The sequence below is a fragment of the Myodes glareolus genome, chromosome X (assembly GCF_982192425.1).
Source record: "Myodes glareolus chromosome X, mMyoGla1.1, whole genome shotgun sequence".
Lineage (NCBI taxonomy): Eukaryota > Metazoa > Chordata > Mammalia > Rodentia > Cricetidae > Myodes > Myodes glareolus.
In genome coordinates, this window is record NC_142053.1 from 19,975,359 (window position 1) to 20,119,537 (window position 144,179).

Genomic DNA, 144,179 nt, shown 5'->3' on the forward strand with positions numbered 1-144,179 from the left:
TGTTCGATTCCATAGGTCGACTTCTCTGTTCTTATGAAAATACCAAGCTGTTTTCAATACTGTCGCTCTGTAATAGAGTTTGAAGTCAGGGATGGTAATGCCTCCAGAAGTTCCTTTATTGTATAAGATTGTTTTGGCTATCCTGGGTTTTTTGTTTTGCCATATAAACTTAATTATTGTTCTCTCAAGTTCTGTGAAGAAATTTGATGGGATTTTGATGGAGATTGCATTGAATCTATAGATTGCTTATGGTAGAATTGCCATTTTTACTATGTTGATTCTCCTAATCCAAGAGCAGGGGAGGTCTTTCCATTTTCTGGTGTCCTCCTCAATTTCTTTCTTCAAAGACTTAAACTTCTGGTCAAATAGGTCTTTCACTTCCTTGGTTAGAGTAACCCCAAGATATTTTATGCTATTTGTGGCTATAATGAAAGGTGATGTTTCTCTAATTTCCCTCTCTGCTAATTTATCCTTTGTGTATAGGAGGGCAACCGATTTTTTGGAGTAGATCTTGTATCCTGCCACATTACTAAAGGTGTTTATCAGCTGTAGGAGTTCTTTGGTAGAGTTTTTGGGGTCACTTATGTACACTATCATATTGTCTGCAAATAACGAAAGTTTAACTTCTTCCTTTCCAATTCGAATCCCCTTAATCCTCTTATGTTGTCTTATTGCTATTGCTAGAACTTCAAGCACTATATTGAAGAGGTATGGGGAGAGTGGACAGCCTTGTCGTGTTCCCGATTTTAGTGGAAAGGCTTTGAATTTCCCTCCATTCAATTTGATGTTAGCTGTCGGCTTGCTGTATATTGCTTTTATTATATTTAGGTGTGCTCTTTGTATCCCCAGTCTCTCCAAGACCTTTATCATAAATGGGTGTTGAATTTTGTCAAATACTTTTTCAGTATTCAATGAAATGATCGTATTTTTTTTCTTTCAGTTTATTTATATGATGGATTACATTGATAGATTTGCATATGTTGAACCAGCCCTGCATCTCTGGGATGAAGCCGACTTGATCATAATGGATAATTTTTCTAATGTGTTCTTGGATTCGGTTTGCCAGTATTTTATTGAGAATTTTTGCATCGATGTTCATGAGTGAGATTGGCCTGTACTTCTCTTTCTTGGTTGTGTCTTTGTGTGGTTTTGGTATCAGAGTAACTGTAACTTCATAAAAGGAGTTAGGCAATGACTCTTCTGTTTCTATATTGTGGAATACATTAAGGAGTATAGGTATTAGCTCTTCCTGGAAGTTCTGGTAGAATTCTGCATTGAAACCATCTGGTCCTGGGCTTTTTTTGGTAGGGAGATTTTTGATAACAGTTTCTAATTCTTCACGACTAATAGGTCTATTTAGATTGTTCACCTGTTCTTGGTTCAACTTTGATATATGGTACTTATCTAAATAATGTCCATTTCTTTTACATTTTCCAACTTTGTGGCATATAAACTTTCATAGTAAGATCTAAATCACTCCTGGGACTGGAGGTTACCTTTTGTGGGTGGTAAAATAAGTCTTGTTGCATCATTTTCTTCCCCATTTTTGTTAGTAACTCTATATTCTTCCATATTATTATTTGATAACTCCATTGATATTTCTATCATATATGTACATATTGGCACTGGGATTTGTCTCTACTGCATGGACTGACTTTTTGGGATCCTATTTTCTTTGTATGCTGATGTAGGAGGGTCTTCTTTATATGTGTTGCTTTCATTGGTTAAATAAAGAAACTTCCTTGGTCTTTTGATAGTACAGCATCTTAAAAAGGTGGAGTAGACTGAACAGAATACTGGGAGAAAGAATGCAGAGTTAGACAGATGCCATGGCTCTTCTCTTTGAGACAGATGGTGTTTAGACTCATGCCAGTAAGCCACAGTCAAGTGGCGATACACATTAATGGAGATGGATTAAATGAATATGTAAGAGTTAGCCAATAAGAGATTGGAACTAATGGACCAGGCAGTGTTTAAATAAATACAGTTTCAGTGTAATTATTTTGGGTAAAGCTAGCTGGGAGCCGGGCGGCAGGAAGCAGCCCACCGCTCCTTTTACAACAATATGCATACCTTTCTAAGCCTGCATGTAGGGGGGAGGACCTTGGACTTTCCACAGGCAGGGTGCCTTGCCCTGTCTTAGGACTGGAGGGGGTGGATGTGAGGGGGAGTGGGAGGGAAGTGGTAGGAGAAGAGGAAGTGGAAATTTTGACTGGTATTATTTACAAAGCAAGAAAAAAATCCTTGCTATTGACATGGAATTTTTAATGAAACTCTGAGGCCTCAAGCATATTTCATATTAGCAACTAATCAATTTCATCATTACTTGTGCTAAAAGGCCTGTCACACCCATATAATATCTGATAAGTAATATATAATATATGTGATAATATATATATATATATATATATATGTGTGTGTGTGGGGGGGGGTTTCTTTGATGCCCATCATCTTCTCTGAAATAAATTGGTGCTGTCAGGAGCAGACATGTCTCATTCTCATAAAAATGAAAGAGCCTATGTTGTTAAAACATCTTAAATGTCATATTCTGTTGATCTCTGAAGTGTTTGGAGATGACCTGTTTATCTGTGTTTGACCTTGAAAAGATACCTAATGTCCTAATGTGACTGCAACTTCAATTATAATAGATGACTAATTGCTAACCCTGTGATTTCTTTTCTTTTTTGCTTTTACTTTCTTTTCTTTTCTTTTTCCTTTTTGAAACAGGGTTTCCCTGTGGCTTTGGAGCCTGTCCTGAAACTAGCTCTTGTAGACCAGGGTGACCTCAAACTCACAGAGATCTGACTCCCTCTGGCATTAAAGGTGTGTGCCTCTACTTCCTGCAACTTTGCATTTTCTTATTATCTGAAACAGGTGGTAATAATAATTTTCACAAACTAGAAATTTGCATGACATTGGTTTTATTTTTTTGCTTTATAAATAATACCATTCAAACTTTCCACCTCATTCCAATTCCCACCCACTCCCCCTCCAGTCTTAAGAGAGGGCAGGGTACTCTGCCCTGTGGGAAATCCAAGGTCCTGCACCCTCCATCCAGGCCTAGGAAGATGTGCATCATAGCAGATTAGGATCCAAAAAGCCAGTACATGCAGTAGAATCAAAACCCAGTGCCATTATCATTGGCTTCTCAGTCAGTCCCCACTGTCATCAACAATCAGAGAGTCTGGTTTGATCACATGCTCATTCAGTCCCAGTCCAGCTGGCCTTTTGTGAGCTCCCATTAGGTCAGTCACACTGTCTCAGTGGGTGGACGAACCCTCTTGGTGATGACTTTCTTGCTCATTTTCTCCTTCTTTTTGCTCTTCAACTGGAACTGGGGAGCTCAGTTCAGTTCTCCAATGTGGGTCTCTTTCTTTATCTCCATCCATTGCATGACAAAGGTTCTATGGTGATATTCAAGATATTCATCAGTGTGGCTATGGGACAAGGCTAGTTCAAGCACCATCTCTTCTACTGCCCAAGGACCTAGCTGGGGACATCCTCTTGGACACCTGGGAACTACTCTAGGGCCAAGCCTCTTGCCAACCCTAAAATGGCTCCCTTAATTAAGATATCTTCTTCCCTGCTCTCATTACCAACCTTCTTCCATCTCAACCATCCCACTCCCCGAAGTTCTCCCCAATCCTCCCCTTCTCCCTTCTTTCTCCCCTTGTCCCCTACCCCATCCTCCAACCCCAATCCCAAGCTCCCAACTTTTGCTCAGAGAGCTTGTCTGCTTACAATTTCCAGGAGGATCTATATATGTTTTTCTTTGGGTTCACCTTACTATTTTGCTTCTCTAGGATCACAAACTATAGACTCAATGACCTTTATTTATGGCTAGAATACACTAATGAGTGTGTACATACCATATTCATCTTTTGGGGTCTGGATTATCTCACTCAGTATAGTGTTTTATATTTCTATCCATTTGTATGCAAAATTCAAGATGTCATTGGTTTTTACTGCTGAGTAGTACTCTAATGTATATATGTGCTGCACTTTTTTTTATCTATTCTTCCATTGAGTGGCACCTAGGTTGTTTCCAGGTTCTGGCTATTACAAATAGTGTAGCTATGGACAGAGTTGAACAAATGCTTTTGTAGTATGATTAGGCATCTTTTGGGTATATTCCCAAGAGTGATATTGCTGGATCCTGACGTAGGTTGACCCCAATTTCCTGAGAAATCACCACACTGATTTCCAAAGTGGTTGCACAAGTTTTCATTCCCACCAGGAATGGATGAGTGTTCCCCTTACTCCACATCCTTTCCAGCATAGGTTATCATTGGTGTTTTTGATTTTAGCCCTTCTGGCAAGTATAAGATGGTATCTCAAAGTTGTTTTGATTTGCATTTTCCTCATTGCTAAGGAGGTTGAGCATGACCTTAAGTGTCTTTTGGCCATTTGAACTTCTTCTGTTGAGAATTCTCTGTTCATTTCAGTACCCCATTTTTTAATTGGGTTATTTAGAATTTTAATGTCTAGCTTTTTGTATTCATTATATATTTTGCAGATCAGGCCTTTGTCTGATGCAGGATTGGTGAAGACCTTTTCCCATTCAGTAGGTTGTCTTTTTGTCTTAATGACAGTGTCCTTTGCTTTACAAAATCTTCTCAGCTTTAGGAGGTCCCATTTATTCATTATTGCTATTGGGGTTATACCTAGGAAGTATTTTTCTGTGCCCATGTGTTGCAGACTACTTCCCACTTTCTCTTCTACCAGGTTCAGTGAGGACAGATTTATATTGTGGTTTTTAATCCATCTGGACTTGAGTTTTGTGCATGGTGATAGATATGGATCTATTTTCATTCTTCTACAGGTTGACATCCAGTTATGTGATCTTTCTATTTTCTCCTATCCTCTTCAGTTTCTTTCTTCTATGACTTAAAGTTCTTTCAAATAGGTCTTTCACTTCCTTGGTTAGTGTTACCCCAAGATACTTTATGCTCTTTGTGGCTATAATGAAATTGATGTTTCTCTGATTTCCCACCTTGCTTCTTTATTCTTTGTGTACAGGAGGGCTACTGATTTTTTTAAGTTGATCCTCATTCTCTGACTCAGAGGATAATGCTATCTGGTTTTGTGCCTAAAAGCATGCAGACTTTGGCGCTACCCTTGGTCCTGAGCCAGATTCCAAACTTCCCACTGATACCCCTGACTATTCCTTTCAGTCCCTATGTGATTCCTCCACCAATCCTATGGACAGGCAAGTCTCTTCCTCTTGTATTCTTCAAGTATTTCTTTAGCTGCGGCAACCTCCTTTCTTATTCACACTTTATCAGTAAACAGGGCATTGAAAACCAGGCACCAAAGTAAAAGGGTAGATATAGATAAGCTATTGGCACCCTCCTTTTGCAGTTGTTTCTGTAAGTCGCTTTTTACCTGTTTCCATTCAGAAATATTCAAGCCTCCACTTGTCAAAAACCATGGGCTTGCTGCAGCTATAGTCTTAAGAAAATCCTCTACAGTTCTCTGTTTGACTGCAATTCCTTGTTGCTCTAACATTTTAGATATCTGATATATCAGGTCTCACACAGTAAATATAGCCCTCAGCAGGGGAGGCTGAGCCAGCAAAAGCAGGAAGCTCATAACCATAATTCACATGGCTTAGGGGTAAACATCCTTAAAAACATAGCTATCAGCTTGCTGTATATTGCTTTTATTATATTTAGGAATGATCCTTGTATCCCTAATTTCTCCAAGACCTTTATCATAAAGGGGTGAGGAAAACAGCCTCAGCTGTAGTACAGATCAGAAAATTAAGGTACTTCAGAAAAGGCTGAAGCGCTGTAAGATGGATTCCTTATGTGTGCCGTCAGCCCCACCCGCTTATAATGAGGATTGGGGAAGGAGGGAGGCCCATTGGGGACTGAGAGATGAGTGAGAGACTGAAGAGGGCTCAGGAAGAAGAGGAGGTATCTGTTTTCAACCACGGCACACAATTGTTCCAGTAATAGAAGTACCTGATCCGAACAATTCAGGACAGATGCTGAGGCAACATGTGCCCTTGAGCTTTAAGGAGATGAAGCAATTTAAAGAGGCTGTTGTGGCATATAGTGCTCAGGCACCCTTACTCTTGCCATCGTAGAATCTTTTGCAGCATTGAATCTTACATGTAGTGATTGGCAGCGGTATTATCTAGAGGAGATTACTTATTATGGAAGGGAGAATATCAAGAAAATTGCTTACAAATGGCTAAGTTAAATGCTCAAGAGGGAAAGGCACAGCACAACCTAGACATGCTAAATGGAGCAGGAGCTTATGCTGACTTAGCCAATCAAACTGTGCTCAATCCTGCCATATAACTCCAAATGGCTGCTGCGGCTACCAAAGCTTGGAAAGCCCTGCCAAACAAGGCCACAGGGGATCAGCTGTCAAAAGTTTTACAAGGGCTTCAGATCCATTTCAGGACTATGTGGATAGGCTATTGCAGTTGGCAGGGAAATTTTTTGGTGATGTGAGCACAGCTATGCCCATAGTTAAGCAGCTGACATTTGAGAATGCAAATAAATACTGTAAGGAAGCCTTGCGGCCAGCCACACAAGGCAAAAAGCTTAAATGAATACATCCTGATCTGCTGGGATATTGACGGACACTTCAGTTGGGGCCAGGTGATTGCTGCTGCCATCAGGCCTAGGTGAGGACTCCAGAAAACTGGGATAAAACCTGCTTTAACTGTGGCACCCCTGGACATTTTACAAAAAGGAATGTCCACAGCTCCCACAGGGAACTACAGCCAGACCATAAAAGTGCCCACGATGTAAAAGGGGGAGGCATTGGGCAAACGATTGCAGATCTAAGACAGATATAGATGGAAGGCCTCGTCCCATCCAAGGCCAACAGCAGGGAAACTGGCAGAGGGCCCCACTCCAGGGCCCCAGAACCTCAGTGTATGACACCAAGAGTCAGGGCCTCCCACCCCAGCAGTAGCCATATCCACTTTGTTCCACAGGGCAATCCTTTTGCGTTGCAGACCTCACCTGCACCACCACCGCAAGTACAGGACTGGGCCTCATTACCTCCACCCGAGCAGTCTTAACAGCCCAAATGGGGATTCAAGCTATACCCACTAATGTTTTTGGGCCACTCCCTAGAGGGACCTTGGGGCTTATCTTAGAAAGAAGCAGTACCATCTTGAGGGGAATTCAAATTCATCCTGGGGTTATTGATGCAGAGGAGAAATAAAAATTATGACATCAGTTATTCAAGGAGTTACAGTAATTCCTCAGGGGGATCATATTGCCCAATTGGTCTTGGTACCCCTAGTTAACGCCTCCAACCCCATGGTCAGGTCCAGTCAGGGTACTAAGGGTTTTGGGTCATCTGGCACTGCAGCCTTTTGGGTAGCTCATATGAAAGAAAGGCCACAGTTAGAATTGCTTTTTGATGGGAAGTCATTTAATGGATTTTAGACTCTGGAACTGATGTCTCTGCTCTGTCCCTACAATCCTAGCCTAAGAAGTGGCTTTTAGAAAGTAGTACTGCCACCCTACAAGGAATAGGTCAAGCAAGTCCCAAGAAGAGTGCAAAAATATTGAAATGTCAGGATAATGAAAGACATGAGGTTTACTTTCAGCCATATGTCCTCCCAGAAATACCTGTTAATCCTTGTTAAGATGTTCTGAGTGAGATGGGAGCTGTCTTTACCGCTCAGCCCATCACCAGTGGCCCCAATTATGCAGCAACTGGGATGGAGACCAGGGCAGGGACTCGGAAAAAATCTGAAGGGCCAGTGGCAGTCAGTGACACCAGATAAACAAATTGCCACACTGCTGGAAGACCAAAGCAGTCTAGGCCATTTTTAGTTAGGGTCAATGTTCCCAAGCCTGCCCCAATTCCTATAACTTGGAAATCTGATGATCCAGTTTGGGTAGAGCAGTAGCCCTTGACTCAAGAGAAATTGCAGGCTTCTCAAACCTTGGTCCAAGATCAGCTGCAGTCTGGGCATATTTTCCCCTCCACTTCCCCTTCAAATACACCCATTTTTATCGTTAAAAGGAAATCTGGAAGATGGAGAATATTACATGACCTCCGGGCTGTCAATGAGGTGATGCAGCCTATGGGTCCTCTTCAACAGGGATTGCCCTTCCCTTTAGCCATACCCCAGGCCTGGCATATAATTATAGTGGATTAAAGGATTGCTTTTTTACTATTCCTCTAGCCAAACAGAACTGCCCTCGTTTTTGCTTTTAGCCTCCCTTCAGTTAATTTTAAGAAACCAGCTTTGCGATGCCATTGGATCGTACTCCCACAGGGCATGGCAAATTGTCCTACCATATGTCAAGCTTATGTAGCTGTTGCCTTAGAGCTTGCCTGCTGTCAGTTCCCACAATTATATATTGTTCATTATATGGATGATTTATTAATAGCAGGACCTGATCAAGATCAACTGCTCAATGCTTATATTCAAATGCAACAGGATTTAGAGAAGGTGGGACGGATCATAGCTCCTGAGAATGTCCTAATGTAAGCCCCATATTCCTAACTTGGGTAACAATTGGCCATGTATGGAATTAAATCAAAAAATATTAACTATTGACACTTCTCATCTTAAATTATTACATGATTGGCAGCAATTACTGGGAGACATACAGTGGATATGCCCCTCTCTAGCAATCAAAACACGTGACTTAAGACCATAGTATATTATGCTCTTGGGAGATCCCGACCCAACCTCTCCCGAAGTATTGACACCTGTAGCCAGAAAGGCCCTAAGGCTTCTTCTGAACAACATTGAAAAGGTCCATCTCCAGCAGATTAATTATGATCAATCATTAAATTTTGTAGTTCTTGCTTCCAATTTTGCCGCTACAGGAATCTTTTGACGGGATGTACCTATTTTAGGGGCAGAGATGCCTGCCTCTCCAGCGAGGGTAGTCACCCCATACTATGAAGCTATATTACAATTGCTTTGGAAAGCTAAGAAGGTCTCTGCCCCGACATTTGGGAAGTACCCTGACAAGATTATAGCACCATATACTAAAGACCAGCTAGCACATTTACAGCAGCACCATGATGAGTGGACCCTTTTTCTCATCTCCTTTTCCAGAAGTTTTGATTCTCATTATTCTCAGCATCCGTTAATGGTCCTATTCAAAAATCATCCCATTATATTCCCCCAAGTGATTAGAGGATCTCCCATACTCCCAGCTTGTGCTGTTTTTACAGATGCTTCCCCTAAAGGTAATGCAGTAGTGGTTTCTGGAGGAAAAGTATGGAAAAGTCCTGTGGGGGATTTATCAGCCCAAGCTGCAGAAGTAACAGCCTGCCTACTTACACTCCAGCTCTTTTCTGGGGAACCTGTAAATTTATATACTGATAGTGTGTATATGACCCACATCTTTAAACCATTAGCAACATCTACATATATATATATATATATATATATATATATATATATATATATATATATATATCACCTACCTCTAAGATCCATCATTTGCTCAGCTGCATTCAGCATTTGATTTGGCAGTGGGCCGAACCTTTGTTTGTCAGACATATCCACAGTCATACATGGTTGCCTGGGCCATTGTCAGCAGGTAAAGATTTAGCTGACAAACATACATGCTTGCTTTACTACCGACTGTGCCCAAGAAATACATGATAAATTTCACCTTAATGCGTGCTCTTTTCGGCATCATAATCAATGTACATGAGAAGTAGCACAAGTCATTACATCTTTTTGTCCTCAGTGTGCTCCTTTCCTAAGCAGCCCCAATTTAGGAGTTAACCCATGAGAGTTACAACCAAACCAACTATGGCAGATGGATGTTACACACCTGCCTGCTACAGGGAAACTTAAGTTTGTCCATTTATCAGTAGACACCTTTTCAGGAGTAATTTTCTCATCCTTGTATTTGGAAGAATGAACAAATGATGCCATTGCACACTACCTATCTGCTTTTGCTTATATGCACAAACCTGCATTATCTGCATTAAGACAGATAATGGCCCAGCATATATCAACAAAAAAAATTTATCCTTTTAGTCACTCTATGAAATTTCCCATAAAACAAGCATCCCGCATAACCCAATCAGTCAAGCAATTGTGGAAAGAGTCAATCAGACCCTCAAGCAATATTTTCAAAAAATAAAAAGGGGGCTTCCCCCCTCAGCTTCTGCGGCAGGGTCTTCGGTGTTCCAAGGGACCCCTCCCCTCCCCCCACTGCTGCGGGCCCTTTATCTCCTGGCTCCTGGGAAGACCAGCTAGCCCTGTTGCCCTGCTGAGGAGTTCTTCCCAGAGAGGTGAGTGGGTGCTCACCTGGGCAGCATGCCTGCCTGTCCGGGAAGGGAGCACAGCCCTTCCCCCCTCAGCTTCTGCGGCAGGGTCTTCGGTGTTCCAAGGGACCCCTCCCCTCCCCCCACTGCTGCGGGCCCTTTGTCTCCTGGCTCCTGGGAAGACCAACTAGCCCTGTTGCCCTGCTGAGGAGTTCTTCCCAGAGAGGTGAGTGGGTGCTCACCTGGGCAGCCTGCCTGCCCAGGAAGAGAGCACAGCCCCCCCCCAGCATCTGCAGCAGGGGCTTCGGAGTTCCAAGGGACCCCTCCCCTCCCCCTCACTGCTGCAGGCCCTTTGCCTCCCGGGTCCTGGGAAGACCAGCTAGCCCTGTTGCCCTGCTGAGGCGCTCTTCCCAGAGAGCTGAGTGGGTGCTAGCCTGGGCAGCCTGCCTGCCTGTCCGGGAAGGGAGCACAGCCCTTCCCCCCTCAGCTTCTACGGCAGGGTCTTCGGTGTTCCAAGGGATCCCTCCCCTCCCCCCACTGCTGCGGGCCCTTTGTCTCCCGGGTCCTGGGAAGACCAGCTAGCCCTGTTGCACTGCTGAGGAGTTCTTCCCAGAGAGGGCTGAGGAGCTGTGAAGTCCTACCAAGAGAGTGCTGAGGAGTTCTATCCAGAAAGTGCTGAGGAGTTTCATCCAGAGTGGGGGAGATGGGCAGGCGCCAATGCAAGAATTCCTCCAACAACCTGAAAGGCAACATGACATCGCCAGAATCCAGGGAGCTCGAAACTAGAAGAATTGAACACCCTACGCCAGAAGAAATAGAAGAAATCGACTCTAAGCACTTCTTTATGAAAATAATAGAGGAACTTAAACAGGAGGTGAAAACCTGCCGTAAAGAAATGGAAGATAAGTATAACAAAAAATTGAGGAAATGAGTAAAGAAATGGAAGAGAAATATACCAAAAAGTTTGAAGAAATGAGTAAATCCGTAAATGAAATTCTGGGAAACCAAGAAAAAACAATCAAACAGGTAATAGAAACAGTTCAAGATTTGAAAACTGAAATGGAGTCAATGAAGAAATCACAAACCGAGGGCCGGCTGGCTATGGAAAATCTGGGTAAACGAGCAGAGACTTCAGAAACAAGCTTAACCAATAGAATACAAGAGATAGAAGAAAGAATCTCAGACTCTGAGGACACCATAGAGAAATTAAACACTCTGACCAAAGAAAACAGCAAATTCAACAAATTCTCATCACAAAATATTCAGGAACTGTGGGACACAATAAAAAAACCAAATCTAAGAATAATAGTAGTAGAAGAAGGAGAAGAATTGCATTTCAAAGGTCCAGAAAATATACTCAACAAAATTATAGAAGAAAACTTTCCCATCCTAAAGAACGATATTCCTATGAAGGTTCAAGAAGCATACAGAACACCGAATAGACTGGATCAGAAAAAAACATCCCCTCATCATATAATAATCAAAACACAAAGCATTCAGACTAAAGAAAGGATATTGAGAGCTGCAAAGGAAAAAGGTCAAGTAACTTATAAAGGTAAACCTATCAGACTTACACCAGACTTCTCGATGGAAACCATGAAAGCCAGAAGGTCCTGGATAGAGGTACTGCAGAAACTAAGCGACAATGGATGCAAGCCCAGACTACTTTACCCAGCCAAGCTATTGTTCACTATCAACGGAGAAAACAAAATATTCCAGGATAAAAACAAATTTAAACAATACGTAGCTACTAATCCAGCCTTACAGAGAATACTAGAAGGAAAATCACAACCCAAGGTATCCAACATTCCCAACACTGCCTACATTAACTCAGACATCTAGCGACCCTTCACAAGCACAACTCAAAGAAGGAAAACACATACACTCTACTACCCAAAAAAATGACCGGAGTCATCAATCACTGGTCATTAATATCACTTAATATCAATGGTCTCAACTCACCTATAAAGAGGCACAGACTTAGAGATTGGATACGAAAACAGGATCCAACATTCTGCTGTCTACAAGAAACACACCTCAACCACAAAGACAGACACCTACTCAGAGTAAAGGGTTGGGAAAAGGTTTTCCAAGCAAATGGACCTAAGAAACAAGAGGGTGTGGCCATTCTAATATCTAACAAAATCGACTTCAAACTAAAATCAATCAGAAGAGATGGAGATGGACATTTCATACTCATAACAGGAACAATTCATCAGGAAGAAGTCTCAATCTTGAATATCTATGCCCCTAATATAAAGGCACCCACATATGTAAAAGAAACTCTTCTAGAACTCAAGGCAGTCATCAAACCACACACACTAATAGTAGGAGACCTCAACACTCCTCTCTCACTAATGGACAGGTCAATCAGACAGAAACCTAACAGAGAAATAAGAGATTTATTGGAGGTACTGAATCAAGTGGACTTAACAGACATCTATAGAACACTCCACCCAAATAGGAAAGAGTATACCTTCTTCTCTGCAGCTCATGGAACCTTCTCGAAAATTGACCACATACTTGGTAACAAAGCAAACTTCCACAGATACAAAAAAATATTAGTAACCACCTGTGTCTTGTCAGATCACCATGGATTAAAATTAGAATTCAACAACAATGGTACCCCCAGGAAGTCAACAAACTCATGGAAGTTGAACAGTCAACTACTAAATCACCCCTGGGTCAAGGAAGAAATACAGAAAGAAATTAAAGTCTTCCTTGAATATAATGAAAACAAAGACAAAACGTATTCAAACCTATGGGACACAATGAAAGCAGTGCTAAGAGGAAAGTTCATAGCACTACGTGCCCACCTAAAGAAAACAGAGAAAGCACACATTGGAGACTTAACAACACACTTGGAAGCTCTAGAAAAAAAAGAAGCTGATTTACCCAGGAGGAGTAGAAGACTGGAAATAATCAAACTGAGGGCTGAAATCAACAAAATAGAAACACAGAAAACAATTCAAACAATCAATGAAGCAAAAAGCTGGTTCTTGGAGAAAATTAACAAGATTGACAAACCCCTATCCAAACTAATCAAACGGCAGAGAGAGAACTTGCAAATTAATAGGATCAGAAATGAAAAGGGGGACATAACCACAGACACAGAGGAAATTCAGAGAATCATTAGATCTTACTACGAAAGTTTATATGCCACAAAGCTGGATAATGTAGAAGAAATGGACATTTTTTTAGATAAGTACCATATACCAAAGTTGAACCAAGACCAGGTGAACAATCTAAATAGACCTGTTAGTCGTGAAGAACTAGAAGCTGTTATCAAAAATCTCCCTACCAAAAAAAGCCCAGGACCAGATGGGTTCAATGCAGAATTCTACCAGAACTTCCAGGAAGAGCTAATACCTATACTCCTTAATGTATTCCATAATATAGATAAAGAAAAGTCACTGCCAAACTCCTTTTATGAAGCTACAGTCACCCTAATACCAAAACCACACAAAGACACAAGCAAGAAAGAGAAGTACAGGCCAATCTCACTCATGAACATCGATGCGAAAATTCTCAATAAAATACTGGCAAACCGAATCCAAGAACACATTAGAAAAATCATCCATTATGATCAAGTAGGCTTCATCCCAGAGATGCAGGGATGGTTCAACATACGCAAATCTATCAATGTAATCCATCATATAAATAAACTGAAAGAAGAAAACCATATGATCATTTCATTGGATGCTGAAAAAGCGTTTGACAAAATTCAACACCCATTTATGATAAAGGTGTTGGAGAGACTGGGGATACAAGGATCATACCTAAATATAATAAAAGCAATATACAGCAAGCCGACAGCTAACATCAAATTGAATGGAGAGAAACTCAAAGCCTTTCCACTAAAATCAGGAACACGACAAGGCTGTCCACTCTCTCCATACCTCTTCAATATAGTGCTTGAAGTTCTAGCAATATCAATAAGACAACATAAGGGGATCAAGGGGATTCGAATTGGAAAGGATGAAGTTAAACTTTCGTTATTTGCTGACGATATGATAGTGTACATAAGAGACCCCAAAAACTCTACCAAAGAACTCCTACAGTTGATAAACACCTTTAGTAACGTGGCAGGATACAAGATCAACTCCAAAAAATCAGTGGCACTCCTATACACAAAGGATAAAGAAACGGAGAGGGAAATCAGAGAAACATCACCTTTCACGGTAGCCACAAACACCATAAAATATCTTGGGGTTACTCTAACCAAGGATGTGAAAGACCTATTTGACAAGAACTTTAAGCCTTTGAAAAGAGAAATTGAGGAGGATACCAGAAAATGGAAAGACCTCCCCTGCTCTTGGATTGGGAGAATCAACATAGTAAAAATGGCAATTCTACCAAAAGCAATCTACAGATTCAATGCAATCCCCATCAAAATCCCATCAAACTTCTTCACAGACCTTGAGAGAACAATAATCAAGTTTATATGGAAAAACAAAAAACCCAGGATAGCCAAAAGAACCTTATACAATAAAGGAACTTCTGGAGGCATTACTATCCCTGACTTCAAACTCTATTACAGAGCTACAGTATTGAAAACAGCTTGGTATTGGCATAAGAACAGAGAAGTCGACCTATGGAATCGAATAGAAGACCCAGATACTAACCCTCAAACCTATGAACACCTAATTTTTGACAAGGGAGCTAAAGGTATACAATGGAAGAAGGAAAGCGTCTTTAACAAATGGTGCTGGCATAACTGGATGTCAACCTGTAGAAGAATGAAAATAGATCCATATCTATCACCATGCACAAAACTCAAGTCCAAATGGATTAAAGACATCAACATCAATCTGTCCACTTTGAACCTGATAGAAGAGAAAGTGGGAAGTAGTCTACAAGATATAGGCACAGGAGGCCACTTCCTAAGTAGGACCCCAGTAGCACAGACAATAAGAGAAACAATGAATAAATGGGACCTGTTGAAACTGAGAAGCTTCTGTAAAGCAAAGGACACTGTCAGTAAGACAAAAAGGCTGCCTTCTGACTGGGAGAAGATCTTCACCAACCCCTCATCAGACAAAGGTTTGATCTCCAGAATATACAAAGAACTGAAGAAACTAGACACTAAAACTCTAATTAACCCAATTAAAAAATGGGGTACTGATCTGAACAGAGAATTCACAACAGATGAACTTCGAATGGCCAGAAGACACTTAAGGTCATGCTCAACCTCCTTAGCGATCAGGGAAATGCAAATCAAAACCACTTTGAGATACCATCTTACACCTGTCAGAATAGCTAAAATTAAAAACACCAATGATAGCCTATGCTGGAGAGGATGTGGAATGAGGGGAACACTCATCCATTGTTGGTGGGAATGCAAACTTGTGCAGCCACTGTGGAAATCAGTGTGGCGGTTTCTCAGGAAACTGGGAGTCAACCTCCCCCAGGACCCAGCAATTCCTCTCTTGGGAATATACCCTAGAGATTCCCGAACATACTACAAAAGCATTTGTTCAACTATGTTCATAGCAGCACTTTTTGTAATAGCCAGAACCTGGAAACAGCCTAGGTGCCCCTCAATAGAAGAATGGTTAAAAAAGGTGTGGAACATATACACATTAGAGTTTTACTCAGCGGTAAAAAATAATGACATCTTGAATTTTGCATGCAAATGGATGGACATAGAAAACGCTTTACTGAGTGAGGTAAGCCAGACCCAAAAAGAGGAACACGGTATGTATTCACTCATAAGTGGATTCTAACCATAATTAAAGGTCTTTGAGCCTATTATTCGTGATCCTAGAGAAGCTAAATAAGAAGACGAACCTGATGAAGATTATTTAGCTATCTGCCAGGAGGTAGGAAATAGTCAAGAGTCCCAGGTAACCTTGGGTGCATGGGGGGGTGGGAGGGTTGTTGGAAGGGGAGAGGGTTAGAGAGAAGGGAGTAGGGGAGGAATGGAGAAAGCTCGGTTGACCGGGATGGGGGGAAGGGAGGTAGGATGAATATGGGATCAGGGAAGAATATATTTCAACTAAGGGAGTCATTTTAGAGTTTACAGGAGACTTGATTATATATGGGATCCCACGTCCAAGGAGAGATCCCCAGATTGTTCTCTGGACAGAGGAGGGGGTGCCTGAACCGGCCTTGGCCCGTGACCATACTGATGAATATTTTGCTTATCACCATAGATCCTTCATCTGGCGTTGGATGCGATACAGACGGAGGTCCGCGTTGGAGCACCAGACTGAGCCCCCCAAGATCCAAATGAGGAGCAGAAGGAGGAAGAAAATGACGAAGGACTGCGAGGGATACTATCACCCACTGATACAAGGGGTCGGATCTAATGAGAGTTTACCAAGGCCAGTTGGACTGTGACTGAACAAGCACGTGATCCAACCAGATTCTCTGAATGTGGCCGGATTCTCTGAATGTGGCTGGCCTGGAGTCTTTCTGAGAAGCCATTGACAATGACACTGGGACTGGTTTCCTCTTCATATACTGGATTTTTGGGATCCAGTCTGTTTGGATGCTCACCTTCCTGCACCTGGAGGGAGGGGGGAGGAACTTGGACTTCCCACAGGGCAGGAGACCCTGACTGCCCTTGGGGACAAAGAGGGAGGAGGAGAGGGAGGGGAGAGTGGGAGGGCGTTGGGAGGAGGGGTGTAAATGGAAACTTTTTATAATTTAATAAAATTACTAAAAAAAATAAAATAAAATAAAAAGGGGGGAGTTTGTATTCTCCCCAACAACTCAATTATCTACCATTCTCTTTATTTTAATTTTTTGACTGTGGATGATGAAGGGTGCTCGCCTATTTAGCACCATACACAAATTAGGGCTCAGAGCCGAGGATGGGTTTGTTGGAGGATTTAGAAATATACTGCATCCCATCCTGAAAGAGGATTTGAAAACAAATATAACATATACCTATGGTCCCAAGCCTGTTCCTCGGTGTTGGGATGTTGATAGAGAGTTCAATCTCCACCCCACAGTTATGTGGGGAGAATGTATCACTCAAGAGCGTGATTTGTTAAAAGGTAGGAAAGACATGCGGTGGTTTAGCTATAGGCCCTCAATGAAAAATTCCACCTTTCCCAGGTATGAGTAATTGATTTAAATGCCACTGCCAGTTTTAACCAAACAGATCTTTTTGAAACCTCTCTAAAGATAAATTATACAGCTGGACTCAATATGACTACTCGATCCTCTGCTTGTGTTCTTGCCTCATCTTTCTTTGTATTGTGAATGGTACTTTGGAGGGAAATATGCTTAATTGTTCTTCCAGGATCTGCAAGCTGAATAATTGCTGGGATGGTTCTGATGGAGCTTTGATTGTTCAAGTGCCTGCTGTGATTCTTCTGCCAGTGCTGGTGTCTTAAGAACGTCAGATCATCGTTTATCGACAGCAGCAAGACTCTGTGATAACAGCTGCAATTGTTGCTGCTATTGCTGTCACTGCTACTGCAGCTACAGTTGCTGGAGCTGCCATTTTGCAGATGGCTGTGACTGCAGAGACAGGATCAGCTGTCTGGAAGGGTTAGTGAGGCCCTGCAGACACAGAATGCTCTGAACTCTCATATTAGATCTGAACTTTTAAATCTAAATCAACAAACTGCACTTTTGCAAGAACAGATAGATTCCCTTTGGCTCTTGTAACAAATGTTTTGTACGTTATACCTGCTAATGTTGTAAATGCTTCTGATATGATTAAACAGTGAAATGCATATTTGAATGGCCCTTGGAATTCCTCCTTTTTGAATTTTACCTTTCAGAAAGCTCATAATATTGTTAATATTAATAGCACATGGATCCCTGCTGTGTCTGGATCCAGTCGGTGGAATGCCATGACCCAGATTGGGGGCTGGGTCCAGTAATTGTCTGGAATGCTCTCACTTGGGCTGTTATTGCTATTGGGGTTATCTGTTTTGTGATTCTCTGCTGCTTTATGTGGCAATCCCACACAAAAAATAAATATGCTTCTGAAAAAGTTCTGGAGTAACATATATAGGTTTAGAATTCCTTTCTGACATTTATAGACTGTTTCTTGGACTCAGTTCCCTCGTGGGTAAAAACAATGATGGGCCATGCATCATTAAAAGATCAAAAGGAATGTTGCTTTTAACCTCAACACTCAGGAGGCAGAAGCAGGTGGATCGCTGTAAGTTCAAGGCCAGGCTGGGCTATTGTAAATGGAAGGCCAATCAAGTTGTAACATGAGACCCTCTCTCAAAACTAAAACAAAAACAGTGGCAGTAATAAAACTTAATATGATTGGCAGTATTGTCTGAAATAGTGTAGATGTAGCCCAGGATGTCCTAAACCTTGCAGCAATTCCCCTGACCCAGCTGGGGATCCTGAGTGCTGGGGATTGTAGGTTTGTTCTGCAACAAGTAACCATGTTGAGAGAATGAGTGTGGTAAGGGTGAACCACACTAAGCACTTTCTATTTCAGTGATTATGAATCCCCTATGACTACAGAAATGTATGTGTATTGCTTAGATTGGCAGCTCCATTTAAAAAGCTCCATTTGGCTGGGTTGTGGTGGTGCTCACCTTTAATCCCAGCAACCCAGAGGCAAAGGGAGGCAGATCTCTAAATTCGAGGCCAGTCTGGTCTACAGACCAAGTTCCAGGTCTGAGGATTTGGTCCCACTGTGACTGGGCCAGCTAAGCTGACCTGTCACTTCGGATCATCCTTCCTTAACATCTCTTGTGTGGAGATTCCAGGCATGGGCTATCTTACCCAGCTAGTGATGCATAAAATGTGACCAAAATTCAAACTACATTACCCAGATAATGCCTAACTCCATTATAATTTACTGGTGAATTCTCAAAATTGGCCTCAGGCACTAAAATTTGATGCTTCACACATCTTGTAAAGCTGTTTTCCCAGAATCAGTATCTTTAAAATGTGTATGTGTGTGTTCTTTTTCAGGGAGGCGTTTGTTGCTCCTTGGAGCACATGACGGAAGAGTGATCCACCTGGAATTATTTCTGGCAACAGGTTCTGGATCCTACCTGGTTCCTTCTGTTTGATGAATGCAACCTAATGAGAGAGAGCTGGAAGGCACTGGAGCAAGCCAGCTTTTCAAAGCTCAAGCTGCAGCATATCCAGGCTCTGCTGTCCTTGAGTTTGGTACAACCCCATGTCTGGGGGTATGCTGTGAAATAGTGGGAGGGGCACTAGGCCTGAATGGCTGCCAGGGCTCAAGGTTTTTGTTTAGATGTAAACTTCAACCTGGGAGAGGTGAAGTCCACTTCATTCTGTTAAACCATTTTCTACATTATCTCTCAAAACCAAATCAAAGCGGCTTTGAACCCCCTTCAAAGCAACCAGTGTCTCCAATCCTTTGATAATAAAGCAGTGGGGAGACTGACAGCTTGCAAACCGAATAAATCAGCTCCAGCTAAGTGAAAATTCATGTCTGACTAACAGAAAATCTTCCCCCTAGAAAATGAAATCTGAACCCACACGCTGCCCTGGTGTCTCTGCTCTGGCTTTCGCTGCCCTGTGTGCTCAAGGCCAGCAGCTTTCTGTCTTTTGGTTCAGTGTTTAACCAAATTCTGTTACACCACACAGTTTTTATGTGTGCACCATGCACCGATGCTCCAGAGTCACCATAGGACTGCTCCTGGCTACTGGCATTCTGGGGTTAATAATCTAGCATGTGCTTTGGTGAATATAATAGACTCTAGGCAGTGAAAGGGTGGCCCTTGCAGTTACGGAAAATGAGCACACCATGAAGGGGACTCTAAATGCAATCCTGCAATCTGTAAATGTAGTGGGCAAGGCCTGGGGGATTATTCTGACCAAATTCCCCTGGCACTGAACTGGGCGAGGTGGCGCATGCCTTTATTTCCAGCACCTAAGAGACAGATTTTAGTAGATCTCTGAGCTCTGTGCCAGCCTGGTTTACAGAATGAGTTCTAAGACAGTCAGGGCGACACGAAGAAAATCTTGGGGGAGGGTGGAGGAAAAAACCCACTGGTCATGGAAGGAAAGCACAGACATAATTATGTGTGCACTGAGAGCAAATCTGAAACCTCCTCACACCCAATCTCTGATATGATTAAAATAAAAAAACACCCCATCCCACCAGGACTGGACCTCTACCACACAAGAGGGTCCCAGCTCACACTTGAATGAATAAAGGTTCTTTGCTTTTGCATATGGATTTGGCTTGGTGCTGTTCTTTGGGGAACGCCACAATCTGGGTATAATATTATTCTTACTAGAATATGCTTTTAAAATATAATATGAATATTCAAAATATTTATGTTTGTATCCCTTTTTAAACAACAATATTTTTCAAATTATCCTTTTCCTATTTTGTTATTTGCAGTAAGAAAAGTAAAGGAGGAGATACTTATTTTTTATATCTACATGTTCAGAATATGATGCCATTTAAATAAGTCTGTTTATTAATAAACACTGATATATTAAGACTTTCATGTTTGGGGGATGAGAGTAGATATGAATTTGGATTTATATTATAAAAATTTTACAAGCATTTTTCAGTGGAAAGTACTGCATAGATATATAAATAGATGTATATTTGAATTTAAATGGTGTACAGGAATCTATAAGTAATTTTTAAATAGAATTCAGACTTCATTAAGAATTTAAAGACTATATCTTTCTATATACTTACTAAATAGTAGATCTTGGGATCAATAATATTACAGTAAAATCTCAAATAAGACTAAATTTAAGACATTGGAACTGGCTACTATATAAAAAAACAATCATTAATGACAGTAAACTGTCTTTCATAGTCTTTCACTTTAAAATCCAGAAGTTTCTTATATATAACATTCTATTTTATTAGTCATAATCTAAGGAAGGCATTTACCTCACAAGCAATTTCTATGATCTCAACATTCTACAATCTGAAATAAGCTTGGTACCTAATCCATTTGAATCTTGCATTTGCAACTCTATGAGTGATAATGAGAGCTCTGCACTGCCTCTATCAATTTGGGGGACTGTTTATTTACTGTTGGTGTGGTAAGATATCTGTACTTAAGATTATTTCATAAGTTTTTCTTCTAAGATTCATTTATATTAGTATTTGATTTTACTTTCGTTTTATCTTTATATTTTAAGTGCCCCTTATTTTTGACTGTTATTTTCTATTATTTGCTCATGTTTACTTATAACAAAACTTATAATTCAAGCACTAATGTTTTTCCCATTTTCATTATTTTCTATGTTTTCATCTTTATCAAATATTTTCAGATAGCAATCACATTAATCATTCACTCAGTTACTATTTTCAGGCTATGACTCTTTCTTCTCTTTGTGTCTTTCTAGTACTTAACCCTCAAAAGCAGTGGTCAACTTCCTTAACCCGCAAAAATGCCACAGTATCAACATTTAACAACATCCCATGGTTACTATCCATAGATGAAACCTGCCAAGGAGTTATCCTTAATCAGTGGTGGATATTGTCCACATTCAGCTGTTTAACTAAACTGTGAGTACGTGTATACCTTTGAGAAAATGAACTGATAATGTACACTGTTTAGTCCAGTGTCATTACTTACAGTCATTACACTATATTTTTTGTGCATTTAAGAGACAAATATTCCTTAAAACTGTTAAGAATTGCTACTGTTCATTCTAAAAAGAAAAATACCATTGCTATGGTGAATTACATTGCGGTATATAAATAGTTGGCATTGTTATGTAAACACTTTGTGGAGACTGTGTTTGAATGACTAGTTAGTGAACATTTTTCATTTAATTGTATATTATTTTATATTTTTCTATTTCATTAGGAAATATGTGAACTCTGATATTTCAAAAGAAGGAATTTTACATGGTGACAAAATCTGCCTGCATCCCCGCTTTAATCCACGTGATGGAAAATATTCAGTCAAAGGAGTCATAGGAATGATCCTCTTGGAGGTCCCAATTAAGATTAAAGACATTGTACTTCCTCAATATTACAACATCCTTAGGAAAACTTGCTTTCCCTGTGTTTACCAACGTTGCAGTGTATACCAGAACCAGAGTAAGCTAATATACTCAATCAGTTATTTCATGGTGTTCAAAGGACAATTACTTTATACGTTAAATTAATGGGAAATAAAATGGAAGGTTATGAAGTAGTACTACATATATTGTTCCAGATTATAAGAGTAAACAAACACTGTAAAAGTCAAAAGTTAATCTATGTCCAATTTAAAATGCATTTGGGCAAATATAAGCATTCGTGAAGATTAAAAACAATGAAAATTCAAAAATTTGAAGTAAAGAAATATTTAAAGAAATAGAAGTTGAAGAATTCTGAAGAGCTTGATTTAAAGATATAATTTAGATATATCTATAAAGTGTAGTGTGGGTTTTTATACCTTTCAGTATTCCTTTGTTGCTTCTCAACTTCTATGTAGGGTTTAGACCTCTTGAGCATTCTGTCACCCACATTAGTGTATCTGTTTCTTTTGCATAGTTTAACTCATGTACAGACAGTCAAGGAAAGTTGAAGGAAAAAGTATTTTCAAAAAATACCAAATAGCAAGCTCTCACCAGAAAGGAAATTTCTTTGTCACAGAGGGATAGAAGGCAGGAAATAAGATGCAAACATGAGAGGGTTAGGTAAAGGGAGACAGAAACAAGGAAAAGTAGGCAGAGATATTTGTTTCAGAGTAACAAAGAACTCCTCTGATTAGAAATTTGACAGATGTACCTCATAGAAAAACAATTTAGAAAAATGGGGGAATATGAATGTTGATAAAGTGTTCAATTTTGAATTAGCATGCTAATTAAGAGACCCTAAGAGGACTTTTGGTTGCTGAACTTCTGTATTTTTACAGTTGGAGGCTGGTTGTCAGTCTCAAAAGAAGGAAGTGGGCAATTAAGAAAATGGACCTTGGTGACTGGCTTTAGAAATGTAATATAATGGTTTATATCAAGACAGAGAAAACTCAAGCAAAGGATAAGGCCTATCAGAGCCATTCATACCATGCTGAAGCTAGTCTGAATCTTCTCACTCATTACCCTGAGTATTTATGGATATATCTCCTGATATTAGTAGGGGATACTGGCACAAAGCAAGCTCCCTATTACCCTGGCTCTAGTAAGTTTTCTGGAAATGATCATCAGAAATGTGTTCATAACAACAGCAAATAAACAAGTAAAATTTTCAGTGATGAGTAAACAATTATATAGGAACAAAACTATTTAGTGTAATATTGTGCAAATATTTCATTTTTCTATTTTCTTTTAATATGTTTCAATGTATTGTTAAGCTGTGAGTAAAATGGCAAAAACTGTAAACAAAAGAAAAGAAATATGATATCAAATCCCGAAGAGACCGAATAACCTATTTATTTCATCTTGTGTTGTTTGCTTCTTTAGAACACACTAAATTCAAGAACAATGTGAAGAAGCTGTCAGTAAAATTTCTGGACATTTCATTCTGTCTCCATCAACATAATCACATGCCTAAAAGTAATAACCTATGTATTTGGAATCATCAAAAAGAAGATTGCTGGGTACTTAATGTAAAACTAACAATTTCAGTTATGTTGAAATACATGAAATATGTACAATATGTGATATATAGGGAACACTATGTGATTTTTTCGACTAATAATCTGAAGATTTTAGATTATATGAAATTTTAACATCATAGTTACTTTATGATTCAAGAATATGAGTATATAAATAGAACATTAGAAAAAGAGGTAAAATTAAAGATAAAATTATAAACGAATACACATTAACGTGCATATTTAAAAGATAACTTTATTTCAAATATTATTACCAAATAAATATTTAATATTTTATTGAAAATGAATAGTTAATAAAACAACTTAAATGACATGCATTTGTTGATTATAATATTTTTTAGTAAATTGCTCTATATTCACAAGTTTGTGTTGTTTTCATTATTAGTGATTAACACATTTTCTTTAACTATTTTTGCATACACAATGTGATTTTCATTTTCTGTTCATGTTTTGATAACTCTTGTGAGGTAGAATTTATGGAAAATGTAATTTAGTCAATTTATTGGATAGAAGTTTTATAACTCATCAATAAATGTCATTCTTACCTATAAGTGTAAATGTGTGAAAAACAAATATTTCTCACAGTTTGTAAGATAATATATGTTTATATTTTGTATATTAACTATGTGTTCAGTGCGTATTTCATATCTTTATGTGAATTTTCTTGTGTTCTCATTCAGATACAGCAAGGTAGCCCTGTTCTTTGTACCTTTGGCAGTCATTGGGAATTGGTAGGACTCGTCAGTGAATCCTCAATGGCATGTGAAAATCCTATTCTTGTCATCAAGACAGCCCCATATCTGCCATGGATCAGAAGGCTTATCAACATGAATGTGAAGCTGCTGGATCCTATTTTTTCTTCACTTTGCAGTTCTTATCCTGGAGTAGAACATGATCATAGTAATGATATAAACCATGCTAATATTTCCTATGATGGATTATCTCTCCAGTCATTGAGTAGATTAATTACTTCCTCACAGAACAGACAGCGAAGAAATCCTCCTCCAGTATTTTATATTTCATATAACAAAGACTCCTTTCCAGGCAGTAGACAGTTATATTTTCAAGGTGATCATCTCTCGTCAGCCAGTAAATTTCCAATGGCACATCCCTGGACAACTGTTTTCCAAATTTTGAGTACTTCTAAACAAGATGTTTTCTGCAGTAATCACGTATCTAATCATTTTGAGTGCATAATTCCTTCTGAGACCCAGATCCCCAAAGTAACCTATACATCATCTTACTTTCCTCAAAGAAATGTGCTCATATATCAAAATGGAATTATTGCTAGTTTATTGAGACAATGGGCTGACCTGATAGATGCTGAAACAGTATTTCATACTATGTCCATCAATTCAGTTACATCAATGATTTTATTTTCAAAGCAAATTGATGGATTCCAAGGCGTTACTGAAATTTATTCTCTCAACTCTCAAACTAAACCTAGCAATTTTCCTTTTCTTCATCAGTTTGTACATGGACCTTGGCTGCATATTTCTCCTGACATTGGATCTTGGACGCAGATACATACTATGTCATATGGGACAGAAACAGTAATGTGGACCCCATTTCATAAAGAGATTACCCAAATCCAAACATATTATATTGCAGAAAAATTAAGTACTGGTACATACCTAGTAACTTATAGTCTTTATCCATGGGATTCTTTATTAGTTAATAAAATTGAAATGTTGACTCATTCTATAGTCAATGACTATGGATCCCAGTACTCTTCATTAACTCCTAAATTGGGTCCATACTTCTATAATTTAGCGAGGTCCCAAATAACCACCACAAAATTGGATGGATACGTGATTTCTCCTGCGCCTATGAGGATTCTACATTCCTCTACACTTATTATTTCTTCTTCTTTGTCTCTATCTAAAAGCCTTGATTTTATGTCTTGGAGCCATTACAAACCAAGTTATGTCATAAGTTCAAGTCAGCTGGATGCAAATAGTCTATTGAGTAAGCATGAAGATACTATAATCAAACCACTGAAACAGACTGAAAATACAGCATGGCCTTTGTTCCATTCTAATAACATTAGACCTCTCATTTATTCTAAAAGTAATATTATCCATCCCTGGGCCCAAACTGAGTCAGACCCACTAAAATTATGGACACTTTCAGAAACTGAGTCAGCAAAATATTTGCATACACTAAAAGCTGATAAAGTAAGACTGTGGCTAGAGATTAAGCCTGAAATAATAAAACCCCAAATGTTTCATAAATCTGAAATTGACAGTCCAAGAATCAAGACTAGAGAAACTAAAATTAAATATTGGATGAAGTCAAGAATACATACAATTAAATCACCAGTCCCAAAAGAAACCGAAACAGTTGTGTCATGGAATCAAGCTGAAGCTGGTGCAGTTAGTTATTGGTACTGGCCTAAGCCTGATCACACATTGCTAAATACCTTAATAAATGTTAATTCTCTCAACCTCTTTACTTATCTTCAAGTTGATTTACCTAGTTCTTGGATGGAGTCCATTGGAAATATTGAACACAGGAAAAAAACTGAACTATTTTTACTTAGGCCTTGGGTACATTCTCAAAGTCATAACATCATACATCAGACAAAACCTGAAGATAATAATGTAGCTTTGTTTCAGGCACAAACAAGAAGGATCTGGAGCCATTATGAATCTCCAGTAAACCATTACTTGTCTAAGATGAAAGATGAAAAAATGTTACCTATGCATCAATCACAAATGGATACATTCAAAACTTGGATTCAGAGAAAGTTACAGATAACACCGTCTTGGATGAAGCATGAAGATGATAAAGCTATATTTTTTACTCAAATTCAAGAAACTAATGATAAACAATCATTTCACAATAAAAAGGAAACTGTCTTAAAACAGACACAGCCATTAACTCAATTATCTCAGAAATGGATATTATCTGCACCTGAACTACATAGTCTCTGGAAACCAGCTATGACTGATAAATTAAGAAACTCTGTATATCATGAATTTGATACAGTTAAGTCACTGAATGAGTTAAATGTTGGTATAATTAAACCAAGAGTATACAAGGAAGCCAGACCATTAAAACAGTGGATGCAGGCTGAGTATGTAAAAGTAAATCCACACAAATCATCTAAAGCTGACATAGTCATGGTTTGGAGTCAAGCTAAAACTCCAGTAGTAACTGACTGGTTGAATTTATTAGAAGATACAGCCACAACATCAATAAATTCTCAATTTCAAAAACTAAAGGACTTGACACAATCTAAAAATAATAGAGCCACAAGGTGGATCCAAACTGAAGCACCAATACCAAGTCCCTGGATGTTGCCTGGGGTGTATACTCTTACTTCATGGACTACAGGTGAATCATCAAACATAATCCCCTTGGCAGAACATTTAATTTATACTGTGCAATTGTGGACACAAAATAAACCAACAAAAAACTCCAGAAGTATAACTGACACACTCACTTATTGGTCCCAAACAAAAATATCAGCAACAAGTCTCAGAAGGAAACCTCTAAGAAGTAAAACCAAGCCAAGGCCAACGACCCAGCCTAATGGAAGAAATAGCTTGGGACTTTCTGAATCTTATTTAACTTCATTGTGGACTAAAGATCATTTTCCAACATTAAATTATTCAGTAGAGTTTCAGAGTAAAATAGGTACAGTTTGGGTCCCAGATGCATATTCTACACCAAATCTATGGAAACAAATTGAAGTAGATAGGACACAATTGACTTATACTGAATTGCCACTGGAAACTTTGTGGACACATCAAGTACCTGATACAGCAATTTTTAATTTTACTAATTCTCCATCAATTAATTTGATGAATCCTGACTATGATGTAATAACAACATGGTCCAAGGCTAAAACACAATCAATAAATCCTTGGAATCCATCAGGTACAGTCACACCCTGGACTGTGTATGGAGCTTTAGTAAACAATGTGTGGTCACAAACTAAATCTGATATGAACAGTCCACAGTTTCAGAATGCGTTTACTGAAAGAAGTCTATGGACTCGGGCTAAAGTTATCTCAGAACTAGCACAAAATAATAATGAAACTATAAATAGGTGGACCCAGATTATTAATGATTTTAAAAAAACATGGAAGAATGATGCATTACTAGCACTCACTTCCTTCACAGGGATGGAAACTCATATTTTTACACCATTCATTCAAACTGAGTCTCCAACAACACATCCATGGACACAGCATGGATCTGATAGAGTCACTTTATGGAATCAACCTATATATCAAACATGGAGTCAAGGGACAGGAAGTATGCCTCCCACAGAAACAATGTGGCTGAATAGTAATTCTCCATTTGTAAATTTATGGCTTCAACAAATATCTGATAGACTTATACTGTCATGGCCCCATGTTCAATCCCCATCATTAAACCTGCAGTCACAGTCTGTAACTTATACAGCCGTATCACAGTTGATTCAAGCTGAATATGCACCATTAAGTTTGTGGAGAAAACCTGAAACTGATGTAATCATAGCACCATGGCCTCAACCTGAATTATCAAATCAGGAAACTCAGACTTTGTCTGGTACAAAATTACAGCCATGGTCTGAGCCTGAATTGATACCAAAGTATCAATGGACAATAACAGTAACTCATAGACTCATACCACAATGGTCCCAGGATTTGTCTTCTACAATAAATATGAGGTCACCACTAATATTTGATACACTCCTAATATCTACAACACCATGGCCACTGAAGCAAACACTGGAAACAAACCTAAGAACACTGCCTGTATATGAGAAAAAGACAACAGCTGGTTTCCAGAGTGAATATTCAATATCAAATACATTAATATTGTCTATGACCAATAAAGTCATATTACATTGGTCCCATTCTAAGGTTCTACCAGCTTATCTATGGAGATGGCCTATATCTGATACAATGATGCAATCCTGGACCCAAGATGAATATTCTGTAAAAAATCAATGGTCAGAGTTTTTGTTTAATGCAATTACATCATCATTGTCTTTGGATAATTACCCAGCAACAATGCTGTCTAGACAACTTATATCTGATGCATTTGTCCTGTCAAGAATACAGGTTGTATCTCCCAAAGTAAATCTATTTGGACTCCGGTTACCTGATTCAATCATACTTTCTTGGTCCCAATCTATCTACTCATCAGTAAATAGTGTCGGATACTCTGGACCTGATAAAATTGTACCATTGTGGCCAAAGGTTAAATATTCACAAACAAATAAGAAGACATCATCTGTATCTGATATAATTATGCCACATTTGTTTCATGAAGTAACTTGGGAAGGAAACAGATGGCCATGGAATTACCATGATAGAGTGACACCAACTTGGACACAGATAGGATCCCCAAAATTAAGTCTGTGGTCACTGATAGATCCTAATAGAGAGTCTTCAAATGTATCTCCTTCAAGAAATATATTATCTAGTCATTCAGCCATTATAATTGCAAAATCATGGCCCCATACCAGGTCTCCAATATTTAGTATATGGTTACTTGGGGTATCTGTTACTATTTCACTATTACATCAGACTGAGTCTACAGCTGGAAATATTTGGTCATTTCCATTATCTGATACAATCACAACAATGTTGACTCATTCTGGATCTCTGCCAGTGCACCTATGGACAGTGCTTCCATCTAATAATATTCCTTCCACATGGCCTCATCCTGAACCAGCAAAACTATGGACATTACCTATATTTAATAGAAACAAACCAGCTTTGTTCCAGACTGAATCTAAAAAACTAAATACACAAGCACTGTTTGTGTCCAATACATACATACAGTCATGGGACCTATCTAAATACCAAACACTCATTCCTGGGACAAGGATAATTGCTCATGTATTATCACGATGGACCACGTCTGGAATTCTAATTGTAAATTCTTGGACCGAGCCAGCATCTTACACAACTCAGAACTATGTTCTAACCCCAGAAGTCAAACACTGGACTCACCTAATATCTGATCCTGTTTTATTAAGGAACCAAGCCACATCACCTACAACAAAGTTTTGGAAAAAATATGGAGCTGATGCATTCACTGAGTGGGACATTTCACAATTCACAAATATAAAACATCCAACACAGTCTTTTCCTAATATACTCAAGCATGTAGAAATTTCAACAACAGATCCCTTGACAAAGGTTGAAACAGATATCTCACAGATGTTCCAACCTAATTCTAGTAACAGAAGTATCTGGTCACAAATTTTAGAAAATACAGTAACATCATTGCTTCAGAGTGTTTCTCTAATATCTATTCCTTGGACAAAATTTCAATCTAATACAATCAGAATGAAGAATCAGTCAGAGTCTTCAGTATTAACTTATTGGACACAGTCTATTTCTGATCAAGTTTTACCATGGTCTCAAACCCTGTCAGAAGCAGAAAACCCAACACTTGTTATGAGAGGTACAGAAACACCATGGAAATTTCCCAAAGTTGTGTTACTAAAATACTGGAATCAATCTACAACAAATATTATCTCTCAATGGATAACAGACAAGTCTTCTGAAATTCATGTATTCCCAACAGTTGTATTTGATAAAGTCATTCTTTTTGATCATGCAGTAAATCCATTATTAAGTCAATGGACAGAGACTGAAGCTGATGCAGTCAGAGAAGCCAAGTATTTTAACAAATATGTCCTGACAAATTCTCACCATAAAATAGTCACAAAATGGGGCCCAAGTGAATTTTCAGATAAAATGATCTGGACAGCCCCTGAAACTGGCACAGCTGTGGGATGGCAACAGGGCAAATCTACATCTTTTAGTCCAAGAACGGAATATATAGCTAAAGTAGTAAAAGTGAGAATGCAAACTGAATCCTCAGCCATAAATCATTTTGCAAAATTAGTAGTCAGTACACTGACAACACAGACTCAAGGAGAACTCACAACAAAAAATATTGATATGCAACATGTATTTGATAAAATCACATTTATAGCAGAACCTAAATATCCATTACCACACAGTTGGATCCAGAAAGAAAATGTACCATTCAATACAAAAGAAACGTCAGAAAATCATTGGGTGCAACCTGCAACTGAAACTGTCAGATTGTGCATATACACAGTGTATTCAACACTTAATTACTTGCTACAGACACAAAAATTAGTTACAGGATGGTTTCAAGCTGATCCCCAGAAAAGAAAAAATCACTGGGATAAGGCTAAATTATCAAATATCATACATTTTACGCAAAATGAATATCTATCTACATATCCATGTATAAATGATAAAATATACAAATTCATGCCTGGGACTCAAATTCAATACATACCAGAATATCACTGGTCAGAAGCTACAGATTCAAAAGTAGTGTCTTGGAGTGAGACTGACTCATTCCTAACAAATATATGGAAAGAGGCCATGTTTTCAAAAGTCATATACTGGAACCAATTTCACTCTCTATCAGTTAATCCATCAACAAGAAAAAGGGCTTCAGTACTCATTCAGAGGGAATTTCCAACAGAAGATACCTGGATAGACAGTTCTACTCCAAATGACATTCATTGGATTCAGGAAGAATCTTCATTAGAACAGTCCGAGACAGTGTCTCTAACTTCAATTGCTATTAATTGGAGACATTTTGAGCTTATACCAGTAGTTCCCTGGACAAAATCTATAGATCTTAGATATCCACTAACAAACAAATTGATGTTGTCTTCATATAATCATATCATTTGGACCCATCCCAAATCCTTACATGTAAATATACCAATGAGTCCTCTTTCTAAAACACTGACACCATTGGCATTGGATGAAAATAATTTAAAAAATCACTGGACAGAGTCTGAGTTTGAAAATCTCATAACATTGACCAAGGTTTTATCTGTATCAGAAAAGCTATTGACAGAAGATCTTTTTTATACACTTTCACCCTGGACAAAATTTTTATTTTCATCAGAAATTACTTCCATGCACTCTAATTTTGATGCAATCACACCAAGGGCCTTGGCAAAAATTTCAGCAGTAATTTCAACATGCATATTGTCTGATAATCATATATGTATATCTTGGAACCATAATGAGTTTCTAAAATCTAAACTAAAAATGTCTACTAGTTCAATAGTAAAACAGAACTTCCAAAGTGAATCTCCTTTAGATCTTTTGGAACCAAAAGTAAGTTCTAGATTTACAGCATGGAGACTAGATGAATTGTTACTACAAACTGATGTTACAATTATACTATCCACAACTGTTGCACAGACCCAAACGGAGTCTCTGGGAAGTGAAATATGGCCAGAAATTGTAACAAACAATAAGACATCATTGAACTCAACTGAATTTACACCCATATATTTTTATATGCACAACAATATTGATAAAAGCACAATTTTAACAGTGGTTGAAATTGAGGGGAAAAATGTTTTAACTGTGTCTACTATCAATATTTTTAGAATTTCAATGCAAGCACAACCTTATGCTACCAAACAATCAAGTCAAACTGCACAGACATTGGTTCCATTGGTCTCTACAGAAACTGTAGACAGAAATACATGGTCTTTTTCTGAATTAGGATCTCTCTTATCTTGGAGTGTGCCTGTTCCTTCAGCAGATATTCTCTTGTATCATACTGAATATCACATCCGTGGAAGTTGGTTTAAAACTAGTGTTGAAAGAAAAAGACCTTGGGTACAGCCATATTATCAAACAATCAGTATCTATACTTCATTAATGATTAGCACAGTAGAATCCTGTGTCCAACATAAAATGGGCAGAAAATCATGGATGAATTCTGCAACTGGACTGTTTAATGACAGAACCCAGTGTGAAACAGAAAATGTAAGACTTGGGAATGTTCTTAAAAATAATACAGTAAGGCCATGGTTCCATGAAGAAGCTACCACAGACCATACCTGGTTCCATTCGATAACTAATACAGTAATAGTATTGACCCAGACTGAATATCAAGAAATTGGACTTTGGACTGTGTCTGTCTCTGATATTCTATCATCAAAAGCTGAAATAGAACCACAGACATCCTTGTACATTTATGACAATAATGCTGTCTCATATTGGTTCCCAATTCCAAATAGTTTAAGTCAAAGAATTAAAATCGAGCCTGGAACTGTTACCCCCTGGATTCAGAAAGAATGGCAAATAGTTCACCGATGGAATAGACTTGAAACAAAAGTGGTGAAAAGTGGGTACAATTTTGAAGCAAGTACATCTCAAATAATTTTGACCTATTCTAAATCTGGTGAAATTATACCTTGGACCCAACCTGAATCTCCACTGGTTAGGAGATGGCCTGAAGATGCTATAGTCACACTTTGGACACTGACTAAAAGTGATGAAAATATGCCATTGTCACAACTGTTACAGCATAATTTTGGTGGAATTAAACCTTGGATTCAGCATATAGCTCTTACTGAAACTCTGGAAACCATTCTCTGGACTCATTCTGATACAGTACTATCAAATGCATTGCAGACTGATGTAGATGACATACTTTGGTCATTGACTCAAGGGGATGCAATCAGGCAGTTGTCACAAGTGGAATATGAAGCTAAACAATCTTTGACAGGGCCTGATATTGATGTAATCATCCCTTGGATTCAGCATAAAGATTCTTCTGAAACTGTAGAAGTTATTCCCTGGACTCATTCTGATCCAGTGATATCAGACTCAATGCAAACTCAAATAGATTTTTGGTCCCAGAACCAAATTGATTCTATCAGGCAGTGGTCACAAGTAGAATATAAAGCTAAACAGTCTTTGGCACAGCCTAATGTTGGTATTTTCAACCCTAGCATTCAATATAAAGCGTCACCCGAATCTCTAGAAATCATTCCCTGGACTCATTCTGATATAATATCACACATATTACAGACTCAAATAGATTCCATACTGTGGACACTGACTCAAACTGATTTTGATAAACTATGGTCACAAGTGGAATATGAAAATGTACAATCTTCAGTACATCAGAATGTTGGCTTAATTCACTCATGGATTCAGCATAAAGATTCTACTGAAACTGTAGATATCTTTTCCTGGACTTATTCTCATAGAGTAATATCATACTCATTACAGACTCAAATAGATTTACTTAGATTATGGAACAAGTCTCAACCGATGACAGCCCGAATTTGGAATCCAACTTCAGAACAAATAGTAAAACCAGATGCCCTGACCGCAGTTTTTACAATTTCACCATCATTTCAGGTTCAAGGTAATACAACTACTTCTTGGATTTTATGTGCTTCTCAAAGAGTGAATTTCTGGACTCACCATGCAGGCACATAGTTGAGCACTGGAGAAAAGGAGGTGCCACTACAAATCACCCTAAAATATACCATAAGAACCAGATATCTAGGTCAGGGTCCATAGAACCAGTTAAATCTTTGGGGTCTAAATTCATTTCATATTTATACTTAGATTATCACAAGCTTTTTAATAATTTCATATTTTTGTTTTTTAAATTCACAGTTAAGTTGCTGTCATATATGTGGGTTAATGTATATATCTATCTATATCTATATATACTTATATCTCTATCTCTAGCTTTATCTCTCTCTCTCTATATATATATATACACACATATATATATGCACTCATATATGCATCTTAATACCAAATATGCTAGAGACTGGGATCAACTTGAAAAAAATTCAGTCACATTGAAATCACAGTTTCTGTCTCAAATGGTCAAATTATTCTACTTGAAAGTGGAATACCTACATTTAGTAACACATCTAAGAACAAGAAACACCACAAACTGAAACAAAAACTTAATAACATTAGCATCTGTATCAAGCCTGAAACAGAAATGTTGTGATCCAGCACACACTTCAAATTTGAGACAGGATCATTATTATTTTCTTTCCTGTAATTGAGATAGGTGGAATCAGACATTTGGCATTTGCTATAAACTTGTGTGCTTATTGTCTGTATAACTTCAGAAAAGTTTCACTTTACTAACACAGATAGCTTCTACGCAAAACAGGAAGAAAAGCAACTCCCCTCAACTTAACAAGCTCACTAATCTTATATTTATAAGCAGAATATTTCAGGTGAAAACTGGTTGTTAGAGATTTGATAGCAAATAAAAAATTATCTATACACAGAATACTTGAAATTTTATATGCCTCTCTTAGCTGTCTCTTTCTAGACTTTTTATTTTTATTCACTATATTGTCCCATCTCTCAGTACTGTTTACCTGTATTCACAAACTTCACTTCATTCACTTTTTCTTTAATTTGAAATTTTTTGTCTTTTCTTTCTGCTTGGAGTATCCAATTTTATTTCCCTCAAACTCTTCTAATATTTTACTCCAGTGGTTATAGTCCCCAATATTATATAATGCACCGCTATTTATCCTAAATTGTATGTGTCCATTCTTTTCCAGAAATGCTTTTAAGTGAAGAACCTACCCCGATATTGCCACCTCAATCTGATCTACAAGATAAGCATTCACTGGAACCATTATCAACAACAGAATCAAAACTCAACATTTCCTTGTCTGAATGTCACCTGAGTATGATATGGAATGATAATCTCCAAACACTGTGGCTCTTCAAGACAGCTGTTGTTTCTCATGACTCCACAGGCAAGTTATAGCATGTTGAAATTATTAACTTTAGATGACAGTCTCTTCATCTAGACTAGGCAAAAACTTTCTGAGTTCCAAGATACCATAATTTCTTCAACACTGTAATTCACTCAGATTTCTTTCAAAGAGTATTCCTGTTCCTGAGGGTGAAAACTATTATTGATTGTGAGTGTGAAAACAAATCTTGATAAAACTTTTGGAAGGGATTGTAGTGTTTTAGTAAATTAGTGAGCTTTTCTTCTAATATCCATGATTTTACTAGCACTGAATATGATTAGTTAGGTCGATTTTTAAAAACAGGTGTGGTTTCCCTCATTTTAAGCAGGCCTCAATTCCAATAAAAGAGATATGAAACCACCAATTTTGGCATGAAAGTATAATAGTGTTTCAAAACTACACAGTGGTTGACAATGAGTTATGATTCCACTTGAGGAATTAATAAGCATAATTGACATTTTTAGGGAATGTACAAAGATATTCTGTCTTCATATAATGAAATTTGCAATAACTTAGTCACATATATACTCATATTTAATCAAAGTTAAATGTGTCAAATGCCTAGACATTCTTTTCTTAACTATGAAAATAAAAAGTAAGTAAATTCTAACAGGAGAAAAGACTAATTCTACCAATCTTATTGTACTATCTAGAATGTGGTATACGCCCTGGCCTTGTTCCCCACTGTCCCGACTGTTGGGAAGCTGAAATAGGTGAATTCCCATGGATGGTTTCTGTGCAGCTCTCTTACTCCCACTTCTGTGCTGGTTCTATTCTTAATGAAATGTGGGTCCTCACTTCTGCCCGATGTGCCAATTTTATGTAAGTCTCACAAGATACTTTTAAAATTAAGATATATCACACATTGATGTAAATTTGAGAATGTTGGTAGATACGTTCTTTTAAAATATAGTTTCGTCAGTATTCATATTTTCCTAATTCAACCTTGTTCTGTTCCTTCACTCTAACTGTGATCAATTTTCTTATCTCATATGAAAGCATTCCCCCTGGATAGTTGAGAACAATTTTTGACTTTGGTTTTCAAGCTTATTGCATTCTAGCTTATATTTTTGCCTTATATTTTTACAAGATTGCTCTCTATTTTATCAGGATACTTTCAATATTCTCATAAATATATCTATAAGTTGTGAAAGTTATTATAATTTTATATTATTTAACTTATAAAATTGTGGTAGGTGCTAATTTCAAATCAAATATTAGAGTTTTTCCATTTTGCATTGTTTCCATTTAAGGCTGTCTTGGGTACTTGTCTTGTATGGGTTATGGTATGTGCTTAATGCTAATATAAATGACTAGAATGAACAGAATCTACGTGAAATTGAAATATCTCTAAAATCAGAGATAAGAGATTTGAAAACAATATAATATTTTAGTGTACACTTGCCATTTCATGTAATCAATGTGACATCTAGGTTACTTTTCATTGAAAAGTAGAAATAATAAAACTCTTGATAAATTTTCCTCTAGAAAACGGTCAGAATCTCTGGCTTTAGTCCAAGTGGGTCTGATTGATCTTCAGGATCCTACACAAGGTGAAACTGTTGGTATCCAGCGTTCTGTGCCATACTTAGGTCCCTGGGGACCTTTAGGACCAGGCCTATTCTTCCTGAAGGAGCCAATACATTTTCAACCTTTGGTGCTTCCTATTTGCCTGGAAGAAAGTCAAGAACAAGAAAGACACATACAACTATATGACTGCTGGTTACCTAGCTGGTCCCTCATGAGAGGTAAGTAGTAATGATGAAGACAGTGGAATATGATCATAGAATTTTCTTTTTATCATTTGAGGTTGAATCTGTTTAATATATTTCATATTTGTTTTGATTTCTCTGTATCACAATAACCTTAAGGAGAAAAAAAATTTCTCTATGATTTTTATCAGGAAGTCCTGGTATCTTGCAAAAAAGGCACCTCAGCATCATGCAAGTCAGCACCTGTTCTAAATTTTGGCCTCAACTGAATGAGTTCACTTTCTGTATAAAGGCCAAGAAAGCTATGGGGGAATCTGGCTGTAAGGTGAGAAATAGAAGAATGGACTCTAAAGACATAAGAAATACCATTTTAAAGTAAATGTTATCTATTATCATCTTTCAGTTTGTCAACTAATGTTTTATTCTCAATTTTTTGTAGGGTGATCTTGGGGCACCTTTGGTTTGTCATCTAAAACAAAAAGACACATGGATGCAGGTGGGAATTTTAATTCAATTTGATGAACATTGCACAAAGCCCTATGTCTTCAGTCAAGTTAGACCTTTCGTTTTCTGGCTCCAGAGAGTTACACAGCCCAGTCATGCTCCCTGGTCTAATCAAAGAACTGTGATTACCTCTCTTTCCAATACCCTGTCAGTATCTAACAGGAAAGATTTAACTTTTACGTCACCTTCTGCTACTGTTCATTCACACTTCATCTCTCTGCCACACCCTCAAGGTAAGATTAAAGTGTATTTAAAGAAGGTAAAGAAATTTTCTATCTCTGAAAATTTTATTATTTTTCTAATATCTGCAGATTCAAGATTTCTTTGGTCTTTGTATGTGTAGTTTATATCTAATGCATTGTTCTGCTATTGTAATGTCATTGTAAAATGCTTATGGTACTGATTATACTTTATATAATTATAATAATTGACTACTCTGAGACCCAGAACATTAGATACTTTCTTACATTTTAAAAGGTAATGAGCAGCACAGACATTGATAATTTAATATATAGCTGAGTTTTTATTAGTATACAAATTCCCCATTTAGAAGGTAGAATCATTTTCAATTTGGATACTTTGGCTTAACTGATAGGGAACATTAACTTCATTGGTTCCTGAGCAGACAACTCTGTAATTCTGATTTTGATTGTCATCTTTTCCCCTTCAGTTTTCTGAAATATATCACAGTTTCATAAATGGCAATTTAACATTACTTGCTTAAGGTAGAATATACACTAATGCTGCATAGAATCTAGAACTAGTATAACATTTGATTTCAATATGATTCCATAATTTTATTGAGTATTTTTAAAACACAAATGAAGTTTTTCTATTTATTTGTTGAAATATAACACTTAAAATTTTTCCTAGAGAACTCATTGAAATATAACCTAGAGATAATAGTTATTCTTCCAGTTTTGTCATCACTTGTGTGGTGTTTTATGACATATAAATTATCTTCATAATTTTCTATTAATCTCCATTAATTTGGCATAGAGAAATTTCTGTGACTAAGATTCTAATACACAAGGATATTGGTATCATCATGCATGCAATTCTTCCTTAATAATATATTTGCTATTAAATTACAATTTTAAATTATCTGGCTCCATTAATATTTGTATGTTATGGTCTTCTTTCCAAGATGTTCTTTCATTTCATAGAATGCTATAAAACTAAACATTTTTATTTCCTACAAAGGGGTAAAATAAAATATAAACAGAAGTTGTAAAATAACATAAAATGGTTTCCAATATTTGCTCAAACAAGGAAGTAGGAAATATAAGAAGATAATTCCTTTGTGAGGAAAAAAATCTTTCTATCTAAAGATTGAGGAAACTCTCATTTCCAAAACAAATTTTACAGTGCTAGTTGTTTGCGAAGAGACATATAAAATGAAAACCTTTAAAAAGAGGCCCAACTAACATTTCCACCAAATTTAACCTCTCTTTATTTTATATTTCCTTTTCCATGTAGCTTTAGCAGATCATATTTCTGTGCAATATTCTATGCCATGGCAAGCTATAATCTTCGGTTGTGGCAATCAGATCTGCAGTGGCTCCATTATTAGTAGCTACTGGGTTCTTACTGCTGCCCACTGTGTGAGAAACATGTAAGTTTATGTCACATCTTTTCTCCTACAATATTTTGTATTTCCTCAAGTATGTTGAGACTTTCTTATGAAAAATTTATCCTCTAGAATTTTTGTCCATTTCTCTTGTTCTCATGATACCTTGCTTCTGTGACAACAGAATATTATCTCAGTATGTTAGTTGAATTATATATGTATTTTAAAACTTCTAATGAAGATACCATATATACCCTCATTTCTTTTGTAGGATTCTCTCTCTCTCTCTCTCTCTCTTTCTCTCTCTCTCTCTCTCTCTCTTTCTCCAAAGAATGAAATGAACACAAAATCAAGTGATATTGTTTTTAAAGGTGTAAGTTTTATACAGAATTCATTTAAAAATTTTCTATCTACCATATAGGAATCCTGAAGACACTCTTGTGATACTAGGTCTTAGACATCCCAAAAAACCTCTGAGAGTTGTTAAGGTGACTACTATTTTACTGCATGAAAGATTCCGGTTAGTAACTCAGGCTGCAAGAAATGACCTAGCTCTGGTGCTTCTTCGAGAAGGCCAGAGTTCTATTCATATAATGGCACCTTTAGGCAGCATAAAGAATTTGAACACTTCAGAATGCTGGCTTTCTGGACCCCAAATTCTTAAACAAGGTTAGTGCACATATTATTTCATTTGTCAGGATAGGATCAATTTTCTTTTGAACCTGGATTTTAGTGTTACACTTAAGGAAGAACTGTAATTACAATAGTTTAAGCTATTAACCTGTGCAAATTATAGACTTACTCACAGATATATATTTTGTATATAGTAGTCTTTGTAAGAAAGCGTGGATAATAAGGTATTGTTACTTCAGCATATGAAGGTTAAAAAATGGCATATATAATAATATGTTGTACTTTTATCTCAAATTTTGTTGCTTCATGAATATTTACATATATGAGATTTTTATTCTTCATCTATTTTTCTAGGATATGTATTTGAAAATCTAGATATGTTACAGATACAAGTGATGGGAGCATCCAAATGTGCCTATCTCTATCCAGACATAGGAAGTTCTACGGTTTGCTACACTGCACAAGCTGGTGTTCCTGTAATAAGCATAGTAAGTATATAAGCTTTACATTGCTTTTTTAATCTACCAGAAAATAGAAGGTATAAACATAGGAGATCTACATTTCTGTTTAGCAATATTTCTTTCTTTAATGCTCTCTGAGTCCATCCATTTCTACTTCTTTTATTGAAAAGGACAACACTGTAGCGGAAGGCTCAAATATATTGTCTGTTCTGATTTTGCATATATTTTAGAAAAAATATTCTTTTCTGAATCAAAATAGCACATGCCTACTTTATGAACATTTCTATTACTATTTAGGAAGTCTAAGAGTAAATAATCACTTTGCATAGCAACTTACCTGTCTTTTACTTTACAGGAGTCAGTGAGTCCTGGAAGTGCTGTTATATGCAGACCACTATATGGAAATCGCAAATGGAGACAAATAGGTTTCACTAGTCTCAAGAATCTAGCTACCATAGTTGCTCCACACTTTTCCTGGATCTTGTCCTCAACAGCAAAGTCAGGCTATCCCTTAGATCCGGCACTCGTTCCTTGGGTAGAAAATTCCAGTTCCTCTAGACTTGTGAAACATCCAACCACATTGCTACTTTCCATCATAATGATTATTTCAGCGAAAAGGGTTTTTATTTTGTAATGCACTGATTACATCACTGTGTTCAAACCTGCTGAACAAATATACCAGAAAATGTAGAAAATAGTTCTGACTTAATGTTTTATAGTACCTCCCAAAATAGTTTTAATAAAGAGTATTTCGCTAAACGATGACTTCTTTTTTCCTTTTTTATACCATTTCCAATGATGTTTGATTAATTCTACTATTTTATAAAATAAGTTTCTTAATCCAATTTATGTGTATTCTATGTACAATCATGGGTTCCCCAGGAATATTATAATATAATTGATCCCTTTAAATATATACCCCACTGTGAGCTAGCTAACATAGTTGCTGAGAAACAAATTTAAGTCACACAAAATAAACACTGATATCTTCTATGGTATCTCTCTTTCCCCTCACCTGTATCTTAATTACATGTTTGCATTTAAATGTTCACATAAATGCAGGTGTACATGAAGGCGAGTAGAGAGTTCTTGATCCACTGGATCATAAATAATAGTTAATTAAAAACCACTGTTTAAAAGCCTTGTTAAGAGAATCAAGCACTTTTAAGCACTGAGTCAACTCTCCCCATGTACTAACTCTTAATTTAATAAATTGAACATATATTTAGCATAAAAAGCATGACAACTCTTGGCTTATTATTATGCTCTTTTTAAAAAAATGAATGATGTATTCATTATGTTTAAGTTTGTTAGTTATAAACAATGTGCACCATTCTTTCCTCCCAGTGTATTGCTAACTATATTATTTATTAATATTGGTAAAAAATAGTTTATAAACACTAAATTTGGAATTAAACATGTTCAGTCTAAACACAATGTTGCTTTTATTAAGTAAAATTCAAGATAATAGCATCGTTTATTAGCCAGGGTAGAACCAAGCCTTAGGTCTTTAGAATATTTTGCATCATAGATGAGAGGGAACTTCTAACTCTATGCAGAATATGAACAAGAAACACTCAAGGATTATTATTGAGATCATCACCATCTTTCTAATGCCAACATGTAGTTCATTTCCCATTTTTAGTGTATTTCTCGTCTTTTCTGAAAAAAAAAATCCCATAGCATCTGAGGATCATTGTTCTTCAATGCAACTGTTGATGTCATTTACCTGATAAAAATCAAAAGTAAACAAAACAAAAGCTGACTATCCCTACAATGGTATTGTAGTTACACAGCTGCAGGAAAATAATAAAATTTAATCCCCACTGCTCCTAGACCTGAGAAGATGTTATTCCTCGGTTTCAAAGCTACATCTATTCTACTCCACAACTCTAATCAGGTTTTTATTCTTCAATTGAGTTTGTGAGAAATTATCTCTTGATCTGAGTGGAGCTGATTATTTAGGTTATAGACCTCTAGTTTTTGTTTGATTAAAAATTATACTCTATCAAAATTAACATTATGCAAACTGCCCTTACATCTTCTTGCCTACAGCAATATCATTCTGTAACCCAGAATATTCATTGTGCTTCTCTTTCCTTAACAAAGTTTTAACTTACTTCCCAAGTTTTAGAAAATATGAAGTTTTCCTGGAAATATTATGGGGAATATCAGCCACCCCTAACGTGATGGCAATGTAGCTTTGCCTAGTGAAAAAAGAACTACTTCTTATCCTAGTCATTCTACTTCTCACTACTAAGAAATATATTACATGTCTGAGTGATAAACAAAGTAAATTAATGGGAGCTAGGCATTGATTAAAAGTTGATGTCCTTCTGCCTGAAAATTTCTGAATGATCCTACTGCCATAGAAATAACAAAGAAATGGTATAATGGCCTGTGAGTTAAAGCTATTGCTTACCTTCTAGAACTCTGATATTATTGAGGGAAGTAAATAAAATTGTATTTTCTAACTATAAAAATTAAATATGAAAAAGATTGTGGGAAATAAAATAGTTTTCAGTCAAGCTGAAATTTGATGGACAGCTAAAACATACTTCTTTCTAAAGTATTTCTTAGACCATACCATAGTCATTTTATTTACAATTAAAGCTGCTGTTCCTTATTAGTACTAAAAAAAAGTTCACATTAACTTAATGTGAAGTAAGACTGTTTGGTATCTCTAAATAAATTATAAAATCAGGGTTACAGATAGAGTAGGTAGTGTTAGATTTGGGATATGGTTAGAATTAGGGATAGGGTTGGAGGGGTCATGGTTAAGGTAGGAATAGGGTTAAGGTTAGGATTTAGATTTGAGTGTTGAGGGTTAGGGTTAGGGTTAGGTTTAGCATTAGGGTTAGGCTACGGGTTTAGAGTTAGTGTTAGGTTTAGTCTTAGGGTTGGGTTTAGGGTTTAGGGTTAGTGTTAGTGTTTACTGTTAGGTTTAGTGGTATGTTTTAGGGTTAGGGTTATATTTAGGGTTAAGTATAGTTTTAGGTTTAGGGTTATGTTTAAAGTTGTTAAGGTCTTAATAAATTCATGAGTTTTGCTCATATAACTCATGTAGATTTCTGTGAAAGAATATGTTTCTTTTAACTTTTCTATGCACTGCTTGCACATTTATTAGATTTTTGTGAAATTCCTATCTGTTTCTCTCTAAAGAGGAACAAGTTTCTTTAAACTGTTAAAAGCCTTGTTAGTTGATTAAGAAGGGATCTCCTAGTAGATACATTCTGTAGTTTCAACGAAACAGCATATTTTTTCGATTATATTTAGCTTTTTAAGAATCATGATTTTGTCTCAAATAAATGCATGAAGTTTTCTGTGAAGAAGCGTGTTTTTTAAAACTATTCTAAGCACTGCTAGCATATTCATAAAATTTCTGGAGAAAAGTTTATGCATTTCTCTCTCAAGAAAATTAAATTTCTTTAAACTCTTCAAAGGTTTGTTAGTAGTAAAACAGGTGTTTTAGTAGGAAATATATGCTGTAATTTGAAAGAATCTGGTCATATTTTATAACAGTGTCTTTAGGCTTAACAGAATCATGAGTTACAGTCAGAGAATTGCATGAGGCTTTCTGTAAAAGAAGCACATTCTTTTAAACTCTTATATGTATGTCTCTAAAGGGAATCAATTTCTTAAAGTGTTCAAAGCATTGTTAGTAGTATAAGGAGTGTTCTTCTAGTAAATAAATGCTGTACTTTGAAAGAATCAGCACATACTTATCAGTGCATTTAGTTTTTTAATAGATACTTGAGCTTCCCTCAAAGACATGGCACAAATATTTCTGTGAAAGAAGGAAGTTTCTTTTAACTCTCATATGCACTGTTAGCACATTTATAATATTTCTTCAGATATGTGTATGCATTTCTCTTTAAAGAGAAGCAAGTTTCTTTAAACTCTAAAGAATTATTAATAGTATAAGGAGTGTTCACCTAGTAACTATATGCTGCAATTTGAAAGAATCATTAGATTTTTAAAGAATCAGAACATCTTTAGCTTAATAGAATCATGGATTATACTCAAAGAAATCCACAAAGCTTTCTGTGAAAGAAGCACTTTTCTTTTACCTTTTCTATGCACTGTTAGTACATTTATAAGATTTGTTTTGTAATATATATGCATTTCTCTCCAAACAGAATTAAGATTCTTTAAACTTTTAAAGCATCTTAGTAGTAAAAAGAAGAGTGTTTTCCTAGTAACTGTGTGCTGTACTTCAGAAAAATCAGCACATTTTTATCAGAGTGTATTAGATTCCTTTTTTATTTTTCCATTTAATTATTTGCACTTCCTTCCCTCTTCCCAATCCCCTCCTGCTTCCCCATACTCCCTCCTCCCTCTCCCACCCTGCTTGAGAGAGTGAAAGGAACCCTGCCCTGTGAGAAGTCCAAGGTCCTCCCCACTACATCCAAGTCTAGGCAGCTGTTCATCCACATAGACTAGGGTCCCAAAAAGCCAGAACATGCCATAAAAACAAGTCCCAGTGACTTTATCAATGGCTTCTCTGTCAGCCACTATTGTCAGTCACAATCAGAGAGTCCGGTTTGATCCCATGTTCATTCAGACCCAGTCCAGCCGGATTTGGTGAGCAGGCACACTGCCTCAGTTGGTGAACCAACACCTCGTGGCCCTGACTTCCATGCTCATCTACTCCCTCCTTCTGCCTTTTGGTGGGCCTTGGAAGCCAGTCCATTGCTCTGATGAGGGTCTCTGTCTCTCATCACTGGACAAAAATTCTAATATATATATATATATATATATATATATATATATATATATATATATATGTCTTTGTGATAGTGGGGCAAGGACAGTTCAGGTACCCTCACCTCTGTTGTCCAAGGGCCTAGCTGGGGACATCCCCATGGAAACCTGGTATCCCCTCTAGAGCCAAGCCTCTTGCCAACCTTAAAATGAATCCCTTAATGTAGGTATCTTCCTGCATGCTCCTATATCCACCCTTTCTCCATCTCCACCCTCTCACTCCCCCAAGCTGTTGCCAGTCCTTCCCTTCTCCCTTCCCTCTCAACCTCTCCCCTTTCCCTCAGACTCACCCCACCCCTTCTCCTCCCATTCTCATAACTTTTGCCCTGCAATCTTGTTTGCTTCCAATTTCCAGGAGGATCTATATATGTTTTTCTTTGGGTTTACCTTGTTATTTGGCTTTTCTGGGCTTGTGTACTATAGGCTTAATGACCTTGGTTTATGGCTAAAGTCCACAAATGAGTGAATACATACCATATTCATATTTTTGGTTCTGGGTTATCTTACTCAGAATAGTGTTTTCTATTTCCATCCATTTGGATGCAAAATTCAAGATGTCATTGTATTCTAATGTGTATATATTCCACACTTTCTTTATCCATTTTTCCATTGAGGGGCATCTAAGTTGTTTCGAGATTCTGGCTATTACAAATATTTCTGTTATGAACATAGTTGAACAAATGCTTTTGTAGTATGATTGGTAATCTCTTGGGTATATTCCCAAGAGTGGCATTGCTGGATCCTGAAGTAGGTTGACTCCCAATTTCCTGAGAAACCACCACACTGATTTCCAAAGTAGTTGCACAAGTTTTCATTCCCACCAGCAATGGATGAGTGTTCCCTTTACTCCACATCCTCTCCAGCATAGGCTATTGTTGGTGGTTTGGATTTTAGCCATTCTGACAAGTGTAAGATGGTATCTCAAAGTTGTTTTGATTTGCATTTCCTATAAAAATGTACTGATACTTTCAAATTAAAGCATACAATTACTGGGAAAGCACTCCTTATATTATGAAATATGATTTGAAAAGTTTAAACAAACATGCTTCTCCTCAGAGAGAAACTTATAAACATGCAAAAAGTACATAGAAAAATTTTTAAAAAGTGCTTCTTTCACAGAAAGCTTAGTGTGTTTCTTTTAGAGAATCTTATGAATTTATTAAGAAGCTAAAGACACTCTTATTAAATTGTGCTGATTCTTTCAAATTACAGCATATAGTGACTAGGATAACATTTCTTATGCTGATAATGCTTCTGTGATTTGTATAGGGAATCTTGATTCTCTTTAGAGAGAAACGGATATGAGTTTCACAAAAATACCACAAATGTGCTAACACTGAGTAGAAAAGTTAAAACAAACGAGCTTCTTTCACAGAAATCTTCATGTGTTTCATTGAGGGTAACTCACCATTCTATTAAACTAAAGACTCTCTTATAAAAATGTGCTGATTCTTTCATATTACAACATATATTTACTAGGCAAGCACTCCTTATTCTACTAACAACATTTTGAACAATTTTAAAAAGCTTGCATCTCTTTAGAGAGAAATGCATATGAGTCTCTCAGGAAATATTGTAAATGTTCTAACAGAACATTGAAAAGATAAAAGAAGCAGGATTCTTTCACAGAAATCTTTATGTGTTTTATTGAGGGTAACTAATGATTCTACTATGCTAAAGACACTCATAAAAATGTGCTGATTCTTTCAAATTACAGTATATAGTTACCTAGAGTACACTTCTTTTTGTACTAACATGGCTTTGAACACTTTTAAAAAACTTGCTGCTCTTTAGAAACACATGAGTTTTTCAACAAATCTTATAATTATGCTAACAATGCATGAAAAGTTAAAAGAAATGTGCTTCTTTCACAGAAATCTTCATGCATTTTGAACGAATTTTACAATATATTAAGAAGCTAAATTCACTGATAAAATATTCTGATTTTTTTCAAATTAAACTTGTAGTTACTTAAGATCACTCCTTATACTACAAACAATGCTTTTAACAGTTTAAAGAAACTTGTTTGTCTTTAGAGAGAAACACATATGAGTTTCTCAAGAAATCTTACAAATGTGCTAACAGTGCACAGAAAAGTTAAAAGAAACTGCTTCTTTCAAAGAAAGCTCTGTGCATTTCTTTGAGAGAAACTCATAATTCTACTAAGAAGCTAAATACTCCTAGAAAACGTGATGATTCTTTTCAATCACAATATATAGTTGTATAAGAACACTTCATATACTACTAAAAATGCTTTGAATAATTTAAAAAAACTTGCTTTGTTTTAGTGAGAAATGCATATTTGTTTCATAATAAATTTTATAAATTCTAAACAGTGCATTGAAAAAGTATAAGAAATACATGTCTTTCACTAAAATCTTTGAGTGTTTCTTTAAGTGTAACTCATGATTTTATTAAGCTAAAGACACTCATATAAAAATATGCTGATGCTTTCAAATTATAGCATATAGCTAATAAGAGAACACACCTTATATTACTAACAATACTCTCAGGATTTGAAAGAAATTTGCTTCTCTTTTGAGAAATGCTAACATTGCAAAGAATAGTTAAAAGAAATGTAATACTTTCACAGAAAGTTTTATGCATTTCTTTGAATGAAACTCATGGTTCTTTTAAACTAAAGACACTCTTATAAAATGTGCTGATTCTTTCATATTACTGCATGTAGTTACTAAGATAACAATCCTTATTCTACCAAAACTGCTTTGAACAGTTTAAAGAAACATGCTCCTCTTTAGAGAGAAACATATATGGGTGTCTCAAGAAATATTATAAATGTGCAAACAGAGCATAGAAAAGTTAAAAGAAACACGTTTCTTCCACAGAAAGCTTCATGTGTTTCTTTGAGTGTAACTTACAATTCTATTACTAAAGACACTCTTATAAAAATGTGCTGATTCTTTCAAAATACAGCATATAATTATTAGGAGAATATACCTTATACTACTAAAAATGCTTTGAAGAGTTTAAAGAAACATTTTTCATTTAGAGAGAAAATCATATGTTTTTCTTAATAAATCTTATAAATGTACTAACAGTGCCTAGAAAAGATAAAAGAAACATGCAGAAAGCTTCATCCATATCTTTAAGACAATCTCATAAATCTATTAAGAAGCCAAATATACACTTATAAAAATGTGTCGCTTCTTTCAAATTATAGCATATATTTACTAGTTGAATACTTTTTATTCTACTAACAATAATTTGAACAGTTTAAAGAACTTGCTACTCTTTAGAGAGAAATACATATGATTTTCTCAAGAAATATTATAAATGTGCTAAACAGTGCATGGAAAATAGAAAAGAAACATGCTTGTTTCTGAGAATGCTTTGTGCATTTCTTTAAGAAAAAATCCTGACTAAATAAAGAAGGTAAAGACACTTTTAATAGCATGTGCTGTGTCTTTCAAATTACAGCCTATAGTGATAAGACAACACCCTTATGCTAATATCCTTTGAACAGTTTAGAGAATCTTGCTTCTCTTTAGAGAAAAATGCATATTCCTTTCAAAAGGTTCTTAAAATTTGCTAACAGTTCATAGAAACGTTAAAAGAAATGTTCTTCTTTCACAGAAAGCTTTGAGGGTTTCTTTAAGGGAAACTCAAGATTCTATTAAGAAGGTAAGTGCATTCTCCTTAAATGTGGTGATTCTTTCAAATTAAAGCAAATAGTTACTTGGGAAACATCCCTTATATGTCTAACAATGCTTTGAACAGTTTAAGGAAACTGTCTTCTTTTAGAGATAAGCACATTGGCATTTCTCAAGAAATATTATAAATGTGCTTCTCACGAAATCTTATAAATGTGCTAACAGTGCATATAAAAGTTAAAAGAAATGTGTTTCTTTAACATAAATCTTTGTGTGTTTCTTTGAGTGTAACTCAAAATTCTACTAAGCTAAAGACACTTTTATAAAATGTGACAATTCTTTCAAATTGCAGCATATAATTACTTGGAGAACAATCCTTATTCTACTAAAACTACTTTGAACAGGTTAATGAAACTTGCTTTTCTTTAGATATAAATGCATCAACTTACTTAGGAAGTACTATAAATATGCTAGCATGGCATAGAAAAGTTAAAAAAAACATGATTAGTTCACAGAAATCTTCATGCATTTCTTTAAGGGTAACTGAGGATTCTATTAAGCTAAAGACACTCTTAAAAATGTGCTGATTCTATCAAATTATAGCATATGTTTACAAGGAGACCATTCCTTAGACTACTAACAAAGCTTTAAAGAGTTTAAAGAAATCTGCTTTTCTTTAGAGATAAATTCATGTGAGTTTCTCAAGAAATCTCATTAATGTGCTAACAGTATATAGAGAAGTTAAAAGAAATGTACTCCTTTCACAGAATACTTTGTGTGTTTCTTTGATCAAAGCTCAAGATTCTATTAAGAAGGTAATTACTCTCATAAAAACGTACTGATTCTTTCAAATTTCAGCATATATTTTCTAGGAGATTACTTCTTATACTACTAACAATTATTTGAACAATTTTAAAAAACTAGCTTCTTTTTAGAGAGAAATGCATATAAGTTTCTCAAGAAATATTATAAATGTGCTAACTACACAGAAAGGTAAAAAAAAGTGCTTGTGCTTCTTTCACTGAAATCTTTGAGCATTTCTTTGAGTGTAACTCACGATTCTATTAAGATAAATACACTCTTATAAAATTGTGCTGATTCTTTCAAATTACACTATACATTGACTAGGAGAACTCTCCATATATTATTAATAGTGGTTTGAATTGTTTTAAAGTATCTTGCTTCTCTTTAGTGAGACAAGCATATTCATTTCACAAGAAATCTTATAAATGTATTAATAGTGCATAGAAATTTAAAAGAAACAATCTTCTTTCACAGAAATTTTCATGCATTTCTTTGTGGGTAACTCACCATTTTATTGAGCTAAATGCACTCTTATAAACTTGTATTTATTGTTTCAAATTGCAGCATATACTTACTGGAATAACACTCCTTATTCCACTAACATGTCTTGAAACATTGCAAAACACTTGCTTCACTTTAGAGAAATGCTTATGAGTTTCTAAAGAAATCTTATAAATGTCCCAATAGTTCATAGACATTTAAAAGAAACATGCTTCTTTCACAGAAAACCTTGGGTGATTTTTTTGAGGGAAACTCACAATTCTTTTAAGCTAAAGAGACTCTTTTAAAAATGTGCTGATTCTTTCATATTACAGCATGTAATTACTAGGATAACACTCCTTATACTAAGAACAATGCTTTGAACAGTTTAAAAAACTTTTTCCTTTTTAGAGAGAAACATATATTCATTTTTCAAGAAATCCTATAAATGTGCTAACAGTAAATAGAAAATTTAAAAGAAATGGGCCTCTATCACAGAAAGCTTCAGATGCTTTTTTGAGTATAACTCACAATTCTATTACTAAAGACACTTTTAGAAAAATGTGCTGACTCTTTCAAATTACAGCATATAGTTACTAGGAGAACATCCCTTATTGTACTAACAATGTTTTGAACAGTTTAAAGAAACTTTTTTCATTTAGAGAGAAAACCATATGCTTTTCTCAATAAGTCTTATAAATGTGCTAACAGTACACAGAATAGATAAAAGAAACATACAGCTGTAGACATCCCCATGGACTCCTGGGATCCCCTCTAGATCCAAGTCTCTTGCCAACCCTAAAATGGTTCACTTAATGTAGATATCTTCTTTCCTGCTCCTACATCAGCCCTTCCTCCATATCCACCCTCCTACTCCCCCAAGCTTTCTACAGTCTTTCATTTCTCCCTTCTTGCTCCCCCTCTTCCCTTCCCCCAACCACATTCCCACACATAACTCAACCCCCATGCTCTCAACTTTTGTCCAGGAATCTTGTTTGCTTCCAAATTCCAGGAGGATCTATATATGTTTTTATTTACATTCACCTTGTTATATGGCTTCTCTGGGCTTGCAAACTATAGGCTTAATGTACTTTGTGGCTAGAGTTCACTAATGAGTGAGTACATACCATATTCATTTTTTTGGATCTGGGTTATCTCACTCAGAATAGTGTTTACTATTTCCATCCATTTGCATTCAAAATTCAAGATGTCATTATTTTTTACCACTGAGTAGTACTCTAATACATATATATCCTACACTTTCTTTATCCATTCTTCCATTGAGGGTCATCTAGTTGAACAACTGCTTTTGTAGTATGATTGAGCATCTTTTGGGTATATTCCCAAGAGTGGTATTGCTGGATCCTGAGGAAGATTGATTCCCAATTTACTGAGAAACCGCCACACTTATTTCCAAAATGGTTGCACAAGTTTGCATTCCCACCAGCCTTTGATGAGTGTTCCCCTTACTCCACATCCTCTCCAGCATAGGCTATCATTGGTGTTTTTGATTTTAGCCATTCTGACAGGTGTAACATGGTATCTCAAAGTTGTTTTGATTTGCATTTCCCTGATCACTAAGGAGGTTGAACATTACCTTAAGTGTCTTTTGGCCATTTGAACTTTGTCTGATGTTAATTCTCTTTTCACTTCAGTACTCCATTTTTTAATTGGGTGAATTAGAAGTTTCATGTCCAGTTTCTTGTGTTCTTTATATATTTTGGAGATAAGACTTTTGTATGATAAGGGGTTGGTCATACCACTGCAGAGCAGAGGGTGTCTGTACTGGCCTTGCCCAACTGTCACACTGATGATTATTGCAAATATCACCATAGAAACTTTGTCTGGAAAGGGATGGCGATAGAGACATAGACCCTCATCAGAGCAACAGACTGAGCTCCCAATGTCCAATTGAAGAGCAGAAGGAGGGAGAAGATGAGCAGGGAAGTCTGAACCGTGAGGGGTTGGTCCACCCACTGAGACAGTGTGCCTGTTCTAATGGGTGCTCACTATATCCAGCTGGACAGGGACTGAATGAGCATGCAATCAAGCTGGACTCTCTGAATGTAGCTGACAATGGGGGCTGACTGAGAAACCATTCGTAAAGGCACTGGGAATTGTTTCTACTGCATATTCTAGCTTTTTGGGGCCCTAGTCTATTTGGATGCAAAGCTTCCTAGGTCTGGATGTAGGGGGGCTTGGGCTTACCACAGGGCAGGGCAGGGTTCTCTGTCCTCTCTTGAGGAGGGAGCAGGAGGGAGGAGGGTGAGTGTGGTAGAAGGAGGGGAATGGGAGGAGGGGAGGAAGTGTAAATTTTTGAATGGAAAAAAAGCAGATTAGCTGAAATGATATTTGTAAATATTTGTGGCCTACAGCATGATAATTTAATAAAGACAATGAATCTTTAAAAGTAAAGAAAAAAGAAACGCACAAAATTCTCATGTATATCTTTAAGATAAACTCACGATTCTATTAAGAAGCTAAGTACACAATTGTAAAAATGAATTGATTCTTTCAAATTACAGCATATATTTAATAGATGAACACTCATTATTCCACTAACAATAATTTGAACAGTTTAAACAAATTTGCTTCTCTTTAGAAACGTGTATGAGTTTCTCAAAAAATATTATAAATGTTTTAACAGTGCACAGAATAATTAAATGAAAGGTGCTTCTTTGTCAATGTCTAGAGCGTCGGGGGTCCCTGGGTAAGAGTGTCAAACAAACCAGGACACAAGGGATGCAGTGCGGAAAACAGCATTTGCAAACTGCATGCTGTGTGTTTATTAAGTAATCCTTTTATACGCTTTGGAAACAATTGCTTCAGTCAACAGTTTAAAGAGGAACTATAGATCATGAGCTAACCAAGGACTTATTTAGATTATGCACACAACGCAGCTTAACGTAGCAAGGGTAGTCTGGGGGCTTGCAAGACATCCTAGCCTATTTTAAACAAGGGTCTCCAGAGACATTATCTCACTGTCCCAATCTATTCTAAGACTTCCTTCAGTGAGCAGAACAGCTGCTTTAAGCTGAGACTGTGGCCTCAGGCCAGCCACTTCTGCAAACCACAGGGTATGTGACACTTGCTCTCAGAATTATAAGCCAGAGAACTTGTCACTCTGAAATGTCCCATAGCATTCCATGGAACTTCTCTTAGATTCCAAGGCAGTACTCAACACCTCCCCTGGCACAGGTAGCATGATCCCTGCATTTTATAACACAGTCTTCAAATCTCTACACTTCTTTCACAGAAATCTTTGTGTTTCTCTAAAAGAAACTCATTTTTCTATTAAGTAGCTAAATATACTCTGATAAAAATGTGGAGATTCTTTCCAATTACAGCATGTAGTTACTAGGAAAACACTCCTGATATTATGAACAATGCTTTGAAAGTTTAAAGAAACTTGCTTCTCCTTAGAGAGAAACAGATATGCAATTTTTGAGAAATCTTAATAATGTGCTAAAAGTGCATAGAAAATTTAAAAGAAATGTGCCTCCTTCACAGAAAGTTTAGTACATTTCTTTGAGGGATTCTCATGAATTTATTAAGAAGAAAAAACACTCTTATTAAATTCTGCTGATTCTTTCAAATTACAGCACATAGTGACTAGGAGAACACGGTGCTAATAAAAATTCTGTGAGCAGTATAAGGAATCTTGCATCTCTTTAGAGAGAAACATATATTCATTTCACAAGAAAACTTATAAATGTGGTAACACTACATAGAAAAGTTTTTTAAAAATGTGGTTCTTTCACAGAAACATTCATGTGTTTCATTGAGGGTAACTCACCATTCTATTAAGTTAAGACACTTTTTAAAAATGTGCTGATTCAAATTACAGCATATAGTACTAGGAGAACATTACTTATTCTACTAACAATGCTTTGAACGGTTTAAATAAACTTGCTTCTCTTTACAGAGAAACACATATAAGTAATAATAATAATTTATTAAGAAGTCAAAACACTCTAATTGAATGATTATTAAATATTATATTACAATATTTATTTCTCCTAGTAAGTATATGCTGTAATTTAAAGAATCCGTGAAATACATTAAAGCTTAATTATAATTTATATTATACATTATTAAATAAATTATTATTATTTATATAATTGCATGAAATAGCCAGGAATAAAAATCATCCCATATTTACCAGAGGCCCTCCCCACTACATTCAGGCTTAGGAAGGTTTCCATACAAAGAGAATAGGATCCCAAAAAGTCAGTCCATGCAGTAGAGACAAATCCCAGTGCCAATATGTATATACATGATAGAAATATAAATGGAGTTATCAAATAATAATATGGAAGAATATAGAGTTACTAACAAAAATGGGGAAGAAAATGATAAAGCAAGACTTATTTTACCACCCACAAAAGGTAACCTCCAGTCCCAGGAGTGGTTTGCACCTTACTGAATCTTTTGATACATCACTAACTATTACTTTTGGAGACTTAAATATGGAGAAACTGATTATGACTTACACTGTATGCAGTTTTTTTTGTTTGTATCAATGTATCATAAGTGAGTTAAGCAAAGAAAGACAAATCATTTCCAAGCCATTTTGTTGTTGGTTTTTATGCAAAAAGATAAGAGAAATCAAACAAAAATTTTAGTTGATATGATTCATAAGATAACAAGTACAATAATTTCACAGTGTTATCAAGGTTTACTGTATTCTTGTTTTGTTATTTCACTTAACTGTGAGGGGTTTTATTTGGTTTGTTTTTTTTTCTTTTTTTCTTATTTATTTATTTATTAAAAATTTCCACCTCCTCCCTGTCTCTCTTTTTCCTCCCCTCGCCACCTCCCCCTCCCTCTCTTGTCCTAAGAGCAGTCAGGGTTCCCTGCCCCGTGGGAAGTCCAAGGTTCTTCCCCTCTATCCAGGTCTATAAAGGTGAGCATTCAAACAAACCAGGCTCCCACAACGGCAGTCCATGCAGTAGAATCAGAACCCAGTGCCGTTGTCCTTGGCTTCTCAGTCATCCTTCAATGCCAGCCACATTCAGGGTGTTCAGTTTGATTACATGCTCCATCACTCCCAGTCCAGCTGGCCTTGGTGAGCTCCCATTAGATCAGTCCCACCGTCTCAGTGAGTGGACTCACCACTTGTGGTCCTAACTTCCTTGCTCATGTTCTCCCTCCTTCTGCTCCTCATTTGGACCTTAGGAGCTCAGACCAGTGCTCCAATGTGGGTCTCTGTCTCTATCTCCATCCATTGCCAGATGAAGGTTCTATGGTGATATTCAAGATATTCATCAGTGAGGCTATGGGACAAGGCCAGTTCAGGCACCCTTTCCTCTGCTGCCCAAGGAACAGTCTGGCAACCTCTCCTTGGACCTGGGAACTCCTCTACAGTCAAGTCTCTTGCAAACCCTAAAATGGCTCCCTTAATTAGGATATTTACTTCCTGCTCCCATATCCACCCATCCTCCATTCCACCCATCCCATGTTTGTTTGTTTGTTTTTGAGACAAGGTTTCTCTCCAGCTTTGGAGCCTGTCTTGAAACAATCTTTTGCAGAAAAGGCTGGCCTCAAGCTCACAGAGATCTGCCTGCCTCTGCCTCCCAAGTGCTGGGATTAAAGGCGTGCACCACAACCATCTGGCTTCACTTAACTGTTTTTGAAAGATTTAAACAGTGTTAGTCAACGTTTCATTAAAAGTGTCATAAGAGGAGATACTTATTTTTTATATATACATGTTCAGAATATGACGCCATTTAAATAAGACTGTTTATTAATAACTACTGATACATTAAAACTTACAGGTTTGGGGGATGAGAGTAGATATGAATTTGGAACTTATATTATAAAAATTTTACAAGCATTTTTCAGTAGAAAGTACTGCATGGATATATAAATAAATGTATTTTTGAATTTAAATGGTGTACAGGAATCTATAAGTAATTTTTAAATAGAATTCAGATTTCATTAATAATTTAAAGAATATACCTTTCTATACACTTACTAAATGGTAGATCTTGGGATAAATAATATTACAGTAAAATCTCAAATAAGACTATAAATTTGAGACATTGGAACTTGCTACTATATCAAAACCAAGTGTTAATGATAGTAAAATATCTTTTATACTGTCTTTCACTTTAAAATCCAGAAGTTTCTTATTTATAACATTCTATTTTATTAGTCATAATCTAAGGAAGGCATTTACCTCACAAGCAATTTCTATGATCTCAACATTCTACAATCTGAAATAAGCTTGGTACCTAATCCATTTGAATCTTGCATTTGCAACTCTATGAGTGATAATGAGAGCTCTGCACTGCCTCTATCAATTTGGGGGACTGTTTATTTACTGTTGGTGTGGTAAGATATCTGTACTTAAGATGATTTCATAAGTTTTTCTTCTAAGATTCATTTATATTAGTATTTGATTTTACTTTCGTTTTATCTTTATATTTTAAGTGCCCCTTATTTTTGACTGTTATTTTCTATTATTTGCTCATGTTTACTTATAACAAAACTTATAATTCAATCACTAATGTTTTTCCCATTTTCATTATTTTCTATGTTTTCATCTTTATCAAATATTTTCAGATAGCAATCACATTAATCATTCACTCAGTTACTATTTTCAGGCTATGACTCTTTCTTCTCTTTGTGTCTTTCTAGTACTTAACCCTCAAAAGCAGTGGTCAACTTCCTTAGCCCCCAAAACTGCCACAGTGTCAACATTTAACAACATCCCATGGTTACTATCCATAGATGAAACCTGCCAAGGAGTTATCCTTAATCAGTGGTGGATACTGTCCACATTCAGCTGTTTAACTAAACTGTGAGTACGTGTATACCTTTGAGAAAATTAACTGGGCCAGTGTCACTACTTACAGTCATTACACTATATTTTTGTGCATTTAAGAGACAAATATTCCTTAAAACTGTTAAGATTTGCTACTGTTCGTTCTAAAAAGAAAAATACCACTACTATGGTGAATTACATTGCATATATAAATAATTGGCATTGTTATGTAAACACTTTGTGGAGACTGTGTTTGAATGACTAGTTAGTGAACATTTTTCATTTAATTGTATATTATTTTATATTTTTCTATTTCATTAGGAAATATGTGAACTCTGATATTTCAAAAGAAGGAATTTTACATGGTGACAAAATCTGCCTGCATCCCCGCTTTAATCCACGTGATGGAAAATATTCAGTCAAAGGAGTCATAGGAATGATCCTCTTGGAGGTCCCAATTAAGATTAAAGACATTGTACTTCCTCAATATTACAACATCCTTAGGAAAACTTGCTTTCCCTGTGTTTACCAACGTTGCAGTGTATACCAGAACCAGAGTAAGCTAATATACTCAATCAGTTATTTCATGGTGTTCAAAGGACAATTACTTTATACGTTAAATTAATGGGAAATAAAATGGAAGGTTATGAAGTAGTACTACATATATTGTTCCAGATTATAAGAGTAAACAAACACTGTGAAAGTTAAAAATTAATCTATGTCCAATTTAAGATGCATTTGGGAAAATATAAGCATTCGTGAAGATTAAAAACAATGAAAAAATTTGAAGTAAAGAAATATTTAAAGAAATAGAAGTTGAAGAATTCTGAAGAGCTTGATTTAAAGGTATAATTTAGATATATCTATAAAGTGTAGTGTGGGTTTTTATACCTTTCAGTATTCCTTTGTTGCTTCTCAACTTCTATGTAGGGTTTAGACCTCTTGAGCATTCTGTCACCCACATTAGTGTATCTGTTTCTTTTGCATAGTTTAACTCATGTACAGACAGTCAAGGAAAGTTGAAGGAAAAAGTATTTTCAAAAAATACCAAATAGCAAGCTCTCACCAGAAAGGAAATTTCTTTGTCACAGAGGGATAGAAGGCAGGAAATAAGATGCAAACATGAGAGGGTTAGGTAAAGGGGGACAGAAACAAGGAAAAGTAGGCAGAGATATTTGTTTCAGAGTAACAAAGAACTCCTCTGATTAGAAATTTGACAGATGTACCTCATAGAAAAACAATTTAGAAAAATGGGGGAATATGAATGTTGATAAAGTGTTCAATTTTGAATTAGCATGCTAATTAAGAGACCCTAAGAGGACTTTTGGTTGCTGAACTTCTGTATTTTTACAGTTGGAGGCTGGTTGTCAGTCTCAAAAGAAGGAAGTGGGCAATTAAGAAAATGGACCTTGGTGACTGGCTTTAGAAATGTAATATAATGGTTTATATCAAGACAGAGAAAACTCAAGCAAAGGATAAGGCCTATCAGAGCCATTCATACCATGCTGAAGCTAGTCTGAATCTTCTCACTCATTACCCTGAGTATTTATGGATATATCTTCTGATATTAGTAGGGGATACTGGCACAAAGCAAGCTCCCTATTACCTTGACTCTAGTAAGTTTTCTGGAAATGATCATCAGAAATGTGTTCATAATAACAGCAAATAAACAAGTAAAATTTTCAGTGATGAGTAAACAATTATATAGGAACAAAACTATTTAGTGAAGTATTGTGCAAATATTTCATTTATCTATTTTCTTTTAATATGTTTCAATGTATTGTTAAGCTGTGAGAAAAATGGCAAATACTGTAAACAAAAGAAAAGAAATATGATACCAAACCCTGAAGAGACCGAATAACCTATTTATTTCATCTTGTGTTGTTTGCTTCTTTAGAACATACTAAATTCAAGAACAATGTGAAGAAGCTGTCAGTAAAATTTCTGGACATTTCATTCTGTCTCCATCAACATAATCACATGCCTAAAAGTAATAACCTATGTATTTGGAATCATCAAAAAGAAGATTGCTGGGTACTTAATGTAAAACTAACAATTTCAGTTATGTTGAAATACATGAAATATGTACAATATGTCATATATAAGGAACACTATATGATTGGTTTTTTGACTAATAATCCGAAGATTTTAGATTATATGAAATTTTAACATCATAGTTATTTTATGATTCAAGAATATGAGCATATAAATAGAACATTAGAAAAAGAGGTAAAATTAAAGATAAAATTATAAATGAATACACATTAATATATATATTTAAAAGATAATTTTATTTCGAATATTATTACCAAATAAATATTTAATATTTTATTCAAAATGAATAGATAATAAAAATAAATTAAATGACATGCATCTGTTGATTATAATAATTTTTTAGTAATTTTTTCTATTTTCACAAATTTGTGTTGTTTTAATTATTGGTGATTAACACATTTTCTTCAACTATTTTTACATACACAATGTGATATTCATTATCTGTTCATGTTCTGATAACCCTTGTGAGGTAGAATTTATGGAAAATATAGTTTAGTCAATTTATTGGATAGAAGTTTTATAACTCATTAATAAAGGTCAATCTTACCTATAAGTGCAAATGTGTGAAAAATAAATATTTCCCACAGTTTTTAAGATAATAGATAATATTTATATTTTGTATAGTAACTTTGTGTTCAGCATGTATCTCATAACTTTATGTGAATTTTCTTGTTTTCTAATTCAGATACAGCAAGGTAGCCCTGTCCTTTGTACCTTTGGCAGTCATTGGGAATTGGTAGGACTCGTCAGTGAATCCTCAATGGCATGTGAAAATCCTATTCTTGTCATCAAGGCAGCCCCATATCTACCATGGATCAGATGGCTTATCAACATGAATGTGAAGCTGCTGGATCCTATTTTTTCTTCACTTTGCAGTTCTTATCCTGGAGTAGAACATGATCTTAGTAATGATATAAACCATGCTAATATTTCCTATGATGGATTATCTCTCCAGTCATTGAGTAGATTAATTACTTCCTCACAGAACAGACAGCGAAGAAATCCTCCAGTATTTTCTATTTCAAACAACAAAGACTCCTTTCCAGGCAGTAGACAGTTATATTTTCAAGGTGATCATCTCTCTTCAGCCAGTAAATTTCCAATGACACATCTCTGAACAACTATTTTCAAAACTTTGAGTACTTCTAAACAAGATGTTTTCTGCAGTTACCACATATCTAATTATTTTGAGTGCATTATTCATTCTGAGGCCGAGATCCCCAAAGTAACTTGTATATCATCTAATTTTCCTCAAAGTTCCATCTCCCAGTACTGTTTACCTATATTCATAAACTCTATTTCATTCACTTTTTCTTTGTTTTGAAATATTTCATCTTTTCTTTCTATCTGGGGTATTTCATTTTCCTTCCCTCAAACTCTTCTAATATTTTACTCCAGTGGTTATGGTCCTCAATATTATATAATATACCATTATTTATCCTAAATTTTATGTACCCATGCATCTCCAGACAGGCTTTTAAGTGAAGAACCTACCCTGATATTGCCACCTCAATCTGACCTACAAGATAAGCATTCACTGGAATCACAATCTACTAGGCAGTCAAAACTCACTATTTCCTTGTCTGAATGTCACCTGGGTATGATATGGAATGATAATCTCCAAACACTGTGGCTCTACAAGACAGCTGTTATTTCTCATGAATACACAGGCAAGTTATAGCATGTTGAAATTACTAACTTTAGATGACATTCTCTTCATCTAGATTAAGCGAAAACTTTGTGAGTTCCAAGATTTCCAATATCATAATTTCTTCAACACTGTAATTGACAAAGATTTCTTTCACTTGTCTCTGTTTGTTTTCAAAAAGTACTTTTGTTCCTGAGGGTGAAAACTATTATTGTCTGTGAGTGTGAAAACAAATATTATCCTGGAGTTTTATCAACTGTTGGAAGGGATTGTAGTGGTTTAGAAATTACTGACCTTTTTTTCTAATATCCATGATTTCACTAGCACTGAATATGATTAGTTAGGTCGATTTTTAAAAACAGGTGTGGTTTCCCTCATTTTAAGCAGGCCTCAATTCCAATAAAAGAGATATGAAACCACCAATTTTGGCATGAAAGTATAATAGTGTTTCAAAACTACACAGTGATTGACAATGAGTTATGATTCCACTTGAGGAATTAATAAGCATAATTGACATTTTTAGGGAATGTACAAAGATATTCTGTCTTCATATAATGAAATTTGCAATAACTTAGTCACATATATACTCATATTTAATCAAAGTTAAATGTGTCAAATGCCTAGACATTCTTTTCTTAACTATGAAAATAAAAAGTAAGTAAATTCTAACAGGAGAAAAGACTAATTCTACCAATCTTATTGTACTATCTAGAATGTGGTATACGCCCTGGCCTTGTTCCCCACTGTCCCGACTGTTGGGAAGCTGAAATAGGTGAATTCCCATGGATGGTTTCTGTGCAGCTCTCTTACTCCCACTTCTGTGCTGGTTCTATTCTTAATGAAATGTGGGTCCTCACTTCTGCCCGATGTGCCAATTTTATGTAAGTCTCACAAGATACTTTTAAAATTAAGATATATCACACATTGATGTAAATTTGAGAATGTTGATAGATACGTTCTTTAAAAATATATTTTCTCCAGTATTCATATCTTCCTAATTCAACCTTGTTCTGTTCCTTCACTCTAACTGTGATCAATTTTCTTATCTCATATGAAAGCATTCCCCCTGGATAGTTGAGAACAATTTTTGACTTTGGTTTTCAAGCTTATTGCATTCTAGCTTATATTTTTACCTTATGTTTTTACAAGATTGCTCTCTATTTTATCAGGATACTTTCAGTATTCTCATAAATATATCTATAAGATGTGAAAGTTATCATAATTTTATATTATTTAACTTATAAAATTGTGGTAGGTGCTAATTTCAAATCGAATAATAGAGTTTTTCCATTTTGCATTGTTTCCATTTAAGGCTTTCTTGGCTTTACAGTCCAGCAAAAGTCACATTTATTCATTGCATTTGATTTTTAATTTTCAAATAGTACAACATTTTTAAGTGCTGAAAATATTAATATAATATTTTATCGCTTCATTGTAATAGTCATCTTTAGATTCTAAATATGTTTATGCGTACAGAGCCTCTCCATACTTTGTTTATGATTAGCAAAGTCTTATGTGTCTAATCCAGGTAATATAAATAAATATAACCAGGTTTCATCCTCTTGGCTGAAATTTGCAATCTTCTAAAAACAAATAATCAGAAATGAGACAGGAGGATTGTGAGTACTTGTCTTGTATGGGTTATGGTATGTGCTTAATGCTAATATAAATGACTAGAATGAACAGAATCTACGTGAAATTGAAATATCTCTAAAATCAGAGATAAGAGATTTGAAAACAATATTTTAGTGTACACTTGCCATTTCATGTAATCAATGTGACATCTAGGTTACTTTTCATTGAAAAGTAGAAATAATAAAACTCTTGATAAATTTTCCTCTAGAAAACAGTCAGAATCTCTGGCTTTAGTCCAAGTGGGTCTGATTGATCTTCAGGATCCTACACAAGGTGAAACTGTAGGTATCCAGCGTTCTGTGCCATACTTAGGTCCCTGGGGACCTTTAGGACCAGGCCTATTCTTCCTGAAGGAGCCAATACATTTTCAAACTTTGGTGCTTCCTATTTGCCTGGAAGAAAGTCAAGAACAAGAAAGACACATACAACTATATGACTGCTGGTTACCTAGCTGGTCCCTCATGAGAGGTAAGTAGTAATGATGAAGACAGTGGAATATGATCATAGAATTTTCTTTTTATCAATTGAAGTTGTATCTTTTTTATATATTTCATATATGTTTTGATTTCTCTGTATCACAATAACCTCAAGGAGAAAAAAATTTCTCTCTGATTTTTATCAGGAAGTCCTGGTATCCTGCAAAAAAGGCACCTCAGCATCATGCAAGTCAGACCCTGTGCTCAATTTTGGCCTCAACTGAATGAGTTCACTTTCTGTGTAAAGGCCAAGAAAGCTATGGGGGAATCTGGCTGTAAGGTGAAAAATAGAAGAATGGACTCTAAAGACATAAGAAATACCATTTTAAAGTAAATGTTATCTATTATCATCTTTCAGTTTGTCAACTAATGTTTTATTCTCAATTTTTTGTAGGGTGATCTTGGGGCACCTTTGGTTTGTCATCTAAAACAAAAAGACACATGGATTCAGGTGGGAATTTTAATTGACTTTGATGAACATTGCACCAAGCCCTATGTTTTCAGTCAAGTTAGCCCTTTCATTTTCTGGCTCCAGAGAGTTACACAGCCCAGTCATGCACCCTGGTCTCATCAAAGACCTGTGATTACCTCTCCTTCCAACACCCTGTCAGTCTCTAACAGGAAAGATTTAACTTTTATGTTGCCATTTGAAGCTTTTCATCCACACTTCATCTCTCTGCCACACCCTCAAGGTAAGATTAAAGTGTATTTAAAGAAGGTAAAGAAATTTTCTATCTCTGAAAATTTTATTATTTTTCTAATATCTGCAGATTCAAGATTTCTTTGGTCTTTGTATGTGTAGTTTATATCTAATGCATTGTTCTGCTATTGTAATGTCATTGTAAAATGCTTATGGTACTGATTATACTTTATATAATTATAATAATTGACTACTCTGAGACCCAGAACATTAGATACTTTCTTACATTTTAAAAGGTAATGAGCAGCACAGACATTGATAATTTAATATATAGCTGAGTTTTTATTAGTATACAAATTCCCCATTTAGAAGGTAGAATCATTTTCAATTTGGATACTTTGGCTTAACTGATAGGGAACATTAACTTCATTGGTTCCTGAGCAGACAACTCTGTAATTCTGATTTTGATTGTCATCTTTTCCCCTTCAGTTTTCTGAAATATATCACAGTTTCATAAATGGCAATTTAACATTACTTGCTTAAGGTAGAATATACACTAATGCTGCATAGAATCTAGAACTAGTATAACATTTGATTTCAATATGATTCCATAATTTTATTGAGTATTTTTAAAACACAAATGAAGTTTTTCTATTTATTTGTTGAAATATAACACTTAAAATTTTTCCTAGAGAACTCATTGAAATATAACCTAGAAATAATAGTTATTCTTCCAGTTTTGTCATCACTTGTGTGGTGTTTTATGACATATAAATTATCTTCATAATTTTCTATTAATCTCCATTAATTTGGCATAGAGAAATTTCTGTGACTAAGATTCTAATACACAAGGATATTGGTATCATCATGCATACAATTCTTCCTTAATAATATATTTGCTATTAAATTACAATTTTAAATTATCTGGCTCCATTAATATTTGTATGTTATGGTCTTCTTTCCAAGATGTTCTTTCATTTCATAGAATGCTATAAAACTAAACATTTTTATTTCCTACAAAGGGGTAAAATAAAATATAAACAGAAGTTGTAAAATAACATAAAATGGTTTCCAATATTTGCTCAAACAAGGAAGTAGGAAATATAAGAAGATAATTCCTTTGTGAGGAAAAAAATCTTTCTATCTAAAGATTGAGGAAACTCTCATTTCCAAAACAAATTTTACAGTGCTAGTTGTTTGCGAAGAGACATATAAAATGAAAACCTTTAAAAAGAGGCCCAACTAACATTTCCACCAAATTTAACCTCTCTTTATTTTATATTTCCTTTTCCATGTAGCTTTAGCAGATCATATTTCTGTGCAATATTCTATGCCATGGCAAGCTATAATCTTCGGTTGTGGCAATCAGATCTGCAGTGGCTCCATTATTAGTAGCTACTGGGTTCTTACTGCTGCCCACTGTGTGAGAAACATGTAAGTTTATGTCACATCTTTTCTCCTACAATATTTTGTATTTCCTCAAGTATGTTGAGATTTTCTTTTGAAAAATTTATCCTCTAGAATTTTTGTCCATTTCTCTTGTTCTCATGATACCTTGCTTCTGTGACAACAGAAAATTGTCTCAGTATGTTAGTTGAATTTTATGTATTTTAAATCTTTTAGGAATGATTCCATATATACCCTCCCTTTTTTGTAGGGTTCTCTCTCTTTCTCTCTCCAAAGAATGAAATTAACCCAAAAATCAAGAGATATTGTTTCTAAATGTGTAAGTTTTATACAGAATTCATTTTAATAAATTTCTACCTTCCATATAGGAATCCTGAAGACACTCTTGTGATATTGGGCCTTAGAAATCCCAGAAAACCTCTGAGAGTTGTTAAGGTGACTACTATTTTACTGCATGAAAGATTCCGGTTAGTAACTCAGGCTGCAAGAAATGACCTAGCTCTGGTGCTTCTTCGAGAAGGCCAGAGTTCTATTCATATAATAGCACCCTTAGGCAGCATGAAGAATTTGAACATTTCAGAATGCTGGCTTTCTGGACCCCAAATTCTTAAACAAGGTTAGTGCACATTTTTTTTTCATTTGTCAGGAGAGGATCAATTTTCTTTTGAATGAATACCAGGATCTTAATGTTACACATAAGGAAGAACTGTAATTACAATAGTTTATGCAATCAACATGTGCAAATTATAGACTTACAGATATATTTTTGTACATAGTAGTCTTTGTAAGAAAGCATGGATAATAAGGTATTGTTACTTCAGCATATGAAGGTAAAAAATGGCATATATAATAATATGTTGTACTTTTATTTCAAATTTTGTTGCTTCATGAATATTTACATACATGAGATTTTTATTCTTCATCTATTTTTCTAGGATATGTATTTGAAAATCTAGATATGTTACAGATACAAGTGATGGGAGCATCCAAATGTGCCTATCTCTATCCAGACATAGGAAGTTCTACGGTTTGCTACAATCCACAAGCTGGTGTTCCTGTAATAAGCATAGTAAGTATATAAATTTTATATTGCTTTTTTATCTACCAGAAAAAAGAAGGTATAAATATAAGAGATCTATATTTCTGTTTAGCAATATTTCTTTCTTTAATGCTCTCTGAGTCCATCCATTTCTACTTCTTTTATTGAAAAGGACAACACTGTAGCGGAAGGCTCAAATATATTGCCTGTTCTGATTTTGCATACATTTTAGAAAAAAATATTTTCTGAATCAAAATAGCACATGCCTACTTTATGAACATTTCTATTACTATTTAGGAAGTCTAAGAGTAAATAATCACTTTGCATAGCAACTTACCTGTCTTTTACTTTACAGGAGTCAGTGAGTCCTGGAAGTGCTGTTATATGCAGACCACTATATGGAAATCGCAAATGGAGACAAATAGGTTTCACTAGTCTCAAGAATCTAGCTACCATAGTTGCTCCACACTTTTCCTGGATCTTGTCCTCAACAGCAAAGTCAGGCTATCCCTTAGATCCGGCATTCATTCCTTGGGTAGAAAATTCCAATTCCTCTAGACTTGTGAAACATCCAACCACATTGCTACTTTCCATCATAATGATTATTTCAGCGAAAAGGGTTTTTATTTTGTAATGCACTGATTACATCACTGTGTTCAAACCTGCTGAACAAATATACCAGAAAATTTAGAAAAAAGTTCTGACTTAATGTTTTATAGAACCTCCCAAAATATTGTATTAATAAAGAGTATTTCACTAAAAAATTACATCTTATTTTCCTTTTTGTACCAGTTACCAGTGGTATTAGATTAATTCTGGTATTTTCTAAAATAAATTTCTTAATCCATATTTATGTGTATTCCATGTACAATCATGGGTTCCCCAGGAAAGTTAGAATATAGTTGACCCCTTAGATATACACCCAATTGTGAGATACCTAACATAGTTGCTAAGAAACAAATTTAAGACATACAAAATAAACACTGAAATCTTCTATGGCATCTCTCTTTCCCCTCACCTGTATCTTAACTACATGTTTGCATTTAAATGTTCACATAATTGCAGGTGCACATGAAGACCAGAATAGAGTTCTTGATCCACTAGATCATAAATAATAGTTAATTAAAAACCACTATTTAAAAGCCTGGTTAGGAGAATAAAGCACTTTTAAGCACTGTGTCATCTCTCCCCATGCACTAACTCTTAATTTAAAAAAAGAACACATATTTAGCATGAAAAATCATGACAGGTCTTGGTTTATTATTATGTTTTTTAAAAATAAATGATATATACATTATGTTTAAGTTTGTTAGTTTTAAACAGTGTGCACCATTCTTCCCTTCCAGTGTACCGCTAACTATATTCTTTATTAATATTGGTAAGAAATAGTTTATAGATACTTAATTGGGAATTAAACATTATGTTCAATCTAAACACAATGTTTCTTTTATTAAATAAAATTCAAGGTAAGAGCATAGCTCATTAGCCAGGGTTGAACTGGGCCTTAGCTCTTTATAATGTCTTGCATCAAAGATTAGAGGGAACTTCTCACTCTATGCAGAACATGAACAAGAAACACTCAAGGATTATTATTGAGATCATCACCATCTTTCTAATGCCAATATATAGTTCATTTCCCATTTGTGGGGTAGTTCTCATCTCTTCTGAAAAGAACCCATAGCATCTGAGGATCATTGTTCTTCAATGCAACTGTTGATGTCATTTACCTGATAAAAATCAAAAGTAAACAAAACAAAAGCTGACTATCCCTACAATGGTATTGTAGTTACACAGCTGCAGGAAAATAATAAAATTTAATCCCCACTGCTCCTAGACCTGAGAAGATGTTATTCCTCGGTTTCAAAGCTACATCTATTCTACTCCACAACTCTAATCAGGTTTTTATTCTTCAATTGAGTTTGTGAGAAATTATCTCTTGATCTGAGTGGAGCTGATTATTTAGGTTATAGACCTCTAGTTTTTGTTTGATTAAAAATTATACTCTATCAAAATTAACATTATGCAAACTGCCCTTACATCTTCTTGCCTACAGCAATATCATTCTGTAAGCCAGAATATTCATTGTGCTTCTCTTTCCTTAACAAAATATACAGTCAGAGATCACTTCCCAAGTTTTAGAAAATATGAAGTTTTCCTGGAAATATTATGGGGAATATCAGCCACCCCTAACGTGATGGCAATGTAGCTTTGCCTAGTGAAAAAAGAACTACTTCTTATCCTAGTCATTCTACTTCTCACTACTAAGAAATATATTACATGTCTGAGTGATAAACAAAGTAAATTAATGGGAGCTAGGCATTGATTAAAAGTTGATGTCCTTCTGCCTGAAAATTTCTGAATGATCCTACTGCCATAGAAATAACAAAGAAATGGTATAATGGCCTGTGAGTTAAAGCTATTGCTTACCTTCTAGAACTCTGATATTATTGAGGGAAGTAAATAAAATTGTATTTTCTAACTATAAAAATTAAATATGAAAAAGATTGTGGGAAATAAAATAGTTTTCAGCCAAACTGAAATTTGATGGACAGTTAAAGCATATTTCTTTTTAGAGTATTTCTTAGACCATACTATAATCATTTTATTTACAATTAAAACTGCTTTTCTTTATTAGTTCTAAAAGAATGATCACATTAACTTAATGTGAAGTAACCCTCTCTATTATCACTAAATGATTTATAAAATCAGAGTTAAAGATAGAGTAGCTAATGTTAGAATTGGGATATGGTTAGGGTTAGGGATAGGGATAGGGTTGGAGGAGTAATGTTTAAGTTATGGATAGGTTTGGGTTTTAGGGTTTAGGGTTGAAGTTTAGGGTTAGCATTAGGGTTAGGATTAGAGTTGGGGTTAGGATTTAGGGTTAGAGTTAGGGTTTAAGATTAGTGTTAGGTTTAGAGTTAGGGTTAGGGTAAGGGTTTAGGGATTAGGGTCAGCATTAAGATTTTGTTTAGTGTTAGATTTAGTGTTAGGGTTAGGGTTGTGTTCAGGTTTTAGGTTTTAAGATTTAGGGTTTAGGGTTAGTGTTAGGGTTTAGGTTATGGTTAGTGTTAGAATTAATGGTAAATATTTGGGTTTGGGTTAGCCTTAGGGTATAGTTTTAGTGTTAGGATTACATTTAGGGTTATTAAGTTCTTAATAAAATCGTGAATATTCCTCAAATAATGGATGAAGATTTCTTTGAAAGAATGCATTTCTTTTAACTTTTCTGTGTACTGCTAGTACATTTATTAAATTTCTTCAGAAATTCATATGTGTTTCTCTCTAAAGAGGAGCAAGTTTCTTTAAACTGTTCAAAGACTTGTTACAATAAGGAGGGTTCTCCTTGTAGAATTATTCTGTAGTTTTGAAGAAACAGCAGATATTTTGCAAGTGTATTTAGCTTTTCAAGAATCATGAGTTTGTCTCAAATAAATGCAAGATGTTTTCTGTGAAAGAAGCACTTTTTCTTATACTATTCTATGCATTATAAAATTTCTGGAGAAAAGCTTATGCGTTTCTCTCTCATGAGAATTAAGTTTCTTTAAACTCTTCAAAGTTTTGTTAGTAGTAAAACATGTGTTCTAGTAGGAAATATATGCTGCAATTTGGAAGAATCAGCTCATTTTTATAACTGTCTTTAGCTTAACAGAATTATGAGTTACAGTCAAAGAAATGCATGAAGCTTTCTGTAAAAGAAGCACATTTTTAAACTTTTCTATGTACTTTTAACATATTTATAAAATTTCTTGAGAATCTCATATGCATTTCTCTTTAAAGAGATGCAACTTCTTAAACTGTTCAAAGCATTGTTAGTAGTATAAGAAGTGTTTTCCTAGTAACTACATGCTGGAATTTGAAAGAATCACTATATTTTTACCAGTGTATTTACTTTTTAAAAAGAATCTTGAGTTTCCTTAAAGATATGACATGAAGATATCTGTGAAAAAAGAAAGTTTCTTGTAACTTTTATATGCACTGTTAACACATTTTTAAGATTTCTTCAGATATGTGTATGCATTTCTCTTTAAAGAGAAGCTAGTTCTTTAAACTCTAAAGAATTGTTAGTAGTATAAGGAGTGTTCACCTAGTAACTATATATGCTGTAGTTAGAAAAAATCAGTAGATTTTTAAAGAATCAGAACACCTTTAGCTTAATAGAATCATGGATTATACTCAAAGAAATCCATGAAGCTTTCTGTGAAAGAAGGACTTTTCTTTTAACTTTTCTATACACTGTTAGTACATTTATAAGATTTGTTTTGTAATATATATGCATTTCTCTCCAAACAGAATTAAGATTCTTTAAACTTTTAAAGCATTTTTAGTAGTAAAAAAGTGTTTTCCTAGTAACTATGTGCTGTACTTAAGAAGAATCAGCACATTTTTATCAGAGTGTATTAGATTCTTAATATTATTATGAGTTTCCCTCAAAGAAACACATGAAGGTTTCTGTGAAAGTAGCACGTTTCTTTTAACTTTTCTATGCACTGTTAGCACATTTATAAGATTTCTTGATAAACTCATTGCATTTCTCTCTAAATAGAAGCATGTTTCTTTAAACTGTTTAAAGCAATGTTAGTAGTATAAGGAGTGGGCTCCTAGTAACTACATGATTTAATTTGAAAGAATCTACACATTTTCATTAGAGTGTGTTCGGCTTCTTAATAGACTCTTGCGTTTCCCTAAAGAAATGCAGAAAGCTTTCTGTGAAAAGAACACATTTCTTTTAATTTTTCTATGACTTTTAGCACATTTATAATATTTCTTGATAAACTCATGTGCGTTTCTCTGTAAAGAGAAGCAAGTTTCTTTAAACTGTTCTAAGCATTGTCAGTAGAATAAGAAGTGTTCTCCAAGTAACTATATGCTATAATTTGAAAGAATCAGCACAATTTTATAGGAGTGCCTTTAGCTTCTTAATAAATTCATGAGTTTCTCTCAAAGAAATGCACCAAGATTTCTGTTAAAGAAGTACATTTCTTTTAACTTTTCTATTCACTGTTAGCATATTTATAATATTTCTTGCTACACTCATGCATTTCTCTCTAAAGAGAAGCAAGTATCTTTAAACTGTTCCAAGCCATATTAGTAGAAAAAGGAGTGTTCTCCAAGAAACTATATGTTGTATATTAAAAGAATCAGCACATTTTTATGAGTATCTTTAGCTTTAAAGAATGGTGAGTTACCCTCAATGAAACTCAAGAAGATTTCTGTGAAAGAAGCTCATTTCTTTTACCTTTTCTATTCACTGTTAACACATTTACAATATTTTTTGAGAACCTCGTATTTGTTTCTCTCTAAAGAGAAGGAAGATTTCTTAAACTGTTAAAAACATTGTTAGTTGAATAGGGAGTATTCTCCTACTAATATATACTGTCATTAGAAATAATCTCTACAATTTCATAAGAGTGTCTTTAGCTTCTTTAAAATCACGAGTTTCCCTCAAAGAAACACACCAAGATTTCTGTGAAAGAAGCACTTTTCTTTTAACTTTTATTAGTACATTTATAATATTTCTTGCAAAGCTCATATATGTTTCTCTCTAAAGAGAAGTACGTTTATTTAAACTGCTCGAATCATTGTTAGTAGAATAAGTAGTGTTCTCCTAGTACTATATGCTGTAATTTCAAAGAATCAATACATTCTTAAAGAGTGTCTTAACTTAATAGAATGGTGAGTTACCCTCAATGAAACACATGAATATTTCTGTGAAAGAACCACATTTTTTAAAAAACTTTTCTATGTAGTGTTACCACATTTATAAGTTTTCTTGTGAAATGAATATGTGTTTCTCTCTAAAGAGATGCAAGATTCCTTATACTGCTCAAAGAATTTTTATTAGCACAGTGTTCTCCTAGTCACTATATGCTGTAATTTGAAAGAATCAGCAGAATTTAATAAGAGTGTCTTTTTCTTCTTAAAAAATTCATGAGATTCCCTCAAAGAAATGTACTAAACTTTCTGTGAAGGAAGCACGTTTCTTTTAAATTTTCTATGCACTGTTAGCTGATTATTAAGATTTCTTGAAAATCGCATATCCATTTCTCTCTAAGGAGAAGTAAGTTTCTTTAAACTTTTCAAAGCATTGTCATAATATCAGGAGTGTTTTCCTAGTAACTACATACTGCAATTGGAAAGAATCTCCACATTTTTATCAGAGTGTATTTAGCTACTTAATAGAATAATCAGTTTCTTTTAGAGAAACACACAAAGATTTCTGTGAAAGAAGCACCTTCATTTAACTTTTCTGTGCATTGTTAGAACATTTATAATATTTTTTGAGAAACTCATATGCATTTCTCTCTAAAGAAGCAAATTTGTTTAAACTGTTCAAAGTATTCTTAGTGGAATAAAGAGTGTTCACCTAGTAAATATATGCTGTAATTTGAAATAATCAACCCATTTTAATAATTGTGTATTTAACTTCTTAATAGAATTGTGAGTTTGTCTTAGAGATATGCATGAGATTTTTGTTCATTTCTTTATTCTATGCACTGTTAGCACATTTATAAGATTTATAGTAAAATCATATGATTTTTCTCTCTAAATGAAAAAAGTGTCTTTAAACTGTTCAAAGCATTGTTAGTTAGAATAAAGAATGTTCTACTAGTAACTACATGCTGCAATTTGAAAGAATCGGCATATTTTTAAGAGTGTCTTTAGCAACAGAATCGTGAGTTACACTCAAAGAAGCACTTGAAAATTTCAATGAAAGAAGGATGTTTCTTTTTACTTTTCTGTGCACTGTTAGCACATTTATAATATTTCTTGAGAAACTTATATGCATTTCTCTATAAACAGAAGCTAGTTTCTTTAAATTGTTCAAAGCATTGTTAGTAGTATGAGAAGTATTCTTTTAGTAAATAAATGATGTAATTTGAAAGAATCATCATGTTTTTATGAGTGAATTTATCTTTTTAATACAATCTTGAATTTCTATCAAAGAAACACACAAAGTATTCTGTGAAATGAGCACATTTCTTTTAACTTCTCTATGCACTGTTAGCACATTAATAAGATTTCTTGAGAAATGCATATGAATTTCTCTCTAAAGAAAAGAAAGTTTCTTTAAACTTTTTAAAGCTTTGTTGGTAGTTTAAGGAGTGTTCTCTTAGTAAATAGAAAGAGAGAGAGAGAGAGGTAAAACCAGATGGAGGATAGATGCAAGCATGAAGAGCAAGTCCAGAGTACTTGACTGCCTTATGTATGGTAGGAAGGGACTTGATTGGGTTTTGTTCACTAATCTGAGCCCTGAAGGAGGCTATAATCTGAAAAGCTTCCCAAGGTAAGACTTCTGGGGTGTCAGTAGTTTACTCAAAGATGAATACAACTGAGAATTCTAAAATATACATGGAGGTGAACTTCCTGAAAAATCAGAAAAAGAACTTGTGACAGTTGTCATCAAACCTTGCACACACACACACACACACACACACACACACACACACACACAAACACACTCACACACACACAAATCATTAAATGACAAAGAATCCACAGAAAAAAATACTGGAAGAAAAACTCTTTATGACATTCAACACCTATTTGTATCATTTTAGCAAATGAAGGCTAGAAATGACTTCACAAGCACATGTGGACTTTTGAGAACTGAAGAATATACAGGAGAAGCTGTGGCTCAGATTCTAGCCTGCTGTCCTAGGAATAGATTCAATCAGCACTGCAGAAGCTCTGAGAATTAAATTGATACTGGAACCATAGTAGACAGATGGCTGATCAGAACTTGTAGCTTGGACATAACTAGATTGTAGATAACCTTAAACAGATTAAGAAATTCTCTTTAGGTGTTTTTCAATAGCCTGCCTGAGGAAAGGTAGGCCCTGTGTCAGTTCAGAGACATTCCTGGCCAGCAAGGGGCACTGATCATCCAGTGGACATCCTTCAGAGGGGTGAGTTTGCTCCTGACCCACAGCAGAAGCCTGGCAAGGAGGAGTTCAGACATTCCCTGTCCCCCTTGACTCCCTGGTCACTCTGCAGAGGTGGCTCCACCCTGCTAAGTTCTCTCTCCTCCTATCCCAGCTTTCACCAGGTACCCCTTCCTCTATTCCTCCCTTCCCCCTGGGGCCATAAAATTCCCTGGCCCAGCTGCCTTGTGAGCTGGGACTTGCTGCAGGAGTACCTTCCGCTGCTTCAGCCAATAGTCACTGAAGCATGAGCCCACAGTGCTGTGGGAGTGCCTTCCGCTCTATCAGCCAATAGCCGCTGAAACAGCAGCCCACTGGGTTGTGGTATATTTCTCTTTAAAAGAAGTGCTGTAAGCCTCGGCTTAGCCTCTTGGTTCCAGCTCTTGGTTCCAGCTCCTGCTCCAGCAATTAGGCTCCTTTCCTGACGGTTTGTGTGTATGTAAGCTTTACTCCCCAAAATAAATACCCCTTTAAAACCTAACTGGTGTGGGATTGATTCACCTTTATCTGGCGCCCGAACATGGGTCTTTCACCCCTCGTGGTGCGGGCTGAGCAGCCACAAACAGCACCTGGGGTCTGTTGGCGGCCCCACAGCCTTTACCCTGACTAGCTAGCTTCTAGCTTAAGTGCGAACTGTACCTACAGCTTCATTAGATACTCCATAAAGCCTGCACTGGATCCCAGCTCTGTTCAATAGAATTAGGCAGGGGAACTTCTTTTCAGAGTCGCACACCACTGATGACTAGCCCTCTCCGAACCTCGGGTAGATCAGGGAGGGGACTTCCCGGCTTCTGCAAAAGCACGGCAGCTCTACCCCCCCTTGGGCAGTGTATTCCCCACAGCCCGGCTGAGTTTGGCCTGCGCTGCTAGCCTAAATTGAACCTCAGGATTTGAGTGTATATATTTTAGAGTTTTCTTCCTGGATTGACCCCATTGCCATGTGGATTCAGGTGCGCCCCCGCCACCTACTGGCAGGCAACTGTCATTACAGGTAAGATTTTTCTTTTCATTTGAAAATAAATAAATACATACATACATACATATAAGTACGATTTCTGTTGATTGAAAATGTCAGAAAATATTACTATCCAAAAGTTCAATGGTTTTTTTTAATTGTGCTATGGAGGATATTCTGAAGGATGTCTCTGATATTCCTCTTACTTGGTTATTTCTGGGATCTGTCGCTTTTCTGGCATTTGGCTATTTTATAAGGATGATACAGTCCTTACAGTATCACAATCAGAATCCAAAATGCTGAGGACAGAGATTAAAACCTTAAGGACAATTCAGACTGACACTAACCTCCTCAAAAAAGAATTTGGAGTTTTCAAGGAGGAGACTAGATCAGAGTTTGGAATTTTCAAGGAGGAGACTAGATCAGAGTTTGGAGTTCTCAAAGAGGAGACTAGATCTTTGTCAGATATGACTCGGTCGACTCACCAAAATATCAAGAAGGTACAGTCTGATATTGCTTCTTTAGAAGGGAGCTTCACTGCTCTGGAGGAGGGGACAACCAAAATGACTCGTAACCTCCAGTCCATGACTGTAAGTGCTGAAACATTAGCTGAGAGGATTATAACCATTGAATGTGAAAATCGGACTTTATCAAAAGGGTATGATAGATTAATTGACAGGATTTCCATACAAGAAAGCACAGTACATGCCATGAGGATTATGTCCAAGGAGGATATGGTATCTCTAACGGACAAGCTTCATGCCTTAGAATCATTAATGAAGGCTTTGGAGCATAATACTGTGTAGGGAGCCACCTGGAGGCACAGGTGGTCCTGCAGTTTGGAGGTAGCCATGTGGGGCTGAGCACCCTTGCCTGCACCCTTGCTTGCACATGCTCAGAACAGCAGAATGGCATTAACCAATCAGGACAGCGTTCAAGCCTCTCCACCGCTTAAAAGCAGCTGCCTCTGGGCCCAACCCTCTCTCTCTAAGCTTTCTCTCGTCCCTGCTCTATCTTCCCTTCCCCCAATTTTCCTCAATCAAAGGGCTCCAAATAAAGATGTGACCAGAGAAGGAATTCTCGTTTTTGGTGGCGTTCATTCCTGCTGGACAGGATGGCCCCCCGCAACTGGTGCTCGAAACCCCGGGACGCTGAGGGACCCTGACAACTACGCCGGGGGACCCTGAGAAGGAAGTGCCCAGCAACGTGCTGAAAGCCCGGGAGAAAAAGCTGAAATCAGACACCAGGACACAGAGAGCCGTGAATTTCAGAACTCTGAGAACGTGGAGCGGTGAGTGACGTCAGTTGAATCCCCCAGAAAGGGGAGGAAAAAGAATTTCAAAGTATAGGCCTAAAAAAAAAAGAAAATACAAAAAAAAAATCAATCAAAGTTAAGGTATCTGAAAGAAGGTACAGAAAGCAACGGGGAAGAAAAATCCCTTAAGTTCAGTGCAGGAGGAATGTGAACAGCAGCAAAAAAGGCGAGGTAACTAAGGCGGGCCTATGAGGATGATGGGGTATGGGAGACCGCGGCTTCCGCTCCTTCTCCGTCCACCTGCGTACTCGCTGTTAGAGACTGGAGGCAACAGTCTCATAGGGAGGCGAGTTTGAGAGTTCGAAGACTGCCTTCCCTATTCTTAAAGAGCCACAGAGCTTTTGGAGGTGATTTTCGCCTAATTTTGATAAGAGAGCTCAGTCTCTGGCTCTCACGTACAAAAAACTTTAATTTTTGATTGAGGAAGTAGCCGGTGGTGGTGGCGCACGCCTTTAATCCCAGCACTCGGGAGGCAGAGGCGGAAGCTGCGTGGTGAGCAGCAGTGCCGCTAAAGACCTAAAGACAGAGAGGGGCCAAACTCTGAACTGTGTTTCCATAGCAACATGGGTGGGCGGAGATGAGTTCCCAGAGAACGGGGCTCCGCGTGCGGGCAGACCGGGCCCTCCACGGGTGGGCGGATGCCCCCCCTTGCCGGAGCTTGGAAAAGACTCACGGCCGGCGGTGCGAGTTCATTGCCTGAGGCGAGGCAGGATGCACAGTTTGCAGATACAGGATAACCGGCGAGCCCGCGCACGGCCCGGGGCGGGGCCATGCCTTTGGGCCATGCGGAGGGCGCCACAATGGGCCTCAGAGGCGGGGCAACCGCCGCTGTCTGCTGCTGCCGCTCACAGCCACAGCCGCCAAGAATTCAGTCAGATAAAAACATTTGTCGCCAAAAATTTAGTCAGATAAAAACATTTATCCCCCAAAAATTCACAACGCCCCTTTGTCAGCAGGAAGTAGTCAGATGATCGATTGCCGACGTCCATTTTCCCTCATAAACTTCAGGCAGAACTGGTCGTAATTATCATAATAAAGGCATGTCTACCTGGTTACCGTATCCTAGGTAACATAGGCGGACCTTTTGCCTGAGGCAACGGGTGGAATAAAACAATGCTACCTAGAGGTTTTTTTTCATCTGAATAGGGGAGCTGGAGAGATGGCTCAGAGGTTAAGAGCACTGACTGCTCTTCCAAAGTTCATGAGTTCAATTCCCAGTGACAACTGTTTTGGTTATTAGACAAAGAGGGGGACTAGCTTCCCCCAGAGAAAGGATTTCTCTTGCATTCTTTACATTTAATTTTTAATTCAAAATTTTGCTGGTACAGGCAAACAAGATTTGCTTTGTGATACAGAGACCTGCAGGTCTCTAAGTTCAAAACCAGCCTACTTCCAGTACTGATTGTGCTGAATTTTTACACTGAGAGTTTTTAGTACTCTTAAATGTTAATTTGGGAGGAGAGTTTTGTTTATGTTTTTCTCGGAATGCTGACATACATCTGGATGCCAGCGAGACCGACCAGAGAGATAAAGAAGATGACCCAGTGGATGCTGAGTGTCCTGCTGTGGAAGATTCGTGCGGAGGCAGCAGTGATGACCTTCTGGGCGGTGCCAAGAGCAGCTGTTTCACACCATCGACTTGAGCAGCACCCTGTGCAACCTCTTATCTCTTAACAATTTTCTGACTGACTCTGCTTTGCCTTTTCCTTCCTTAGGAATGGGTGGGAGCAGAGATATTCTTGGCATGCTGCGTCTAGGTGGAAGTGCTGTATGTCTTTGATTGGTGTGCTACCTGCTAGCCCAAGTGAGGTGGGGACCAGATTGAAGAATAGTTTTGCCTTATTGCTCTTATTAACAAGAGAAGAGGGAGATGTAGGGAGCCACCTGGAGGCACAGGTGGTCCTGCAGTTTGGAGGTAGCCATGTGGGGCTGAGCACCCTTGCCTGCACCCTTGCTTGCACATGCTCAGAACAGCAGAATGGCATCAACCAATCAGGACAGCGTTCAAGCCTCTCCACCGCTTAAAAGCAGCTGCCTCTGGGCCCAACCCTCTCTCTCTAAGCTTTCTCTCATCCCTGCTCTATCTTCCCTTCCCCCAATTTTCCTCAATCAAAGGGCTCCAAATAAAGATGTGACCAGAGAAGGAATTCTCGTTTTTGGTGGCGTTCATTCCTGCTGGACAGGATGGCCCCCCGCAATACTGGACAGGAGATTCAGGACTTACAGAAGGCAATGGTGAACAGATTTAATAAGATCGAGGAAATCATAGACTCTGATGAACAGGAGCAAAAGGTAAGAAGGCAACATTCACCTCAAAAAACTCTCAGTCTACATACCTGCCTTTCCAGTAATAACATCAGAAAAGATAACCGGCTCCAAAACCTAAGGTCATTAAAGAACATACATGGAATCCTATACTTATGAGTGATCTGAAACAATTTAAACAAGCAATAGTGAATTATGGAATACATTCATCCTTTGTTAGAGAGATGTTAAAATCCTGGGCTCTTAGCAGCAGGGCACCCCCTCAAGATTGGAATCAATAAACGTCAGCTGTCCTCGAGAACGGACCTTTATAGCATTTCAAATGCCTATTCAAACAAGGGGCCAGACTTTTACAACAACAAGAATCAGAGAAAGGAATTGAGGTTTCTCTAGATCAAATTCTAGGGGATGGACTTTACTCTGATCCTCAGGAACAAGCTCTTTATGATGAAAACATTTTATCCATATGTGCCACAGCAGCTCTAAGGGCCTGGGACAGGGTTCAAGACTCAGGTCAGAGAGTAGAATCGTATATCAGGGTCAAACAGCGTCAGAGAGAACCCTTTAGTGACTTCTTACAAAGACTCACTAAGGCTGTACAAATAGGAATACCTGATCCAGAAACAAGAAATATAGTAATTGAGTCTTTGGCTTATGAGAATGCCAACGTAGACTGCAAAAGGATCCTGGGGACTTTAAAGATCAGATCAGCGCCTTTGGATGAATAGGTATTACATACAATGAATGTTGATACATTTGACTATGGCAATGAAACATGGGTACAAGAAGCAATTTCCAAAAATAAAAGGAGACATCAGATTACAAAATGCTTTCTTTGTGGCAAAATGGGACATGTGAAAAGGGACTACAGACAATGGAATTCCAGGAATAATGCCCCTTCTAGGAATAACAGGAATAGGAGGACTCAGCCTTCAGGTTTATGTAGGAGATGTGGAAAGGGCAGGCATTGGACGAATTAGTGTAGGTCAACAAGAGATAAACAGGGCAACCCATTGCCATTGGGAAACGAAATGAGGGGCCTCTTGCAGGCCCCCATGGCGAATGTGGTCCAGTCATTTCCGATCACTGCAGAGAACTTGCCTCTTCAGGGAAATTAGAATGCCCCATGCCTGCTGTTAAAAGCAATAATGGCCTGAAGGATGAGTTAAATGTGGTGAATGAATCAAGAAATCTAAGAGAACAAAGTAAACATATTTTCTGGAAGACTTCTATAAATGAACAAAGACCGCAGCTAAGAGTGTGTGTAAATGGCAAATTTATTACTGGCTTACTGGAAACAGGCGAGAATGTAAGTATCATTACTCCAGAATCTTGGCATCTGCATTGGCCTCTTCAGGAGGTAGATATTCAGTTCCTAGGAATTGGAACCCTATCTCGAGTAAGACAAAGCATGAGATGGGTCAATTGTATAGGTCCAGATGGACAAATAGGAAAACTAAGGCCAAATGTAGTGCCTTTCACTACTGATGAGATAAAAAAAAATTGTGGGAAGACAATGAACCATGGCAAAGAGCTTGTGCTAATTTTTTGGGAGAAATCAATAACAATTACCCAAAAAGCAAGAAACTTAACTTTATAAAGAGAACTTCTTGGATCTTTCCTCGAATTGTCTGTGATGCTCCAATAACTGGAGCCCATACATTTTATACTGATGTTAATAAATCAGGGAGAGCAGGTTACAAATAAGAAGAATTGAGTAAAGTAGAACAAAGTCCTTATGATTCTGTCCAGAAGGAAGAATTATATGCCATTTGTATGGTGCTTAGGGATTTTAAAGAACCTCTTAATATAATTACTGACTCACAATATGCAGAAAGAGTTATCTTGCATATTGAAACTGCTGAATTTATACCTGATGATACAGAACTGACCTCGTTGTTTATCCAGATACAAGACATGATCAGGAACAGGCTCTGCCCTATGTATATAATACACATCCGATCCCATACAGGTCTACCAGGTCCTCTAGCACAAGGTAATGCAGATATTGATCAATTATTGATTGGTAGTGTGCTGCAGGCATCTGAATTTCATAAAAAACATCATGTCAATAGCAAAGGCTTGAAAAAAGAGTTTTCTATTACATGACAACAAGCTAAGGAGATTGTAAAGAAATGCCCGACTTGTTCTTTTTATAACCAAACACCATTGCCTGCAGGGACTAATCCAAAGGGTATTAAAAGGAATGAAATTTGGCAGATGGATATGTTCCACTTTGCAGAATTTGGAAAATTAAAATATGTACATCACACCATTGACACTTATTCAGGCTTTCAGTGGGCAACTGCTTTAAGCTCAGAAAAAACTGACTCAGTAATCACACATTTATTAGAAGCTATGGCCACTATGGGTATGCCTGCACAAATAAAAACAGATAATGGTCCAGCTTTTGTATCTAGGAAAATGAAACGATTTTTTACTTATTATAGTATTAAACATGTTACAGGTATACCAAACAATCCTACAGGTCAAGTAGTCATAGAAAGATCAAATCGAACTATAAAGGATATGTTGAACAAACAGAAAGGGGTGGAAAATACCCGCAGGAATAGGTTACATAATGCTTTATTAACCTTGAATTTTCTTAACGCTAATGAGAAGGGAACAACAGTGGCAGAAAGACATTGGATAATGGAAAAGCCTGCTGAACTAAATCAACCAGTTTATATCAAGGATGTGCTGACCTCTCAATGGAAACCAGGAGATGTGCTACGTTGGGGAAGGGGTTTTGCTCTTGTTTCCACAGGAGAAGAAAAATTGTGGATACCATCAAAATTAATAAAGATTAGATTTGAAGAGAAGAAACCTCTTGGAAAGGAGAAATGACAGCATCTACAATGATGATGACCATACAGGTGGTAAGAAAAACATAGAATGGGGGCAGGGTTCTGTTCTTATCTCCACAGGAAAACACTTGTCTTTGAAAAATTCAAAGGACCCTGAATGTTTGAATACTGACAGATGGAAAAATAACTACCCAATATGGATTATCAAGAAAACTGAATAGGTTCTGTGAGTATGAAGCTCTGGAATATACTAAATCATATTTCTGAATTTATAGAGCTTGTTTTGGAGTTGGACTCTTGGCTTGGTCCCTCTCTAATTTCAAGCCTGTTGTTAAGAGAAAAACCCAGAGTTTCTGTCTTATGTCAAGAGCCATGATATGAGACAGAAAGAAATATGAGTTTAGAAAACATCTTTGCTTTTCTTCATATCTATCATACTTTTCATTGAATATGTCTATTCATACCTTTCATTGAATATATGTTTGTATATGTCTATATAATTAATGTTTAAGTTCTCCACAATGAACAATGAGTTTTTCGTGCACTGACTTTTGAAGTTTCCAGGAAGAAGATGGGACCCCCATAACAATAAGCTTGCCTTCTTGATAAAACTGGCCTCTGGACAAGGAACTGCCCATACCTCAACTACTGACAAATACACGGTATCCAGAAATGGATAAGCAGAACTGCCCAATTTTACCAAGACAGGGTAAGACAGTTTTGAAAAATCTCTTGCCTGTTAAAATCCGGAAATGGATAAACAGAACTGTTAAATCTTGCCAAGGCAGAGTAAGATGGTTTTGAAAAATCTCTTGCCTGTTAAAAATAATCTGTCAGTTATTCTAGGCCTTAGTCAAAGTTGGTTGCTCCAACGCTGCAAACAGGTCTTTGGTGATTGCCCAGGTAGCCAGTTGTCTCTGTGATTTGTTGCATGTTTTGGAAGTTCTTTGATTGCACTTCCTAATTACTCAGGTAACATTATTTCCCTTCTCGGATCTTCTATGGGGTTGAAGACTAGATAAATGTAGCTACTTTCCTCTCATGACTTGGCCAAGTTATTTATTATACAAGACTTTATCTAGTTAGAATAGGATATTTGTACTTATTGTATATAATTTTGGAGGTTTGTACTTACTGTATATAATTTCGTAGTAGGCTTAGAACTCTCTTACTTTAAAAAAAAGGGGGAGGTGCTTCAGGAGTACCTTCTGCTGCTTCAGCCAATAGTCGCTGAAGCATGAGCCCACAGTGATGTGGGAGTGCCTTCCGCTCCATCAGCCAATAGCCACTGAAATACTAGCCCACTGGGCGTGGTATATTTCTCTTTAAAAGAAGAGCTGCAAGTCTCGGCTCGCCCTCTTGGTTCCAGGGCTTGGTTCCAGCTCCTGTTCCAATGATTAGGCTCCTTTCCTGATGGTTTGTGTGTATGTAAGTTTTAACCCCCAAAATAAATGCCCCTTTAAAACCTAACTGGTGTGGGATTGATTCGCCTTTAGGGATTGGGTTGTAAGTGCAACCTGGCAGGAAGGAGTATCTGTTTCAATAGCCTGCCCTGCAGAAAGGTAGGCCTTCTGACAGTGAGGTCCCTGCCCAACAGGGGAACCTGACACGGTATCAGAAGATCCAATAGAGAGCATTTGAAGGAAGAGATGGGTAGACGCCAAGGCAAGAATTCCTCCAACAATCTGAAAAACAACATGAAAACACCAAATCCCAGCTATGGTGCGGGAGAATTGTCTGTATTCTGTCAATCATGTATTTTAATAAAACGCTGATTGGCCAGGCAGGAAGTATAGGCGGGTCAACTAGACAGGAAGTAGAGGTGGGGCAATGAGAATAGGAGAAGGCTAGAGAGGAGGAAGCTCTCTCTGCCACTCCTGCGCAGATCACCAAAGAGGCAGCATGTGAGCTGACACCTGGAAAAGGTACTGAGTCATGTGCTAATGTAGATAAGGATAATGGGGTAACATAAGTTATAAGAACTAATAAGTAGCCTGACCTAATGGGCCAATCAGCTCAATAACTTATAGAGATCTCTGTGTGATTGATTTTCCTTGGCAGTTGCTGGTTGTGGGGTACCGGGCGGGACAGAAACCCCAACAAGCCGGCCCTCATGCTACACAGCTACCCTACAATAGAAGGACTTGAACACCTTAATCCAGAAGAAGTGGAAAAAAGTGCCATTATGAAAGCAATAGAGTCCCTTAAACAGGATATGAAAAACTCCCTTAAAGAATTGGATGAGAAGTATAACAAAAAAGCTTGAAAAAATGAGTAAAGAAATGGATGAGAAGTATAACAAAAAGTTTGAAGAAATAAGTGAATCCATAAACAATACCCTGGGAAACCAAGAAAAAACAATCAAACATATAATGGAAACAGTTCAAGAATTGAAAACTGAAATGGAGGCAATGAAAAAAACACAAACCGAGGATCGACTAAATATGGAAAAATCTAGGTAAATGAACAGAGACTACAGAATCAAGCATAATCAATAGAATATAAGAGATAGAAGAGCGAATCTCAGACTCTGAGAACACCATAAAGAAAATAAACGCTCAGATCAAAGAAAATGGCAAATCCAAAAAATTCTCATCACAAAACATTCAAGAAATCTAGGACACAATAAAAAAACCAAATCTAAGAATAATAGGGATTGAAGAAGGAGAAGAATTGCAGATGAAAGGCCCAGAAAATATATTCAACAAAATTATAGAAGAAAACTTTCCCAACATAAAGAACTATATGCCTATGAAAGTTCAAGAAGCATACAGAACACCAAAAAGACTGGATCAAAAAAAATCCCCTCACCATATAATAATCAAAGCACAAAACATACAGAATAAAGAACAAATATAAAGAGCCGCAAGGGAAAAAGGTCAAGTAACTTATAAAGGTAAACCTATCAGACTTACACTGGACTTCTCTATGGAAACCATGAAAGTCAGAAGGTCCTGGATAGAGGTACTGCAAAAACTAAGAGACCATGGATGCAAGCCCAGACTACTATACCCAGGCAAGCTATCGTTCACTATCAATGGAGAAAACAAAATATTCCAGGATAAAAACAAATTTAAACAACTCATAGCCACAAATCCAGCCATACAGAAAGTAATAGAAGGAAAATCACAACCCAAGGAATCTAACATTGCCAACACTGCCTACAATAACTCAGACATCTAGCGACCCTTCACAAGCACAACTCAAAGAAGGGAAACACACAAACTCTACTACACAAAAAAAATTAAAAAAATAATAACCGGAGTCAACAACCACTGGTCATTAATATCACTCAATATTAATGGACTTAACTCACCTATAAAAAGGCACAGACTAAGAGATTCGATACAAAAACAGGATCCAACATTCTGCTGTTTACAAGAAACATACCTCAACCACAAAGACAGACATCTACTCAGAGTAAAGGGTTGGGAAAAGGTTTTTCAAGCAAACGGACCTAAGAAACAAGCGGGGGTGGCCATTCTAATTTCCAACAAAATTGACTTCAAACTAAAATCAATCAGAAGAGATGGAGATGGACATTTTATACTCATAAAAGGAACAATTCATCAGGAGGAACTCTCAATCCTGAGTATCTATGCCCCTAATACAAAAGCACCCACTTATGAAAAACTTTTAGAACTCAAGGCAGTCATCAAACCACACACACTAATAGTAGGAGACTTCAACACACATCTCTCACCAATGGACAGGTCAATCAGACAGCAACCCAACAGAGAAATAAGAGAATTAATAGAGGTAATGAATCAAATGGACTTAACAGATACCTATAGAACATTCCACCCAAATAGGAAAGAATATACCTTCTTCTCTGCAGCTCATGGAACCTTCTCGAAAATTGACCACATACTCGGTAACAAAGAAACCTTCCACAGATACAAAAAATTATTAGTAACCACCTGTGTCTTGTCGGATCACCATGGAATAAGTTTAGAATTCAACAACAATTCTAACCCCAGAAAGCCTCCAAACTTATGGAAGCTGAACAGTCAACTACTGGATCACCCCTGGGTCAAGGAAGAAATAAAGAAAGAAATTAAAGTCTTTCTTGAATTAAATGAAAATAAAGACACTACATACTCAAACCTATGGGACACAATGAGAGCAGTGCTAAGAGGAAAGTTAATAGCACTAAGTGCCCAATTAAAGAAAACAGAGAAAGCACACATTGAAGACTTAACAGCACACCTGAAAGTTCTAGAAAAAAAGAGGCAGACTCAACCAGGAGGAGTAGAACACTGGAAATAATCAAACTGAGGGCTGAAATCAACAAAATAGAAACACAGAAAACAATCCAAAGAATCAACAAAACTAAAAGTTTGTTCTTGGAGAAAATCAACAAGATTGACAAACCCCTAGCCAAACTAATCAAACGGCAGAGAGAGAACACGCAAATTAATAAGATCAGAAATGAAAAGGGGGACATAACCACAGACACAGAGGAAATTCAGAGAATCATTAGATCTTACGATGAAAGCTTATATGTCACAAAGTTGGAAAATGTACAAGAAATGGACATTTTTTAAGATAAGTAACATATACTAAAGTTGAACCAAGAACAGGTTAACAATCTAAATTGACCTGTTAGTTGCGAAGAATTAGAAGCTGTTATCAAAAACCTCCCTACCAAAAAAACCCCAGGACCAGATGGTTTCAATGCAGAGTTCTACCAGAACTTACAAGAAGAGCTAATACCTATACTCCTTAATGTATTTCACAATATAGAAACAGAAGAGTTATTGCCAAACTCCTTTTATGAAGCTACAGTTACTCTGATACAAAAACCACACAAAGACACAACCAAGAAAGAGAATTACAGGCCAATCTCACTCATGAACATCGACACAAAAATTCTCAACAAAATCCTGGCAAACCGAATCCAAGAACACATTAGAAAAATTATCAATTATGATCAAGTAGGCTTCATCCCAGAGATGCAGGACTGGTTCAACATACGCCAATCTATCAATGTAATCCAGCATATAAATAAACTGAAAGAAAAAAGCCATATGATAATTTTATTAGATCCTGAAAAAATATTGGACAAAATTCAACATTCCTATATGATAAAGGTGTTGAAGAGATTGGGGATACAAGGATCATACCTAAATATAATAAAAGCTGTTTACAGCAAGCCAACAGCTAACAACAAACTGAATGGAGAGAAACTCAAAGCCATTCCATTGAAATCAGGAATAAGACAAGGCTGTCCACTCTCCCCATACCTCTTCAATATAGTGCTTGAAGTTCTAGCAATAGCAATACGACAACATAAGGGGATCAAGGGGATTCGAATTGGAAAGGAAGAAGTTAAACTCTTGTTATTTGCAGACGATATGATAGTATACATGAGCGACCCCAAAAACTCTACCAAAGAACTCCTACAGCTGATAAACACCTTTAGTAATGTGGCAGGATACAAGATCAACTCCAAAAAATCGATTGCCCTCCTATACACAAAGGATAAAGAAGCAGAGAGGGAAATCAGAGAAACATCACCTTTCATGATAGCCACAAATAGCATAAAATATCTTGGGGTAACTCTAACCAAGGAAGTGAAAGACCTATTTGACAAGAACTTTATGTCCTTGAAGAAAGAAATTGAGGAGGATACCAGAAAATGGAAAGATCTCCCCTGTTCTTGGATTGGGAGAATCAACATAGTAAAAATGGCAATTCTACCAAAAGCAATCTATAGATTCAATGCAATTCCCATCAAAATCCCATCAAACTTCTTCACAGAACTTGAGAGAACAATAATCAAGTTTATATGGAAAAACAAAAGACCCAGGATAGCCAAAACAATCTTATATAATAAAGGAACTTCTTGAGGTATAACCATCCCTGACTTCAAACTCTATTACACAGCTACAGTATTAAAAACAGCTTGGTACTGGCATAAGAACAGAGAAGTCGACCTATGGAATCGAATAGAAGACCCAAATATTAACCCACAAACCTATGAACACTTGATTTTCGACAAGGGGCCTAAAGGTATGCAATGGAAGAAGGAAAGCATCTTTAACAAATGGTGCTGGCATAACTGGATGTCAACCTGTAGAAGAATGAAAGTATATCCATATCTATCACCATGCACAAAAATCAAGCCCAAATAGGTTAAAGACCTCAACATTAATCGGACCACTTTGAACCTGATAGAAGAGAAAGTGGGAAGTAGTCTACAAGATATAGGCACAGGAGGCCACTTCCTAAGTAGAACCCCAGTAGCACTGACAATAAGAGAATCGATGAATAAATGGGACCTCCTGAAACTGAGAAGCTTCTGTAAAGCAAAGGACACGTCAGTAAGACAAAAAGGCTACCTTCTGACTGGGAGAAGATCTTCACCAACCCCTCATCAGATAAAGGCCTGATCTGCAAAATATACAAAGAACTCAAGAAACTAGACACTAAGACTCTAACTAACCCAATTAAAAAATGGGGTGCTGATCTGAACAGAGAATTCTCAACAGAAGAATTTCGAATGGCCAAAAGACACTTAAGGTCATGCTCAACATCCTTAGCGATCAGGGAAATGCAAATCAAAACAACTATGAGATACCATTTTACACCGGTCAGATTAGCTAAAGTCAAAAACACCAATGATAACCTATGCTGGAGAGGATGTGGAGAGAGGGGAACTCTCATTCATTGTTGGTGGGAATGCAAACTTGTGCAGCCACTGTGGAAATCAGTGTGGCGGTTTCTCAGGAAACTGGGAGTCAACCTCCCTCAAGACCCAGCAATTCCACTCTTGAGAATATACCCAAGAGATGCCCTATCATACCACAAAAGCATTTGTTCAACTATGTTCATAGCAGCACTATTTGTAATAGCCAGAACCTGGAAACAACCTAGGTGCCCCTCAATAGAAGAATGGTTAAAAAAGGTGTGGAACATATATACATTAGAGTTTTACTCAGCGGTAAAAAACAATGACATCTTGAATTTTGCATGCAAATGGATGGACAAAGAAAACGCTTTACTGAGTGAGGTAACCCAGACCCAAAAAGAGGAATATGGTATGTACTCACTCATTAGTGGATTCTAGCCATAATTAAAGGTCTTTGAGCCTATTATTCGTGATCCTAGAGAAGCTAAATAAGAAAGTGAACCTGAAGAAAATCATGTAGTTATCCGCCCGGAGATTGGAAATAGACAACAGTGCCAGGTAACCTTGGGTGCATGGGGGGGTGGGGGGGTTGTAGTACGGGGAGAGGGTTAGAGAGATGGGAGTAGGGGAGGAATGGGGAAAGCTCGGGGGACTGGGATGGGGGGAGGGTGGAAGGATGGATATGGGATCAGGGAAGTATATATCTCAACTAAGGGAGCCATTTTAGGGTTTAAAAGAGACTTCATTATAAAGGGGATCCCAGGTCCAAGGAGAGATCCCCAGATTGTTCTCTGGACAGAGGAGAAGGTGCCTGAACCGACCTTTGCCCACAACCATACTGATGAATATTTTGCATTTCACCATAGAACCCTCATCTGGCGATGGATGGAGATAGAGACAGAGACCCACATTAGAACACTGGACTTAACTCCCTAGGTCCAAACGAGAAGCAGAAGGAAAGAGAACGTGAGCAAAGAAGGCAAGACTTAGGGAACCTTCATCTGACGATGGATGGCGAATCAGACGGATACCCACACTGGAACACCGGACTGAGCCCCCCAAGGTCCAAATGAGGAGCAGAAGGAGGAAGAAAATGAAAAATGAAATCAGCCCGCGAGGGGTGTCATCACCTACTGATACAAGGGGACTGATCTAATGAGAGTTCACCAAGGCCAGTTGAACTGGGACTGAACGAGCACGTGATCCAACCAGATTCTCTTAATGTGGCCGGATTCTTGGAATGTGGCTGGCCCGGAGTCTTTCTGAAAAGCCATTGACAATGACACTGGGACTTGTTTCCTCTGCATATACTGGATTTTTGGGATCCAATCTGTTTGGATGCTCACCTTCCTGGACATGGAGGGAGGGGGGAGGAGCTTGAACTACCCACAGGGCGGGAGACCCTGACTGCTCTTGGGGATGGAGAGGGAGGAAGGGAAGGAGTAGGGGGAGTGGGAGGGGGTTGGCAGGAGGGTCGGAAATGGAGACTTTTGTATTTTAATAAACTTTGAGAAAAAAATTAAAAAAACAAAACAAAACAAAACAAAAAACAAAAGAAAAACTCTCCTTTTTTTCTGTTTGCATTCCTGGCTAATTTTGTAACCTTGAAAACACTTTATTAATAGGGTCTTAGCATCTTTGATCAGGAAGCACATACATGTCAGTTGCTACTAAGAGTGACACACTAAGCGCCCAGCATCAGTGTCTTCCTCCTAACAACAGTCTAGGACACCAAGATTCTAATTTCACTTTGGGGCTGAGAGATGGCTTCTAAAGTGTAGATGCCACCAAGCTTCACAACTGGAGTTTGGTGTGGGAGAATTGTGTGTATTTTGTCAATCATGTTTTAAATAAATGCTGATTGGCCAGGCAGGAGGTGTATTTGGGAAAACCAGACAGGAAGTGGAAATGATGCAAGTAGAGCAGAAAAATTCTGGGGAGGAGGAAGTTGATTCCTCCCACTCCTGCCCAGATCACCAAAGCAGCAGGATGTGAGCTGCCCCACTGAAAAAGGTACTGAGCCACATGACTAACATAGATCAAAAAATGGGTTAATCAAGATGTGAGAGTTAGCTTATAAGTAGCCTGACCTAATGGGCCAATCAGCTTTATAACTTATAGAGATCGCTTGTGTGATTTTTCTCTGGGACTAAACAGCTGGGGGGCCAGGCAGGGCAGAAACCCCCAACAAACAAATAGCCACTCATGTTACAGAATGGTGCCCAACGTGGATAACTGAATCCACAGAAAGCCTGGGAACGCTTGGGAAAGGTTAGAGTAAAGCATTTTAGTTTTCACTCGTAGCAGGACAAAAGCTGCACTGTTTTAAAATGCCAGCTTTCTGGGCTATCCTGCCAGGGAAAACTCTGACTCTTTCAAGCAGGCACTCCAGGCTATGGAAACACTGTTGCAGCTTGCTTCCTGGCAAGGACCTTGAAATGCCTTAAGAGCTTTTGACTGTTGTTTTCTCCATATTCCTTAGCAAATTAAAGACCCATGTGGTCATAAAAAGAGAGATATACAGTAAAGAGAGATTCAAAGAGTAAGAAAACCTCTAAATGGTTTACATTATATTAAAAATATATGCAGGCTTGAGAAAGAAAGGTTTAAAGCCTTAAAATAAAAAAGAAAGAAAGAGAATAGTTGGGTGTGGTGGTACACACCTTTAATCCTAGCACTGGGGTGGCAGAGACAGACGGATCTCTGGGAGTTCAAGGATAGCCTGGTCTACAGAGGGAGTTCCAGGACAAAGATATGCAGAGAACTTGTCTCAATAAGCCAAAAGTTAAAAGTAAAAAGAAAAGAAATAGAGGTTAAAATAAAGCCACCAAAAGATGGAAAATACACAGAGACTCTTGATACTGTATACTATTATGCTTTCTTTGAATTGTTTAAATGCTAAGGAAGGATCAACAGCTGCTAAAAAATATTTGCTTATAAATGCTGCAGAATTAGTTCAAGATAGGTATTTTGAAAATACCTAGATGTCAAAATTGAAGTCAAAATGTATGTTACTTTGGAAAAGAGATTTTGCTTTTGTTTCCACAGAAAATAAGAGGCTGTGGATTTATTCTGAGTTAAGAAAAATCATCTTTGACCAAGGGAGACCACCTACAAAATCTCCAACAGGAATAGATGGCCCAGATATCTGAGTTCTTCATTCAGAACAGGTTCAACACTGCTGCCCGAGATGATCGAGACTCACAGGATACTTCAGTCAGGACTTGATCATAACTCTAAATTTTTCTTTAGGTCCCCATAAGATTATCAACACACCCAACCAGCCAAAAATAGCCTGGAATACTATGCCCACATTCCCAAAAAATGGACTATGAATATTTTCCTTTGTTTTTTAAAAAAGAGGGGGAAGTGGTGTGGGAGAATTGTCTGTATTCTGTCAATCATGTTTTAAATAAATGCTGATTGGCCAGGCAGGAGGTGTAGGTGGGAAAACCAGACAGGAAGTTGAAATGATGCAAGGAGAGCAGGAGAATTCTGGGGAGGAGGAAGTTGATTCCTCCCACTCCTGCCCAGATCACCAAAGCAGCAGGATATGAGCTGCCCCACAGAAAAAGGTACTGAGCCACATGGCTAACATAGATCAAAAAAAATGGATTAATCAAGATGTGAGAGTTAACTAATAAGTAGCCTGACCTAATGGGCCAATCAGCATTATAACTTACAGAGATTTCAATGTGATTTTTCTCTGGGACTAAATAGCTGGGGGACGGGGCAGAGCAGAAAACCCCACAAACAAGCCAGCCCCCTTCATGTTACAGGAGTTAGATGCCCAGGACCCACATGTTGGAAGATGAGAACCAACTCTTGAAAGTTGTCCCTGACCTCCACATGTACACCGTGGTCCCTGACCTCCACATATGCTTCATGGGCCCTGACCTCCACATGTACACCATGGTCCCTGACCTCCACATGTTCTCTGTGGTCCCTGACCTCTCCATGTGCTCTGTGGTTCCTGACCTCTACATGTGCTCAGTGGTCCCTGACCTCCACATGTACACCGTGGTCCCTGACCTCCACATGTGCTCTGTGGTCCTTGACCTCCACATGTACTCCATGGCACTTGCATAGTTGTCCCCATATACATACACAACAAATAAATACCAAATTAAAATTGTTTTCTGATGAAATAAAATCAATTTCAATTTACCACTCAGTTAAATACTCTTGTTGGGGTTAAGGCCATAACTTTACCATTCTACAAGATGGAATTTTTCCTGCCTTTGTCTAAATTGAAGGTTTGCCTGTCCGTAGTCTTGTCTTACCATCCAGAAAGGATCTTACAATATTTATTTGTTGCCCAAAAATAGTAAAACATGAACAAGAATAACCAGAGTCACCTAGTTTAAACCCAGGTGCACATTTTAGCAGACCTGATGTAAATGCTGATCCTGACACCATTGCCCTTTGTAAGCAGAGGTGAAACTCAGGTGTGAGAAGCTAGAAGACTTCTCACCAGGCTTGCATTGGTGAGTATGTCATTACTTGACCATCTCAAGACAGCAGGCAAGCTTCAGTTCCTCTTGGGGCAGCTTCCCAGCCTTCAGGAGCAGCCTGTCTAAGATGGTTATTGAGGCTGGTTGTATTCACCAAACTTCCCTCAATTTTGATTTCATTTCAGAACTGATCTAGAATAAAAGCAATCTCTAGATCCTCTTGTTAACCTTCCGTATTAACTTACATGTGTTTACAAATGGTGGACTACAGAGGTGACCTGATGATTAAAAGTAGGTGCTGCTCCTCTAGAGGACCCAAGATCAGTCCTAGCACCTATGGCAGGTGATTGCCAACCTGTAACTGCAGCTTCAGGGGACCCAATGCCTCTCTCTCTCTCTCTCTCTCTCTCTCTCTCTCTCTCTCTCTCTCTCTCTGTGTGTGTGTGTGTGTGTGTGTGTGTGTTATTACAACAAGACACTCACCTTCTATACTGAGGCAGCCTACAAGCCAGGGCACTGATGTTTGTGCAAAATCCACCCTGTGTATACCCTTCTGTGTGAGGATGTAGTGAGACTCCAGACAATTCTCCAGTGTCACCGGGAACACCAAGACAGCCAAACATTTCAGTCAGATGTTGTGACACACACTTGTAATTTCAACTCTTGAGAGGCCAAACAGCTCACACAGCTAGTTCAAGGTCAGAGTGACCTCCATAGAGAAACCTGTGTCAGCACTCATTAGTGGTTTTGAATGCTTGTGTCAGGCTTAGAGAACAGACAGGGTCCTGTACGGCAGTAGCTAAGGACCAATCAAAGAAACACTCGTGTATCACCCATCTGCACCCCAGTCCATTGTAACCTATTATAATACTTAGGCATATTTCTCAATGCCTCGGAAATAGACAACAAAATTCTCCAATTAAGTTACATAAGTGATGATACTCTGATGTCATGGAGGGAAGGCATCCACCATCTTTATTCACTTGGGAGAGGTTTCCATGGTGAGAATGGTCCTAATCATTAGTTCCCAAGCCTGGATGTCAGACCTGCAAGTGAAATGTCAGTGTCTTCCTAACACACTGGCTGGGAACGTTTGATTCAGAGACCCATTCAGTCTATGTCGGCTTCACACAACACACAGTATTCCTGTGAGTTGACATGGGACACTGTGTGAGATGCTCAAAATAAACTTTGTGAAGACTTGATGCAGTAGCTTATCAGTGTGCTTGACATCTCGAAGAATAGCATATTTCCATTTTACACACAGAAGATAAGGTCCAGAAAATACACACAGAGCTTGAATGTGGTGAATGACTATAATCCTAGCCTCATGAAGCAGGAGGATCACTGCAAATTCCAATACAGTTATGGTTGGAGAATTAGACCCAACTAAACAAAAGGTTAGGATTTAGCTCAGTGGTATAGTACTTGCCTCAGTTCTGAAAATAGAATAAAACCAAAATGGATACATTGGAAGGACTAAAACTGGGTCTTGTCCCCCCACCTCTCCAGTGCCTCTTCTACAGTATTATATGGGTGTCATTCATTCATACAGATTTCTAGTCTTCACTTGATATTTACACACAGGCTATTGGTGCCAAGAGTGACAGTATTACTAATATCCTAAGGACTGGTACGAAAGTCAGTCATGGTCCCAAAGTGTATCACTGCACAGCTAAAGAAGGACAGTTTCTTTGCCAGGTGCACAGAGTACACCTTTAGTCCCAGTACTCAGTGGGGGGAGTGGCAAAGTAGGCGAATCTCTGAGTTTAAGACCAGTTTAACTTATATAGGAAGCTCTGGGAAAGTAAGGGTTACTTAGTGAGAGCCTTTTGGTTCTTTTGTTTGTTTGGTTTGGTTTTTTGAGACTGTTTCTCTGTGTAACAGCCCTAACTGTCCTGGAACTCATTCTGTAGATCAGGATGGCCTCCCAGAGATCTGCCTGCCTCTGCCTCCTGAATGCTGGGATTAAAGGTGTGGTCCACCATCACCCAACTGGAAATACATTTTTAAAACAGTTGAGGGTGGGGCATGGTTATAAACTAGTATAATCCTAGGACCTGGGAGGTGGGGGCTCCTATCGAGTCAAGATCATCCTAAGCTCTAGAGTATTTTTGAAGCTAGCCTGAATTGCATGCCTGCTTTAAAAATTCAGAAAGTACATGACATGAAGACAGCTGAGATTCCTGATTCAATATGACAAACACTGGGGACCCATAGGTTACCCCTTTCTCAGTATACTTTCGTTCTTTTAATGGGAGGGTTTTCTCAAGTGTCAGATGATATTATTAGGATCAGAATTACAGGGCTCAGAGATTAGATCATTTGAAGTCTGATTTCCAGTACACAGTGCTGAGACAGAGGTGCTCTGTATTTGGTTATTGTATCCTACGGTCAAGTCCCGAGGTGTTGGGACCAATTGAAGTCCTGGCCTTCAGCTGCTCTTCCCTGCTAGAGCTTTCTAATTAAAGTTACTAAAAGCTGTGCCTTGCCTAGAGGATCAGAGGATGAGATTTTCACCTGTTGGCCATTGACTGCATGGTATTTAAGCCTCTATGGTGCTATTAAAGGAGGGCTTTTGTACCAGTGATTGGAGGTCTGTGTGTCTGTCTGTCTCTCTGTATGTTTCCTCAACCTCCAGCTCCTTTCCCGAAGCTCATGTACTGGATTCTAGCACATAGAGTGCAGACGGGGGGGGGGGGGGGGGGTTGAGCTAATGTAGGAGGGTCTTCTATCTATGTGTTGCTTTCATTGGTTAATTAATAAAGAAACAGCTTGGCCTGATAGGTCAGAACATAGATAGGCAGTGAAGACAGAACTGAATTCTGGGAGGAAGAAAGCAGGGTCAGAGAGAGTCACCACCATGAAGCTCCCAGGTCAGACATGCTGAATCTCTCCCAGTAAGTCATGACCTCGTGGTGATATACAGATTAATAGAAATTGGTTGAATCAATATGTAAGAGTTAGCCAATAAGAGGCTAGATATAATGGGCCATGCAGTGATTAAAAGAATACAGTTTCTATGTAATTATTTTGAGGGTAAGCTAGACATGAGCCTGGCGGTGGAAACGCAGCCCGCCGCTCCATTTGCAACAGAGTGGCGCCCAATGTGGTGACTAAATCCACTTAAAAACCTGAGAGGGCTTAAAAATAAGGGAAAGAGAGTTTAACACAGCCTTTTGCTGTTTGCTAGGACGTGCCATAGAGAGATTTCCTGTTTCAGCATTAGCAACAGAAAAAAAAGCTGCACCGTTTTAAAGCGCAGCTTCCTGGGCCCTGCGGCCAGTGCAATCTCCAGCTATCGAGCATTTCTGGGCCTGGACGTTTCTATGCCCACTTGGGGTCGGGAACAAAGTAGCTGTGACCATGCCCATGGCTCGGCTCTTCCTGCCTGGGTAGACAGCAGGATCAGGTCTACTAGAAAGTGACAGTTTTGAAATACCAGTTTCTGGGCTGTGCCGCCATCACGATCTCTGTCTGGCTCCTGTGGGAGACAGATCTTTTGAATGGAGCATTTGGAGTAAAGTGCTATGATTTGTTTGATGGCAACAAGACTCACTGTGTGCCTGAAAGGGGGTCATTGTGTGCTGCGGCTCAGAGGCACAAGCACCTCCGCATGCTAGCAGTGCAATGTGCAAGGCTCAGAGGTACAAGCGGCTCCACCATGTTGGGCTGGGTGGGGCAAGCAGGCAGTACCTGTTTTTGACCTAGGAATGTCACAACTTAGATTCTTAAATGTTTAGTGATTTAAAACTGCAAAGGAAAAATGCTCCTAGACAGTAAAAAATTACAGATTCACAATAGGACAGATTCAGATTTAAAAGACCTCTAAATGGGTCACAGTGTTGGATGAGTGTATGTAGGCTTGGGAGAGAAAAGAAAAGGAATATAGAGAATAACGTTAATGCCTTAAAGAAAAATGGTAAAGTCTTTAAAGAGACAGAGTACAGATAGTTATAGATTAAAAGAAATAAAGAAAAATAAACCACTTAAAAATGGAAAATTCTCAGAGAGCCTGGATTCTGTGTATTATTGTGTTTTCTTTAAAATTTTTGACTGTGAAGGAGCTAAATACAGAGAGACATTTCATTGTGTGGGCTGCTAAGCTGATCCAACATATATGTTCTAAAGGTATCTTGACTTCAGGATTTGGGTCTAAGAATAAGATACTTTGGAAAGGAGGTCCTTCTTCTGTTTTCACAGAGGATGAGACCCTGTGGATTGCTTCTCTCCCAATGATGACAGAACACGCCCTCCTAAAAGGTTGCTATGAACATCCTCAAAAATTTAATTCACACAGGATACACCTTAAAAGACCTGATTAACAACGCCCTTATACAGCAGGAAGAAGTTTGGAGAGAAATAACTGTGCCCATATTCCCAAATATTGTCTATAAATGTTCTTTGACATTTAAAGGGGGATATGATATAGATATAAATAATTTGCATTGGTATGGATTTTAAGGTCAATTTTGTTATGTGAATATGTATTTCTGATATTGATTAAGACACTGTGATTGTGTAGTTCATTTTAAAAATGTAAAGTATAATTAGGAAATATAGGTTGTTAATGGACAATCATTGATAATAGTCAAGTTTGTAGTCATGTTAGAATTTTTAGATTATATAGAGATATATTTCAGTTAGATAGCATTCTTAATATCTTTCAAAAACTACAGAATATGGCATTTAATGTTTTAATAACTTAGGGCTGTTCATGACAGTGAGACATGTCTGCTCCTGGCAGCACCAATCTACTTCAAGAGGAAGATGGGCATCGAAGAGGCTCCTTATGGAGTTGGTTAGCCATTTGGGCAAGAAACTGCTCTTGCCTGGACTGTTGCATAAACTGGACACAAAGAACTCACAGAGAGAGGACTGCTGAACTTGCCTAAGGGTGATATGGTCTTTCAGGGTTCCTGATTTATGAAAGAGTCTACGAGACATTCTGCAGGACACAGCAAAAAGCGACTGAACTGTCTTTGAATTTTCCTGCTTCATGAAAATGTCTGCTGGATATTATGGGCCTGTAGGCTGAAGATGGATGCCCCAGTGGTACAAAAGAACTTTGGGTGACTGTACAGGCAGCGAGATGTCTCTGTCATTTCTAGAGTTTGGAAGTTGCTTATTTCTTGTTTGCTTAGGTAATATTATATCCTTCTGGAGTCTTTGATGGAGTTGAAGAATGGTTAGTCATAGTTATAGCTTTTCTTAGTTATGATAAAAGATAAAATAGATATAAATATTGTAACTGTAATTCTTGCTTTATAACAGTTTTGTTAGATGTAGTTTTACTGTGTTAAGATTAAAGCCTTCCTTTTTGTTTAAACAGAAAAGGGGGAAATGATGTAGGAGAGTCTTCTATCTATCTGTTGCTTTCATTGGTTAATTAATAAAGAAACTGCTTGGCCTGATAGGTCAGAACATAGATAGGCAGGGTAGACAGAACTTAATGCTGGGAAGAAGGGCAGACTGAGAGCTGCCATGGAGCTGCAAGGTCAGACATGCTGAATCTCTCCTGGTAAGCCCCGACCTCATGGTGATATACAGATTATTAGAAATGGGTTGAATCAATATGTAAGAGTTAGCCAATAAGAGGCTAGATACAATGGGCCAAGCAGTGATTAAAAGAATACAGTTTCCGTGTAATTATTTCGGGTAAAGCTAGCCAGGCAGGCAGCGGGAAGCGGCCCACCGTTCCTATTACAGTGCGCGTCAACGAGGCTCTGTCCCTAGGTGCACTTGGCACTGTCTATATCCTTACTCTTTCAGCTCCAGTATGAAATATTAGGAACTATTAATAGGCAGCTACAAAACACATACATGAGAAACTTCGCCTTTCCACGTGTGTGTGCATGCTTTCCCTGACATTCTGGGCTCTGCCTTTCTCTAAAGTACCCCCTCTGCCCCTGGCTGCCTGACTGCTGTGTATACATGGACGACCTCCACACTGGCTTTTATCTTCCATCTCCTGCTCAGCTTGTCTGCCCTAGAGTTTGTTTTTGAACCTCTAATAGAATTGTTTTTCATGAGCTGGGAACCATGGTTAAGTGGTGAAGAACACCTGCTCATGCAGGGGACCCAGTCCAGGGGATCCAGTGCCTTCTGACTTCCATGTATACCAGACACACAGGCACACTACATACATGAAGGTAAGACACACTCATGCACATAAAATAAAAATCTAAAATTAAAATTGTCCTTGAATTTAAACAACCTCATATACACATAAGCCATTTTCTTTTCTTCTTTTAAATTTTATTTTATGTGCCTTGGTGTTTTGCCTGCATGTATGCCTTGTGAGGGTGTTGCTTCCCGTGGAACTTACAGACAGTGTGAGCTGCCATGTGGATGTTGGGAATTGAACCTAGATTCTCTGGAAGAGCAGAAAATGCTCTTAACCCCTAAGCCATTTCTCCAGCCCCCCACTTTCTAGTCTGAAATAAAACACAGAAGTACTGAGAAAAGGGACTAAACTGAGTTTACCATGTGACTCCTTGAAAGTCACACTAATTCTCTCCTATGGTTTTGTCCTCAGTGTCACCTGGGAGTGACAGCTCAGCCTGAACTCTACCTGCTGAACACCATGTATGCTGACTTATTTGTGTCCAGATGACAAGCAGCCTGAGAGACTTTAAGAATGTTTTTTTCTCATCCCTTTTGTGCCAAGTGTCTGTTAGCAAATCTCTGTTAGTTCAGAGGTGAATTTGTTCAAATGTTTTGAACAAAGGCAGAGATTTCCTTGTGAGATCCAGGGTAAAAGTTAAGATCTGTGCATGGGTCCGAGCCCTGTTTGCCTCCAGCAGTCAGACAGTAGGGAGTGGTAAACAGTGGGCCTGGGCAGCCGTGCTCCCCACAGGCTCGTGCCTGCACTTCTGGGAATTAAAAATGTATGAATATGTATTTATGTAAACCCGAACATGCTAGTTTGGGTAAGATTTTAAGGTTATAAACACTGATAGATTTTTTTTTAAAAAAAAATGTTCAGCTAAATTAGGTATTTGTTTTTATCTGGATCCTAAGTAAAAAAAAGGGAATGAATCTTTTTACATTAGAGTTTCTACATTAACGATCTTTTAAAGTGCTATTTTACTGCACTGGTGGTTTCAGTTCATTGTCATGCACCAGTATGTTTCTTTGGTAGATGCTTGCATATCACTTAAAGTGTGCATGTGTGAGCATGAGTGTATGTGTGTGCATGTGTATGTGCACTCACACGTGTATGTACAAGTGTGTGCTTGTGTGTGCATGTGTGTGCACTCATGTGACTGCATGTGTTCCTACTTGTGCAGACCACAAGCTAATATCAGACATTTCTTTAGTCTCTCTACCCTACTTGAGAGTCGCGGACTTTCTGAACATGGAGCTCACTGCTTGGCCACACTGCCTGGCCAGTGAGTTTGGGGATCCTCCTGCCCCTGTGCCCCAATACTGGGGTCACAGATTCACTACACTTGGAATTTACGCAGAGCTGGGGACCCGAACTCAGGTCTTCTTGGACAGCAGGTGCTTCACTAACGGAAATGTCTCCCTAGTCCCTGGCACCTCAGTTTTAATGAGAGCTTTTATCCCGTTTGTTTTCACACTGATTGTATCTGTTGCCATCATTTTCTAGTATTTGCCAGCCCATGGTGTCCCTGCCCACTAAGCACTGACACTCCACATGCCATGTTAGACCCTGTTTCTAAGGGTCACTTTTTATTTATTTATTTATTTTTTTTTCTAAGGGTCACTTTTATTGATACCGTTGAGTGTCCTGGGGAACTCTAAGCATTTTAAGGTGTGTGTAGCAAGTGGTGAGGCTCGTACTGGATGAGAACCCAGATAATCAGTTCACACAGCACCTCTGTGTAGCTTCTTAAATCCCCTTCTTAAACTTTTTATAATAAAATTCACATTGAATAACTACAATGTTTTTTTCAGGATACTGCTCCATTGCAGAGCTCTTGCTTGCTTTAGGCAAGGCCTGAGGTTTGATCTCCTGCAGTTCACACACACACACACACACACACACACACACACACACACACACAAACAGTTTTTTTTTAAAAAATAGTTTATTTTTATGTGCAATGGTGTCTTGCCTGCATGTGTTTCTGTGTGAAGGTGCCCAGAGTTACAGACAGTTGTGAGCTCCCATGTGGGTTCTGAGAACTGATCCAGGTCCTCTGGAAGAACAACAGTCAGTGCTCTTAACCACTGAGCCATCTCCAGGCCCCATAACCATCTTCTTGAGAACTCAGTTATAGCACTGGACCCACATTCCTACACAGCAGTACAGTAGGTTGGAGCGGGATCCTGCCCACCCACTATCATTGTCACGTGTGCCACAGTGATGTTCGAGCCACTCATTTCCTTCTTGGCTCCCTGGGTGCTGAGTCTACAAACCCCACAGACTTTGGTGTTGTTAAACATCATGTTTATCTTTTGTCATTGAATGTAATTGTCTGATCTCTCTGCATTGCTCTAAAACAGTACCGTTTAGTAAGTGATTGTGTGTGTGTATCTGAATGCATGTGTCTGTCTGTGTGTATGTGTGTCTCTGTGTGTGTCTGTATATCTGTGTGTGTCTGTGTGTATGTGTGTCTGTATGTGTGTATTTGTGTATATGTGTGTGTCTGTGTATATCTGTGTGTATGTGTGTCTGTGTGTGTGTCTATCTGTGTGTATCTGTGTGTGTGTGTGTGTGTCTCCAGGTGTGCCTAGATTGTCTACCCTCTATGTGCCAGGGAGTTTTCTTCCTTCTTTCCTTCCTTCCTTCCTTCCTTCCTTTCTTCCTTCTTCTCTGTCTACCCTCTACATGCCAGGGAGTTTTCTTTTTTCTTTCCTTCCTTCCTTCCTTCCTTCCTTCCTTCCTTCCTTCCTTCCTTCCTTCCTTCTTCTCTGTTTCAAGACAGGATTTCTCTGTGTAGCCCTGACTGTCCAAGAACTCACTCTGTCAACCAGGCTGACCTGGAAATCAAAGATCAGCCTGTTTCTACCTCCTGAGTGTTGGGATTAGAGGTGTGCACCACCACTGGGCAGGGAGTTTTCTGAACTTGACAGTTCCTTCACTTCCACTTGAGCCCCCCCCCCCCTTTTGGACAGTCTAGGTATGTATCTCTGGCTGGCATAAAACTTGCAGTGTAGGCCAGGATAGTTTTAAACTTAAAAAGATCATTTGCCTCAGCCCGAGTGCGGGACTTAAAAGTTTGTGCCATTATACCTGGCCATAGGCCTCTTGAGACTTAAGAGAACAACCATACAGTTTAGGTCACAGTTCTTTGATCTTAAAATTGAGACAAAACCAATGCCAGTACTTTCACTTGGGCAATTAAAGTTTCTGTGTTTCAGTTGTTTGTGCACAGACTGCAATCCTAGATGAACTAGGTTGTATCTACCGGCCCCTCTCCTCCAGTTCTCTTTCTCAGTGCTGCTTTCCCAGGAGATGATGTTGGAGAAGAAAGGTCAAAGATAGGAACGTCCTGTTTCACAACTCATAAGCAGCTGAGGTAGTTGAACAGAGGTCAAGAATCCGAGGATTCCTGAAACTCTTCTCTGTGCTTTGTGTGTTAGTAGGGGAAGTGTTGAACTGCCATGAGCTCATATGTCACTCCGAGGCCACACCACTCTTGTCAGTGAAAATATATACCACATTCAACCCATTAGAAGGTTGATGTGAGCTTTCCTTCATCAGGACACAGGAGCTAGAGATGCAGTGCGGTAGATAGAGTCTTGGACTAGCATACAGGAAGCCTGGATTCAACCCAGCATTAAAAACAAGTATCAGGGCCTGGTGGTGCACACCAACAATCCTGGAAACCTGGTGATAGAGGCAAGAGGAACAGAAGTTCAGGTTCATCCTTGGCTTTGTATCAACTTCAAAATCCTGGGTTTTGTTTGTTTTATTTTAAAGATGAGGGTTGTTGCTGCAGAGACAGCTTAGTGGTTAAGAGTATTTATTGTTCTTGTAGAGCCTGGGTTTGGTTCCCAGCATCCACACAGCAGCTAACAACCATCCTTAACTCCAGTCCCAGGGATTCCAGTACCCTCTTCTGAACACTTCAGGCACCAGGCATGCCTGTGGTGCACAAACATACATGTAGGCAAAACATACACATAAAAATCTAAAACGATTAAAATAAAAAACAATTAAATGAAGGTGCTGGCAAGACAGCTCAGTAGGTAAAGACGCATGCTACCATGTCTGGTGACCTGAGTTTCATACTAGGGACTCCATGGTAGAAGGAGAAAGTGACTCTCACAAGTTGTCCTCTGACCTCTATAGTCATTCCATGGCTCGTGTACACCCACACATATACATACAAAGAAAGTAAAAGTGTGACTTAAAAATAATAAAACATTTTGCTGAACATGGTGATCAGTGCCTGTAATCTCAGCTCATAGGAGGCTGAGCCACGAGGATCTCAAATAGCATACCAAAACCTTGTCTCATCACAAGGGACTAGAGAGATCACGCAGTGCTGCCCCCAGCACCCTCATGGCTGCTGTACCAGTCTGTGAGTCCAGTCCCAGGGAATCCAGTGCCCTCTTCTAGCTTCCTAGGGCGCTGCACACACATGACTCATGCATATGTATGTAGGCAAAACACCCTAGACACAAAATAACAAGATGAATTTAAAAAACAAATAAACCAGTAATATATCATTATTTACTACCCCATGGTAGCAAATCTGGGTTTGGGCAGGGGCATTGTGCAGCAGCGGTCTGTTTAATTATGCACCCGAGAACAGGGTATTTTCTCGGAAAAGAGATTTAGCTCACAGTCTATTCAAGGACACAGGGCTAGCACTTTCCTCTACTGAGGGGTCTTCTCTGTATCACCTGGTGGATGGCGGCAAGGGAGGCTCACTAGCAAGAAAACACTCTGAGACCAAGAGCAAGGAAATAGTTCACTCACCCTTCCTTCCTCCCTCCTTCCCTCCCTCCCTCCCTCCCTCCCTCCCTCCCTCCCTCCCTCCCTCCCTTCCTTCCTTCCTTCCTTCCTTCCTATTCTCTCTCCCCTCTTGCTCTCAGCTTACAGCAAACTCAAGACCAAGAGCAAGGAAATAGTTCACTCACCCTTCCTTCCTCCCTCCTTCCCTCCCTCCCTCCCTCCCTCCCTCCCTCCCTCCCTCCCTCCCTCCCTCCCTTCCTTCCTTCCTTCCTTCCTTCCTTCCTTCCTATTCTCTCTCCCCTCTTGCTCTCAGCTTACAGCAAACTCAGCCTTAGCTCCCTAGAAGGACTGCCTCTTTTGTTTGTTTGTTTGTTTTGGAGGGGAGGGGTGTTTTCAAAACAGGGTTCCCTGTGTAGCTCTAGCTCTCCTTGAACTCACTCTGTAGGCTAGGCTGGCTTTGAACTCAGAGATCTACCTGCCTCAGATTTCTGAATGCTGGGATTAAAGGCGTGTGCCACCGCCACCATCAAGGACTGTCCCTTCTTAACAGCCTGCCCTCATGAAAATGGAGTTCCATGAGAACAGCCAATCCTTCCCCTTGTGACCTAACCATCTCTCCTTAGGCTCCACCTCTTCAGAGACTCCTCCTATCTCAGTCTTGCATTCTGGGACCAATCCTCATATTGGGGACATATTCAGATTATAGCATAAAAGTCCTAGCATAGTCAATCTCTAAATGAACCGACGTGTGTTCGCTGTAGATCTCAGTTGTGGACGGGTGTTCTGATCCTGCAGACTGGAGTGGCAGCAAGCATGCAGCAAGTTCTTCCTGCATAGCTGTGTCCCCTTGCTATGAAGGACAGGTGGAGAACATGCAGGCTTATGACCTAGTTTAATATATCGGCAGCATCAAGGATTATAGTATGCAGTGAAGATTCCCTGTTTCAGACATAATGGCTTTAGGCCCCTGGAGTATTTCACTGAGTCAGGTGTTAGTGTCTGTCTACAGGACCTTCCTGCGGTGAGCCTCCCAGTTTACTCAGCTCTTCTCATCCTTTCTTTCCTAAAAACCCCTTTCCTATCAAACCCACTTGCATTGCTTGCTGAGTGTATAGTGACTACGTTTTTGCTGAGATCCTGGTTAGAAGTCTGTCAGTGTTCTATTGATGTGGGTACAGCTGCTGCCTGCACACACAAAATCCTGTTATTACTGCAAGGGGGATTGAGTGAGAAAAAGGGCATCAGCAGGGCAATTCTCAGGAGATTGTCATGGCTTTAGAATGACTTTAGCACACCAAGACATCAGTAAAGACTTTCTGAGGATCCACACACAGTCAGCTGCTTTTCTAAGGATCTGCACTCAGAAGAGTCTTTTTCTCCTTGCTTTCAGCTTCTGGCTTTATTTGGGGGGTACATTGAAGAAGCAAGGTCTGATTTAGTCTTTATACATAGAATAGAGAACACCTGGAGCAAAAAGGCATTGTATATCAGTAGTGTCCATGAGAAGCTGACATTGATGCTTTCCCACATGCTTCTCTGAAACCAGCACATTTGTGAAATAAAGAGACGGACGACCTCACAGGTCCACACAGAGGCTGCAGAATCAGATAGCACCTACGTTTAAGTCAATATTGACACAGGTTTACTGGAGTCTCAGGCTAACCTTGAACTTGCTACAGCACTGGAAATGGTCTTGAACATCTGATAAGCCTGCCTCCACTTATTGAGTGCTGGGATTACAGGTATGCGCCACCATGATTTTTATGCCACGTTTTGTTCAATTTGAGTGCCTCCTACATTCTCAGCAAGCACTCTACCACTGGGTTCTCTCCATAGCCATGAAGACATTTTGAATGGGGATTTCAATCCGTGTACTGTGAGACTAGTGGTTTGAGACAAAGTGATTGTCCTGTGAAATACAGTGACACTTGGTTTACTGACCCTGTACTGTAGTGGCTCTTACAGGGCGGGGTACCAGTGTGGGGATGCTGACAAGACAGCTCAGGGGGTGAGGCCATCTGCCTCACAAGCCCAGTGACCTCAGAAACCATGAAAGGTGGACAGAACCACTCCACAGAGCTGTGCTGCACACATGCCTTGCTTCACAGTGCCATACGTGTGTACTCTCATGCACACGGCACACACAACATTGCCAAATTGTGGAAGAATTCTGAAAGTTTCTGAGCATGTGTAGATGCATCTGTCTCTCTCTCTCTCTCTCTCTCTCTCTCTCTCTCTCTCTCTCTCTCTCTCTCTCTCTGTGTGTGTGTGTGTGTGTGTGTGTGTGTGTATTCCAATTACACATTCCAGAATTAGAGACAAACATTGTCAGGACAGGAAGCAGCAGGCTGTGGTGAAACAGGCCCTCAGCAAAGCACAAACATCTATAGACTCTTATTTTAAGTGGCACTTCAGGGTGACACTGTCAGGGCAGGGGTCTGTCAGCTTTCAACCAGTGCTTTACCCACGCCAAACAATGTGACTTTCTTCCCTTTGGTGCACAGGCTCCCTGGTAAATGGCTAAACATCTCTTTGGGGAAAGCTAGAGAGAGGATCATAACACATTTGTTTATGCATAGATAGGTTGCACATATACATGGTATGTGTGTTTATTTGCATATGTGTATATATGTGTGCGTCTGTGTGTGTATAACATATGTATGTTGGGGAGATATTAGAATATCTCCCCCTAGGGGATAGAGATCTCCACTTTAAGTTCAGGCCAAGCCTTTTCTGCTTCTGTGATGTCCACACTTTCAGCTCTAGGGTCACAAAAACCAGGACCTCCACTTTCAATTTTAGGGCCACCATAACCAGGACCTCTACTTTCAGCTCTAGGGTCACTGCAACCAAGACCTCCACTTTCATACTAGTGCCACCGTAACCAGGACCCTCACTTTTAGCTCTAGGGCCACTGTAACCAGGACCTTCACTTTCAGCTCTAGGGTCACCATAACCAGGACCTAAGAACCTACCCCCACTTTATTACCCCCACTTTCTCTCTCTCTCTCTCTCTCTCTCTCTCTCTCTCTCTCTCTCTCTCTCCTCCAGGCGTTTATTGAAATTATACATATACAGTCATCACTTGAATTTTGACTTTGTAACTTTGTAACTTATTTTTTTTTTCTCTTCAAACAGAGTAAGATGTTTCGATGAAATGATTGTTTGATACAGGGTCTTCTGTAGCAAAGGGTCGCCTTGAACTCCTGATCCTTTGTCTCTGCCTACTGAATGTAGTATTTTTTATATTTATTTATTTATTATGTATACAATATTCTGTCTGTGTGCATGCCTGCAGGCCAAAGAGGGCACCAGATCCCATTACAGATGGTTGTGAGCCAACATGTGGTTGCCGGGAATTGAACTCAGGACCTTTGGAAGAGCAGACAATGCTCTTAACCTCTGAGCCATCTCTCCAGCCCTACTGAATGTAGTATTACAGGCTCTCATCGACATATGCAACTTTCTTTGGTATGTATGCGCTTTTCAATTTAGACTCTTCTTTTTGCATGTGTGTATGTGTGTTTACATACATGCATGTGTATGTTCATGCACATGTGTGTGTGCATGTTTGTTGAGGCCAGAGGCTGTTGTGTCTTCCTCAATTGCTCATGCTCAATTGCAATATATATATTTAAACTTAGATCTCAATTGGTTAATCTAGCTAACTAGATTGCTCTGAGGATATGGCCTCCATATGCAAAGCACTGGGATTATAAGCAGGCCACCACACTTAACTTGTATTTGAGTGAGTTCTGGTGATCTGACCTTATGTTTGCATGGCAAACATTTTACTTGCTGAACAGTATCACCAACTTTACACACTATTGTTAAAATATTGTTTGGTTGGAAAGACTTTTAATGACTGCTTCAAATTCCTTATGGATAATAGGTCTGTTTAAACTGTTTATATGATCTTGATTTAATTTGTGTATGTGGAATCTGTCAATAACTTTGTCCATTCTTTTAGGTTTTCCAATTATGTGGAGTACAGGTTTTTGAAGTATGACCTAATGATTCTATGGATTTTCTCAGTGTCTGTAATGTCCCTCTTCATTTCTGATTTTACCAGTTTGGGAATTTGGATAAAGGTTTGTCTATCTTATTTATTTCAACGAACCAATTTTTTGTTTCATTGTTTATTCTCTTTGTTTCTATGTTACTGACTTCAGCCCTCAATTTGATTATTTCCTGCCATCTACTCCTCTTGTGTGTGTTTGCTTCTTTTTCTTCTAGAGCCCTTAGGTGTAATGAAAAGTCACTAGTGTGGTGGTCTGATAAGATACACAGGGCTATTTCAATATTCTTCTGTCTTTTGAGACTTGGTCTGTGACCGAGTTTGTGCTTTCCAGAGAGAGTTGGATGTGTTGATGAAAGCACCACACTCAGGAGGCAGAGACAGGAGGATCAAGAGTTCAAGGCTGTCCTTTGCTACAGAAGACTGTATCATACACACAAGTGTTCCAGCAAATTCTCTTAGATTCATTCCTCTTTCATTTAGTTACATGATGTTACTGTTACACATGACCACAAATTCAGAGGCTGAAAGCACAGGTTTGTTATTGACAGTTGGAGAGTCAGAGTCCCAAATCTGTGTCACTGGGATAAAATCAATAGGGCAGCAAAGAGGAGTTGCTTCTGGAGGCTCCAGGGGAGAATCTGTGCTCTTGCCTTTCTGATTCTTCATCACTTTCACTCTTCAGTCAAGACCTCTTTCTATGCAGCATCTTCAGATCTTTATCTGGCTCTGACCCTGCTTCTGTGCTTCCCTATCACTTAAGGACCTTTAGAATTGCACTGAGTAATCCTGAATGGGTCAGGGTAACTTCCCTGTCTCACGCTTATCACGTGACCAGACTTAGTCCATCAATATCCTTCATTTCCCCGTGTCATAGAATTTCACATCTACACAGGTATGTGAGGATATAAAGATCTAGTCAATGGGGCTGGAGAGAAGGCTCAGCAGTTAGCAGCACTGGCTGATCTCCCAGAGGACCCAGGTTCAATTCCCAGTACCCACATGGCAGCTCACAGCTGCCTGTAACTCCAGTTCCGGGGAATCGGACACCTTCACACCAAATGGACATAAAATAATGTGAAGTAAATATTTTTTAAAAAAAAATTTACTTCTTTAGAGAGGAACTTTTTCTAGCATATCATTCCTGAAGAGTGGCACCAATAACAGATTATTCCAGAATATTCTGTATTTATAAAAATGTCATTCATAAGCAATGTGCGAAAGCTTTCATGCACACACACACATGTTTCTAACTACAATATTTCTTTGTAAGTCTCTTTTTATTCAATTAAAATCCATTTTGAGATAGGTCTGGTGGAGCAGGACTAGAAGGTCTTGGGAGACTGGGACTGGAAGAATGAACGTTCAAGTCCTACATGGGCTACAGAATGGATTCTAGGCAGGTCTGAGCAACTCAGTGAACTCTGTCTCCAAAAAAGGAGGAGAGAGAATGGAGAGATAGCTCAGTGGACAAGAGTACTTTCTGCTCTCATAGGGGACTAGGATTTGTTGTCAGCACCTACACAGCACAAATATGGTGTGGTGGTACACACCTGTAATCAAGTGTGCTGGACGGGGAGGCAGGAGTATCGGACACTGAAGGTCATCTTTATCTGTGCAGCAAGTTTCAGGCCAGCCTGAGATACATGGAATCCTGTCCCAAAATCAATATATACCTATAGAAAATCAGAACAAATAGAAATCAACTTTGATTCCTGTAACTATAATTATTTTTAAACAGAGCTTTCTTAAAAATAAAAAGAAATAGCTAGCCATGATTGCACACACCTATAAACAAAGAGTTGAGGAGAGCTTGGGTTCCACGAGGCAAGACTATCTCAAAACTAAACAAAAGAAAACTTACAAACCTGCAAAGAATATACGCACATTGTTAAGTAAATTCCAATTTCAAAATGGCATACAGTGAAGAGTGGGTATTACCACAAGCCCATACAACAGGTTTTGCTTGGATACATATCTTTTGAGACCAACAACAGTAACAGTTAAGCCAGGAATGGTTACATATGTGGCTCAGCATCAGGAAGGCACAGACAAGAGGATAAGGAGCCCAGGGCTATTATGTCAGCTATATAATAAGTTGGAGGGAAGCCTGGACTACTTGAGACCCTGTCTCAACCCCCCTTTAAACAATAAGCTCATTGGTATCTAATCTAAAGAGTCTTTTTACATACTTCTGGGAGTAAGTGGTCCTGTTTTCTTTTCTTTTCTTTGAGACAGGACCTCACCCTGTATCTCCAGCTGACCTGGATTTTGAGATCTCCCTGCCTCAGCCAATGTGACAGGCACGTGACAGCACATGCAACTGCAGTAGTCTTGTAGCATCTGTGTCGACACCCTCCTCAGTTTCTCTTAAGTGTCAGAGTCAAGTTAATTTTTCCCTTCACTTGGCTACTAAGAAGCAAAACATGCTTTAAATGAAGAATGGTATTGCTTACATGGGGACTTCTAGTCTAGAGGATCATCTGCTTCTAGAAATTATATTTATTTTTACTCCTTCATTTTTATCTCGTACGTTATTATTATTATTTTTGCCAGTAATTCTTTTATTTAAACCAGTGATGACATACACTTTTACATATCCAGAAGTGTATTTTAAATTTTCAACAACTCTGCATTACTCAAGACAAGATGGTAAGCATATATAGGCAGGAAATAGAAATAGGCTTTGCCCACATAACTTTTCTAACCAAATAGAAATAAGAAGAAATTGGGAAGGAGGTGGTTTATGATACAAAACTGAACCATTTTTCAGTGGATCCAAAAACTTAATTTGACATATGTTTCCCAAGAGGCAAAAATGAGCAAGTGGCAGAGTCAGGCCTGGACATTTCCTGACTGCACATGCCATTTTCCTCATCCTCATACGCCAGAGAGTCTGATATGTTGTTATTATTATTATTGTTTATTATTATATTTGTGTGCACAGAACTGTGCCATGGAAAGATCAGATGACAACTTTTGGCACTCGGTTTTCTCTTACTGTGAGTTCTGGATACCGAACACCATTAGGTTGTGGGGCAATCACTTTCACCATTTCCCCAGCCCCAGAAATTTTATTTAAAATTTGTCATTTTTCTTTGAAAGGTCCATTGCTTTTGTTGCAAGAGACCCTTATAAACCCAGTGCTCACATTTCCATAGAAGAGAGGGACTCTATACTCTGTTGAAAGGACATTTCTTTTTTACTTTTCTCTCTCTGCTCACTCTGTAGACCAGGTTGGCATCAAACTCACAGAGATCTGGCTGCCTCTTCTGCCAAGTGCTGAGGTTAAAGGCACATGCCACCACATTCAACACCTCTTGTATTTTACTATTATTATTATTATTATAATTATTTGTTTTTACATCCCAAGCAAAATTCTCCTCCCCCTCCTCCCAATTCTTCCTCTCCACCTTCCCTCTACCTGTTCCTCAATTCACTGCTCCTACACTATTTCTGGATTCTAACAATATAACTGAGGATGGCTTGGAACTCACTGTGTATTGCAGGATGACTTCTGGTGGGTGATAAGCCTCCTTCTGTACCCTTTATTTGCTTCTCCATAAAGAGAGAAGAGAGACTAATACTTTTTTGTTGACTTTTTGAGACAGGGTCTCACTGTGTAGCCCTGGTTGTCCTGGAACTCGCTCTGTAGACCAGGCTAGTCTCAAACTCACAGAGATCCTGCCTTGGCCTCTTGAGTACTGGGATTAAAAGTGTGAGCCAACACTGCCTGGCTAAGGAACTAATGCTTGTAATGAACTGTATTTCATTGCTGTTAATTCTGGGCTAAGATGCTATGTTAAAGATCATTGCAAACAAGTAACTTATCCCCCTTTCCCATTTTTCTAGATAAGTGGCAAATATCGTGTTTCTTGTCTTAGTGACTGGCTCACAGCTTCTCTTTTATATGACTAGATTGACAATTCTGTAGATTAAATATTGCAGGAAGCCATTGTTTTCAACTAAGCTCCTTAAACAGAGAAGGCAAAAAATCAAAACGGAGTTATACATGCTGAAATTTCATTGTTACCAAGGTGAAAGTAATTTATTTAGCTAGAAAGGCAGATGCAGACCTCCCCCTCCTCTGCTAGATGCCTGCATCTGAACCTGCACACTAACAAGGCTCCCAGAGGAGGTTCCCCTCTTTTTATACATCTGTTAGATCCACAGAGGCTTCCCCTGTAGAGGGGATCAGCCAGTACCTTCCCTGAGCTGCAAAACTCCTGACACGTGGCAGCCCAAATATAGGGTGGGTCAATAGGATTATTTACCTAAATTATGGCCATGTTATCCTATTTAGTACCTTCACTCATTGGCCAAGTTCAGAGACCCTGCCCTTAAAGTCTATAAACGCAAAGATTTCCCTTTGTTCTTTGGGTTTCTGCTGGCTCCACGTCATAGTCCAACTTCCCCCAGCTGTTACTAGTTGAAGTTTTGTTTTCTTTTTATTAATTAATCAGTTAATTGATTTTTCCCAGCCTGAGCATAGTCTCTGCTCCATTCCTCCTCTCCTCCCCCAACCCCCCTCCCATCCACTCCTTCTTCCTTCCCTTCAGAAAAAGTCCAGGTCTCCCACATATATCAGGCAGCCACGGCATATAAAGTTGCAGCAAAACTAGGTACCTCCTCTCCTAATAAGGCTGGATGCAGTAACACAGCACGAGGGAAGGGTTCCAGGAGCAGGCAACAGTCCCTGCTCCCTCTGCCAGGAGTCCCACAAGACCATGCCATAAAACTGCAAAGGAGATGATCACCTAGAATCAGTCTCAGTATGTCTTTCTACTGAACCTGGAAAGAATCTTTAATATTTAAGAACATGTCTAATTTATAAGAAATGGATAAGAAGTCCACTTTGGATTTATAGCCATTCTATATTCTCTTCAGACTTCATGTTTTGGGACAGTCTCACGTAGCTCAGGCTGGTCTCAAACAGACTGTGAGGTAGAGAATGACCTTGAACCTCCTGATCCATCTGCTACCAAGTTCTGAGTGCTAGACAACAGGAATTCACTGCCATGCCCAACGTCCTATTTTGTATTTTTGAGAAGGGGTCTCATTCTGTAGCCTAGGCTACCCTGGAATTCATTCTGTAGTCTGGACTGGCCTCCAACTAGAAGCATTGGGCCTCTCAAGGGATAACATTACAATCATAAGCCCCCTTGCTGTCAACATAACTTCCTTACATTAATGAAATTCATGAGTTGATCCCCATTTGCAAGCTTCTTTCTTATTTCATGTCTCTTCGGCAAGGGTGTGGTCATTTCGCATCCTTTACCTAGTGCCCTACCATATGTACATGAGAAAGTCTTTCCTATTGTCCTAGTTTGCTTTCTATTGCTGTGAGAAACATCATGAACAAAAGCAGTTTTAGAAAGAAAGGTTTGTTTGGCGTCCATGTCCCAATCACTGGCAATCACTGAGGGAAACCAAGGCAAGAACTCAAGGTAGGACTTGATGCAGAGACCATGGAGGAATGCTATTTACTGGTTGGCTCAGCTTGCTTTCTTATACTTTCCAGGAGAACCTACCCAGGGACGGTACCGCCCATGGTGGGCTGGGTTCTCCATTCTGATCATTAATGAAGAAAATATCCCAGACTTGCTTACATGCCAATCTGATGGAGGCATCTTCTCAATTAGGTTTCCTCTTCCCCAATGACTCTAGTTTGTGTCAAGTTGACAAAAGCCATAAAAAATGGCTAACCCACCAAAGGCCAATGTTCAAATAAGTGTCCCTAGTCTTGTGAAACTCATACATATGTGCATGTTTGCCCAAGGATTTCAGACATTCCTGAGATTTGATTCTCATCAGACCCTCTCCCTTTGAACTGATTATGAATTAGTCAATCATATCACATTGTGAGGTTGAGCTCTCACCAGTGAATGCGGTGAGACACAGTTTTCACCTCTTTTAGAACAAAAACTGAGTGAAATTCCATCCCGGTGTACTTGCCTGGTTTGGGTCTTTGCATGCCTTCTGCAAAAGCAAAAATTGCCTTGATGAATTACTTTTGCTTTTTGTGTTTCTTTGTACAACACCATGAATTTTCAACACCATTCCTTTCCAACATATGTCTTTGATTGGATGTTCAAAGAATCCATTATACAGCCCTTACCTTAAGAACCTAAAGGACAAACCAAACATTGGTAGTGCCAACTGACCTGGAGATGGAGTTTAGAAGATCTGGATCTGAGGCCAGCCTGGGCTACATAGTAAGAGCCTTTCTCATAAAGCCAAAATAACGTAGAGGATAGAGTCTACTGACCTTATGTGATATTCAAGGAAACAAACCTGCCTTTTCTCCCATAGCCCCACTGCTGCCTGTAACACACCCTGTGCTTACTCAGACTGTTTCACCATCTGTAATCCACCCCCTATTCCTCTACTTGGCCATTTCTTCTCTCCCTAAGAAGTCCTCCATCTTCTCTCTGCCAGTTCTAATCCTACCCACATTTCAAAGCCAAAGGCACTATTGTCTGTGAAAACCTTCCTGACAACTCCTGCAGAATGTGCATTTAGTTCTTGCCTCTAGCACAAAGGGTTAACTTTTCTTTCTATGTCTACAAACCAGTTTTTTCACAACTGATTTTGGAGTCTCAAGAAGGCATAAAAATCACATCATATGTGTCTGCTTCCCCAAACTTGGGAGTAGTTAGAGTCACAGAAAATGTTTGTGGCTAGCTTTTACCTTCTCTTATTCCTCCATTTAGAAGTAGGTTTCTGAGCTAGTGGGTTTAAGGGCTCAAGCCAAGATACATGGCCTACTGAGAGTTGCCAATACTCTACATTTTAAGTTCATAGAAGTAGCAACTATTAGGGCCAGTCACAAGCTCATAGTCCTCACTATAGAAAATACAGGTTTCTGCCTCAATATCCTAGTTGAAATAGTGATCTGGGTTTGTGGCTATCAGTGTTTTTCTTCCTCAGGCCAGTAGAGAGAAAAGAGACTCACCTTCTTGCTAAGGTGGGAACGAGGATCTTTCTTTTTCCTGCAGTCACAAAGCTACTGGACTGGCACTGTGTCTGATGCTAGTAGAGCATAGTAGTAGAACTCCTACCTACATCACCTGCCCTGTATTTCTTTTCATAGATGAGTGCATTTCAGATCAGAGAAGTAATTTGTCTCAGGTCATGTAGCAATTAAATATGCTTGCCCTTGGTGTCTATGGGCAATTGATTTCAAGAACACTCAGGAATACCAAAACTCAAGGATAATCATCCTCCTATAGAAAATGGTCTCATTTGCAAAGAATCTTATGCATATTCATCTTAACTTTTCTGTCTTTGTTATCTAGCTATTTATTTTGATAGAGGGTCTCATACAGCAGCCCAGATTGGCCTTAAACTCAGTATGTAGTTGAGCATGGCTTTACCTTCGAATTCTCCTTCTTTATCTCCACAAGGGCTGGGATTACCAGAATACATCACAATATCTGGTTCACATGCAATCAGCTTTAAAAAAAGATTTTTTATGGTCAAGTATGATGGCTTATAACTGCAATCCTAACAACTCGGGTGACTGAGGCAGGAGATAATGGGTTCCAGACCAACTTGAGCTAGAGTAAGCTCTTTCTTTACAAAAGGGGGAGCTACTCAGTTTATATACAGAGCAAAATTTGTTCTTCATGATGAAAAGAATAACTTTCCACAGATGTTTGTTATATCCCTAGCTACAGCAACCTAAATAAGCTTCTTGCTAAGTATCTGCACGGGATATGACTTAATAAAGCTGCAGGAATTCTGTTCATGTTGATACTAACATTCCTTTCTTAAGAACATTCACACAGCGATAGCTGCTCTTGGCGTCCACTTATGAAGACTTGAAAACCAGGAACATCTTCTAATTTAGCCCACTCCCACAGGGGCTGCCAAAACAGCACCAAGAGAGTCTCTTCAGGACTCCCCGGGCCTGAGGTTTTCCTGCATTAAAAACTGGGTGCTCAGAAACGCAATGAAATTTTGATAAACTGATAGAAATTTTCAAAAATGGCATAGTCACTGTAAACTGTTTTTTTTTCTTGGATGAAAACATTGCCTCATCCAATCCTCTTATTGCAAGGAGTCTGTTTTATCCAGCTTCTTGCAGTTTAAATGAACAGACTGCTTTTTTTGTAAGTTGTGATACTTTCTAGCTAGTTGGGTCACCTTAGAAGGTGGCACCATTCCAAAACAATGTAAAATTGGAAAGAATGCAAGTGAAGTCAACACCCAGGTTGTATAGTCTGTCGTTCTGCTATTGACAGAAGCCAAGGGATCGTTGTGAAAGTGATAATTGTCTCCACACAGTGTCAAACCCCAACATATTTCTGGACAGTGTTGAGATTCCTTTAGCAGAGCACCTAGCAGTTTTGAGTCATGTGAACATTTTTAATACCATCACATGCTGCGTTTAAACAATTGTACAACAAATCTACACATGGTGAGGCTAAGGAGGGAGGATTGCCACATGTTGGAAGCCAACCTAGCCTATACAGTGAGTTCAAGGTTATTTCTAACTGCTGCCTAAGACTCTGTCTCCAAAATGAAACAAAGACAAACATAGAGCAATTGTGTAACCAAACTGACCAGAAATGTATTTGCTTCTTCTCTCTTGAGTATTAACCTTTGACTTACTGCCTAAGCTTGACATCTGGTCTGCAGATGTTGGATGCTCCTCTGACTTACATACTACTGTCTAGTCTCGATCTTGTTGTTGTTGTTGCAGTTGTTAGAGACACAACCTTCTTATGTAGCCCAGGTCTGCTTCAGCCTTGCCTCAACTCTCTCAGCTTTGGCTTCCAGGTGTTAAGCTTAGAGAGGCATGTGCACCATTCCTGGTTCCTGGGTCCTTCTTTGACATCTACATCCTACAATGCCTATGAGGACTATCATTAGTGAGTGACCAGCTAAGCTCAACTCTTTCTCACTGCACCTCTGGAGGGAAGCCCTGGGGAATATTTACTATACATTCTGTCGGTGATTTTAAGACTTCTTTCCAAGGGTACACAGTCTTACCAGATTTTCTTCTAACACATATTTTCTTTTTTAAAAAAAAATATTTATTCTTCTTTAATAGAATACATCCTGACCACAGTCTCCATTCCTTCCAGTTCTTCTCTCTCCACCCCCTCCCCCAGATCCACTCCTCTCCTGTTTCCCTTCAGAAAAGAGCAGGCCCCGCAGTGATATCAACCAACATGGCATAACAAGATGCATAATAAGACTAGGCACAAATTTGGGCGAGGAAACCAAGTAGGAGGAGAAGGCAAGACCAGGCAAAAGAGACAGAGACAGTCCTCCTCCTAATTTTTGGAGTTCCACAGAAACTCCAAGCTAAACAACAATAACATGCAGAGGACTTAGCTCAGGTCGATGCAGACTTGGTGATTGTCACGCCAGTCTCCGTAAGCACCTATGAGCCCTGTTTTGTTGATTCTGTGGGCCATGTTCTCCTGGTATCCTCGACACCTCCGGCTACTACAGTCCTTCCTTGCTCTCCCTCTTCTGCAGGGTTCATTGAGCTCTGCTTAATGTCTGGCTATGGGTCTCTGTATCTGCTCCCATCAGCAGCTGGAGGAAGCCTCTCTGATGACGATTGGGGTAGAGAACAATCTATGAGTATAGCAAAATATCATTACTCTCTGGTCCATCCAACTTCCAGTTCCTGGCCATCCAGGCAGTGTTAGGCATGGAATTCTTCTCTTGGTGTGAGCCTCAAGTTAGACCAGTAATTGATAGCCCACTTCCACAAGCTCTGAACCACTATCGCCCCAGCATACTTGCAGATAGGGCAGGTTGTAGGCAGCAGCATTTGTGGTTGGGTTGGTTTCCTTGCATGATTACAGCAGATGGCCTGTTCAGGCTCCACATCTTCCATTATTAGGAGTCCTTATTAAGGCCACTGCCATAGGTTCCAGGAAGTTTCCACTGCACTAGGTTACCACATCACCCCCCAAGTGACTACCCAATCCCAGTCATCTCTCCCCGCATTCACTCCCTCCATCTTTTCTTCCCCAGGCTGATCCTTCCTGTTCCCATCCCCACACACCTCCAGTCCATTTTCAAAATCTATTTTACTTTATTCATAATAGCTAGAAACTGGAAACTACCTAGATTTCCCTCAAACAAAGAATGGATAAAGAAAATGTGGCACATTTACATGATGGAGTGTTACTTGGCTGTTAAAAAAAATGACATCATGAAAATTTCAAGCCAATGGATGGAAAATAAAACCTCCCTGAGTCTGGTAACCCAGACCGAGAAAGATAAACATGATATGTACTCATTTATATTGGATATTAGCTGTTAGGTAAAGGATGATCACACTACATTCCACAGACCCCAGGGAGGCTGAGTAACAAGGAGGGTTTTGGGGAGATGCATGGATCTCCTTGGGAATGGGAAACGGGCTTTCGATTAATTGCTGTGCGCTGGGTATGTGAACAGAAGTAAGATTAGAAATTGATCACGATTTTTCCCCTCCTTACTGATCTAAGTCCTTTACTTTAAATGTCTGGGGTACGAACTGATATATTTTTTCTTCAAACAGGGTCTTGGGGCTCAGTGAGCAAAGGTACTTGGTACTAAGCCCGATGACCTGAGTTTGATCTTCAGGACCCACATGATAGCAGGTGACACCTGACTCCCAAAATTGTTCCCTGACCTCCACAAACATGCTGAGACATGTGTGCCTCCACTCAACAAATAAGAAATGTCATTACAACTTTTACGAAGAAAGAAACGGAGTGTACTGGTTTGTTTTTATTGCCAAGTTGACACAGCCTTGTATCACCTGGGAGAGAGACACCTCATCTGAAGACTTACCTTGATTAGATTGGCCTGTGGTAATGTCTGTGAGGAACTGAGTTGATTACTGATTGACAGAGGAGGGCCCAGACCCGTGTGGGCAAAAGTCCTGCAGGTGGTCCTGAACTCTATGAAAAACCTAGCTAGGGTCAAGCCATGGAGTTAGTCAAACAGCCTTTTCCCACAGTTCTTGTCTCTGCTCCTGTTTGAACTCTTGCTCTAACTTTCCTTAGTAATGAACTGTCTGTCACCTGGAAGTATAAGTTGATGTAAATCCTTCCTTCCCCAAGTTTCTTTTGGTTGTGTTTATCACAGCAATAAAAATAACTACAACATTGGGATCTTGCTGTGATGTTCAGGCTGGCCCCAGCTCTTGGGCTCAATCCACCCCCCAACGCCTCAGGCTCTTGGGGCACCGGGACTACAAGCTTACTCGGCTATGCCCAGTTGTGCCTGTTTGTCTTTCTCTTAAGCGTGCCATGTCGTGTCCGTCGGCCAGCACTACGGATTTCTATAAGTCACAGCATTCCAGTTGCTAGTCCAACTGTGCAGACTTTGCCCACCTGGGCTCTTGTAGGAAAGAATCCCAGATGGAGCAATTGCGGTAGCAATCATTTCTCAACAGATGAACAAAAACGCCTGAAGGAAACACGGCAGGAAAGCCTTGCTTTAGCTCATGGCTAGGGAATTTTAGTCAGCTGAACATAGATGTGAACACCTGAACTCCAACAGTTTCAACACTCAGGAGGCAGAGGCGGTGGGGTCTGAAGGCTGGCCTGGACCTCAGTTAATCCATCATGACTGACAAAACCTAGTAGAAACCCCTATTTGTGGTTACAGAATCCTGCAGCTGCCGAGCAGAGTGCCCTGGAAGCAGGGCAGGACTGTGGCCTCACAAGACTGGCCTCGGGTGACCCACTTCTGCAAAGATAGGCTCCAGAAGTCTTCTAAAACTATGCTACTACCTGGGAACCAAGTTTTCAAGTACAAGAGAAAGTAGGGGGCGTTTCCCATTCAAATCGTACCAACAGCTTAGGACCATAAAGAACAGGGGGTTTTGTTTGGCTTTTCCCACAGTCGTAGAGAGGAGTTCAAGGTCAAGGTGTCAACAGGGTTGGTTTCTCCTGAGGCCTCTCGCCTTGGCTTACAAATCTGGAGGTTTCACCTTCCTATCTGCTTACAAGGTTTTTCCTCTGTGTCTGTTAGCTTCCTAATCATCCTCCCTCCTCTCTCTTACCTTAGCTTCCTGGGTTGTTTGGATTATGGACTGCTAACTAGTCACCCTACTTAGTCTCAGTCTCCTCCTACTGCTCCCCCTCTCTGTATTTGTTTTCTTATTTATTTATTTATTTATTTATTTATTTATTTGTAGTTTAGAAACATGCATTGAGACCGAGATGGCAGTTTAATATAGTCCAGGCTGGCCTCAAACTCAATATGTAGCTTAGATAGATCTCCTATCTCTATGTCCCAATAAGTGTGTGATATCTCACCTAGATGTCTTTTTCAATTTTTTTTTTGTGTATGTGTGTGTGAGTGTACATTTATGGGGAACAAAGGAGGATGTTGGGTGTTTGCCTTAGTTTGGGTTTCTATTACCGTGAAGAGACACCATGAACATAGCAATTCTTACAAAGAATTACTGGGGGTGGCTTGCTTACAGTTTCAGAGATTCGGTCCATTGACATCATGACTGGGAGCAAGGAAGCATGCAGGCAGATATGGTGCTGGAGAAAGAGTTGTGAGTCGTACATTTTGCAGGCAACATGAAGTCAACTAACTCACTGGATGGTGTTCTGAGCATAGAAAACATCAAAGCCCACCCTCACAGTGACACACTTCTTCCAACAAGGCCATATCCACTCCAACAAGGTCAGGTGGAGGTTTTCCTGACTGCACACCAGGACCCCCATTTCCACATACTTGCATTATGCAACGTGTGACTCCTTCCCCACTCGCTAATCAGCTTTGGCGTGCCCACCCCAATAATTGTGGGCTATTTGTTTGTCTTCCCTACTCCACCATTCCTTAAGTTAAAGTAGTTACTCAGATAGTTTGTGATGCCGTTATATCTATCCTTGCCAGGCAACTGAACATTGAGTGACAAACGCGTGCTCCTGTGTCCATGAGCCCTGTCTGCTCAAACTGTCTGAACAAACTACCCAAGGTTCTAAACTTTGTCTCAGTCTCAGACACAGGCAGACACAGTTTGTTCTCCCTTGCACTCAGAGAATATGGCGAAAATAACTTGGAAGCCACTCATGGTGGAGAAGTCTAAGCACTTTCAGAGACTCTCGAGAAGAAACCTTGAGCTTAGAGGAATTGGTGGGGAAGGTGATCTTTACCCTCATGATGAGGTTGTACAGGTTTGTGAGAAGGCTTTTTCTATCTGGCATGGTTCCCTGACTGCCTGTCCAACACTTTTTCCACACCTAAGCCACAGATATATCCTCTTCATAGCCCAGAACTTTCAAGGTCTCACACCAGGGACCAGCTGATCCTAGGTCATCTTTCTCTCCCTGTTTGTCTCTGTCTTTGCCCATATCTGTCTCTCTGTGTTTCCCTCATTTCCACTCCCCTTCCACCACCATTGAGTGTTTGAGACAAGGTCGCAATATGTCAATATGCGGCTCAGGCTAGCCTCAAACTCACTATGTGGTCTGGGCTGTCTAGGATTCTAATTCTTTTTATCGCCCCTCCCATCCCTCTACAAAGGCATGATCTTACAGTTGCTTACTCTTTTTCCAGATTAGGATGCAAAAATGTGATGTGATCTTGAAGTAGTAGTGATTAAGCCTCTTGTTGCCCCTCAGGGTTCCCCGCCCCTGTCATTCTTTCCTTTGTGATAATAAGGTTTCTAGTCCACAGGGAGTGGTCAAGGCCTTTTTTCCTTCTGCCATCACTAGACTGTAACCACATATTTTTATATGATAAGGTAGCCAGGCTCTCAAGCCATAGTTTGCACCTGAGGTAGCCTTCCAGACAGGCTGTCCTTACTCTAACAAAAGGTCAGGATGTTGCTCTGCTCCTTCTCTGTAATTTGGAGGATGCCTGAGTAGAGATGCTAATTCAAGCCTTCGTGACTGAGCTAGCATACTGACCAGGAAGATGTGACAGCAAGCACAGGTAGATGTGGACGTGACTGAAAGGCATTCACTTTTTTACCTAGGAAACAGAATGCTAATAAATTTCCCCCTCAGTTTATGTTTTGATATATAAGGCTGTTGGGAGAATAAAGTGGGGGAAATTTTTCAGAATGTAAACTCAGTATTTCATAAGGAATATCTGAGAATCTCCCTCCCGATAATGCTATGTGAGTTGTGTCTTTATTCCCGCGCCTCCACATCAGTCAAGAGAGATAGTTTATGTTGGGGTCTGATCCAGAAAAATAATTTATGGTCCAGGCTGATAGGGGAGTTTAGAAAATCACGTTCTGTCTGTGGGGCGTGTTGCCCTAAGACAAAAGTTTACCTATAAACCTGGCGGGTGCACTTCCCTGCCCTCTCTCACTCTGGCCTGGATCCAGCGTTCTGGATGGGTGGGATTCTGTGTAAGTTTTTCCTTCTGTTTTATTAAAGCTGTATCTTTTGTAAGATAATCTGGGGACCTTTCATTACTAAGATCACACTGCGTCTTCACCAGGCTGCCCCTGGAACACACTAGACCTTGTCATTTTCATCATCCTTCAGCTTCCTGCCCTGCTTGATAGGAAACCCAAGATCTACATGAATTGCCCAAACACACTCAAATTCATGTGCTGAGGTTCAACTTCTAGTGCCCAGAAATCAATTTGTCTCTCTTCTCTTCTCTTTTTTTTCTTTTCTTTGTTTTTGGTTTTCTTCTGTAGCCCAGACATTTACTGTGTAGCTGGGGATAGCTTAAAATTCATGGTGCTTTCCCTCTGACCTCAGTTTGCTAAAGGCAGGGATTACAGGTATCTTCTAGCACACCTGGCTTTAAAAAAATATTTCTGAGGCAAGGTTCACTAGGTAGCTGAGGGGTGTGGGATTCCCCTCTGTATGCTGTAAATACCACTGGTTAATAAAGAAACTGTCTTAGGCCTGTGATAGGGGGTAGAGTTGGGAGAAGCCATGTAGCCCCTGCCGGAGACAGATGCTGGACAGAACTTTACCTGGTAAGCCACAACCACATGGTGATACACAGATTGATAGAGATGGGTTAATTTAGGATATGGCTTAACCAGAAATATGCTTAAACTGTTGGCAAATGTATTGCAAATAACATTGTTTCTGTGTGTTTATTTCAGGGCTGAGCAGATGGAAAAAAAACATGCAACCTCCTACAACAAATTGGCATTTTATCTTGGTCAACTATAACCACATAAAACCTGAGAAGGCATGGAAAGGAACTCTAGACACACAAAAAAGCAAAGTTTAGCAGCATTTTTTTGGATGGGTTTTAATTGCTGGCAGCATGCTGCAGCTCCTTTAAGAGAGGTCTACCTGATTCACCAGTAGCGGGGGGGGGGGGGGGGGGCGGGGGTGGAGGGGAAGCCACACAGTTTGAAAAGGCAGCTTCCTGGGCTGTGCTGTGCTGTCAGCATGAACTCCAGCTCTTTCATGAGGTCTGGCTATGGAGCATTTAAATGGGGTTTATGAGCAGAATGCTGCAATTTGCTTTATGGCAACACAGACCTTCTGTGATCTGACCCTGGATCTGGGGTGGAGAGAATGGCTCTGAGAGGCAGTAAACAGACTTCCTCTGACATGTTGGGCTGGGAAAAGACAAAAGACAAAGCAGCCTTAGTTGCTGCTTAGCATTTTAAGAAGCACCTCTGGACAGTAAAGAATTACAGATACGCAATAGGACAAATTCAGACATAAGAGACCTCTAAATGGATCACAATGTTGAATAAATGTACATAGACTTGGGAGATAGAAGAAAAAGTATAGACAGCTGTAAAAGGAAGTAAATGGTTTTAAAAAATAAAATAAAGTCTTTAAAGAGATGGAGTATAGACAATAAGATTAAAGGAGTAAAAATAATAAAATAAATATTAAGAAGTAATAGAGTAAAAACAAAATAAGTCACATAAAGATGGAATATACACAAAGAGTATGAAATATATATATATATTTATATTATTGTGTTTTCTTTGAATTTTTTGAGTGTGAAGAAGCTAAGTAACCAACATATATACTTTAAAGGTATCTTGCTTTCAAAATTTGGGTCTAAGGATGTGTTGTTTTGGAAAAGAAGTTCTTCTTTTGTTTCCACTGAAGATGAAAATCTATGGAATCCTTTCAGACTAATGTGATTTTATGGACCAAGACCCCCCCCCAGAAGGTTGCTGTAAATGCCCCCAAAATTACTTTGCCCAACAGAAAGCAGGAAGCGGTTTGGAGATAACTATTCCCATATTCTCACATATTTTCTATAAATGTTTGTTTACATTTGAAGGGAGATATGCTATAGATGTTTGCATTTGTATGGATCTTGGTTTATTGATACAAATTTTAGGTCAGTTTTATTATATGTATATTTTTGCTCTTGATTAAGGTATTGTGTTTGTGCAGTTCATTTAAAAATGTAATGTATACTTAAGAAATACATGTTAATAGTGAGTCATCTAAATAGTCAAGCTTGTAGTCACATTAGTTAGGTTTTCTAGATGTATATTTTACATCTAGATATATACAGAGATATATTTTAGTAAGATAGATACTCTTCAAACCTTTCAAAGACCTATGAAATTTGACATTTAAAATGTGTTAAGAACTTCGAACTTTTCATGACAGTGTGACACATCTGTTCTTGGCTGCACCAAGCTACTTCCAGAGGAAGATGGGCACTGATGAGGCTCCTTATGGTGTTGGTTAGCCATTTGGGCAAGAAACTACTCTTGCCTGGACTGTTTGATGGTATGTTGTGTGAAATGGACATGCAGGACCCACAGAGAAATGACTGCTGAACTTGCCCAAAGATGAGATGATCTTTTGGGGTTCCTGCTACATGAAAGAGTTTGCCAGACATTCTACAGGACAGAAAAGAAAGTTAGTGACAAACTACAAGTATAGCCAGAACTGTCTTCGAAATTTCCTACTTTATGGAAAAGTCTGCTGGATACTGTGGGCCTATGGGTTGAAGATTGGATGCCCAATGATACTGAAGAACTTTGGATGACTGTCCAGGCAGCGAGATGTCTCTGTCAATTCTAGAATTTTGGAAGTTACTTACAATGCACTTCCTGTTTACTTAGGTAATATTATATCCTTCTGGAGTCTTTGATGGAGTTGAAGAATAAATAGTTATAATTATAGTCTTCCCTAGATATGATAAAAGATAAAGTAGATATAAATATTTAACTGTAATTCTTGCTCCATACCTGTTTTGCTGTTTGTAATTTTTATATGTTAAACTTAAAACCTTCCTTCTTATTTAAACAGAAAGGGGGAGGTGATGTGGGATTCCCCTCTGCATGTTGTCAATACCATTGGTTAGTAAAGAAACTGTCTTAGGCCTGTGATAGGGTAGAGTAGAGCTAGGCAGGAAAAACTAAACTGAATGTTGTAAGAAAGGAGGCAGAGTTGGGAGAAGCCATGTAATCCCTGCCAGAGATAGACGCTGGATAGAACTTTATCTGGCAAGCCACAGTCATGTGGTAATAAACAGATTAATGGGGAATGGGTTAATTTAAAATATGAGTTAGCCAGAAATATGCTTAAGCTACTGACCAAACAGTATTGCAAATAACAAGGTTTCTGTGTGATTATTTCAGGGCTGAGCAGCTGGGAACAAACAAGCAACCTCCTACAACAGCTGAGACTAAACTCAATCTCATGATTCTTCTGCCTTGGCTTCCCAAATGCTGGAATTGCAGGTAGGCTCTATTATCCTCAGCTTTAAAATCAGTTATTAGATAATAAGTAATTATCAACTAATACCAAGAAATGATTTTATTGCTAGAATTCTAATCTGAAGTATGGAGCACATAAATAGGAAAACACAATATGGAAAATATTTGTTGAACTATTTCTTTCAAAAGCAAGAGACTGGTTTGTTTTCTTTAAAATTATATGTTGGCTATATTTGAATCTACAGTCCTTTTAGTTTTAAATATATGTGTATACATATGTATATACATATATAAATACAACCCATTGAATAGGATTCTGTTGCTTGTAAATATATGGTTTCAGAGCTGACCACTACTTATTAGATAACCAATTAGGGGCTCTTTCTTGGGAGAAGCTGACTCTTAGCAATCATCAGTTGCCTGCCCAGGGATATTGCCATTGTTCAGATCTTCAGATTCTATTTCATAGGATACTTACTGGTTTTTACTCTAGCCCCTCTTCTGATATATTCCCTGAGGCATAGATGTAGGAAGATGATGCAGATGTATCTATTGGGAATGGCCTCCCCATGATCTGCACTGGGTCCAGTTGTGATTTTCTTTAATGGTCTCCATTTGATGAGGAGTGGTAGCTACATTTACCTGTGAGTATAAGTATCAGATTTAGAATATAGTTAGGGAGTAGCTGGTCTAGCAAAGTGGCAGTAGTAGATACTCTTCTGAGAGCCATGACTACACTAGTCCTGGGAAGATGGCTAGGTTTGTAGTATCAGACACAATTTGCCTCCTGATGAGTGGGCCTTAAGTCCAATTAGACAGCTGCTGATTACCACCATATGGGTGCCTCTTATTGTACCTTAGGAATATCTTGCCATGCTGGTCATTGTTGTTTGTTCAAAGGCCTCATAGCTGGGTAGGACTATTAATTTCTTCTCTTTCTTGGCAGCTTGCATAATATTTATGGTCCCATAGAAACTAGACCACAGGAAGGAGATTTTATGGTTAGACCCAACTTGAATAATCTAAGTCTTATGTCCTAAGTGTGCAGTGTCTTTGGCAATAAAAGCTCATCTTCAACCTCTGAATGGCAACTAAGAGCAACAGTCAGAGTCTCTATTGTTTGGAGAATCATTTGGGCTACCCTGACCAACCATTCTTAAAGAGATTCCTCAAGCCTGGTACTGAGTCTTTTGTTAGTCTATGAATCTTGTTAGGGGCATTGTCAGCCCTAGTGTCATCACGTCTTTTAGAGTGGCATAACACACACACACACACACACACACACACACACACACACACACATAATACCTAATTATATTATATATTAGGTAAATATAAACAAATAGGAATGTATTTGAAACTAGCCTGGTCTACAAAGTGAGCTCCAGGACAGGCAGGGCTGTTAAACAGAGAAAGCCTGTCTTGCCTTCTCAGTCACTACTACCCAATAAACAGAGGAACAGAGCCCAGCTGCAAAGAAGTCTCAAGCAGTCTCTCTCTCTCTCTCTCTCTCTCTCTCTCTCTCTCTCTCTCTCTCTCTGTTTCTGTGTAGCTTTGGTTTTCCTGGAACTTCCTCTGTAGACGAGTCCAGCCTCAAACTCAGAGAGAATAATCTTGGGGGTTAATAGAAAGAGATGTGCTTAGGAAAAAGACAGTACACACCCAAGAGAATTGGTGTGGGTTTAGCTCCAATGTGGGTCTCTGTCTCTATCTTCATCCATCGTCGGATGAAGCTTCCCTCTCATCCTGCCTTCCTTGCTCACGTTCTCTTTCCTTCTGCTTCTCATTTGGACCTAGGGAGTTAAGTCCAGTGTTCCAATGTGGGTCTCTGTCTCTATCTTCATCCATCACCAGATGAAGGTTCTATGGTGATATGCAAAATATTCATCAGTATGGTTATGGGTCAAGGCCAGTTCAGGCACCCTCTCCTCTGTCCAGAGAACAATCTGGGGATCTCTCCTTGGACCTGGGAATCCCTCTAGAATCAAGTCTCTTACAAACCCTAAAATGGCTCCCTTAGTTGAGATATATACTTCCCTGCTCCCATATCCATCCCTCCTCCCTCCCCCCATACCATTTCCCCAAGCTATCCCCAATCCTCCCCTACTCCCTTCTCTCTAACCATCTCCCCTTCCTTCCACCCCCCGCACCCCCCGTGCACCCAAAGTTGCCTGGAAATCTTGTCTACTCCTAATATCCAGGAGGATAACTATTGCCAACACTGCCTACAATAACTCAGACATCTAGTGACCCTTCACAAGCACAACTCAAAGAAGGGAAACACACCAACTCTACTACACAAAAAATAAAAGTAAAAAAATAACCGGAGTCAACAACCACTGGTCATTAATATCACTTAATATTAATGGACTCAACTCACCTATAAAAAGGCACAGACTAAGAGATTCGATACAAAAACAGGATCCATCATTCTGCTGTTTACAAGAAACACACCTCAACCACAAAGACAGACATCTACTCAGAGTAAAGGGTTGGGAAAAGGTTTTTCAAGCAAACGGACCTAAGAAACAAGCGGGTGTGGCCATTCTAATTTCCAACAAAATTGACTTCAAGCTAAAATCAATCAGAAGAAATGGAGATGGACATTTTATATTCATATTAGGAACAATTCATCAGGAGGAAGTCTCAATCCTGAATATCTATGCCCCTAATATAAAAGCACCCACTTACGTAAAAGAAAAACTTCTAGAACTCAAGGCAGTCATCAAACCACACACACTAACAGTAGGAGACTTCAACACACCTCTCTCACCAAAGGACAGGTCAATTTATTAATCTTTTAAAAATGCTTATTCCCAGGTATTTGATAACTCTTGATGCAATTATAATAGCATTCTTTTTTGGGGCCAGACTTCCAAAATAGTTTTTATTAATATATAATTGGTTTATTTTATTTCTTGTTATCTTTATTGAGCTATACATTTCTGTCCACTCCCTTCCCTTCCTCCCCTCCTCCCCTCTCCCATAGTCCCCATGTTTCCAATTTGTTCAGGAGATATTGTCTTTTGCTCCTTTCTATGTAGATCCATGAATGTCTTTCTTAAGGTCCTCTTTGTTGTCTAGGTTCTCTGAGGTTGTGGACTGTAGGCTGGTTTTTCTTTGCTTTATGTTTAAAAGCCACTTATGAGTGATTACATATTCTATTTGTCTTTCTAAGTCTAGGTTACCTCACTCAATATGTTTTTTTCTAGATCCATCTATTTGCCTGCAAATTTCAAGATGTCATAATTTTTTACTGCTGAGTAGTAAGTGCTCTATTGAGTAAATGTACCACATTTTCTTTATCAGTCTTTGGTTGAGGGGCATCTAGGTTGTTTCCAGGTTCTGATATTACAAATAATGCTGTAATAAGCAAACAAGTCTCAAATGGCTGAACGACACTTAAGGAAACATTCAACATCCTTAGCCATCAGGGAAATGCAAATCAAAACACCTCTGAGATTTAATCTTACACAAACACTAATGACAGCTTATGCTGGAGAGGATGTGGGGCAAGGGGAACATTCCTCCATTGCTGGTGGGAGTGGAAACTTGTACAACTGCTTTGGAATCAGTATGGCTATTTCTCAGAAAATTAGTAAACAACCTACCTCAAGACCCAGTAATACCATTTTGGGTATATACCCAAAGGATGCCCAATCGTACCACAAGGATATATAATAGTGTTCTTGAGACTTTCTTTTTTATCTCTTATTTTATATATATATATATATATATATATATATATATATATATATATATATATATATATATATATGTAACCCAACTGTTACAGGGGCCAGGGTTGAGGGATGGTGATCTAGGGGTACTGTTGAACTTATTTCATTAGAGACACAAAGAGTTGTGCATCCTGGAAACGCAATCCTTTCAGAGCAAGTGAAGTAACAGTCAAAGAGCGGAGGGCTGATGTTAGTGAGTAACACCTGGACATCACTAGCTGTAGGCAGAGTATGGGAAAGACAGGGAACTGGAAAGGTCGTTCACCAGGGGATGGAATTAGCAGTTTCAGATTGTGAGAGCTGATCTAAGTACAAAAGGGGGGAGGAGGGGGGGAGGAGGGAGGGAGGGAGGGAGGGAGGGGAGAGAGAAATAGAGAGAGAGAGAGAGAGAGAGAGAGAGAGAGAGAGAGAGAGATATGTTAAGCTTTATTAGAACAGACAGCTCCCATCAAGGGGATGTATGGGAGGGGTCACAGACATAGAAATCACCCATGAACTCTGGGTGGGGCTTTGTATAGTCTCCCTTGGTTTCTCCCCATTCCTTCCCATTCCTCCCATTCCAGACTCCCTCTTCTTCCAGATTTGTACCATCCAGGAGTAGCTAGCTTCTCTTGGGTAGGCTCTTTTCTCTTTCAGCCTAACAGTTTGTAAATTTAATGGTTACAATATCTTAGGAATAGGGGCAACTCTAGAAGGAAGAAGTCCCTATTTACCAGATCAGCCCAAGTTCTCACTGACCACCACCCTGCCTGGGTCAGAATAATGGAGTTCCTGAACTATGGAAAAGGAAGGAATCCCACCCTCTTCTCTCTGATATAGAGTACTAGGGATGGTGAGGCATCCAACCTGTTTCACTGGAATCTTCTCTGAAAGAGCAGCAAGTTCTTTCAACTGCCAAGTCATCTCTCCAAGCCCCATCTCTCTTCATTCTTCATGAGAGTCCCCTCAAAGCGCACAGACACACACACAAATTTAATGATACCCATAAGTTTAGATTAAGTTCTTCCTAAAACAAATTCTTCATTTGATCCTGAAGTAAGAGGATTTTGTTGGAGTCCAAGAAGCTGTACAGACCCTTGATTGGGCCACATATTCCAGAGTTGACTTCAAGCACAGTGCACTTTTCTAAAGGATTTTGGTGGTTGGTTTTTGTTTGTTTGCTTGCTTTTTTGAGAATATAATATAATTACAGCATTTCCTCCTTTCCTTTTCTCCCTGCAATATCTCCCATGTACCCTCCCCCACATTTGCTCTTTCATGGCATTTTCATTTAATCGTTGTTACAAATATTTGTGTATATATGTATATATAGTCCTGATTATAAATATGATCTGTTCAATTTCTACATTTGTGTGCATAAGTGTATACCATGTGTGTGCCTGGTGTCCATGGAGGTCAGAAGAGTGTGTGGTAGCCCCTGGAACTGGAGTTAGGATGGTTGTTAGCCACCATATGGATGCTGGGAATCAAACCTAGAGCCTCTCCCAAAAGAAATGCTCTCAACTGCTGGGCCATCTCTCTAGTTCTCTTGCTTATTTCGAGACATGGTCTCTCATATAAGCTCAGTCTGTACTCAAATTCACTGTGTAGTTAAGGATGCCCATGAGATTCTGATCTTCTTGCCTGCACATCCTGAGTGTTGGGATTATAGACATGAACCACCACACCTGATTTGTGAGGTGGTTGGGACTGAACCCGGGGCTTTATGTGTGCTAGGCAAACACTCTGTTAACTGGACTCCCCTCCAAGCCCAGCTTGTTGATTTTCATTGAGGTAGATAGGGTTTCACTCTGGAGCCCAAGCTGGCCCGGAATTGATCATGGAATCAAGTTTGGTTTTGAACCCTTGCAACCCCTCCTGCTTCAGGTTCCCAAGTGGTGGGATTATAAGCATGAGCCACCACATTCAGCTATCCAAGCGTGTTTTTGAGGAACTTTTGGGGACTGTACCATGTGCAGACTTTTGCTTCCATATTGACAAGAAATGGAGGTGCCTCTGGGGGCACTGCTGATATTTGGGGGTGGGGAGTTGTAGAATCTGAACAGCAATAAAGAGGAAAAACTCCCATCTTCCTTGACTGCCACCAAGACCTCCAATGAGATTTCATTTCAAGGGTTAACCTTGCCTTCAGGAAATCCATACAGGCCACTTCAGATTAGTCTATCTTTGTTTGTTTTTATTTTTTCAGACAAGGTTTCTCTGTGTAGCACTGGTTGTTCTGGAACTCCCTCTGTAGTCCAGGTTGGCCTCAAACTCATAGAGATCCATCTGTCTCTGCCTCCCAAGTACAGGGATTAAAGGCTAAAGGTGTGCACCACCACCACCAGACCATAGTAGTCAATCGGTTTTTTTTCAGCAAATTTTTTATTTTTTATTAAAAATTTCCACCTCCTCCCATTTCCCTCCCCATCTCCCCATTACCCCTCCCCCTCCCGCTCCAGTCCAAAGAGCAGTCAGGGTTCCCTGCCCTGTGGGAAGTCCAAGGTCCTCCCCCCCTACATCCAGGTCTAGGAAGGTGAGCTTCCAAACAGACTAGGCTCCCACAAAGCCAGTACATGCAGTAGAATAAAAACCCAATGCCATTGTCCTTGGCTTCTCAGTTAGCTCTCATTGTCAGCCACGTTCAGAGAGTCCAGTTTGATCACATGCTCTATCAGTCCCAGTCCAGCTGGTATTGGTGAGCTCCCATTAGATCAGCCCTGCCGCCTCAGTGGGTGGGCACACCCCTCGCGTCCTGACTTCCTTGCTCATGTTCTCCCTTCTTCTGCTCCTCATTCGGACATTGGGAGCTCAGTCCAGTGCTCCAATGTGGGTCTCTGTCACTATCTCCATCCATCACCAGATGAAGGTTCTATGGTGATATGCAAGATATTCATCAGTGTGGCTATAGGATAGGGCCAGTTCAGGCACCCTCTCCTCAGCAGCCCAAAGAACAAGTTGGGAACATCTCCTTGGACACATAGTAGTCAATCTTAACACATAGGCATAGGAAATGGCTTAGTTGTTTACCTTAATATACTAGACAGTTGTTCTTATTTACTTATGTATTTTATGTGTGTGCTTGTGTGTGTTCATGTACATTGGTATACACGTGTGCATTCACGTGCAAATGCGTTTATGTACTTGTAGAGGCCAGAGATCAACCTCTAGTGTTCCATCAGAGCCTTGTTTTGTTTGGGACCTGGGCTCACTGATTAGTCTCAGCTGGCTGGTCAACAATCCCCAGGGTTACTGCTTGTTTCTGTGTCCCTAAGATTAGTAGCTTGCAGACCATGCCCAGTTGTACATGGGTACTAGCAAGCGAACACAGGTTCTCCTGTTTGCATGGCAAACCCTTCACTGACTGAGCTGTCTCCCCAGCTCTTGTTTAGGCTTTTGGAAACACTGCCGATATAGCCCAAGCCAGCCTGGAATTGCCAAGTGTCCCAGGATGACCTCAACGTTTGCATCAATCCTTCTGCCTCAGACTCCTTTGGGCTGGGATGGCAAGCATGCACCACCACACACACCTGGCATCTATTCTTATTGCTGACCCTAGGCAAGGGGAAGAGCGTACAGCAGAATGAAATGGTCCCAAATCACATGCTTCATTCCTTCTCAGGGTCTGGAAGGAGTTAGCATGAGCTTTACCATTTTCTACCAAGACAGGCCAAACCTCATGATGTCAAATCTCCCTAAAGAACCTACTCCACAATCCACAGAGAACAGATGATCTGATCTGTCTAGCATAATCCAGGAGTAGAGATTGCCCTGGCTCTAGAGCCTGGCATCTTCATGGAGACTCAGGTGATCTTACACCTCTGTTTCCCATTTCTTCTAAGGAATTTGTGTGTATCGATTTAACACAGTGCACATCCAAGTACTATACACCAGGTAGCTTAAACAATGCAATTTAAAAAAAAAATAAATTCCTGTTAAGCAGCCCATGCTGGCCTTGACCTCTTTCTGGGGCTTGAATTGCCCCTAAACACACAATTTTCCTACCCTGGGTTACTAAGTGTGGCCATTCTAGGCATGAGCAGCTACATCCAGCTAGAGTTTGTTTTGTGCCCCTCTGGAGGATGGCATGTCCAAGATGAAGGTCTCAGTAGAGTAGAGGTGATCTCTCTTACAGACACTCCTTGGTTTGTTTTCACAAGTCTTGGTGTATTGCTGTTCTCTCCTCACCAGTAACCACACAGGGTCACCCCAATGTCTGACAGCATCTCCAAATACAGCCACAGCTTGAGACTCATCCACATTTGATTTCGAGGGGCTACAGTTCAACCTTCATTCCACATCTGTGCAATTCAAAAACAACTCACTAGATGCTGGGTGCCTTCTAAGCTAAGCTATGCATGTAGAGAACAAAGGTCTGTCTCAAAAGACAGCAACTCTTTGATCTTCGAAGCAGTCTGACTTTTTGTTCACTACACCCAATGTAGGTAGATGTACAGCAAACAAACTGCGGTGGGCCTGGATTCCTCGGTGTTCCCCCTCAGGGCCTTCTCTCCACATACTTTGCAGGGCTTTTCTCCCACACACTTTCCACCAAAGAGACCTTGGTAATTTGTTGACACCAAAATGGGCTAGGGGAGAATTTTTGCTTAGACTTTATATTAATTCTTTTATAGAACCTTCTGAGTTTGTACAACTTACACACTTCATTTTACCTTTTAAAACTATGGACTTATGTAGTTTAGGCTGTCCTCAAACCCACCATGGGAGTGAGACTGACTTTAAAGTACTGTTCTTCCAGTCCCTGCCTCCTGACTGCCAGGATGACATGTGTTTGCTATCATACCCAGCATTATGACTGACAATTTTCAAGAAATGCTCAGAGCAAGTTGAAAGACAGCATGAGCAGATGTCTTGGCCTCTTCCTTTATCTAGTCCTTCCCTACAGAGCAAAGCTACACATTATAGAATTGTAGAATAGCATTCAAACCAAAACAGTAACATTAGTACAATGGGTGTATAGAATTCTTCACCTCCCTCTCACATGTAACTAGATCTGTGCGTGTACCATTGAATTCAAGACATGATGACTCAGGTCTGAAATCCCAGGACTTTTGAGAACTTGAAGCCAACCTAGGCTGTGTACTAAGTTCCAGGCCAGTCCAAAAAAAAAAAAACAAAACACCTCAAAGGTCTAGGACAAATAGAGACCCTAAAGAGCTGTTTACAAATACTTTATGCACAGTTATATTCAAAGTCATGTTCATTTGAAACCTTGAAACAATGTTCCTGTTTGTCTTAGTCACTGTTCTATTGCTGTGAAGAGACACCATGACCACAGCAACTCTTATACAAAGGCATTTAACTGAAGGCTTGCTTAAGGTTTCAGAGGGTTAATCTATTTATTATTATTATTATTATTATTATTATTATTATTATTATTGGGAGTATAGTGGCATACAGGCAGGTATGGCCCTGGAACTGAGAACTTTACATCCTGATTCACAGGCAGCAGGGAGAGAACCCATACCAGGCAAGGGCTTTTGAAACCTCAAAGCCCAAGTTCACACCTCAAATAGTAAATAATCCCCCCTGCTGACTAAGCATTCAAATATATGAGCCAATGGGGGGCGTTCTTATTCAAACTGCTAATTTTCAGTTTTTAAGTCTTAATACAAATGTGCCAAGAAGTCTAAAAAGTTGTTTGAAGAATGGCAAGCATGGAGACTCACATCTATAATCCCAGCCGCCAGCAGGCCTTAGCACAAGTCTGAGGCTAGCCTGGGCTACAGGGTGAGACCCTGTCTTTAAAATAATAACAATCAAACCAAGCCAAGTATATTGGTGTACACTTATAATTCCAGCACTGGGGGTGGAGGCAAGAAAACTAGGAGTTCAGAGTCACCCTGTCCTACATATTAAGTTAGAAGCCAGCTTGGAATACATGAAACCCTGTCTCAATAAATCAAACCAAGCCAAGAGCACAAATTCTCTGAAGGCATCTTCTGGGTCCCATAATGTGAACACGGACCCAACTGGACCTCACAATGATTTTTACTTCCGCCTCCACCATCGAATCTACCTTTGCTGTGACAGATGTCCTTTAGCATCTGATAAGGCCCCGTATGCCTCAGCCAATTGCTTCAATTTTCTCTCGACCTCTTCATTCTTAGTATTTTGGAATGCTACTTTAGTGCCAGCTTCTAAAATGCCATTTCCGTCCTTAGCCAGGAAGATAATGTATCTCAGGCTAAGTCTAGAGCTCACCATGTAGCTGAGGGTAACCTTGAACTCCTCACCCTGCTCCCTCCATCTTCTGGGCATCTGTGTTTGCCTGTTTTATTCAGAGGTGGGGATAAAGTCTATGGTCTTACAGTGTGCTGGGCAAACAGTACACTTCTGACTCACATCCCTTGCCCAAGCCATGGCTTCTTGCATCCTCAGATCACACAGGAACAAAGAGACTCTTGGGGGACTCTCTTATAAGGACGTTAATATCACCGAGGAATGCAACACTTACAATGTTCATAGACTTCACTTCCTAATCATGTCTCATTGGTAATTTTCTTCTGAATTATAATCTTGTATTTATTGCTAATTTATATGCAGGAGTAGGCTAGGAAGTACTAGGAATGTTATCATCAGGTTGGTATTCTCCAAGAAGCACAGCGGGCGACCTTCTTGTTTCTATGGCAACATGCTTTGAGTGGAGACATTGTTTTGCCTTCCACTGAGTGAGATATAATGGCCTCTTGGATTCTCCAGCATAGAGAAATCAGGTACAATGAGCTTAACCACACACCCCAAATAAACACATACCCTTGGACCCAGCAGTAAGCAAGGAAGTGACCAGTCTCAGTATGCATACAGTGAAACCAAATTCAAAACCGGTCAGGTTGCTCAGGTCTCTATAGCAACATGAGAAATTGTTATGTTAAGATAGCAATTAGCAAAAGAAATAGTAACAGAAGCTCTTGGTTAGTGGTTACACATGAGGGAATGGCAAGATGGCTCAGGGGTTAAGGACACTTGCCACCAAGCCTAACCACCTGCATTGCATCCTCAGTACCCAGAGTGATCACAAATGCCTTAAAGTTGTCTTCTGATATGTATATACTCACTGTGGCCCATGCGCGCGCGCGCACACACACACACACACACACACATGTGCGCATGCGCACAAATACCCACATAATGAGTGAATGAATGAATCAATGTAAGGAGAAAATTGAAAGGCGCTGAGAGCATACTGCCACCATGTCTAGTGTAATCGTTGTAATTGCACTTCTAAATTAGCACTCTTCTAGGACATAGTCATAGATTTTTGTCCTAACAGTTACTGACATGTAAAGCTCAAATGTTCTGTCCTGGGATTAACCCCCCAGTGGTATCTACTCTTCAGTCTGGATAACAGTATATCAGATTACATTTAGACAGTTCTATGGTCAGCAGATGGGAACCTGCTTGCCAACACTGTTGATCTGAGGTCAATTTCCGGGACCTATGTGGTGGAAGGAGTCAACAGTCAACTCTTAGTTATCTTCTGTCCTCCAGGGAGGATATTCAGCACATACATGTGTTCATGTGTATGCATGTACACACACACACACACCCACACACCCACACACCCACACACCCACACACCCACACACACACAAAATCAATCAATAATAATAAAAAATTTTAAAGGTAATCCCTACATTAGCCACCAGATGGCAGAGCTGCCCAAGTTTAGAAAACATTGATGGTCTAACAAATGTGTGTAACCTTTTCATAATACAAGTAAACCAAGGATAAAATGTACCTGACACATGGCACCTTGGGTAGATACTCAGAATACTGTGTCAGTTTCTTCATGTTTACTTTAATGTATTTGCATTTACTTTAATGTAATTAAGATTTTGAAGTGTTTACTTACCTGCACAAATCTTGTTTCTACTTTTTTTCCTACTTGTAAGGATCTTCCCCAAATACTAAATGTTCCTTTATGGCATTCATTTTCTTTCTTTGGAAATTTCATGTACATAAATAGTATACCTTGAACGTCTTTGCCCCACGTCCTTCCTCCTGATCCCTCGGGGTACCACAGTTCCCCCCTCCAACTCTTTTCAAGTAATCCAAACCTAACCAGCTCCCGTCCTTCCATTTTTCAATTTTTCTTTACCTTTATTAATTTATTTTGAGTGAGGCTGTGGTGGGATGTTTGTATGCCACAATGAAAGTGTTGAAGTCGAGATGCCATCTGGGAAAGCAGTTTTCTCCTCCAATTATAAGGACCCTAGGGGTACAACTCAGGTTGCCGGGCTCGGTGGCAAGCCCTTTACCCACTGAGCCATTTTCACCTCGCCCTTTATAAACATACTTTTGCTAAGTTTTAAGTTGTGTGTATACATTTGTGTCCACACATGACTGCAGATGCCCGGGGAAGTCAGGAAAGTCAGAGAAAGTCAGGGGAAACCAGAAGGATTAGATTCCCTGGAGCTGGGGTGTAGGACGCTTTTGAGCTACTCAGTGAGGGGGCATGGAATGGATCTTGTGGATACTGGGAACCGAGTTAGGATCCCCTGGAGCTTGAGTCCTCTGGAAAAATAGTACATGGTCTTAACCACTGAGCTATGTCTCCAGTCCATTCCCCTATGGACACAATATCCTACGTAGCCCAGGTTGGCATCAGACTCAGTATGGAGTTGATCTTGACCTTCTGTTTCCACTTTTTCAAGTACTGTAATTACAGGAGTGAAGTACCACACCTGGTTCTAGGGCATTATTTTCTAATGCTTAATCATTATTTTAGGGCATTATTTTCTAATGCTTAATCATTCCTTCTAGGGCAATGTTTTCTAATGCTTAATTGTTATTTTTTAAAGCATAAAGTCTGTGATACATGTCGGTGGTAGATAAGCACACGCTCCTGGCTTTATCTCTGGCATCCAGAGTCAAAAACCCAGGAAGGATGTTGGAGGGGAGTTTTGAGTCGGAGATTAGCCTGCATTGTACAAGAAACCTACCTGAAAACACTAACAACTGTCAGAAAGCATAGACAATATGTACTTTGTCATGTTTAAATTGTTTTGCATATCAATAATGAGCTCCTTGGCTTAATGTGCTAATTACTAAAAGAGGAATTGTAGGGACAATGTAGTTCATTGATGGGGCACACATTTTCAAGTTGTTTTCCAGAAGGAAAGACAAAGCCGCTCCCGGCAGCCCTGTGAAAGGATGCCCTACAGACTCCTCAGTTGCAGCATTATTCTAATTGTAGGAGTTTGGAAACTGAAAAGCAAATTGCTCCTCTCCAACAATTAAACCCAGAGGAAGCACCAGGTCTGCATCATTGTCACCTAGTGCGCTAAGCACTGCGCTCAGCAGATGTGCCCGTTCTCGTGTTGGAGGGCCAGGAGGGCAGGCCCGAAACAGTACAAACTGACAAGCTGCTAGTTGTGGAGAGGAGCTGCAGAGCGAAGAAATGGGTTAGCACAGGATGGATGGAAAGGGGCACGCTCACTGGCTACTGATAAGCAAGTTTTCCCTTAGCTACTCAGCTACTGTGTTTCTTTGTGTGTGAAGGGGAGTGGATGTAAAAGGGGAGTGGATGTAAAGTGAAGGCCCCTGGGTGCTTGCAGCCATAGTACTCGTGGCCTACATTCTGAAAGGGACACTCAGCTCCTCCATCCTTCTCTCCCAGATGACGACTCTGGAGCCCGGAGGTTGACCCGTACTCACAGATCCTCTCTCAGCACACGACACTATTGACTCCAGGTGCAGACTGCCACGCAGAAGCAAGCCAAGGTAAGCTTATTGGAGATGGGAACAAAGAAATGATCTTTCGGGCCCACCTTCCTTCCTCTCACAGAATTGGGAGCCTGTCTCATGACAAAGGCGGCGCGTGTCCTCACTGAGGAGCAATTAGAATAAACTAGAAGCTTTTCAGCTGATGCAGCTCTTTTAACAACAACGAGACCTTCAGGTGTCCCGTTGCACTTAACCCAGGCCTGCCCCTAAGAAAGGTACCAGATACTCAGGGGTCACTGAAGTTAACTTGAGATAGTGGCTCTGAGTTCCTTGTCTCATGCCAATGAAAACTGAAGCTGAAGACTCTTGTGTGAGTATGCAGAATGGAAGCAAGCTTTATTAAGAAGAAAAGGATGGGGTAAGTTAGGTAAACTTCTGAAAAGCGGGACGGAAGGGCTTCCAAGAGAGGACAAAGTTCCTTCGTCTGGGATTTAAAAGAATTACAAGGCAGTTTCAACAAATCTCAAGTACAACAGGTAGCATTGGGGAAAATCTCAGTCAGACACATCAGGCAGAGCGAGCAGATGAAAATAAAAATCACTTTTTAAAGGTGAAGAAGCATGTGCACACACACACCCAAACACACACACACACACACACACACACACACAGAGAGAGAGAGAGAGAGAGAGAGAGAGAGAGAGAGAGAGAGAGAGAGAGAGAGGCGAATACCTCCCCTGAATAGCAGAAGAGGGAAAGAAGTAGCTAAAATCAGGCCTTCCTGGAGGCTTGGGGGTTGTGAGGGTCTTTATTAGGCTTCAATGTGAGATGCCTTTCCCCACAATTTAGAACTGGTCAGTTTAAACAAAGAAAGGGAATGCTGATAGGTCCACAGCTCTGGGTACATGTGTCCTGGTCCAGCTGGGGAGGGTCTGCTGGCAGAGTCCCCTTGGACAGAAGAGGATGCTTCCCAGGCATTTGTTTTAAGCTGCCAAGCCTCTGTCACAGTCTGAAGGGTGAGGAAGAAGCCAGAAGTTAGAAGACACTCTCATGGCTCCCTTTCCTATTTGTCTGTCAGTCGGGGCCATGTCTAAATTCTAGTCCTACAATCCTTACTTTCATTTTAGTCCGTTATAATTAACTGCATTAGAAGCAAGAATAAAAAGCTGGATGGTGGTCGCACACATGTCGAATCCCAGCTCCTGAAAGGCAGAGACCACTGACCAGCCTGGTCTACAGAGAGTTCCAGCATGTCTCGTGCTTCATAGTGGAACCCTGTCTTGGGAGTACCAGGGTAGAGAAGAAGCAAGAATATAAGAGAAGACAGTAGACAATGGTCCCTTATATTCCTCGAGGATTGTTGGCTTGAGGGAGTAAACTGGCCCTCTATCTCTGGCCCAAAACCCTGTCTTGTCCTTCCTCTTATCTATTTAGCTTGTTTATCATGTACCCAACTATTAGCCTTCTTATTAATTGTGATGATTTGAACAGCAGTGATCCTCATGGGCTCATATATTTGAGTGTTTGCTTCTCAGTTGGTAGACTTTGTAGTAAGCATTCAGTGGTGTGGCCTTGTTAGAAGAGGTGAGTCACCAGGGGGTGGATTTCAAAAGCCCACACAGGGTTCAGTCTCTCTCTCTCTCTCTCTCTCTCTCTCTCTCTCTCTCTCTCTCTCTCTCTCCCTCTCTCTCTTCCCCTCTCTCTTTCTCTCCTATAGAACAGGATTAAGCTCTCAGCTACTGCCCCCAGCACCACGCCTGCCTGCCCTTGCTCTCCCCACCATGATGATTATGAACTAACTCTGAAACTGTAAGCAAGGCCCCCCGTTAAATGTTTTCTTCCATAACTTGCCTTGGTAATCGGTGTCTCCTCATGGCAATGGAATAGTAACTAAGACATTCATCTTCCTAAGTGTTCTGGCCTTGCTGTGTTACCCCAGAATCCTCATTTTAACTGCAGCCTCTGTCAACATAGATGGACAACTTCAACTTTTTATCGGAGCCCCTTTCCCCATTTAGTGAAAGCTAGCTCCTCTGTCACAAGATACGCTCCAGCATGCAGCTCCTGCCACCACTTCCTTGAACTTCTAAGCATCCCAAAGATAAGGTGGGGTTAACTACACCTTTGAGAGAGTACCTCTGGCATGAGTTATGCTTAGCACCACACAGGTTATCAGAGACAGGCATTGGGTCTGGAAGAAGACATTTGGTGGGAATGGCTTTTCATACTAGTGTGTTTTTCTGAATTGCAGTTAAAGGATCTCATGGTAGGGATCAAGGGGACACTGAGGTGAACTTTTCGGGGGTAAGAAGTTTATTCAAAGAGGCAGTACCTAGGCATGGAGTCACATGCATTTAATCCTAGCACTTGAGAGGCAGAGACATGTGGATTTCTGTGAGATCAAGGCAAGCCTGGCCTACATAGTGAGTCCAGTGCCAGCCAGTGTTACATTTTGAGGCTCTGTCTCAAAAAAAAAAGTTATTGATACCATGGATAAACAGACAGAACACAGCATATCAAAGGCTTTCAGGGGAAGAACCAGAGCTCACATAGCAGAAGTAGGAGTCTCTCATAATGTGAGCATGGGAGTGGTCTCACAGCTTGAGCCTGCATCCAGACTCTCTGCTTCTCAGGCAGGAGGAGTCAGAGGGAGAAGGCAGTGGGGAGCAGGATGAGTAACTGCCAATACTCTCTTTTATGTAAATTTACTTCCTCAGATAAGAAATTCAGCCACCTAGAAGTCTGTTAGGTAGAGGTCCACAGACCATGCCCTCTGTGGGGTGCCTATTCCTATCTGTGAGAGGAGGAGGGGCCCCGTAGTAGCAGTCTGGTCCGGGTTCTAACAGTAACAGCATGACGCCAATCTAGGTTTACTAATGTACCAAGTACATCCATTTTCCTCCCCCTCATTTGGGACAGGTCTTCTTTATGCCAAGTATAAAGTATACAAAAATGTAGTTGGAAGATCCATGTGGGGCTATTGAAAGTTGTGAGGCATCGTTGGGATGAGACGTGGGTCACAATTCCACAAGACATAGCAGATAAGGTCAAGATGGACCCAGCACAGCCTCTCCTGAGATATGAGGGAGAAGACAGGCGCTCAGGGATGCCAGAGCCTGGCCACCCCATCATGTGCATTCTTCTCCTCCTCTCAGCCCTATCCACACACAGAGGCTTCTCCACAACAGTTATTGGGAGAATTAACCAGCCAGACACTGGAAGATGGTTCTAGGCCACAGGAAGCTGCGTGTTAGCAGAGGCCCGGATTCACCAGTAATACCTTACTGCCAGTGTCACAGGTGTCTTAGCCGAGCGGTGGACATCTAGGGGTTCCAACAAGCTTGTTTCGTGGGACAGATAAATTGTACATCCTGAAAATAAGACCTATGCAGAGAAAGCGGAATCACCAGACTGGAGGGAGGTTCCAGCCACTAACACCAGCAGAGTGAAGGGCCGGGTGAACTTGCAAGGACTCAGGTGCAGGGACCATGACAGCAGCTGTTGCCAGAAAGCCAAAGTGACCATTGGAGATTTGGGGGGCCACAGACACAGAGAACAAGTGGCTACTGTCCTAAAGTGAACACTTCATTTGGAGCTCATGGGGCCCCAGACACAGAAGGTGGAGAAGCACCAGCCAGAGAGAGAAACAATAAGAAGAGTATCAGCAAATTTTATTAGGAGAGACGAAACAGCTCCCATCAGGGGGCTAGGGAGAAACCCCAGAGATGCCAGTCTTCCTGGAGGCTCTGTGTCAGACTTCCTATAGGCTCCCTAGGGCTCTTCCCCTTCCAATCTTCCCCTTCTCCCTCATGGTATTGCCCTCTAGCCCTTAGCAGTTAGTAACAGTGGCTACTGTTCACCCTTGCAAGGAGCAACCTCTCTTAAAGGGGCTAGTCCCTGTTTTCTAAATGAGTACCAGTTTCCCCCTCCTCCTCTAGTCCCCTTTCTCAGAGAGCAGAGATTCACACCTACTGCCATTGGAGATGGGGACAATGACTACTCTGGCTACTTCTTCATGAGAGGGCAAAGTGTTTTAGGGTTTCAACCAGAAAGGACCAATATCAAGGACTGTGCTAGAACTCAGCTGGATGCGTAGACCCAGGGTGCAGGACAGCCATGTTGATTTTGGAGCAGTGCTCAGAGATAGCCTGTGGGCACGAGATGGATATTTTGGGTAACTGTACCTAATCCTAGGACTTTGAAGGCTAGAAACTCAGCTGGGGACATGGGCAGTCAGAATACAGGATTTTACATTATAGTCCTGACAAGCTATTTCCCATGGAGGAGACATTCTATGAGTGTTGAAGATGTGCTTAGATTTTTCTCTCCATCTTCAGGAGGGTGGGCCATTAGCCCATGAACAAACAGGTCAGATCTTGTTTGAATTAAGATATCTAGCAGAAACTTGTTGGGCCAGGATGGACACCCTATTCCAAGTTTGAGTTGAAAACATATTCTTGGGAAATCCATTTTGTCTTCCTTTTACATTTGAAGGCGTAAGTCACAGACAATCCCACACCAGTTTGGAATTATGATTAATAGAATGGTTATTTATTCAAAGGGGAAAAAACTTACAGATTACCGTCCCAGACAACAGCCCCTCCTTGCGAACAGGAAAGGAGTCTAGGAGCCGGAAGCAGAGCCGGAAGCCAGAGAGTGAGAGGAGGACAGCCTCTGCTTTTTTTTTAAAGAGAGAGAGACCACGCCCCAATGGGCTGGTAACTCAGCAGCGATTGGCTGAAGGAGCGGAAGGAGCTCCCACAGCATACGTTCCTCTAATTCTGATTGTTTTCTTCCATAAAACAGTCCACCTTCCCCACCAGTTTAAATAGTAAACTGACTTTATGTTTTATCCCATTCTAGCTGAAGTGGCCTAGCCTAGTTGCTCTGCAGTTTCTAGGCCTGTATTGATTCTCCATAGCAAGGCTTTCTATCATAAGATGAGGCTACAATTGGGGGACATACTTCATTTTTGTCTCTCTGGGCCAAGTCTAGGATAGCCACCAGACTTGTTTCAGAATTTTCCTGAGTCCACTATGTCCTGTTCAATCCAGCCTGCAAGGTGAGATGGGTTTGGGGAGGTACATGGGCCCATCAGGTTACTCTTAGAAGTTGGGTTTGTCTACTAGAGAATCCTGTAAGTATCCTATGGCTTTCTATCATAAGATGAGACTACAATTAGGGGACATACTTCATTTTTGTCTCTCTGGGCCAAGTCTAGGATAGCCACCAGATTTGTTTCAGAATTTTCCTGGGTCCACTATGTCCTCTTCAATCCAGCCTGCAAGGTGAGATGGGTTTGGGGAGGTGTATGGGCCCATCAGGTTACTCTTAGAAGTTGGGTTTGTCTACTAGAGAATCCTGCAAGTATCCTATGGCTACATGGCAGGCAGTTTTAGGGACAGTGTTCTAAACTACAGTGAACTTCACATCGCTGATTAGGTTCATGAACTCTGCACTTAGATATCCCTGACTGGGAGTGGACCGCACAATCTGTCAGCCATTCCGGGCCAGGAGCCCTTATCATATTGATGATATCACAGGCAGAAATATGACAATTTTGATTTCTAATGCAAGTTATCTGTCAGAGAAGGATTCAAAGGAATGTTCTTTTGGTAGCTCGAGCCAAGATAAGAAAAGATTCCTGGAAAAGATTCCTCTTTGTTCAGGTCCAAAGTGACCCTGTTCTATTTCACATCAAGAGGTATTCTCAAAGAATGAGAGGTAGAGTACTGTGTCCTTCAATGCTCGTCGTGAGGGACTGGAGTACATATCCCAACCGTTCCTAATCCAGTGAAGTCCTGGATAGCACTCTTCTCCACCCATTTCTGGGAGCTTGACTCTAGAGATCAGGACGTACACCGGGTTTTATAGCACCGCTTCCACAAGAAATATCATTACTAAGAAGTGTCTGTGTATTAGGGGACGGGGTAGGGGGTGAGGTGTAAGGGATGGGGTGTTTCTGAGTCTCCCTGGAAGTTGGTAGAAGGAAATCCAGATCTGGTAGAAGCTCATCTCTCCAAGAAAAGCTTTTAGTTGCTTCATAGTCTAAGGAAGAAGATACATTAGAATAGACTAAACTTTTCCCTCCTCAAACTCAAACTCCATTTTTCTCTCTGATATTTCCAAGTATGTAACTCAAGACTGGCATAGTTGGACCTCTTCCTGAGAGGCCTTCTAGCCTCCTTTTGGATCTCTTATCTTTATGTTCTTTTGATATTGCTTTGTTTTCTCCCTGAGACATGAGTAGGGACTGAGAGGCACTTTCGGGGTTTGTTTCCTTTTTATCCTGGACCTTTTCATGATTTTATTCCCCCTTGGTCTATTTTTAAATGTTTATAGATTTATTTGTTTCATTTTAATGAATTTCAATGTATATCTGTGTACCAGGTGCATGCCTGGGGTCTGCTGAGATCAAAGGAGGGCATTGAATCCCCTGGAAC

General features: G+C 39.1%; 3 protein-coding genes and 1 pseudogene across 3 annotated transcripts; all 4 read left to right on the plus strand.

Annotated features, from left to right (window-relative positions):
- Positions 1-16,984: 16,984 nt before the first annotated feature.
- On the plus strand, positions 16,985-40,216 carry LOC146889232 (uncharacterized). The gene is made up of 12 exons (XM_087903040.1): positions 16,985-17,225; positions 17,569-17,724; positions 21,502-21,554; positions 24,386-33,890; positions 35,068-35,268; positions 35,922-36,090; positions 36,757-37,016; positions 37,172-37,305; positions 37,420-37,717; positions 38,964-39,099; positions 39,476-39,723; positions 40,042-40,216. Exons 1-12 carry the CDS (start codon positions 16,985-16,987, stop codon positions 40,185-40,187), a joined length of 11,547 nt encoding a protein of 3,848 aa, XP_087759166.1. The 3' UTR covers positions 40,188-40,216.
- A 15,831-nt stretch (positions 40,217-56,047) lies between these two features.
- LOC148117224 (serine protease 38-like) lies at positions 56,048-60,312 on the plus strand. The gene is made up of 6 exons (XM_087903041.1): positions 56,048-56,143; positions 56,450-56,612; positions 56,898-57,133; positions 58,474-58,610; positions 59,317-59,701; positions 60,101-60,312. Exons 1-6 carry the CDS (start codon positions 56,086-56,088, stop codon positions 60,310-60,312), a joined length of 1,191 nt encoding a protein of 396 aa, XP_087759167.1. The 5' UTR covers positions 56,048-56,085.
- Positions 60,313-61,004: 692 nt separating this feature from the next.
- Positions 61,005-66,222, plus strand: LOC148117225 (serine protease 53-like). The gene is made up of 8 exons (XM_087902905.1): positions 61,005-61,160; positions 62,123-62,382; positions 62,537-62,670; positions 62,785-63,082; positions 64,329-64,464; positions 64,806-65,053; positions 65,373-65,506; positions 65,832-66,222. The coding sequence occupies exons 1-8, from the start codon at positions 61,066-61,068 to the stop codon at positions 66,108-66,110; spliced, it is 1,584 nt and encodes a 527-aa protein (XP_087759031.1). The 5' UTR covers positions 61,005-61,065; the 3' UTR covers positions 66,111-66,222.
- A 9,977-nt stretch (positions 66,223-76,199) lies between these two features.
- Positions 76,200-76,393, plus strand: LOC148117226 (Nuclear RNase P; annotated as a pseudogene).
- The last annotated feature ends 67,786 nt before the right edge of the window (positions 76,394-144,179 follow it).

Coding starts and splice junctions, on each gene's coding strand:
- LOC148117225 (XM_087902905.1), top strand. CDS start 61,066: ATGGTTTCTGTGCAGCTCTCTTACTCCCACTTCTGTGCTGGTTCTATT. Junction 61,161..62,122: donor GCCCGATGTGCCAATTTTAT/GTAAGTCTCACA, acceptor ATTTTCCTCTAG/AAAACAGTCAGAATCTCTGG. Junction 62,383..62,536: donor TAGCTGGTCCCTCATGAGAG/GTAAGTAGTAAT, acceptor GATTTTTATCAG/GAAGTCCTGGTATCCTGCAA.
- LOC148117224 (XM_087903041.1), top strand. CDS start 56,086: ATGAGAGCTCTGCACTGCCTCTATCAATTTGGGGGACTGTTTATTTAC. Junction 58,611..59,316: donor ATCAAAAAGAAGATTGCTGG/GTACTTAATGTA, acceptor TTTCTAATTCAG/ATACAGCAAGGTAGCCCTGT. Junction 59,702..60,100: donor TAGACAGTTATATTTTCAAG/GTGATCATCTCT, acceptor ATGCATCTCCAG/ACAGGCTTTTAAGTGAAGAA.
- LOC146889232 (XM_087903040.1), top strand. CDS start 16,985: ATGAAGGGTGCTCGCCTATTTAGCACCATACACAAATTAGGGCTCAGA. Junction 21,555..24,385: donor TAACCCGCAAAAATGCCACA/GTATCAACATTT, acceptor GTTCTCATTCAG/ATACAGCAAGGTAGCCCTGT. Junction 37,718..38,963: donor CTCTCTGCCACACCCTCAAG/GTAAGATTAAAG, acceptor TTTTCCATGTAG/CTTTAGCAGATCATATTTCT.